This window comes from Convolutriloba macropyga, chromosome 6 (genome assembly GCF_964194025.1).
Source record: "Convolutriloba macropyga chromosome 6, txConMacr16.3, whole genome shotgun sequence".
NCBI classification, from domain to species: Eukaryota; Metazoa; Xenacoelomorpha; order Acoela; family Convolutidae; genus Convolutriloba; species Convolutriloba macropyga.
Window position 1 is genome coordinate 68,888,528 of NC_134473.1, and position 144,179 is coordinate 69,032,706.

Genomic DNA, 144,179 nt, shown 5'->3' on the forward strand with positions numbered 1-144,179 from the left:
TTGTTTAATAAGATTATTTACTGTTCCTTCATCAACATTACCATGTCATCTCTAAACGTCAATACGACCTTCGACATTGACGACTTCTTTCCAGCTCCTGACATTGTCACGCCAGATGAATTTAGCGTTGATATCCCTGACATAAATTCAATTCCCGGCAACCTCGTTATTGCCACTTGCGAGTCTGATAGCACCTCTAAAGCCCCCGAAGATCACGTATCAAGCACTGATGCAAATAAAAACTTGACTTCCCCAGTGCACTATTTCTTTAACACTCTCTCGAAGGACATGGATCCTTCACACGCTCCCATTGGAACGCAGCCCCAGGACATGGATCCTGTAGCACCAGCATATTCAGCAAATCACTCTGACCCAGTAACAAATCAGGACAAGGTACCTGCCAATCCCGGTCAAGTAACCAGTCAGGACACGGTTCCTGCTAAAACAAATAGAGCTCCAATATTGGAGACTCCTGTTTCCAACTTCAACAAGTGGACAGCAAAAGCCAAAGAAACTAAGTCGAAGAAAAGAAAAATTTTCGACAACCTCCCAAAAGAGGCAGGACAATTTCCCAACAAAAAATCGAGACTCGAGATACAAAAAGAACGAGAACAACATCTAAACTTCATAAATCCTCAGTTTGTTGAGTTCCTGCAATATTCCTTGAAACCAGAGGCCAATATCTGGCAAAAGACTGCTGATCGAGAGTACGAGAACAAAACGTTAAATACGAAGCGCCATATTTTACCATCAAATGCGATTGGGAAATTTGAACTGGAGAATGGAAACCTTCAACTACTGCCTGAATTCAATTTTTGTCGGATCAAGATGAGAAACGTATCAACACAAACCTACACCGTGCATTTCAACTCGCTCAAAATTTATCTAAACGTACCTTACCAGTATCTAACCGCCTTCCCAAATGGGTACAACTCGGAATGGCTCGGGCCAAACGTAAAATCAACACCTCCACGAAATCCGCAGCCTTGTACTTCTAGCTCAACTTACGTAAAGTCAAAACCTCCACGAAATCCGCAGCCTTGTACCTCTAGCTCACCTGCTTTCCCTGCAAATCTTCCAACATCGTCCATTGAATTGCAAACGCAACAAAATAATGAGGATATTATGCAAAAGAAAATAGACAACTTACAGAAAGCCCTCGATCGAGCACAGCATAACTGGAACGAAACGGAATCAAGGTATGACTTATCCATCCAAAACTGTGTGCTTGCGGACAAACAATTGCAAGAAAAGAATCTTGAGCTGGTAAAACTTAAACGTGAAAATGAGTCTCTAAAAGCCCAATTAAACAATGTTAAAACAAAACCAAGTTTTGAGGCCGAGTATCTTCAGTGTTACCACGAGATTATTGAACTAAAAGCAGCCTTAGAGAAAGCTGACAGTCAGCAGCTAAAATATCAACAACTGTATCGAAATGCTAACGTGAAGGCAGAAGAAAATCGTAAAATTGGCCAACATCTGAAAAATATTCAGCGAATAAGCGTTGACATCGATGTAAAACGTGCTGAGGCAATTAAACTAATTCAAAATCTGGACGACGAAAAATACAAGGAATTGCAAACATCTTTGGCAGAATTACTTGATTTGGCAACCGCGATCGACACCGAAATTTATTTTGAAAATTCAATCTTCAACGTCTACAAGGGAACTGTTAAAGAGCGTTTATCTACTATATGGTACCCAAGTGGTGATGGTTTCGAAAAAGATTATAACTGGGAAAATAAATATGCTAGATTGCCCTGGCCGATAAACCAGAAAGCGAAGAAGCAGAGCCAGCAAAAATAACTTGTCATTAACTCTAGTAACACTGTTTGTATCTGGTATTACTTGTACTTGTTCGTATATTCCTGATTCTACGTTTATTATGCATTTCAGCATATTATTTTGATATGGACTATTTAGCCCGTGAATTATTATGCATGACATACCTTTGGTAAGTTTGTAGTTTTTATATTTTCCTTCGAAGGGGGGTGAGTTGTAACATTTCTCTCCTATTCCCTCCCACACTATTTCCACTATTTCCATATTTAATACAGTGCTGTTTGCTGTTTGTATGAGTAACATGAGTAATCTTTTTTACTCCCACTTTTTAGTGTTGTACGTACGCACTTCTCTACAGCCTTTTTCAATCATTCCCTCAGATAAACCTCCGCGCACAAGTTACTGTGTACACTTAAAATATTCTTTCCACTTTTGCTATTTATTTATCTTCAAGTAAATTCATCTTATTAAACACAAACATTTTCACTCAAGAATTGGAACTTAGAAACAATAAGATAAGAATCTTAGTCTAAGGATAATCCAAAAGAGTTAAAACAAAATATCACCGAACCGGCTAGTACAAGATGATTCATTCTAACGACTCAGATTAAAATTTTTGCCGTTCCACGATAAATATCGCAATAATTTGGGAAACTGTTTGGCAGTAAGCCTGACATATATGAACCAATGGGCATTCGTGCATCATTATGAGAGACTAGAAGCCTGAATTTGGTCCGTATAAGTTATCCGGATAAAAGTGAAATTTTTATTGCTGTACTGGTACATTAGAAAGCAGCATTTCACGCAGGTGTTTGAAATTTGTGTCCTTTGAGCAAAGTTTACCATATAAGGAAACTGGGATTAATCCTCGTACGGATTGACAAAGTTCGAGCAATATATGGTAAAGCAGTTAAGAGCCATTTTGCCCAAAATACCAAACTGGAAAGAGCCGGTCCGTAATGATTCGAAACTTTTTATTCTTTGTTAAATTTATGAACTATTAGTTTCAACTCGACATCTTTGAGAAATCGTTGAAAAATCAGTTTGTTTTGCTGACCTGACTGTTGTATGATGAGTTTGGTGGAGTCATCCTCAGAGTCCACCAGAGTCCTCAATGCCCCCAGTTCTGCTTGCAAATGACTGTTGCATACCTGAACATGACTTCACTTCATAATCACGATGGTTGAAAAAAACTCCTAGTTCAGAAATGGTCGTTATTAAGTGTAAGAAAATCGTCGGTATGTTCGGTTTTAATTAGACAAGTACGACGGGAGCCTAAAGTTTTCGGTGTCCTCGGTGTTCGGTTTTGAATTGTAAGAAATCGTTGGTATGAAAAGTTAAGAAATTGTCGGTAGGTTCCGTTTCAAATCAGAGAAAACAATTTTTGCTACAATTTTAAATTTTATAATTGAGAAGTGGCCATCCGCTGAAAACTATACTGAATTCGGCAGCCTCGATATCGACAACTAAGTTAGCAGGGATGTTTCGGTAACTCGGATGAGCCGCTATTGTCGGTTTCGATAATTTTTTCTTCTTGTAATTCTTCACGAATTTTTAATCATAACTGATCATTAGTTCTTTATGATTCTTGAATCTTAAAGACAGAAAATTGAACAGTTCCAGGCGGAAAATGTCTATATCCAGACATTCGAGCATTCATTCTTGTTTCCAGACAGTGCAATTTTTGAACGCACGACGCCCGCTGTTACGTTCATTAGTATATAGTTCTGGACGAACTCCCCCTGGACGAATATGCGAGTCAGATGAATAAAATACTCTCGCCCCCCCCCTCCATCCCCCCCCCCCCCTAAATACGTACTCCTATTGTACTCCATACCTACTTACTTACCTCTAGCCTGTCTAGTTTAGACTTGTAATGATTATTCTCTTCCTGCAGACTAGAGAACTCTTCCCTCGACAGACTGAAACACTTGATCAAACCACTCATCACAAACAACAAGTCACGTGACCTAATCACCCACGCACAACTACACCATCAAATCACACACTGATTCACAACCGAAAGGTGGCGCAATTACGCAATAATGACGTAACAATGAAAACCAAGCAGCTAATGCCTTACAGAGAAAAACACTGATCGAATTTCAGAACTTTCAATTCATATACAATAAGTCATAGGAGGTGATTAACGCATATTTGATATCTAAAGAAAATTCATTTTAATTTCAATGGTAATTAAAAAACTGGATAACAAGCAATTTGAAAAAATTGAATTTGATCAGTGCAACTATTTGTTACACAATATAGGCGTGTATAAACAGCTGAAACTCTGAAAAATTGCGCTATCAATTCAATCCTGCATCTATTCAATGCAAAAAATGCCGCAGCAATTTAAGATATCATATAAAATCGATGGTTTTAGCTTAAAAACCTGATCAATTTTGGTCTCTTGTCTTCTAAAGAAACCACCGAATCTGGGATAACTGGGAATCAAAGTAAAGCAAAAAGAAACAAAACAAAACAGCCAGAGTTTAATGCGGACACAATATTGATTGTTGTTGTTTATATTGATCGATAGATTACCAGAGTCGATGGTCCAGCGGACTGTAAAACTCGATTTACGCCCCCGTGTCCAAAAAAGTTCCAGTAATGGCATCATTGCTCTGTTTTACCCCTGATGTGAAATGTCCTTTTACAACCCTAATCCGATCTCACGCTTTACCCTCAAAGACCCCTTTTAAGCTGTAAACCTCACCGCGCTCTTTTGGGGCAACCGGGCGCATTAAACATGCATTGTGTTGCTGTTTTAAATCCTAGATCCATTTGGGCAAAATGAAGGCCAGTTTGTTGTTTCCCTTTGGTTGCCTAATTCTATTTGGCATTCGGGGCAAACAGATTGTGAATGGGTGATTAACTCCCGGTAAATTTTGCAATTTTTCAGTTATTTCAAAAATACAATACAACAGTTGCTAAAACTTCAAGAATGTCAATAAAAATAGCTGTTAGCAGTCGGAATCGTTAAAAGGGCGCCCTTTTTAACGTTGCCGATCAGATTCACAAACCATTCTAACTCATTTAAGTTTTGGGGAATATACAATCAGTTAACTTTACACAAACTATGATTATCCTACAAAAGATAAAAGAAACCAATTATACTGCTGACCAAAAAAGGCTAAAAATGTTGCAATAAGTTGGATAAATTTTGCCAAAAATTTTTAGTCTTCTTTTGAAAAATAAAGACCATTTTCTCAATAAATTTTAACAGAAAATTTGTGATCGGTATCATTAGATGACAAGTTCACGCAAAATTTCTCATAGTTTCTTTTCTAATTAACTCTTTTCGGCCACTTTGAACAGAAGAAAAAGAAAATCTGTCTAAATTGGTTGTTCGCCTAGAGTGAATTGTAAGTGAGGCAAAACTCAAATACTGCTTGTGGTGATAATTTACTGCACAGGTTGAGGTCCAGACCAAAATTGCCTCAGATCAGACCGCCCCAGACAAAAGTGACCTCTGATCAGACCGCGCCAGACTAAACTGAACTCTGATCAGACTATCGTGATTTCGAAAATCTCACAGCACCTGAAGTACGTTCGACCAGATTATTGCAACCAGCATCCTCCAAACTGATTATCGAGTGCTCTAAGATATTACTGATCAGATTAGTGGGCGCCCAAAAATGTCTCCGCTCAGAATAAAGTGCGCTCGAAAATGTCTTGATCAGACCAGAGTGCGCTCAAAATCGCCTTTTATCTGACTAAAAGCACTCTAAGCCGTCTCTAATCAGCTTAAAAGGCGCTCGAAATCGCCTCTTGTCAAAGTGTGTTCAAAATAGTCAAATCAGAGAATGATTTTACACATGGAAAAATCTATTAATACCTTTTTAAAATTTTGGTTTCTTAAAAAACAACATATTTTCAATAAATTACTCAACTAAGCAAAAGGCAACTCTAAGAGTACTGATATTAAAAATAAAGCTCAAGTTTAAAGAAAAAAAATAAATTCTTAGTGTGCCACTAAATCGCGTTTTTGACTCAAGAGATGAACTTAGACAGCTTTGATTAAAAAACAATTTGATCTACAGTTATTCAAAACCACTTCTAATGGAGACCGACAATTGCTATCAACTGGACTCCTTTGTTCTGATCAGCTCCAACAGACTTTAGATGGGGCTCTTTACATAATGCTACTGTTTCGTTGGTTTTTGGGAGAGACATCATCAGACATTTAAAACTGAAGGAAAAATATGTGCTCAACTTCGTTTCTGATCAGACTCTATTGCGTTCTTAATCCTTTTTGATCAGAGCAATGAAAAATCCACCTCTGATCAGTCCTCAGTGTTACCTTTGATCAGAAAAGTTCCAGACCGTTGTCCAGAATAAAATGAGCCTGCAACCATTTATAGATCATATATCTCAGGCACACCGTGCTCATGTGTGCGCTCGACGATGGTCTAATCATAATCACTTTGCTCTGGACGCTTCAACCTGGGTGATTAAACTAATTCTGATTTCAATTGCAACAGAGTTCGTATGGATTGTAGGGTGAAGTTGTATTGGCTGTGATAATTCCGACAACAGATTTATGTGTAGGAAGTTGATATTTCACTTTGAAATTAAATCGATTTGTTGGCGTAACAGTCAACCAGCAGCATGAGTTATCTGAACAAAAAGATTAGATTGAAATCATAGAAATCAGTTTTGTGAAAACTCGGAAAGTCAAGAACTGAACTTTTTACAAGTTGTGATGCTTATTTGTACACACACAGTTTTTTGGAAGCCACGATAGTAGTCTTTCTAATTCTTCCATGACCTCAACAAACTTAATTTTATCATATCTCCTTGATATTCTATTAGCACTTATATAACAAAAAATGAACTCTATCAAGTTTTTTTGTTTTAATAACATAAATTACTGTTTTCTGTGAATTCAAGTTTATTGTGCCGACCCACTTGGTTGTGGAACTGTTGCCACAATTTTTATTAACTCAAAGAGTACTAGTTTTACTTGTGCTCTCTTTGAGAGTGTTCTTGACATAAATTTTTGGCCCTTTTTATTAACTTAATGCCATAATTATCAAAAACTTAAAAATTATTTGTTGTCTTGACTTTTATTAATCAAGTTATAGCATGATAATCTTTATATATAATAATATAGTAATAAAATATGGAAAAATTAAGCTTTCTTGATTGACCAATAGCAATAGCACGACTACTTTTTAGTCTAACCGATGTTTATTTCAGTCCAAAATCTATTCGGATTGTAATCAGTTATCGTCTCTTTTAGAAGTTTTTTCGCATTTTTTTTGCGTTTTATAATGTTAATTATGGAACAGTAGAATTCAAACCAATGCTTACTAATCACAGGATCAATTTGCTTTCTAATGTGTTTCAAGCAAGCCTGTCTCATTTTTTTTTCAATCAAAAGCTTATGGTCATTTCGACTTCCAAAAAAATTCTTTTCAAAATAAAAAACGTATTATTGACCATTGTCACTTTTTTCTTACATTTTGGTCATTTTGAGGCTCAACTTCAGCAAAGACAGGCCATATTACATTTCCAATCGGTTAGAATGTAATATTTAAGCCGTTTTATTTAATTGTTTTTCACAATTTTCTTTGATTATTAAACAAGAATAATTAAACGAGCAAACAATTTTGTTTCACACGCAATCACTCCAGCAATCACTCCAGTTGAATGACAATTTTTTTCTCGGTAGATGTTATCAAGTGAATTATGAAACTTCCCTCTCTACAAATTCTTTATTTTCGTTAGCTTTGGATTGCCTAAGATCCCTTCAAACGAACGGAACTAAAACCATTGAAAAGTACAGAGAGGTACGGAGAGGACAAATAATTGTTGTAATAAAATCCTCATCCGACATAGGCAGATAAAAATAACATAAAATTGAAACATAATTTTACATTTGATTGTTAATATTTCCTTCCTTGTATAAAAAGACTTAAAGAATGCACTGGTAAAGTTAATTTTTCAAGGTATATATTGTACATAATCAGAACAACGAAGGGGCATTTATGAAATTGAAACAAACCTTACATAGAGCCCCTAATCTTTTTGTGGAGAAATGAAAAGGAGGGAGGGAATGACATGATAAGTTTGTTCTCATCAAATTGTTTGAAAACAAAATCGAGTTCCAAAACTCTGTACAAAACTTAGAAACAAAATCATTGAAAAATTTTCAGAAAAATACTTCTCTTTGTGAACATTTTTAACCAGCCCCCTCCAAAAATACTCAAAAATACTTCTTGTAGCATTTTGTATGACTGAATTAAAAAAATGATCTTTTATCTGTAAAATAATTATATCTTCGCCTGATGGTGGTAGGCCACTCTTTAAAAAAAGCGAACCAAAAACAAAAGAAAATCAAATAATGAAAATCGAGGCAATATTCACATATTTAATCAACATTCGGAAAACATCCCATACACAACACACTAACCGTCAACGAGAATCTTATCAATCTCACTTCTACCCTTCTGCAGTAGATATGTCGATTGATTGAATTTGATAGAAATCTTAATCATTCCCCCCAAAATGGGGTTTAAAAAATAAAAGACATCCAGCTGCCATTAATGCGAATATTGGGGGTAAATTGAAACTGCATATCAAATTAATTGTGTCGCTTTCTTTTCATTTTTGCTGTCAATTTCAATTAGTGTTCAGCGTTTAAAATTATTCGGCAGCTGCAACGTTTAAAGTCGACCAAGAATAAACACTAAAGTTCGCATCAAGTCAATTTCAATAACCAAAAAAATGATATTTTGATGAGAAGGTCACAGTCGAGACACTGCGGATCATTTGTTTGAGGTTGTTGATTACCAGGAAATGGCAAAATACAAATAGCATTGCCATTTTTTGATTCCTGTCAAAGTGTGAGCATCAAAAAACTATCCCAGAGAAAAATTTGAAATGTTGAAATAGAAGAGAGTACCTTGCTCAAAGAGCAATTTTCACAATAATAATATATTATTAATTACCCGGACTTGAGTCGCAGAGCTTTTCACCGCTGAACCAGCACATTTCAAGAGTAAAAATTTAATTCAGTTCTGAAACATTGTATCTCCAGAATATTTTAAGTTTCTTTATGTGCAGTATTTCTTCCTTATGATTATGTTGAGGTCATAGAGTTCGCCCAGGCTAAACTAATCCTGTATAGTCTGAAAATTACTCATGCCCCAAAATTAATCCGAGCAGAGTAAGGTTATACTTTTGTAGCTTAAAGCTAGTAATTACTATAGTAGTATGTAGTATACACACTATTTATATTTAAGCTGATTTGAAGGCAATTACAACAAAGTCCATTTAGCTCAGTGGTTACAACTTGCTACGCAAATTAAATGTTACAAGTACCCACGCGGAAGTTCAAATCGCATTTAAAGCAAACCTTGTTGGCAGGAGTTACGCTGAACATATTATTTTTCATGAAATAAATTTTACTCAAAAACCAGATTGGCCTGTGTAACTAGTGACATGAACAGAGTATTGGCCATCCTAAAAAACAGAATGCCTTTAGACTGATTCATTTAGGCTAATTTGCTCTGTCATCAACCTCCGGGTAATAATAAATTAAATTCTTTGAAAAATTGCCAGCTTGATTTCCACCCTAGTCAATGAACAACATTGAATTTCTTATTAGATCTTACAGGATTCTTGCAAGGCTAAAATTTGGCTTGATTACCTGAGATCTTTTAAGAGATATTTTAAAAGAGTTTGAGACATCTCATAGGGCACTTATAAGTTATGCAATGTTCTTAAAAGATCTTATAAATTGTGTTATGTCAATTCTGCAAAGAGTCTCATCTAAAACTATTTATGGAATAGATCTTACAAGATCTTATAGAACAAAGCTAATTCTCGTAAATTTTGTTTTTCCTATAAAATTTTGTATTATATGTTACATCTTATAAGATCTGATAGGATATGCTTTATATGAGCGTGAAAAATGAGACAAAAATTAAAAAAAAAATTGTAAGACTTTTTTTGTTGAATGACTAGGGAGGTCCGGGAAAAGACCAGCTTTATAAACATGGGTCGAAACTTTTCATACATGGGAATATTAGATTGGGCTAAAAAACGAAAGTATTAGTCAACCTTAGAAAAGGCTGAACAATTTTGGGTTGAGCTGAAATCAAGCATGGCAATTTTAACTCAGTGTAAAGGTTCATTCCAGTCGAGCTTTTCCCCGCGAGTTTTTTCATAATAGAACTGTCAATCACATGGTTGTCTTTCCACGCAACATTTAGGTTTAGAGTTGTCTCTTGCTAACACAGGGTTTAAAAAAGAGTAATAAATCTAATTGTGACAAACAATAAATGCAGAAATTTTCTCAGCGTAAGTTGCAATCAAACTTTGTTCTGTTATTTCTATCTAACGCCTTTTTTGATATTTTCTTATATATTTTTTGCGTTACTATGAATTATACATGTATAGGATATATTTTTACATTCTTTTGACGCGTCTTCAACCTATACAAATATTTCTGAGTAGTATTCCAATTATGTGTTATGTTACACTTGGTTTCAAAAATACATAAAGTAGAATAAAGTAGAACCATGGAGAGATATGTATGCTGATTGCCGAGAAAAGCTGGGTATCCTTCGAAATATTTGTTTAGCTCACTGTAGCGTTAATAGTTCTGTACATTTCCCATTAATACGAGTTACAAAAGTACAAGAATTTCAGCTGCTTAAAGTCCCCTTTAGTTTCTAATTGCGGTTTTCATTGCTAATATTTGTCCAGAATCGATAAGACTGTCACTCAAATTTTTGTGTGTTCATTGAATACAGACTGTTCGGCAAGAATTTTTTTCTCTGAAGTTAACCAATTAGTTGTAAAAAAAAATGTATTACGTTGCTTCCTTTGCTTAATTTCTGCAGCATTGTTTATTGTTTTTCACAATGAAAACGAATTTGATTCTTCGCAGTTAAGTTATCTGTTAGATTTACAAAAATTTGTTGTATTTCCTTCTGCCCGTCTGTCCCATTATTTCAAGTCACACTTGAAACAAAGTTCCTTTATGTGAACAGAATCTTGAGACTCGTAAAAAAATGAATCTTTTGCCGAATTTGGCTATCAGAAATGGAATCATTTTACCCGAATTAGTAAGCGGAACCTAATTATGAGCCTTATCGAAGCTCGGGTGCTCGTTTTTAAAATGCATACCAGATCCAGGATGAGATCCGTGACCCAAGACAAATATGGACCAGACGGACTTAGACATAGACATATTGGGGGGGGGGGGGGGGGGGGTCCTGGACATAGTTGCATCTTTCGTCTAACCCTTACCCCACTCGTCCGTTTGTTCTTGTTCATACCCGAAGCTAAATCTTTTCTATCTGGCTCCTGCCTGTTGATGATTTTTTCAGTCCTGCCAGTACCTAATATATTCATTCCTTCTATTACACAAATTTTGGCCTGCCCGTTCTGTAAAAAGTGTTCATAGTCTGGAAAAATTGAGTTTTCTAGTCTTTATACTTATATAATATCAAGATAGTTTGCTCTAAATAGAGTCCAAGCAAGCGAGGTGGACTGGCAAGACAAAACAGACTTCCAGCTCAAGACAAGTTGTCTGCAAATAAAAGAAGTAGGGGTGTTACATTGACCAGATTCGTAATCAACAGCTTATCTTGAGTGGCCGGCAACAAAGTGCAGACGATTAAAAAACAGTGCTATTTGTTTCCAAAAGTTGTTTTGTTCGTCGTTGTTCCTCATTGAAAAATATTTTTAAAAGAAGCCCATTTTCGGACTAAAACGCGTAATGCATAACTAACAAATGCTTTCAAAACGCTTCTACAAAATTATGTTGTCGTTCTGGCCCATGGTCTGGCCATGAATCTCTTCGCTATGATTCAGCGTGTTCATATGCTGGTCGGACTGGTACAGGTTTGTAAATAGCAGTTCGCTTAGGCTAATGTTTGACATTCCGTCTATTTGGCCCTGACCCTTTTCCGCAAACCAAGTATTTGTGGCCTATACTTGTTGTAGCTCGAGTAACTCATCCTAGCTTGACTCACGCTTGAGGTTTCATTAGACTCCACGCCATTTTTCAATGAAAATTGATAATCAAAATTGTTCCGGACTGATAATACAAAAAACTTGTTTCGAAGTGTCCCCTTTTCAAGAGAATTTTTTATGTAGATTCTATTATCTAATTTTTTCTTAGTTCAAATAATGATCTAATTATGAGTTTTTTATTCTAAACTTATTTATAAATTGAAGTTATAAAATTGCAAATTGCCTTTTAAAAATCGAAGAGGCGAGATGCAGTCAAGTACCACATTTCTCCAAAGAAATGAGAAAAATTTGCAAACTGAACACCAATATCTCTTAAGACAACATTGCAACGCAAAAATGTAATTTTTGGCAACAAACTAAAAAAAGATTTCTACTGCCTACACAGCAATATCACAATTACAGCTTTTGTTCCAGTTTCTAACATCTTTCTATAAAGCACGAGGGCTAAAAACAATTTACTACTAAAAATTTGACCGCTACTTTTTACGATTTTTTGAAACTCGAGCAGTACTTTGATACAAACCCGTAAACAAAGTGAAATACGGAAATGTTTCAGACTTAGTAATGCAAAAATGAAAAGAACAATTTCAATTTTTAATCGCAGCCCTTGCATATTTTTGGTTTTTGGTACCACTTTGACTACAATATGTTCCTAAAAAATGATATTTTTGAAAACCCAAAAACCAAACAGCAGAAAACCAACTGAGCAACCAAAAATCTAGAGTCTTCACTCACCATTGATGTATTTAATCAGAATTCTCCGATGCGCTTACGAAATTTTATTTTGAAAACTAAATTTTAAGAAAGTATCAAATAATATTCATATAAGTTTAAAGATTAAGAACCGCCCTTCGCACAGTGAACTTTTCTCCGAAAAACGGTTGCAGTGAATTGCATAGTTAAAGACTAGAGAAAAGTATAGCGTAAGGCTCAAGGAGGTTTTACCTGCTTATACTCTTTTTGAGGACGAAAAGTTAAAAGGTTCTGAGGAAAAATTAGTCAAGCAAAAACCTGCATAAGGAGGACCACAGGAGAAATATAATTGCTAAAAACATTGTTTGATTTCTTTTTGTTACAATACATTTCTGATTAAAATTCTTTAATATATTAGTTTCTGCAGCCTAATCATTTAGATGACGCGTCAAAGCAGTATCTCAAACTAGACTTGGGTCTCAAATTAGACTTGCGTACCATCTTTTTCAATTGGTGTCTATTGTTTTTACTCCGATTCATTTAAGCATAGCTGGAAAAATCAGTATAAATTGGCATTCATCTTAAAAAGTGAAACACTCTTTTGTACTATCTTGCAAATTTCACAATTTTAGCCGCGCCCGGAATTAAACAGTTAATTGCTAAGCCCTAAAAGAACAATTCATCGAGGTCCCTGGAATATAATCTTTGACTTGCCCAAACTTTTTTTCACGACATATATGGCTACTAATATGACGCATATTTTACATCCCACACATGATTTTATCTTCAAGGATAAAATCGTTGACAACTTTTTTTTCACTTGGGAACGCCCCTCAAATTTCATACGATAGATAAGTTAATACCAAACCGCGGCACTATTATAACCCCTAAGCTTCACCACAATTTAATCCTTGTCATATAAAAGTGATGAGTTTGATATTTATATTGCCTTTCGTCGGAATACATCTGAAGAAAAAACGACGCACCTCTTAAATTTTTTGTGTGTAGGAGTAATATAAACTGTGTATGCGTATTGTTCACGTGTATCGCCTTTGACCGGATATCAAAAGTGACGTATTAATTAGAGATCTTGCCTGATTCAGGATTAGATCACACATAAGCAAATTATATAAATTTGTCCAGAAATTGTTCACCGTCTGTATTTCTGGTTTTCTTTTGTTTGAGTGTTAATCTATTTAATTGAGAGTGAGCGTTGTTGCAGTTTTCATTATCTAAAATTATATACCCCCCAACCCGGGGATCCAATTCCGATTTCGGGCCATGCTTTTTAAATTACGATCTTGAAAACTGAATACCTATGAAAACTGTGTAAATTTCTTGAACCAATGGTAAGAACAGCTTATTTCTGGTGAGTTTTACTTGGTTAAAAATGGAAAATGCAGAATTCTTTTAGAAGTTGCTGACCTCAGTTTTGCAAAAATTAAGTTTTTCTATTCTTCGGTATTGTTTAGGACCCACACCGAGCCTCAATAAAATTACCAATTTTCTCGTAATTGAAGAAATTAACCGCGAGTTCAAAATGAAATTAAGTTTTTTCAAAAATTTTCAAGTCAACATAATTAGGAAAATTAACATTGATGAAAAATAAAAGCAAACTTTTCAACAGCAGAATGAAAGTAATGAGCATAATAGAAGTGAAGGATTAACACATTCACGTACCTTAAATCAAAGATTAGATTTTTTATTTTTTTAACTCCTGGTTTCCAATTTGACGTATAATATACGCGTCAGTAAAACTGCGTCGTAACAATTTTTGTCGTCTACTTTCCGGTTGTTTTTGACTTTAAAGTGTATCTTCTATATTCGATATCTGCTCTCATTAGTGAGAACATTTTGCTTTTTGTTGACTTGTTAGAATGAAACTTATCAAAACTTTGCATTTTGTTTTCGCTCAATGTTATCCGTGTTCCAATTTTCTCAAATTTCGTTCAAAAACCAATGCCAATAAAACCACTCATGTAAATTTCAAATCAGCACAAGACAAATTGCGCATAATTTTTGCGAAGCAATTTACTGCCTTGCCCTGAAGATATATTTCTGAATAAGTAATTAGTTTAAGTCAATTCTAGCTTTTGAGTGTTAATGTAAGCTGTATTTGAAAAAAATGGATCTTCACTGGAGCATTGTAGCTGCTCCAATTGGACAGTATTAAAAACAAGACTTTTAAAACTAAAATTGATGTTAACTTTAAGAACTCCAAAAAATAAATGTTAGAACTCTTGATTCTTTTTCGAAACAAATTTTATAACATGAGCTCCTTGCACAATAAACAAGTGTAACGAAAAGCAATGATGGGTTATTTTAGCATAAAAATATAGCTGTCTTTCAGCTACCCACGACAATAAAAAAAATTAACCAAAAAAATCTTTCAGGTGTTCACTGAAAAAAAATGAGTTATAGCTCTAACCGTGTTCAGCATACAATTCAGTACAGCAGGGGACACACTTTGCAATTGATGACATCAAAAAGATCTAATTTTTTGAAATTAGATTGGCTCATATTTTTACGCTGGAAAACATATTTTTACCAAAAGTAGATAATTTTTCAGAGAATTTTACATTTTATCTATAAATTATAATACATTATGTAATCGGAAAATTCAATAACTCTACAAAAGATTCATTTATCCGTTTTAAAACATCTCTAAATTTGTTGTTTTTGTTCAAATATTTCAATTTTTCTGAATCATTTAACAGACAGCAATTAAAAAGTTCTGGGAAAAATATTTAAATGATCAGCATCAACCTCTTTTGAAAAACGACGCCATCAGAAAAGTTTTAATGTCCAAAAAAGTATAATTGCCTATTAGTGAGAAAAGAGAACACATTGTTTAGTGCTGCGGAATCTCAGTTTAGCTTACGTTTTTTGTCAACTGTAGAAAAGCTAGTTGCGCAACAAACATCTGAAACACCGTTTTCTAAATTTTTTCACTGATGAGAACGTTAAAATGTTTTTGGGAAAGATCAAAGTTTTTGCCGATCTCAAACACCACCTCTGCATTATTATTTTGATTGCTGTGTTAGAGAGTGCTTATAGCACTCATAATATTTTTTTATTTAATGTTTATTTATTTTTTAAAAAAATCCATTAAGCACAACTGAGAGTATTTTTTTACATTGGTCTCTAAATTATTATTTCAGCCATTTTTTTTATAAAGATGAAGAATTAGAGTTTAAAGAATTTTTTGTTTTATCAAAATCTTGTCTCTGGAACTAATCAGAAAATATCTACTGTAGTTCGGGAGTTTCATAAATTTCGAGACCACATTATTTAGGCTCAGCTGTTATATATTAAAAAGAAAAATTTATCTTCCATTTGATTTCCAAAAGTTCTCATTACGTCTGAAGAACCGCTTAGAAAAATTTAAATCCAAAAATAATTTATATTCGCAAATTTTCAGTGAAAACTGAAAGGCCCTCTCATTAATTGTCTTCCTTTCATGGTTTATCTCACATGAATGTTGAAAAAAGAAACTTTCTGAAGCATACTTCTCTCTAATGTCTAGTTTATTAATAAACAATTGATATAAATGAGAAACCGAGCTATTATTGCTTACGGATTTTACCTGCTTCGTCAAATCTAATCGAGAAAGAAGGAAAAGTTCTTTCAACTAACAAAAAAAGAAGCTTTTGACATCCCATTGTCAAATAGTTAAGTCCAATTTCGTCTTCGGTCTCACCAAAAGTTCCGGTTTGTTTTTTTTGCCTAAATATTGTTATTTTTGACAAAATATTTTTTGTCATTTTTTGAACGAGAATAAGTATTTACGCTTTTACTAGTATACAGGTGCTCATTTTACATTCACAATGAGGTTGATTACGTAAAGAGGATTGATTATCGCATGACGAACTTCATACCTCACGCAGAAAATAAGCAAAAAATTCAACGCCGTGCGTTTGGACCTTAAGATCCCTGCAACCGATAAAAAATGGCGGTAACAAACTACCATTTTCTCCACCAGTGCAACCAAATTTAAAATGCTGGGCTGTCCGTTTCTATTCCGAGCAAATAAGTTGTTTTCAAATTTAAGAAAGAAACCAAAGGCCTTTCGAAAATCTCAGAACATATATTTAAAAATTATTTTAAATCTTTATCTCACTTGTTCTACAGCTTTGCCAAAATTTATAGTTCCGCACATCTGACAATATAAACGACGTGAGCAATACGCCTTTGTTAGAGGCAGTCGAAATTTTTGAACCTTAGTACCACAAGGATGCTCGTCAATGTGCATTTGCACATGATGTTCCAACCCGAGCTATTCTACATTTTGGACTTAACTGTCAACCAAATGAAGAGATCATCTAAAATAGATATTTGAGTTGAAACAAATTGTTAAACAACCAAACTACTAATTGAATAATATAAAGCCATGCCTCATTACAGCGCTCACCAGATCTGCCATCAACAAGACTAGGAGAAAAAAACAAACAACGAACTAAGCAAAAAAATCACGACAAAAACTCATTATCTAATTTTGAAATCACCTAATAACACCGTGCAATCGGAAAAAACCTTAACTACAAAAGTTTCCTCTTTCCTATCTACACAACAGATGCGACTTTTCTTAAGACTAGGTGACAAATAGACAAAAAGAAGCAATAATGAGGCGAAATTCAAATATCGACCGACATCTTACAAACCAAATATTTTCATAATTTTGAAAAACCACTGGCTTTTAACAAAATAATTCTTTATAACTATAACAGAGAGTCCACAAAAAACCAATAGGACTTCTCTTTGATTAGACAAAGCCATAAAAACGGACCAGAGAGGCAGAAAAATTTAACAAATTACAGACAATTTGCGAAAACACAAATTATTGAAGCTATAAAAATCATTAGCTATTATGTGAAAAATACAACGAAAATTGAAAAGTTCGAAAAAAATTTGAAAACGAATAAGATCATAAACTTTAAGACTTTTGGCTAAAAAAATGACTGCATTGAGTTAAGTCATTCCTCAATTCCTCCATTAGAAGCTTTTGAGACGGGTCAGCATTTTAAGGCTAAAAAGATTACAAGAAACACGCAAAGACAGCAAGTTCAATAAATCATTGCGAAAAGTGCCGATGCCATTAAAAAATGAACTTTTTAGTGAAAGAATTTCTTTTTTCAATTAATGTTTTTTTAATTTGTTTTATTATCAGTAATAGGATTGTTCCTTTCCTAAGAATATGACTACAAAACATCAACAAACATGAACCAATTTACTAAAACGATGAAACTTTTGCGAAAACCCTTTGTTTCAACGCTATTAAAGTCACTAGCTTTCAAAGCTAGTCAGTAAATACGCTAAATTATGCCTCTATGGAAATGGAAAAACAAGGATGTTTGTAATCCATAAGTCATCATCATGATATCACAATAAGTCTTGTGACTATGAATACAACAACAAAGACAGGCAAAACCTTATCTATGATCCATTGAACGTCTTCCCTAAGTCAATGGGATGAATCAATGGTTGGATAATGTGAAAAGATGTCGAAAGAATTAGAATTACGAAAAATACCCAAAAATTGAAGAATTAGTTATGAAAATTTGTGGCACCGAAGTAATACAACCAATAGTTAGAAGCTAAAACCACTAATCAGATTATTTTTGTTGCAGTAAGAAGGAGGGTGATGCTGTCGTTAAGCAGACTGACTTATAGTTGACGAATATAAATTTAAGACCAATTGAAGTGCCAAAAAAATTCTTAAATTTATTTTAAGTCGTAACAGCCATTAAATTCAATAACTTTCAACGAAAGTCAAAAAACACTCTAAAATGTGTCTCGATGGGAAGAAAACTAAGTTTGCAATTCCTCATATGTCATCTTTAGGAAGTCACAATAGGCCTTGTGACTATGAAAACATCAACAGAAACAGGCAAAAACCGAAAATTCAGCAGAAAATTGAGAGAAGAATGTGTCGAAGCCATTCAATTCAAGTTTTTCTGCAATTTTCGAAGCCATTTAATTTATTTTTTTTCTTTAGTTCTCAAGAAAAATTTATACATGATCCACTGAACGTTTTCCCTAAGGCAATGGGAAATATCATTTTTTGGATAATGTGAAAGGAAAGAAGTCCTGCCATTACTGAGGCGGACTTACAGATCATGAAATTAGTTTTAAGAACGGATAATGTTAAAGAAATTATTTTAAGTCTTTATTGCCATTAGCTGTCCACTCAAGAAACCAGATAGGTTCGCTTAATAATCATTGGGAAGCCTTTTTAACATTAGTATATGCCATAGGACTCCAAAAACCTATTAAACTCTCACAAAACAAATCAAAATTTCATTTAAAATAATGAAAATTCAGAGTTGAAGAAAAAAAAACATGAGCGATTCCTTGAAAACAAATTTTTGTCTATTGGGCATCTATTGTCTGTAAATGAGTTTTTTATTAACGGAAATTTGATATGAAAAATGACTACTCTCTAAGTGATTGATAAACAAAAAAAATGAAAGGTTTTTTTTTAAAAAAAGCTCTCAAAATGAATTCAAAATTTTTGATGGTATACTTCCCTCTGTGACTAGAACTAGCCTTTTTATCGCTTTTTGCCTATTGGAAACACAAATTGCTTCATTTTGTAGCGTGAAATGTAGCTTTGAATTAAGATTTTTATAGAAAAGATCTTAATCTGAACAAAAATTACGCTACAAGAGAATAAAATCATGCCAAATATCCCGTATTCACACAAAACTTCAAACCTCGATAACTCCTCGAACAAAAATTTATAATCTTGAATTCTACGCTGGACGAGCTTTTTAACGATATCACTCACATTTCTCTGCGATGAATATATCGATCGGCCAAAATTGACTGAACAAAAAATAACCCATTTGAGTATATATAGTTCGTTATAGCAGCTCGTTAGTTTTTGCAGTCATCTTTTCCCACTTTTTCTCCATAGCAAATATGGAGAGCAATTTGAGTTTTTGAAAAATTGCAGCGACACGTGGTCCTAATGAAACATGATCGGGGCCTAAAGCAATTTGTTGTTTTCAATATATTTTCAATTCTGGGTGAATTTTGTTGATAAATAGTAAATAAATTTTGGTTAACTAGTATTTAGTTTATATTTTTTAGTATTCGAATGATATCCCGTTCTTAATCATACTTATCGAATTATGGTATAAATGATATTTTCAATCTAATGCCGCTAAAATATTTTGATTAAGATTGATGACAAAGAACACAATTGATTCTTAGAAGACATACATTTGGCTGTTTTGATAATGAAACGAGGTGACATTTTAACACACTTTCGCGACAACCATAAACAACAGTAAACAAATTGTTGTTGATACGTTTAAATCAACGCCGTGACGTCTTTTTTGATTCCTATGATTAAAACTAATACGTAAAAGGGAATCTATTCTAGCCCCCCTCCCCCCAGTTTTTTTAATGCCGGCTTCCCCCGATTATAAAAAGAGCACGTGCTGGGGGGGGGGGGGGCGTAAACTAAAAATTATATGCCCACTAAGCTGGGGGGGGGGCTGCTATTAGATCCGAAAAATGATAAAACTGATCAATTTCTCTGAACGGCCAATCGGATTTTGCGGCCCGAGGATTTTTGTTAAGAGCTCAAATAAGGTCATAACTTGTAAGCAATTCCATAAAACACCAGGAATATAAACATTATCCAATGGTGGTAGCATTCTATATGAACTGCGGGTTTATGATCAAAACAAATACCTGGTAAGACATCAATTTAAAATCGTGTAATCAATTCTCAGCGGTATTCTATAATTAAGTCACAATTAATTATACTCCTTACTAGGATCAAAACGGGCTAAAATTAACTGTCACAACTTACCACCTCAATAAAATAGCAAGTTTTGAATAACGCATCGCGAAATTATGTTATCTTATTCTTACTTTATTGCCATACTTTGCCTTTTTCAACTAACTTTATCCAGAAATACTTACCCTCAAGAAGACAGATCCCTCGCTATGCTCCGTCTTTTAACTTCAAAACTGGAAAATTCTTTAACTGATGACGATACATGGCTGGACGAAATTGCGACCTATTCCCCAATAGAACAGGATCCAGTGTTTTTCCCTGAATTTTTGGATTCCGCATTTCAACAGCCGGATTTTGAAGGATCGTCCAGAGATTTCGAACGCGAAGGGGGCGAACCGCAGTACGTGGGGGGAGATTTTTCTGGGTCGTCTGCAATAATCTCATCATCAGTTTTTGTAATGCCAGAGGTCAAGAGAGACAAGGACGAAGAATTAAATGCGCCCAAAAAAGGTAAAGTGTTTCTTTACCCTCAAAATTTTTTTCTCGATTATGTGTGAAAAAGTATATAACTTGTGAATGACTTTTATAGCCCAATTAGAGGAGGATCCGTCACTACCGCTAATGCAATTCATTATAAACGTTCAAAATTATCAACTGCTGAAGGTTGGAAAAGCAGCTGCAAGATTTTAAAAGCTTTTAAAAGTAAAATAATATTATACGCGGCCATCTGATCAGTGATTTCATACTAAGACTTTTATGACTTTATAGAGTCCGTAATTGATTTTGCACCTGTTTCGTCTTCTCCGAGGAAAACATCATAACCACACTATTCTTTGAACTTTTATAATATTATACAAAAATTAAAATCCGTTGATATAAGTAACAAATTGCATTTTTACGTCTGGTTAACTGTCTGTTTGTAAAATTAATTCAAGTCAGACCAATTTTGGTCTTTTGCTTTAATTTTTATCTCAACGGAACCATCAGAACTTCGCTTCACAAAAAATGTCCAATTAGGATATGGCCAGTTTTCCGTAAGTAGCATTAAAAAGAGTCACACATGAATTCTGTCCAGCTTGCTCATAAATTCATCATTTTAAAGATTATTTTGCAGCTGTTTTGCCCCCAGCTTAGTGAGATCTTTCGCGCCCCAGGCGCAATTGCTATTTTTTTAAACATAGTAACGTGCTATACTACAACATATAACTTGTAACTGGGGGGATACAGAGTAGATCCATTTACATTGTGCTTTTACCATGTTTCTGCCCAATTAAGCAGATTTCTCCTGGGCCATAATTTATTGCTACTTACGGAAAAAGTCCACCTCTCATCAGGACTTTCTTGCTAATTAAGCTCATCAGCTCAACTGAATTTAGATACATTAAAGTTCTGACGATCATGCTTCGACTGATATAAAAATTAGAACAAACGGCCAAAGAAGGTAATCTGACTTAAATTGAGTTCAAAACAGGCACTTTACGATTTAAAATCGCAATTTATGCGCTTAATTTTGTCAAGAAGTTTAGTTCTACCTCTCATTACCCGGGTCGAGAAAAAAATCGAAAAAATATGTAAGATAAGCGGTGCAAAGTTGTTTTTCACCGCAAATTTTGTAATAATTTTAGGGTAAAATGCGATGAATGCGGTAAAATTATGTAATTTCAGCGCTCACGCAAGCAGTGAACTTATAAAAAATCAGCACATTTCACCGCTAAAATAAGTAATTTCACCGGTCACTACAGATTACCGGCCTTAAAAGTGTCCAAACATCTCACCTTCTGCATGTCGGCAACTTCCTCTTCCACTGTGCTCCCTCTCACTGACTTCTATGTTAATTAGTTTGAATTTAAATCAAGTTCTTTCTTTTTGTAAAACATGCGCGTTGAAATTTCGTAGGATTGGCAATTTTTAGAGGTGAAACTACCTATTTTACGGTAAAATATGGTGAATTTTTGTAATTTCTTACTCTAGCGGTGATATTACAGTGTTTCAACACATTCAACGCCCAATTTCCACTGGCTCACAGAAGCCGCGATGAACTGAGAGTAACAACAAAAAGTGTGTAATACAAATAAAACTAATAAAGAACTGCTGCTGCGGCTGCTGCTGCTGCCGCTACTATTACTACTATTACTGTTTGAACACTTAAATTCCATAAGAAATAAAGGAACAATGGCAATAAGTACCAACAAGTTAATAGAATGCATATAAGTTTCAGCTTATTTGCGTTTGTTTAATCCAGGAAATGCTGTTCGACAAAACTGTTGAAGCGGGATTTAAACTCTCTTTTTGCTTTCTGTCGTCAGGTGATGTGGCTCATGTTGTTCCTTGAGCAATCTTCTTCGAGTTGGTCCAGCCACGTCTTGCGTTGACCCCCTGGAGCTCGTTTAGCATAAGGATATTTTTCTGTCGGCTCCCAGGTGAAGGCTCGAAGCGCTAGACGATCATAATTCATCCTCAGGACATGGCCAAACCATTTCAACCGTTTAATCATGATCATTGCAGAAAGTGTCGACATACGTGATCTAGCCAGTACTTCTTCATTTGTCACCTTCTCCATATATGAAAAACATAGTATCCTTCGCAGACAACTGGTGTGAAAGCTCTCAAGTTTCCGTTGCGTTGATTTATTCATGGTCCACGTTTCAGAGCTATATAAGACCACTGATAACACAAGAGCTCTGTATAACTTGCATTTGAGGGGAACACTAAGTTGTTTGCTCTTCCAAAGCTTCTCAAAGCTCGCAAATCGCTGTCTCCCTTCCGCGAGCTTGACACTGATTTCCCTTAGGTCACCATGTTGCAAGCTCACGAAAGAACCGAGATATTTGAAAGCTTCTACATTTTCGAACTCCACTCCATCTCGATCGTGGACATTGCAGGAGAAAATGCGAGATCTTCCAGCCTTTTCTCTGCCGCATTATCGTGACTCGTGAATTCGTCGGCCTTCCACAGTCGCGAATTTCCTAGTGCACTTCTGACAGGTGAGGCTATTCTCTAGCCCAACAAACTTTGACGCGCTGTCTTTGACACTCTTCGAATTCTTAGACTTGCAGAATCTGGCTTCATGCACTTTGCAGCCTCTTGCAGTGTCGAAGCGACGTTTACAACCTGAACATACACAACTCTCGTCATCAGAGATCGCGGATGATCTGTTACTCGCCGTAGACACTAGATCAGCAACCACTGACCTCTCGTCGCTGCTAACTGTCACAAGCTCAGCCTCCGCTGAACTTTTCAATCTCAATTTCTCACCAGCTAGTGTCTCGAACCAGCCCGCATTCTTCTTCTTGCCCACCAGCACCTCCCTGCCAATGAGTAGTCGGGATTGGTTTTCGGTCTCAATGAGAGTCCCATAACGGCCTTTGTGGTTTCCTGTAAGAACTTCTACGTTTTTTTGAGCAATGGGTACACTGGCTCCGGTAACAACCATATTCTTTGTCTTCCCAACATTGATCATTAGGCCAACAGCCTCGGCTGAAGATTCAATTCTGTGTAGATTTGCTTGAACTTCGGAATCAGAGACGCCCAATAAGGCAACGTCATCGGCGAAATCAAGATCAGCAACACAGCGTCCAATGTCGATTCCTCCTTGAACTGAATTAGCCAACACATAGTTTATCACAAGGCCAAAGAGAATAGGCGACCATACATCGCCCTGGCGAACACCAGTTTTTACGTCGAACATCTGGCCCTTCTCGCCCTCTGCCTTGACGCAGCACTTGAAGCCTTCGTAACTGTTGCGGATGACATTCACAATTTTTTGTGGGAGCCCGTAATGTTTCATTATCTTGTACATCATCTCGCGGTCCACTGAATCGAATGCCGCGCGGAAATCAGTGAAACAAAAACTGACATCCAATTGGAAGGCCATGCATTTCTCTAGTATTTGCCTCAGTGCAAACAATTGGTCAGTGCAGCCCCTGCTCTTTCGGAATCCGAATTGTTCTTCTCCTAGCACTTGATCAAGTGCATCTTCGCATCTATTCAGGATGATTGATGCAAAAATTTTTCCAGGTACCAAGAGCAGTGAAATTCCGCGATAGTTACCACACTCAGATCGTTTTCCTTTGTTTTTGTATAGCGGGACAACTTCTGCTAACCTCCAGTCTTGTGGAAGATTTTCTTCGGTCCAGCACTTGTTGACAGTGTCCCACAGCCACGCAGCGATTCCATTATGCGACTTTAGCATTTCGGCAGAAATATTGTCTGGTCCACTTGCTTTACCGTTTTTCAGTTTACGGATGGCATATAGAACTTCATCAAACCGCATTGGACCTAGGTCTATTTCAAGACTCTCGGATGCTTCAACTATGCTCAACACAGAATTGCCGCTTGTCGTGGCTGGATTCAACAGATGCTTAAAGTGCTCGGTCCAACGTTCCAACCTTTCTTCTTTTGTTTTCAGAGGCTTGCCTGTGGTTTAAACTAATTTACTTATATGAGGACTCCACTTCCGACATAACTGTTTTGACTCCCCAAACACTTCTTTCAGGTCACGTTTGTCTGAATGGTCTTGTATTGTTTCACCTTTGTCTTTCAGCCACTGTCTTTTGTCAGATCTTAACGCTTTTCGTACTTCTTTGCAGCACTTAGAGAACACTAGCAGCGCCTCCGCGCTACTATGCTTCCTCAACTGTAACTCGGCTCGTTTCCTAATCAACGCCAGCGTTTCAACTGTAATCCAGGGTTTGTGCACACGCTTTTCGGGGATGAGTATTTTTGTTGCCGCTGCATTAAGAGCCGTTCGAAAATTTGCCCAAGATTGTTCTACGCCTTCAACAATATCGCTCTCATCAAGATAGCGTTTCACTTCTGCGCAGAAAGCTTCACGCGTGACTTCATCGCGCAACTTGGCAGAGCAGACTTTCGGTTGACTGCATGGCTTCTGTGCCACTAATTTGAATCGCACTTCAGCAATGACCATTTCGTGATCAGTGAGAGTGATCTTTCCCCTCCTTGTCCTTACGTTGTGCAAACAACTCCTGTGCCTCGAACCGAATAAGATATGATCTAACATCTTCTTTCGCATCTGTTGGTCAGGTGGCTATTTGTGTTTGAACTAATTGCATTGGGTTTTAAGGCTAATATACAACTATGTGTTTGAACTCATTCGGGGCCATTTGTGTTTGAACTCATTGCATTGGGTTTTAAGGCTAATATACAACTAGTCGCGCCACCAACTAGAGGACCCTTGCCTCGTTAGCTCGGTTGTACTATGCATCTGCCCTACGGGCAGCTGCTGCACCACTTACCCCAGGGGACACCGCGGGGAGGGGAGGTTGGATTTTGCCCCCTACCTATTTGCCCCCCCACTACTATTACTACTATTACTACTACTACTTCAACAACAACAACAAATACTACTACTACTACTACTACTACTACTACTACTACTACTACTAATACTACTACTACTAATACTACTACTACTACTACTACTACTACTACTACTATTACTACTACTACTACTACTACTACTACTACTACTACTACTCCTACTACTACTACTACTACTACTACTACTACTACTACTACTACTACTACTACTACTACTACTACTACTACTACTACTACTACTACTACTACTACTACTACTACTACTACTACTACTACTACTACTACTACTACTACTACTACTGTTTCAACACTTTAATTCCAAATATGAAATAAAGGCACGGTTGGCAACAAATACAAACAAAACAAGAAGAGTTATTTGTTCGGTTATTCTGTGAAGTGCTGTACAACGAAATTGTTGAAGGCATTCTTTGACCCGGTTGCTGCTTTCTCCTGCAATCTGGTGAACGATACTTTGTTTCGTACACAGTCTCCTTCGATTTGACTCATCCACGTTTTCCGTTGCCCCCCAGGAGCGCGTCTAGCATGGACGTATTGATCGGGCGGGTCCCAATCGAAGGCACTGCGGGCTAATCTTCCTGGTTCCATTCTCTGGATGTGTCCGTACCATTTTATCCGTTTGAGCATGATCATCGTGGATAGTTGGGGCATTCGTGATCTTGACATAATTTCTTCGTTCGTTGCTTTCTCCAGATATGACACACGTAGAATTCTCCGAAGACAACCACAGTGGAAACTCTCAAGTTTTCTCTCCATTAATTTCGAAAGAGTCCAAGTCTCTGAGCTGTACAGCACGGCTGATAAAACGAGTGCTTTGTACAAATTGCACTTGAGGTGCACGCTGAGCTGCTTGCTCTTCCAGAGATTTTGGAAGTTAGCAAACCGTTGTCTACCTTCTGCAAGTTTGCAATTGACTTCCTGCAGGTCTCCATGCTTGAGGCTGACATATGATCCGAGATACTTGAACGCTTCAATGTTTTCAAACTCGTTTCCGAGAACATCTTGTACTTTGAAGGAAAACACGCGTGTGGCAACTGCTTTAGGTTTGCCACAGTATCTCGATTGGTGAACTTTTCGGCCATTGACTGTTTTGAACTTTCTTTCACACTTGTCACAGGTAAGGCTCGCCTCTAGTTGCTCGAACTTTGACTTGTCGACGACATTCTTTGACAAACCGGCTTTGCAGAATCTTGATTGGTGCACTTTGCGTCCGGTAACTGTACTGAATTGCCGCTGACAATTCTGACATCTTAAAGACTCTTGGTCAGCCACCACTGACCGACTCTCATTTTCTAGCGACTCTGAATCTGCTACCGCAGATTGTTGTTGTGAAATTACCAACGCTGGTTTAGCCACCGCTAAGCTTTTCAATCTTAGCTTCCGGCCATCTTGTGTTTCAAACCAGCCCGCTTTCTGTTTCGTTCCAGGCAGCACCTCCGTGCTGATGGTTAGTCGTGACTGGCTAGATGTCTCTGCCAGGAGTCCTAGTTTGCCTTTATGTGTTCTGGTGAGTATCTCCACGTTCTGTTGGATACTAGGCACTGCAACAACATTTGGGCTGTCGCATTTTACGCCCATATTCTTTGTTTTGGCCACATTAATCTTCAGACCAGCGGCTTCCGCAAGGGCCTCGATTCGATGTAGGTTTTCTTGCACCTCACTGTCTGAGACCCCCACGAGAGCAACATCATCAGCAAAATCTAAGTCAGCCACCAATCTCCCAATGTCTAATCCTCCATGCACCGAGTTAGCCAAAATGTAGTTGATGACAAGGCCGAATAGGATTGGGGACCACACATCACCCTGCCTAACGCCCGTTCTGACATCAAATAAGCGTCCTTTCTCACCTTCGGCTTTGACTCGACATTTGAATCCATCATAGCTGTTTCTTATGATGTTTATGACTTTTTGCGGAAGACCATAGTGTTTCATTATCTGGTACATCTGCTCACGATCGACAGAATCGAATGCCGCTCGAAAGTCTATGAAACAAAAGCTAATATCCAATTGAAACGCCATTGATTTCTCTATTATTTGACGCAGGGCAAAGAGTTGGTCGGCGCATCCTCTGCTTTTTCTGAAGCCGCACTGCTCTTCCCTTAAGACGCGATCCACTGAATCTTTGCATCGATTGAGAATAACGGAAGCGAACACTTTGCCTGGTACTGACAATAGAGAGATCCCTCGGTGGTTCGAACACTCTGACCTCTTTCCTTTACTCTTGTATAATGGGACAATTTCTGCTACCTTCCAGTCATCGGGCAGAACTTCCGTCGACCAACACTTATCTATGATGTCCCAGAGCCACTCGACAATACCCTTGTGTGCTTTCAACATCTCACAGGAAATGTTATCGGGTCCACTTGCCTTGCCATTCTTCAACCTGCGGACAGCTTCAAGCACTTCTTCAAATCGAATTGGGCTCAGGTCAATCGACAAGCTTTCAGCTGCTTCTTCGGGATCCAATCTCGTACTGCAACTGGATGTTGAGGGATTCAGGAGTTGACTAAAATGTTCCGTCCAGCGTTCAAGTCGTTCATCTTTCGTCCGTAAGTTGACGCCAGTGCTTGAAACTAATTTGGTCAACTGGGGACTCCAGTTTCGGCAAATCTGCTGTGATGCCCCAAAAACCTCCTTCAAGTTGCCTCTGTCCGCAAAGCTCTGCACTTCTTGGCCTTTGCGTTCAAGCCATGCCCGTTTGTCTGCACGTAGAGCTTTTCTGACTTCTTTACAGCAGTTTGTGAACTCTAACAACGCCACCGCGCTGCTGTGTTTCTTCAACTGTAGATCAGCTCGTTTCCGGATAAGTTCCAGAGAATCTGGAGAAATCCAAGGTTTGTTCACTCGCTTGTCCGGAAGGAGGCATTTCACTGCTGCTTGGTTCAGGGCTTTTCGAAAATTGTCCCAAGACTGCTCTGTATTCTCGAAATCGCCGCTCTTATCAAGATGTAACTTGACCTCCTGCGTGAATAAGTCACGCGTTGTTTCATCTTGCAGCTTTGCAGAACTGATTCTGGGCGTGAAAAATGGCTTTTTAGACAAAAGTTTCATAGATACTTCCGCAATGACCAGTTCATGATCGGTAATTGTGGTTTTCCCTCTTCTGGTCCTCACATTCGTCAGACATCCTCTGTATCTCTCTGCAAACAGAATGTGATCCAGCATCTTTTTTCGACAACTCGGATCGGGAGGGTTGTAGGTGTACCGATGCACTTGTCGATGCTGGAACCATGTACCACCTACGAGCAATTTGTGTGAAGTGCAAAATGATAACAACTTTTCCGAGTTTTCATTTTCTTCACCCATTCCAAACGGGCCTCTGCAGCTCATGGTGTCATTCAACGCTCCCTATGTTTGAAGCTGGAAACTAGGTCTGAAAGTTGACTCCAAAACAAATCCTTCTCTTGGAGACTAGCTTCATTCGTAGGTGCGTAGCAGACAACAACAGCTAGATTGGCTCTCCTCCGAGCCGCGAACTTGACGTAGCAAATACGTTCACTTAGAGCCACTTGTTCTACGATGCTGTTTATCAATGACTTCTTTACAGCAACGCCCACTCCTCCTTGTCTCGACTTTACACCAGACAACCACGAGTCAGACAGGTAGAGCTTGTGGTCTCCGAGATCAATTTCTTGCTCCTGCAATCTCGTCTCCTGCACTCCCAGAATATCCAACTTGTATTTCGCCAGATCCATTTTCAAAGCCTCTAAAGATCCGGCTTGGGTCAGTGTTCTGACGTTTAAAGTTGCAATTCTGAGTTGGTTCCTCGGGCGATTCTTAGCACCCCTTACCCGGGACTCGGGGCCATGGTTGAATGTACTCATTGCTTTGGTGTTTGAAGGCTGAGATACGACTAGTTGCGCCACAAACTAGAAGACCAGTGCCTCGTTAGCTCGACCATGTGAGCGGAGAGCCGCAGCACATGACCTACCCCCAGGGGACACCACGTGGAGGTGAGGTTGGATTTTGTCCCCCACTACTACTACTACTACTACTACTACTACTACTACTACTACTACTACTACTACTACTACTACTACTACTACTACTACTACTACTACTACTACTACTACTACTACTACTACTACTACTACTACTACTACTACTACTACTACTACTACTACTACTACTACTACTACTACTACTACTACTACTACTACTACTACTACTACTACTACTACTACTACTACTACTACTACTACTACTACTAATACCACTACCACTACTACTGCAAAATTTTTTCTAAGCGGTGAAATTATGTAATCTCACCGCAATCCCCGCTTATATCACATGATTTGAACACTTTTTCCAAAGAGGTAAGTTTTTGTAAATTCACCGCTGAGTTGAGTGGTGAATTTATGTAACTTCACCGTACACAAGCGATAAACTTTCTTCATCGCATTCACCGCCTGATTAATGTAAATTCACCGCACTCACTGCTTATCTTAAGAAGTTTTCCGCAATCACTACTTATTTTTGCGTTGAGTGGCTGTGACACTTAAATCCTTGTTGGAGGTGATCTTAGTGACAAAATACAGTGATAAATTTTGATCTCATGACAAATGAAAAGAAAAATTTTGTTGGAGGGCCAATATACAGTGGTAGTAAGAGTGGTAGTAAGAGCTGTATTTTGTCATTTCAGATCAATTTTTTTAAATTGTCCCCAGATTCATACAATTACAACCAAAAATTTTTTACGTAAATTTTTTAAAAAAAAAATTTGAAGAAATTTTCAGTTATTAATAATTGTTTTAAAATGCAGTTATTTAAATTTGTTTTAAAAATCAGTTCCATTGGTAAGCATTGGCAGCGCCAATGCAGTAATATTTAGCAAATTTAGGAAATGGCGGTTCAAGCATTTTTAAATATCAGAAAATTAGTAACATATTTGCTGGTTATCATAACTAATATATTTTTTTTAATTTTAAAGTTTGCCAAATTGACCCTAAACAAAAATTGCCAAATGGGACTTCATGAAACACATCGCAAAATCCCACTTACTTAAAGAGAATCAATCTCATTCTAGATTTCATTTAGGAGTTGCCATTCGCGGAGCCAATCAGTCTTATTTTTTATTTATTTAAAATTAATTGTATTCGCGGTGCAATTGCAATCTCAAGCTAGCTCAATTTGTTTTTGAACCATTTGTATCGCGAATACCAGTTTCAGATCAGTAGACCGGTTTGACCGGTTCTCAGCGGTATATGTAAGCTCTCAGTGATGTGTAAGCTCTCACTGATATGTAGGCTCTCATCGGTATATTCAAGCTCTCACTGATATATATGTAAGCTCTCAGTGACTTCAAGCACAATAACTTAACCATTACATAACTAATGTATATCAACTAATGTATACTTTTAGAACGAAAGCTACCATATTTGGAATTAATTTTAAATATGAGTCCAATTTTAATCCGATTAGAGTGTTTCTTGTTCTATATGCTAGATTTTATATATGTTTAGTTTACATGTTATATTTAAAAGTCCAAATCGCAAAAAACCAAATCTAAGTTTCATCGGTCATTCCCATCGCCGCAAATACCGTATCTAACTCAGATATTTCATTCGTGACGCAAATACTGTATCTTAATCAGATCAGTCATTCGCTCCGCAAATACCGTATCTAAATTAGATATGCCATTCGCTCCGCAAATACCGTATCTAAAATAGATATGTCATTCGGGCTGCAAATACAGTATCTAAAAATCAAACCAAGCATTCGCGCCGCAAATACCGTATCTAAATCAGATATATCATTCGCTCTGCAAATACCGTGTCTAAAAATCAAACCAAGCATTCGCGCCGCAAATACCGTATCTAAATCAGATACGCCATTCGCTCCGCAAATACCGTATCTAAAATAGATATGTCATTCGGGCTGCAAATACAGTATCTAAAAATCAAACCAAGCATTCGCGCCGCAAATACCGTATCTAAATCAGATATATCATTCGCTCTGCAAATACCGTATCTAAAAATCAAACCAAGCTTTCGCGCCGCAAATACCGTATCTAAATCAGATACGCCATTTGCTCCGCAAATACCGTATCTAAAATAGATATGTCATTCGGGCTGCAAATAGAGTATCTAAAAATCAAACCAAGTATTCGCACCGCAAATACCGTATCTAAATCAGATATGTCATTCGCGCCGCAAATACCGTATCTAAAAATCAATCCAAGCATTCGCGCCGCAAATACCGTATCTAAATTAGATACGTCTTTCGCACCGCAAATACCGTATCTAAATTAGATATGTCATTCGCGCGGCAAATACCGTATCTAAAAATCAAACCAAGCATCCGCGCCGCAAATACCGTATCTAAATTAGATACGCCATTCGCTCCGCAAATACCGTATCTAAAATAGATATGTTATTCGCTCCGCAAATACCGTATCTAAAAATCAAACCAAGCATTCGCGCCGCAAATACCGTATCTAAATCAGATACGTCATTCGCTCCGCAAATACCGTATCTAGAATAGATATGTCATTCGAGCTGCAAATACAGTATCTAAAAATCAAACCAAGCATTCGCGCCGCAAATACCGTATCTAAATTAGATACATCATTCGCTCCGCAAATACCGTGTCTAGAATAGATATGTCATTCGAGCTGCAAATGCAGTATCTAAAAATCAAACCAAGCATTCGCGCCGCAAATACCGTATCTAAATTAGATACATCATTCGCTCCGCAAATACCGTATCCAAATTAGATATGTCTATAAAACTGCATAAGCATATTTTATTGAGCCTCATTGTTGAGACTTATATCACAAAACATATCTTTTTACTATTACGTGTTAATTATGTTACTATTGTAAATTTTGGTTCTCTTTTGTTTCGCCCCCCTCCCCGGTTTAGTGAGCATAAATCTTTTATGACCCCCAGGCGCACGTGCTATTTTCTTACATAGTAATGTTCTATGTAGCAACATCAGATCTTTGCATAAACCGTATTTAAAAATCAGATCAGTGATTCGCGCTGCAAAAACCGTTTCTAAAAATCAGATCAGGCATTCGCGCCGCAAAAACCGTATCTAATTCAGATCAGTGATTAGCGCTGCAAAAACCGTATCTAAAAATCAGATCAGGCATTCGCAACTGTTTAAAATATATAATGACTGTCTAATTTAGATACCCTTTTTGGCGGCCCGAAGGACTACTGATCTAATCTAAATACCGTATTTGCGGCACGAATGACTATTGATCTAATTTAGATACCGTTTTCGTGGCGCAAATGTATATATACACTGCTGTAGATCCAACCATAGCAACGACAAAGGCCAAAACAGGGAATAGTTTAGACCATCTCTCTCTGATTGTTCGGCGTTGTAGTGGATGGAGTGGAGAAAAGCATAGCCGGGTATGGTGACAAACCAATTGAGGTAGAATCTTGTGTAGGGTATCTGGCAGGGTAGGTCACTGTAGTGCCAGTGCCACTTGAATGTGTATGGATTTGTCATGGGTGTTGAATGTGGCTCATAATTGTGGAGAGTTGCAGTGGCATTTGTGTAGATGAAACCTTGATTGATCTAGATATATAGATGATATAGATTTATAGATAGACGCCAATATATAGATAGACTTGAATATTTATGTGCTGATTTTTTAAATTTTTGAAACGAAAGTTATAATATACGGAAGTAACTTTAAATTGAGTCCAATTGTAATCCGATTAGAGTCTTTCTTGTTAAATTTTATATATGTTTAATTTACGTATGTTATATTTACAAGAGAAATATTATATACCATGACTGTTTAATTTAAAATCAGTCATTCGCCACGCGAATGACTGTTTAATTTAAAATCAGTCATTTGCAACGCAAATGACTGTTTAATTTAGAATCAGTCATTCGCAACGCAAATGACTGTTAAATCAGTCATTCGCGACGCGAATGGCTGATCAAATATAGATACTAATTTTGCGGCGCGAATGACCTATTTGAGTAAGAATTGGCTCTTTGCGACGCGAATGAGTGTTTTTAAATCTATAGTTTAGATACGGATTTTGCAGTGCGAATGACTGATTTTAAATCTATAGTTCAGATAGGGGTTTTGCGGCGCGACTGACTGATTTTAAATCTATTGTTTAGATACTGATTTTGCGGCGCGAATGATTGATCCGATATTAATTTGCATTTTTGCAACGCAAGGCAATTATACCCAATTCCATTATACCCAATGCCATTATACCCAATGCCATTATACCCAATGCCAATATAACCAATGCCAATATACCCAATGTCATTATACCCAATGCATTTTGATATTTTTGTTCATTAAGAATAATTGTAACAACTAATTGATTATGGTTGTTAATCTTTTAATCCTTTTATCCTCGAATAGCAACTATCGAAACTCATATATATATATATATATATATATATATATATATATATATATATATATATATATATGTATATATATATATATAAATAAATAAATTTACACCAAATATATATGTATTTATATATATATATATATATATATATACACATCAGGTTGACCATAGCCTGACCGATGATGGCTGCAATGATGGTACCACGTGAAAAGTTCAGACGCAAAAGATGTGGCCACAGTCACCAAAAAAAGAGCTGCTCATAAAAGAACAGTCTGAATATCTATTTAGGCGCGAATGACTACTGGTCTAATTTAGAAACCGTTTTTGCGGCGCGAATCACAACTGATCTAATTAAGATGTCGTTTTTGCGGCACGATTGACTTCTGATCTAATTTAGATATCGTATTTGCTGCGCGAATGACTACTAAACTAATTTAGGCAAGTTTTTGACCACTTGCAAGTTTGACCACCAAGGATGCAATCCTAAAAGAAGTTGTTTTTGCGTTGCTGGTTGAATTTGCTTGTTGAATATTAGACTGCTCTAATTTAGATTCTTCTGGTAATTCGGGTACTTGCGGTGCATTTGCATTACTGTAATCTGGAAAGTGTATTTGCGTCGCGAATGCAATCGTGTGATAAGGATTTTTGACAACTTAAATATTCAATTTAAAATTAAGTGCATTGGCGACGCTATTGCAATTTAAGTTAGAGGATGTTATTTTAGTAGTGCTATCGATACAGTAGTTCTTTCGATACAGTCTTTTAGTAGTGAAATTGGGAGGGGATTATAAGAATTATAATACTATAAGCTTTGAATTTTGTGGCTCGATTCAAGATGTAAATGATTTTTAGTTTTAGTGTGACCATTTGCTTTTTTTGAAAAAATTAGTCAATTCAGGCAGTCGTTTGATCCGGTTGTGCAATAAAATTAACTTGAAATATGAAATTGCCCAAGAAAAATTTCTTACTACTACTGAAAATATTGAATGACAATTTACATTTTATGACTGTAAATTGGCGTTTTGACCGAAAATTTGCTGTAAGATGACCCTAACATTTGACTTTACTACTTCCCAGGAAAACTTTTGTAAGTGATTTTTTTTGTTTTCCATATCTTATGAGCGCTCTTTTTCCACGTTTTCTGAAAAAAATTTCATTTTGGACTCTAGAAAAAATTTTACACTAGCATCCAAAATAAGGTCCGATTTACATATAAGGAATTTCCTAAATGTCATGAGATTAATTTTTTTCCTACTGTCAGTTGTACTACTACTACTACTACTACTACTACTACTACTACTACTACTACTACTACTACTACTACTACTACTACTACTACTACTACTTCTGCTACTACTACTACTACTACTACTACTACTACTACTACTACTACTACTACCACTACTACTACTACTACTTCTACTACTACTACTACTACTACTACTACTACTACTACTGTTTCAACACTTTAATTCCAAATATGAAATAAAGGCACGGTTGGCAACAAATACAAACAAAACAAGAAGAGTTATTTGTTTGGTTATTCTGTGAAGTGCTGTACGACGAAATTGTTGAAGGCATTCTTTGAACCGGTTGCTGCTTTCTCCTGCAATCTGGTGAACGATACTTTGTTTCGTACACAGTCTCCTTCGATTTGACTCATCCACGTTTTCCGTTGCCCCCCAGGAGCGCGTCTAGCATGGACGTATTGATCGGGCGGGTCCCAATCGAAGGTACTGCGGGCTAATCTTCCTGGTTCCATTCTCTGGATGTGTCCGTACCATTTTATCAGTTTGAGCATGATCATCGTGGATAGTTGGGGCATTCGTGATCTTGACATAATTTCTTCGTTCGTTGCTTTCTCCAGATATGACACACGTAGAATTCTCCGAAGACAACCACAGTGGAAACTCTCAAGTTTTCTCTCCATTAATTTCGAAAGAGTCCAAGTCTCTGAGCTGTACAGCACGGCTGATAAAACGAGTGCTTTGTACAAATTGCACTTGAGGTGCACGCTGAGCTGCTTGCTCTTCCAGAGATTTTGGAAGTTAGCAAACCGTTGTCTACCTTCTGCAAGTTTGCAATTGACTTCCGGCAGGTCTCCATGCTTGAGGCTGACATATGATCCGAGATACTTGAACGCTTCTATGTTTTCAAACTCGTTTCCGAGAACATCTTGTACTTTGCAGGAAAACACGCGTGTGGCAACTGCTTTAGGTTTGCCACAGTATCTCGATTGGTGAACTTTTCGGCCATTGACTGTTTTGAACTTTCTTTCACACTTGTCACAGGTAAGCCTCGCCTCTAGTTGCTCGAACTTTGACTTGTCGACGACATTCTTTGACAAACTGGCTTTGCAGAATCTTTTTTGGTGCACTTTGCGTCCGGTAACTGTACTGAATTGCCGCTGACAATTCCTGCATCTTAAAGACTCTTGGTCAGCCACCACTGACCGACTCTCATTTTCTACTGACTCTGAATCTGCGACCGCAGATTGTTGTTGTGAAGCTACCAACGCTGGCTTAGCCACCGCTAAGCTTTTCAATCTTAGCTTCTGGCCATCTTGTGTTTCGAACCAGCCCGCTTTCTTTTTCGTTCCCAACAGCACCTCCGTGCTGCTGGTTAGTCGTGACTGGCTAGATGTCTCTGCCAGGAGTCCTAGTTTGCCTTTATGTGTTCCAGTGAGTATCTCCACGTTCTGTTGGATACTAGGCACTGCAACAACATTTAGGCTGTCGCATTTTACGCCCATATTCTTTGTTTTGGCCACATTAATCTTCAGACCAGCGGCTTCCGCAAGGGCCTCGATTCGATGTAGGTTTTCTTGCACCTCACTGTCTGAGACCCCCACGAGAGCAACATCATCAGCAAAATCTAAGTCAGCCACCAATCTCCCAATGTCTAATCCTCCATGCACCGAGTTAGCCAAAATGTAGTTGATGACAAGGCCGAATAGGATTGGGGACCACACATCACCCTGCCTAACGCCCGTTCTGACATCAAATAAGCGTCCTTTCTCACCTTCGGCTTTGACTCGACATTTGAATCCATCATAGCTGTTTCTTATGATGTTTATCACTTTTTGCGGAAGACCATAGTGTTTCATTATCTGGTACATCTGCTCACGATCGACAGAATCGAATGCCGCTCGAAAGTCTATGAAACAAAAGCTAATATCCAATTGAAACGCCATTGATTTCTCTATTATTTGACGCAGGGCAAAGAGTTGATCGGCGCATCCTCTGCTTTTTCTGAAGCCGCACTGTTCTTCCCTTAAGACGCGATCCACTGAATCTTTGCATCGATTGAGAATAACGGAAGCGAACACTTTGCCTGGTACTGACAATAGAGAGATCCCTCGGTGGTTCGAACACTCTGACCTCTTTCCTTTACTCTTGTATGATGGGACAATTTCTGCTACCTTCCAGTCATCGGGCAGAACTTCCGTCAACCAACACTTATCTATGATGTCCCAGAGCCACTCGACAATACCCTTGTGTGCTATCAACATCTCACAGGAAATGTTATCGGATCCACTTGCCTTGCCATTCTTCAACCTGCGGACAGCTTCAAGCACTTCTTCCAATCGAATTGGGCTCAGGTCAATCGACAAGCTTTCAGCTGCTTCTTCGGGATCCAATCTCGTACTGCAACTGGATGTTGAGGGATTCAGGAGTTGACTAAAATGTTCCGTCCAGCGTTCAAGTCGTTCCTCTTTCGTCCGTAAGTTGACGCCAGTGCTTGAAACTAATTTGGTCAACTGGGGACTCCAGTTTCGGCAAATCTGCTGTGATGCCCCAAAAACCTCCTTCAAGTTGCCTCTGTCCGCAAAGCTCTGCACTTCTTGGCCTTTGCGTTCAAGCCATGCCCGTTTGTCTGCACGTAGAGTTTTTCTGACTTCCTTACAGCAGTTTGTGAACTCTAACAACGCCACCGCGCTGCTGTGTTTCTTCAACTGTAGATCAGCTCGTTTCCGGATAAGTTCCAGAGAATCTGGAGAAATCCAAGGTTTGTTCACTCGCTTGTCCGGAAGGAGGCATTTCACTGCTGCTTGGTTCAGGGCTTTTCGAAAATTGTCCCAAGATTGCTCTGTATTCTCGAAATTGCCGCTCTTATCAAGATGTAACTTGACCTCCTGCGTGAATAAGTCACGCGTTGTTTCATCTTGCAGCTTTGCAGAACTGATTCTGGGCGTGAAACATGGCTTTTTAGACAAAAGTTTCATAAATACTTCCGCAATGACCAGTTCATGATCGGTAATTGTGGTTTTCCCTCTTCTGGTCCTCACATTCGTCAGACATCCTCTGTATCTCTCTGCAAACAGAATGTGATCCAGCATCTTTTTTCGACAACTCGGATCGGGAGGGTTGTAGGTGTACCGATGCACTTGTCGATGCTGGAACCATGTACCACCTACGAGCAATTTGTGCGAAGTGCAAAATGATAACAACTTTTCCGAGTTTTCATTTTCTTCACCCATTCCAAAGGGGCCTCTGCAGCTCATGGTGTCATTCAACTGGTGTCCAGGCTCTGCATTGAGGTCACCGATGACACAAATACGCTCCCTATGTTTGAAGCTGGAAACCAGGTCTGAAAGTTGACTCCAAAACAAATCCTTCTCTTGGAGACTAGCTTCATTCGTAGGTGCGTAGCAGACAACAACAGCTAGATTGGCTCTCCTCCGAGCCGCGAACTTGACGTAGCAAATACGTTCACTTAGAGCCACTTGTTCTACGATGCTGTTTATCAATGACTTCTTTACAGCAACGCCCACTCCTCCTTGTCTCGACTTTACACCAGACAACCACGAGTCAGAGAGGTAGAGCTTGTGGTCTCCGAGATCAATTTCTTGCTCCTGCAATTTCGTCTCCTGCACTCCCAGAATATCCAACTTGTATTGCGCCAGATCCATTTTCAAAGCCTCTAAAGATCCGGCTTGGGTCAGTGTTCTGACGTTTAAAGTTGCAATTCTGAGTTGGTTCCTCGGGAGATTCTTAGCACCCCTTACCCGGGACTCGGGGCCATGGTTGATTGTACTCATTGCTTTGGTGTTTGAAGGCTGAGATACGACTAGTTGCGCCACAAACTAGAAGACCAGTGCCTCGTTAGCTCGACCATGTGAGCGGAGAGCCGCAGCACATGACCTACCCCCAGGGGACACCACGTGGAGGTGAGGTTGGTTTTTGTCCCCCTCTGTAATCTCACCGCACTCCCCGCTTATATCACATGATTTGAACACTTTTTCCAAAGAGGTAAGTTTTTGTAAATTCACCGCTGAGTTGAGTGGTGAATTTATGTAACTTCACCGTACACAAGCGATAAACTTTTTTCATCGCATTCACCGCCTGATTAATGTAAATTCAACGCACTCACTGCTTATCTTAAGAAGTTTTCCGAAATCACTACTTATTTTTGCGTTGAGTGGCTGTGACACTTAAGTCCTTGTAGGTTATAAAATCCATCTGTTCAAAAACAAGCATTCCCGGGTCGATGTTTGATCGAAAAATAATGTAAGATTAGCTTTGAATGGCGGTGGAAAAACTTTTTTGTTGCAAAGCGCCCGCATCTTTTAGCGTTGAATGCCTTGAAAACATTGAATTTAGCGGTAAATATTTGTAGGATTTGCAATTTTAGCGATGAAATAAACTTTTTCGAAACTACCATCAGAATGTGGTGAAATTTATTTCAAAGCTACGAAATTACCTGAACCAGCAACCCAGCTGGTTTTTGTGGACAGTTCAGACAGCTACAGAAATAATCCCTAAGCTTTTATTTTACGTATTTTATTACCCACACATTTTGTTTATTCATCGTTTCCGTTGCAGTTAGTAATTTTCTTCAACTTCTAAGGGTTTTCAAAGCAACGTCATTTTTCTATATCCCCTGAACCAGTGGGCAAACTGTTTTTTGTCAACGACAATCCAGACAGCTGCAAAACATTTGCTGAGTTTTTAGTCTCATTTTTTGACCCAAACATTCGGCTTATTCAACATTTACGTTGCAGTTAGCAATTTTCTGCGACAACTAAGGGTTTTCGAAGCAACATCATTTCTTTTTCATTACCTGAACCGAAACCCGAGCTGATTTTTTTTTCAATGACAAGCGAAACAGCTGCAGACATACCTGCTAAGCTTTTAGTTTTAATTTGATCTAATTTTAGTTTTAAGTTTTGACCTAATTAAAAAGACCTATTTTTAAAATGCTTTTTCGAAAGTAAAAAACAAACGAAAACCTAATTTAGTTCTAGGGAAACTGGATCGGAGACTCTTTGTGTTTTAAATTTCTCATACATAAGGGATCCCTGACTATGAAATTGGTTCAATTCCAACAACACCTTGATGCGTTAAAAGTTGAGTTATCACTAGTAAATAAAAAGAGACGAAAACTGACTTTCTTCTTAGAAAAATTAAACAAAGAAATCTGAATGCTTTCAACCTCCAGTAAAAACGGCAACAACTTTGGCTACAATTCCAATTTGACTTTAACAAATCTTTGACCCATTGAAAATCTATTTTTCAAAACTGATATGAGCATATTTCCCAATGAAAAGAGATGAAGACTTTTCGAGAGAAGCTTGGTCAAAAATTCTTATTGTTTTTACTTCCCATACAAAAGGGATATCTGAAAATGAGTTTTGATCAATAATTAAAAAACTCCTATTGAGCGCAAATCTCACACTTTTTGGTCAAATTCACTGCAAATCTTACATCTTTTAGCGATTTTTCGCGGTGACACCTCGACCCGGGTTATATGTTAACACATAGTTTTTCACAGTGAAATTTTAAAAAAGTAGGTCTACGGCTAAGGGGATGAAAAGGAATGACAAATCGGACGTCTGTTTTTAGGTTCTTGTACAGAGTGAAATGAGGAGTGATCCGTCTAATAAAACCGTACAAGGTACAAAAGGAAATTTTAGAGCACCATTGTGGTATATATTACGGTAATAAGGGGGGGGGGGGCTGGCTATACGTTATAAGAACGAAAAGCTTTGGGGTGGAAGTATAAAATAATGGGAAGACCTAAATTCTTCACCCAGAAATTAACAAAATCATAATCAAGATACTTCAACTGTGGTTGTGGTAGAAAAGGTTTCATTGCTAACTGAACAGTCCGTCAAAAGATTAACTCAAATTGTATTTACTAAAAGAGTAGGAGCAACAGATGTTATTTCTATGGCAGACAAAATGACAATCTTGTTGTAATAATTTCAATGATTTGTTTCAGATTGTCTCAATAGAGTATGTCTCATTCATAGCTAGGTGCTAGTTTCGGTCAAAACATATTCCCAATATTCCCAATTGTTAAAAATCAACTGGGAATAATAAAGAGAAAGTCTAACCGCGAAAAAGTTTTATGTCTTTGTTTGAGGTTTTTGATGGTTAATTAGCGTTTATAATTAAAAGTTGATTTTCTATTAAGATCAGTTATTTCCCTCTTTTTGCCGCTCTATTTAACTTAAACATGTTGTCAAGATCGTGGTTACTGTTGCACAGATCCATTATATATTCGACAGATAATTCATGGAGATGAAAGACACCCTGTGAAATCTTGCTTTCGTTGAATTTTTTCACTCTATAGGCCAGTCCATTTTTTTCATTTTCAAGATTTCAGACGACACGTATTTACATTAAGAACACTTCTGTTTACCAAGAATGAAGCTATATTATTCATTGTTTTCCGTCATGCTTTGTATAACTCAAACATCTGTTTTATTCGCGCCAAAATCAGAGTCGAAAACCTTTCTCTGCCCAGGCTGAGTTGCGCTCGAAATTACAGGGTCTGGAAGGGTGGATGAGCGCACTTGAGTCAGATCATAGGCGGATTTGATCGCAACTGGGTCTGGGCTAGGAATGCTTTGAGCTCAGGATAATCGATAATCCTGCGCTTGAAGCCTTCCGATCAGAGAGTATTTCGAGCGCAACTGGGTCTGATCGAAAACCGTTTCGAGCGCAACTGGGTCTGATCATAGGCTGATTCGATCACACTTCGAACGCATAGAGACTGCCGAGCGCGCTTAGGTCTGATCAAAAACGGCTTCGAACGCAACTGAATCTGGACCAGGAATGCTTTGAGTGCAACTGGGTCTGGGCCAGGAATGCTTCAAGCTCAGGATAATCAATAATCCTGCGCTCGAAGCTTTCCTATCAGAGAGCATTTCGAGCGTATCTGGGTCTAATCAGAAATGCTACGAGCGCAATTGAGTCTGATCGGAAATGGCTAGCAGCGCAATTGTTTCTGACCAGATACGGCTTCGAACGCAAGAGAAGTGATGAAATACCTAAATTTCTCAAGTCTAGTTATAAAACTGACTTTTGAGTTTTTTCAGTAAGTTCTGTTTTTTTTGATACTCTCCTCCTTTTTCATTCGGGGCTGGGGACCTGCAGTGGGGGAGTTACATAAAATAGCTAAGCACTTTGAGCAAATCACCAGTTCAGACCTATGCTATAAAACTCTCTACAAAATAAAACAAAGACAAAACAAAACAAAACAAAACAAAACAAAACAAACAGACATTATAAGCAAAATCGTGTCGGAAAAATGTTTCAAGTTCAATTGAGAAACCGACTTTTGGGACTTTCCGTTGGTTTGAAAAACTATGAGACCCGATATGTAAAAAAGCGACGTTCTAAAAAAAATTTGCAAATAAGCGAACAAGACCATCTAAGGAACGAATTATTTTTTCTAGGCAACTTAGCCCAAAAATTGGTTTTGCGTTAGAAGTCACCCAAGCAATGGAGCTACTGCGTTGGTAATCGTTGAACAACTATGAGACCCGATTGAAAAAGAAACCATGTCTTAAAATAAAATTCGCAAATATTCGAACAAGACCATCTTAGGAACAAACTTTTTTCTAAACAATTCAAAAACTGTTTTTACGTTAGAACCTACACGAACAATATGTCTACTACGTTGGTATAATTTTACGTTCGAACAGCTATGAGACCAAAATGAAAAAAGACGTTTTAAAATAAATTTTGCAAATAAGTGAACAAGACCATCTAAGGATTAAATTCTTCAGGCCAGCTGGCCCAAAAATTGTTTCTACGTTAGAACCTACCGGAAAATGAAAATACTAAGTTGGTAAGCGTCGCATTTAAACAACTTTGCGACCCGATTAAAGAAAACAAGGTTTAAAATAAATTTGCAAATAAGCGAACAAGACCATCTAAGGAACGAAATTCTTTTAGGCAACCGAGCCCAAAAAAATGTTTTTGCTTTAAAACTCAAACAAACAACGGAACTAATACGTTGGTAATTGTTATGTTTATATATTCATGAGGCCGATTGAAAGAAATACGACGTTTTAAAGTAAGATTCGCAAATTGGCGAACAAGATCATCTAAGGGACAATTTTTTCTTTAGGCAAGCTAGTCCAAAGGTTTTTTTGCGTTAGAACCCGCACAGACAATGGAACTAATACGTTGGTAATCGCTACGTTTGAAAAACTAGTTGACCCGACTGAAAAAATGGGAATTTAAGACAAAAGTTGCACATAAGCCAACAAGACCATCTGAGGAACAAATTTTTTCCGGGCAAGCTAGTTCAAAGGTTGTTTTTGCGTTAGAGCCAAGACACACAATGTATCTACTACGTTGGTTTTCGTTACGTTTGAACAACTATGAGACCCAATTGAATAAAACCACGTTGCAAAATAAATTCGCAAATAAGCGAACAAGATCATCTAAGGAACCAAGTTCTTTTAGGCAATCTCGCCCAAAAATGTGTCTGCGTTAGATCCCGCTTTGAATAACGAAAATACCACGTTGGTAGTTGTTACGTTTGAACAACTATGAGACTCGATTGAAAGAAAACGACGTTTTAATGTCAAACTAAAAAAAAGCAAACAAGATCATCTTAGGAACAAACTTATTTTTCTATGCAAGCTAGCCCAAAGTTGTTTTGGCGTTAGAGCTCACACAAACAACGTAACAACTACCGTTGGTAATCGTTAAGTTGAACTAAAATGAGACCAATTTGAAAAAAAATCACGTTGTAAAAAAATTCTCAAATAAGCGAACAAGATCATCTAAGGAACCAAATTATTTTAGGCAAAATGCCCAATAAATGTTTTTGCGTTACAATCTACGCAAATAACGGAAATACTACGTTGGTAATTGTTACGTTTGAACAAATATGAGACTCGATTGAAAAAAACAACCTTTTAAAGACAAAATCGCAGAAAATCCAAGAAAGTCTTCTTAGGAACAAACTTTTTTTCTAAGCCAGCCAGTCCACAGTTGTTTTTGCGTCAGAACCCACACAAACAATGTAACTACTACGTTGGTAAATGTTACGTTTGAACAACTACTTGACCCGATTGAAAAAAAAGAAAATTTAAAACTAAAGTTGCAAATGAGCGAACAAGATAATCTAAGGATCAAAATTCTTTCAGGCAAGCTCGCCCAAAAAATTTTTTTGCGTTAGAAGCCACAAAAATAACGGAAAAACTACGTGAGCAAATTTTACCTTTGAACCACTATGAGACTTGATTGGACAAAAAACGACGTTTTAAAATCAAACTCGCAAAAGAGCGAAAAAAGTAATCTTAGAATCAAATTTTTTTCCAGGCAAGCTAGCACAAAAAAATTTCTGCGTTAGAAGCCTCAAAAGCAACGGAATTACACAAGTTGGTAATCGTTACGTTTGAACAACTATGAGACCCAATTGAAAAAAAAACATTGTAAAATAAATACGCAAATTATCGAACAGGATCATCTAAGGAACCAAATTATATTAGGCAAGCTTGCCGAAAAATAGTTTTGTGTTACAGCCCACGCAAGTCACGGACATAGTACGTTGGTAATTGTTACGTTTGAACAAACATGAGACTCGGTTGAAAAAAAGACGAAGTTTTAAAAGCAAACTCGCAAGAAATTGAACAAAGTCATCTTAGGAACAAAATTTTTCCTAAGCAAGCTAGCCCAAAGTTGATTTTGCGTTAGAACACCCTCAAACAATGTAACTTCTACGTTGGTAAACGCTACAATTGAACAATTTTGAGATCCAATTGAAAGAAATACGACGGTCTGAAATAAAATTCGCAAATAACCAAAGAAGATAAGCAAATGAATCAAATTCTTTTAGGCAAGCTCGCCCAAAGAAATTTTTGCGTTAGAATCCACACAAAAAACGGAAATACAACGTTGGTAATCGTTAAGTTTGAACAACTATAAGAATCGATTGAAAAAAATGACGTTCTTTTAAAAATAAAACTAAAAAAAGCAAAGGAGATCATCTCAGGAACAAACTTTTTTTTAAGCGAACTAGCGCAGAGTTGTTTTTGCGTTAGAAACCACGCAAACAATGTAACTATTACGTTGGTAAACCTTACGTTTGAAAAACTACGAGACCCGATTGAAATCCACGTTGTAAAACAATTTCGCAAATAAGCGCACAAGATCATCTAAGGAATGAAATTCTTATAGGCAAGCTAGCCCAATAACTGTTTTTGCGTTAGAACCCACACAAACAACGGAAATACTACGTTGGCAATTGTTACGTTTGAATAAATATGAGACCAAAAAAAAACAAACATTTAAAATGAAAGTTGCAAAAAAAGCAGACAAGACTATCTAAGGAACATCACAAGCAATGGAAATACTAAGTTGGTAATCGTTAAGTTTGAACAACTATGAGTCCCGACTCAAGAAACTACTTGTAAATTAAAATTCGCAACAAAGCGAACAAGACCATCTCAGGAACAAAATTTTTCCAGGCAAGCTAGCGCAAAACATGATTTTGCGTTAGAACCCACACAAACATTGTAACTATTAGGTTGCTATTCATTGCGTTGGAACTACTATGAGACCCGACTAAAGAAACGACTTGTAAAATGAAAGTCGCAAATAAGCAAACAAGACAATCTTATGAACGAACTTTTTTTGCAAGGCAAGCTAGTCCCAAAATGTTTTTTTTGTTAGAACTCACGCGAACAGCGCAACCACTACGTTATTAATCGGTACGTGAACCGATTTAAAAAACTATGAAACCCGATTTAAAAAACGACATTTTAAAACAAAATTCTCAAATAAGCGAACAAGACTATCTAAGAAAATTTTTTTTCAAGGCAAGCTATCCCCAAAAATTGTTTCTGCGTTAGAAATCAGACAAACATTGGAACTACTGAGTTGGCAATCCTTACGTATGAACAACTATCAGGCCCGATTGAAGAAAAACGACGTTATAAAATCAAACTTGAACAAGACAAGCGAGCCCAAAAACTGTTTTTGCATTACAATCCACTCAAACAATTCACATACTACGTTGGTAATCGTTACCTTTCAACTAGTATGAGATCGATTGAAAGAAAAACGACCTTTAAAAACAAAATTCGCAAATAAGCGAACAAGATCGAATGAGGAACAAACATTTTTTCTAAGGAACATAGCCCAAAGTTGATTTTGAGTTAGAAACTACACAAACAACGTAACTACTACGTTGGTAATCGTTACGTTTGAAAAACCATGAGACCTGATTATAAAAATGAGTTTTAAAATAAAATTGGCAATTAATTGAACAAGACCATCTGAGGAACGAATTTTTTCTAAGCAAGCTAGAACAAAAACTCTTTTTGGTTTAGAACCCACACAAACACTGGAACTAATACTTTTGTCATTGTTACCTTTGAACAACTATGACATCCAATTGAAAAAAGACAAATTTTTAAAATAATATCCGTAAATAAGTGAACAAAACCATCATATGAACTAACCTTTTTTCCAGGCAAGCTAGTTCGAAAATTATTTTTGCGTTAGAACCCACACAAATAATTGATCTATTACGTTGGTAAGGGTCACGTTTGAATACCCATGAGACCCGATAAAAAACGACGCTAGAAAATAAATTCACAAATATGCGAACAAGATCATGTAAGGAAAAAAGTTTTTTCCGACAAGATAGTCTAGAAATTTTTTTTAGTTAGAACTCAAGCTAACATGAAAAGAATACATTGGTATTCGTTACATTTGAAGAAATATGAGACCCAATTAAAAAAGACGAACTTTTAAAATAATATCTGCTAATAAGTGAACAAAATCAATTTGCACACGAATTTTTTTTCCAGGCAAGCTGATTCAAAAAAAAAATTTGCACAAAAACCACACAAACAATCAAAGTATTACGTTGGTAATGTTTACTTTTGAAGAACTATAAGACCCGAACAAGATCATCGTGAACAAGATCATCTAAGGAACCAATTTTTTTCTAGGCAACCTAGCCAAAGAAAGGTTTTTGCGTTAGAAGCCACATAATCAAAGAAATTACTAAGTTGGTAATCGTTACGTTTGAACAACTATGGGAGCCGATTGAAACCAAAACGATTTTTTGAATTAAAATTCGCATATAAGCGAACAAGACCATCTTAGGAAAGAATTTTTTTCCGGACAAGATAGTCCAAAAATTGTTTTTGAGTTAGAGCTCACGCTAACATGGAACGAATACTTTGGTAATCGTTACATTTGAAGAAATATGAGACCCTAGTAAAAAAAGACGCATTTTAAAAATAATATCTGCAAATAAGTGAACAAAATCGTTTTGGGAACGAATTTTTTTTCCAGGCAAGCTAATTCAAAAATCGTTTTTGCGCTAGAAACCACACAAATAATCAAAGTACTACTTTGGTAATGGTTACGGTTGAACAGCTGTAAGACCCGATTGAAATTACGACGTTAGAGAATAAACTTGCAAATACGTGAACAAGATCATATAAGGAACGAATTTTTTTCTAAGCAAGCTAGCCCAAGAAATGTTGTTGTGTTGAAAGCCACATAAGCAACGAAATTACTAAGTTGCTAATCGAAGTTTGAAGAACTATGGGACCCAAATGAAACGAAAACGATGTTTTGAATAAAATTTCGCTTATAAGTGAACAAGACCATCATGAATGAATTTTTTTCCCGACAAGCTAGTCCAGAAATTGTTTATGCGTTAGAACCCACACAAATAATGACAGTAATAATTTAGTAATTGTTAAGTTTGAAGAACTAGGAGAACCAAATAAACTAATCGATTTTTTAAGATAATATCCGGAAATAAGCGAACAAGACCATCTTAGGAACGAACTTTTTCCAGGCAAGCTAGTTCAAAGAAAGTTTCGACGCTAGAACTCACACTAACAATGGCACGACTACGTTGGTAACCGTTACGTTAGAACAACTATGAGACCCGATTAAAAAACGACGTTTCTAAAAAAAGTTCTCAGATAAGCGAATAAGGCTATCTAAGGAACGTTTTTTTCAAGGCAAGCTAGTCCAAAAACTGTTTTTGCGTTAGACCTCGAACTAACAATCAATATAATAGGTTGGTAATCGTTACGTTAGAACAACTATGAGACCCGATTAAAAACGACGTTTTAAAATAAAAATTTCAAATAGGAGAACAAGACCATCTAAGGAACATTTTTTTCTAGGCAAGCTAGTCCAAAAATTGTGTTTTTGTTTTTGAACTGACACTAAAAATGGATCTACTACGTTGGTAATCATTATTTTTGATCAACTATTAGACGCGATTAAAAAACTACGTTTAAAACAAAAATTCGCAAATAAGCGAACCAGACCATCTTAGGAACAAAATTAATTTAGGCAAGCCTGTCCAAAAATTGTTTTTGCGTTGCAATTCATACAAACAAATGAACTATTACGCTGGTAATCGTTACACTTGAACAACAAAGAGACACGACTAAAAAACCAAAGTTTCAAATTCAAATTCGCAAATAAGCGAGTAAGAACACCTTAGGAACGAAATTTTTTCTAGGCAAACCAGCTAAAAACTAGTTTTTGCGTTAGAAACCACACAAAAAGTGTAGCTACTACGTTGGTAATAGTTACATTTGAACAACTTTGGGACCCGATAAAAAAAATTGCAAATAAGTGAACTAGATGATTTTAGGAACGAAGTTTTTTAAGCAAGGTAGTCCAAAAAATGTTTTTGCTTTAGAATCCACAAAAAATAGAACTATTACGTTGATAATTGTTACGTTTCAACAACAATGAGAGATTAAAGAAACAACGTTTATAAAAATCTGAAATATGCGAGTAAGACCATCTTAGGAACGATTTTTTTAAGGCAAAATAACTAAGAACTTGTTTTTGCGTTAGAACCCACGCAAACAATCTAACTATTACGTTGGTAATGCTTACGTTTGAATAACTATGAGACCCGATTAAAAACGACTTTATAAAATAAACTTGCAAATACGCGAACAAGATCATCTAAGGAAAGATTTTTTTCTACGCAAGCCAGCACAAAAAAGTTTTTGCGTTAGAAGCCACATAAGCAACGGATTTACATAAGTTGGTAATCGTTACGTTTGAGCAACCATGGGTCCCTATTGAAACAAAAACGTTGTTTTAAAAAAATATTGTAAATAAGCAAACAAGACCATCTTAGGAAGGAGATATTTTTTCAAGCAGGTTAGTCCAAAAATTGTATTTGCATTAGAACCCACACAAACAACCGAATTATAACGTTGGTGAAGGTTACGTTTGAACAACTATGAGACCCAATTAAAAAAACGAGGTTAGAAAATAATTTCTCAAATAAGCGAACAAGATGATCTAAGGAAAAATTTTTTTTCCAGGCAAGCTAGTCCAAAAATGATTTTGTGTAAGAAATCAAACTAAAAATGGCAGTAATACTTTGGTAATCGTTAAGTTTGAACAACTATGAGACCCTATTAAAAAACGGCGTTTTAAAATAAAGTTCACAAATAAGCGAAAAAGACTATCTAAGGAACAATTTTTTTCAAGGCAAGCTAGTCCAAATAATGGTTTTGCGTTAGAACTCACACTAACAATCAATATACTAAGTTGGTAATCCCTACATTTGAACAACTATGAGACCCGATTAAGAAACGACTTTTCAAACTAAAAATCTCAAATTGGCAAACAAGACCATCTAAGGAAAATTTTTTAGGCAATCTAGTCTAAAAATTGTTTTTGCGTTGATATTCACACTAACGATGAATCTACAACGTTGGTAATCATTACTTTAGAAAAAATTATGCGACCCAATTACAAAACTACGCTTAAAAACAGAATTTGCAAATAACCGAACCCGACCATCTTAACAACAAAATTATTTTAAGCAAGCTAGTTCAAAAATTGTTTTTGCTTTTGAAACCATACAAACAATGGAACTACTACGTTAGAAATCATAGAAACAATTGAACTATTACTTTGGTAATGGTTACGTTTGAACTACAATGAGAAGCGATTAAAAAACCGACGTTTCAAAAGAAAATTCGCAATTAAGCGAGTAAGACCACTTTAGGAACGAATTTTGTTTCTAGGCAAGCCAGCTAAAAGCTAGTTTTTGCTTAAGAACCCACACAAAAAATGTAGCTACTACGTTGGTAATAGTTATGTTTGATCAACTACGGGAGGCGATTCAAAAAATAACGTTGTAAAATAAATTTGCAAATAAGCGAACAAGATGATCTTAAGAACAAATTTGTTTTAAGCAAGCTAGTTCAAAAAGTTTTTTTTTTGCATTAGAAACCACACAAACAATGGCAGGACTACGTTGGAAATCGTTACGTTTGAACAACTATGAGACCCGATTAAAATATGACGTTTTAAAATAAAGTTCTCAAATAAGCGAACAAGACTATCTACGAAACAATTTTTTCAAGGCAAGCTAGTCCAAAAATTGTTTTTGCGTTAGACCTCACACTAACAATCAATATAATAGGTTGGAAATCGTTACGTTTGAACAACTATGAGACCCGATTAAAAATGACGTTTTAAAATAAAGTTCTCAAATAAGCGAACAAGACTATCTAAGGAACAATTTTTTTCAAGGCAAGCTAGTCCAAAAATTGTTTTTGCGTTAGACCTCACACTAACAATCAATACACTAGGTTGGTAATCGTTACGTTTGAACAACTATGAGACCCGATAAAAAGATGGTGTTTCAAAATAAAGATTTCAAATAGGCGAACAAGATCATCTAAGGAACATTTTTCTCTAGGCAAACTTGTCCAAAAGTTGTTTTTGCGTTTGAACTTACACTAAAAATGGATCTACTACGTTTGTAATCATCATTGTTGAACAACTATTGGACGCAAATGAAAAAACTACATTTAAAAATAAAATTCGCAAATAAGCGAACCAGACCGTCTTAGGAAAAAAATTACTTTAGGCAAGCCAGTCCAAAAATTGTTTTTGCGTTGATATTCACACTAACAATGGATCTACAACGTTGGTAATCATTACTTTTGAAAAACTATGAGACCCAAATACAAAACTACACTTAAAAACAGTATTTGCAAATAACCGAACCCGACCATCTTAAAAACAAAATTATTTTAGGCAAGCGAGTCCAAAAATTGTTTCTGCGTTAGAAATCATAGGAACAATTGAACTATTATTTTGGTAATGGCTACAATTGAACTACAATGAAAAGCGATTAAAAAACCGACGTTTCAAAATAAAATTTGCAATTAAGCGAGTAAGACCACCTTAGGAACAAACTTTCTTTCTAGGCCAGCCAGCTAAAAGCTAGCTTTTGCGTAAGAACCCACAAAAAAATGTAGCTACTACGTTGGTAATAGTTATGTTTGATCAACTATGGGACGCGATTCAAAAACGACGTTTTAAAAAAAGGTTCTCAAATAAGCGAACAAGACTATCTAAGGTACAATTTTTTTCAAGGCAAGCTAGTCCAAAAATTGTTTTTGCGTTAGACCTCACACTAACAATCAATATACTAGGTTGGTAATCGTTACGTTTGAACAACTATGAGACCCGATAAAAAGACGGCGGTTCAAAATAAAAATTTTAAATAGGCGAACAAGATCATTTAAGGAACATTTTTCTCTAGGCAAACTTGTCCAAAGTTGTTTTTGCGTTGCAATTCATACAAACAAATAATCTATTACGCTGGTAATCGTTACACTTGAACAACAAAGAGACACGACTAAAAAACCAAAGTTTCCAATTAAAATTTGCAAATAAGCGAGTAAGAACACCTTCGGAACGCACTTTCGTTCTAGGCAAGCCAGCTAAAAACTATTTTTTGCGTTAGAACCCACACAAAAAATGTTGCTACTACGTTGGTAAAAGTTATATTTCATCAACTATGGGACGACATTGAAAAAAACAACGTTGTAAAATAAATTCGCAAATAAGCGAACAAGATGATCTAAGGAACAAATTTGTTTTAAGCAAGCTAGTTCAAAAATTGTTTTTGCGTTAGAAACCACACAAACAATGGCAGGACTACGTTGGAAATCGTTACGTTTGAACAACTATGAGAACCGATTAAAAAATGACGTTTTAAAATAAAGTTCTCAAATAAGCGAACAAAACTATCTACGGAACAATTTTTTCAAGGCAAGCTAGTCCAAAAATTGTTTTTGGTTTAGACCTCACACTAACAATCAATATAATAGGTTGGAAATCGTTACGTTTGAACAACTATGAGACCCGATTAAAAATGACGTTTTAAAATAAAGTTCTCAAATAAGCGAACAAGACTATCTAAGGAACAATTTTTTTCAAGGCAAGCTAGTCCAAAAATTGTTTTTGCGTTAGACCTCACACTAACAATCAATACACTAGGTTGGTAATCGTTACGTTTGAACAACTATGAGACCCGATAAAAAGATGGTGTTTCAAAATAAAGATTTCAAATAGGCGAACAAGATCATCTAAGGAACATTTTTCTCTAGGCAAACTTGTCCAAAACTTGTTTTTGCGTTTGAACTCACACTAAAAATGGATCTACTACGTTTGTAATCATCATTGTTGAACAACTATTGGACGCAAATGAAAAAACTACATTTAAAAATAAAATTCGCAAATAAGCGAACCAGACCGTCTTAGGAACAAAATTAATTAAGGCAAGTCATTCCAAAAATTGTTTTTGCGTTGATATTCACACTAACAATGGATCTACAACAATGGTAATCATTACTTTTGAAAAACTATGAGACCCAAATACAAAACTACGCTTAAAAACAGAATTTGCAAATAACCGAACCCGACCATCTTAAAAACAAAATTATTTTAGGCAAACGAGTCCAAAAATTGTTTCTGCGTTAGAAATCATAGGAACAATTAAACTATTATTTTGGTAATGGTTACGTTTGAACTACAATGAAAAGCGATTAAAAAACTGACGTTTCAAAATAAAATTCGAAATTAAGCGAGTAAGACCATCTTAGGAACGAACTTTCTTTCTAGGCCAGCCAGCTAAAAGCTAGCTTTTGCGTAAGAACCCACAAAAAAATGTAGCTACTACGTTGGTATTAGTTATGTTTGATCAACTATGGGACGCGATTCGAAAAAGACGTTTTAAAAAAAGGTTCTCAAATCAGCGAACAAGACTATCTAAGGAACAATTTTTTTCAAGGCAAGCTAGTTTAAAAATTGTTTTTGCGTTAGACTTCACACTAACAATCAATATACTAGGTTGGTAATCGTTACGTTTGAACAACTATGAGACCCGATAAAAAGACGGCGGTTCAAAATAAAAATTTTAAATAGGCGAACAAGATCATCTAAGGAACATTTTTCTCTAGGCAAACTTGTCCAAAAGTTGTTTTTGTGTTTGGGCTCACACTAAAAATGGATCTACTAAGTTTGTAATCATCATTTTGAACAACTATTGGACGCAAATTAAAAAACTACATTTAAAAAAAAATTTGCAATTAAGCGAACTAGACCATCTTAGGAACAAAATTAATTCAGGCAAGCCAGTCCAAAAATTGTTTTTGCGTTGCAATTCATACAAACAAATGAACTATTACGCTGGTAATCGTTACGTTTGAACAACAATGAGACCCGATTAAAAATGGCGTTTTAAAATAAAAATTTCTAACAGGCGAACCAGATTATCTAAAGAACATTTTTTTCTAGGCAAACTTGTCCAAAAGTTGTTTTTGCGTTTGAACTCACACTAAAAACGGATCTACCACGTTGGTAATCATTAATTTTGAACAACTATTAGACGCGATTAAAAATTTACGTTTCAAAATAAAATTTGCAAATAAGCGAACCAGACCATCCTAGGAACAAAATTAATTTAGTCACGGCAGTCCAAAAATTGTTTTTGCGTTACAATTCATACAAACAAATGAACTATTACGCTGGTAATCGTTACACTTGAACAACAAAGAGACACGACTAAAAAATCAAAGTTTCAAATTAAAATTTGCAAATAAGCGAGTAAGAACACCTTCGGAACGCACTTTCGTTCTAGGCAAGCTAGCTAAAAACTAGTTTTTGCGTTAGAACCCACACAAAAAATGTTGCTACTACGTTGGTAATAGTTATGTTTCATCAACTATGGGACGAAATCGAAAAAACAACTTTGTAAAATAAATTCGCAAATAAGCGAACAAGTTGATCTAAGGAACAAATTTGTTTTAAACAAGCTAGTTCAAAAATTGTTTTTGCGTTAGAAACCACATAAACAATGGCAGGACTACGTTGGAAATCGTTACGTTTGAACAACTATGAGACCCGATTAAAAAATGACGTTTTAAAATAAAGTTCTCAAATAAGCGAACAAGACTATCTACGGAACAATTTTTTCAAGGCATGCTAGTCCAAAAATTGTTTTTGGGTAAGATCTCACACTAACAATCAATATAATAGGTTGGTAATCGTTACGTTTGAACAACAATGAGACCCGATTAAAAAATGGCGTTTTAAAATAAAAACTTCTAACAGGCGAACCAGATTATCTAAAGAACATTTTTTTCTAGGCAAACTTGTCCAAAAGTTGTTTTTGCGTTTGAACTCACACTAAAAACGGATCTACCACGTTGGTAATCATTAATTTTGAACAACTATTAGACGCGATTAAAAATTTACGTTTAAAAATAAAATTTGCAAATAAGCGAACCGGACCCTCTTAGGAACAAAATTAATTCAGGCAAGCCAGTCCAAAAATTGTTTTTGCGTTTCAATTCATACAGACAAATGAACTTTTACGCTGGTAATCGTTACGTTTGAACTACAATCAGACACGTCTAAGAAACCAAAGTTTCAAAATAAAATTCGCAATTAAGCGAGTAAGACCACCTTAGGAACGAAATTTTTTTCTAGGCAAGCCAGCTAAAAACTAGTTTTTGCGTTAGAACCCACACAAAAAATATTGCTACTACGTTGGTAATAGTTATGTTTCATCAACTATGGGACGAAATCGAAAAAACAACTTTGTAAAATAAATTCGCATATAAGCGAACAAGATGATCTAAGGAACAAATTTGTTTTAAGCAAGCTAGTTCAAAAATTGTTTTTGCGTTAGAAACCACACAAACAATGGCAGGACTACGTTGGTAATCGTTACGTTTGAACAACTATGAGAACCGATTAAAAAACGACGTTTTAAAATAAAAATTTCTAACAGGCGAACCAGATTATCTAAAGAACATTTTTTTCTAGGCAAACTTGTCCAAAAATTGTTTTTGAGTTTGAACGCACACAAAGAACGGATCTACCACGTTGGTAATCATTAATTTTGAACAACTATTAGACGCGATTAAAAATTTACGTTCAAAAATAAAATTTGCAAATAAGCGAACCGGACCCTCTTAGGAAAAAAATTAATTCAGGCAAGCCATTCCAAAAATTGTTTTTGCGTTTCAATTCATACAGACAAATAAACTATTACGCTGGTAATCGTTACGTTTGAACTACAATGAGACACGACTAAAAAACCAAAGTTTCAAAATAAAATTCGCAATTAAGCGAGTAAGACCACCTTAGGAACGAACTTTCTTTCTAGGCAAACCAGCTAAAAACTAGTTTTTGCGTTAGAACCCACAAAAAAATTAGCTACTACGTTGGTAATAGTTACGTTTGATCAACTTAAGAACCCAATTGAAAAAACAACGCTGTAATATAAATTCGCAAATAAGCGAACAAGACCATCTTAAGAACGAACTTTTTTCCAGGCAAGCTAGTTCAAAAAATGTTTTTGCGTTAGAAATCACACTAACAATGGCAAGACTACGTTGGTAATCGTTACGTTTGAACAACTATGAGACCCGATTAAAAAACGACGTTTTAAAATAAAATTCAAGGCAATAAGAACGAACTTTTTTCAAGGCAAGCTAGTCCAAAAATTGTTTTTGCGTTAGACCTCACACTAACAATCAATATACTAGGTTGGTAATCGTTACGTTTGAACAACTATGAGACCCAATAAAAAGACGGCGTTTCAAAATAAAATTTTCAAATAGGCGAAAAAGATCATGTAAGGAACACTTTTCTCTAGGCAAACTTGTCCAAAAGTTGTTTTTGCGATTGAACTCACACTAAAAATGGATCTACTACGTTTGTAATCATCATTTTGAACAACTATTGGACGCAAATGAAAAAAATACATTTAAAAATAAAATTCGCAAATAAGCGAACCAGACCATCCTAGGAACAAAATTAATTTAGTCACGGCAGTCCAAAAATTGTTTTTGCGTTACGATTCATACAAACAAATGAACTATTACAATGATAATCGTTACGTTTGAACTACAATGAGACACGACTAAAAAACCAAAGATTCAAGTTAAAATTAGCAAATAGCCGAGTAAGAACACCTTTGGAACGAAATTTCGTTCTAGGCGAGCCAGCTAAAAACTAGTTTTTGCGTTAGAACCCACACAAAAAATGTTGCTACTACGTTGGTAATAGTTATGTTTCATCAACTATGGGACGCAATTGAAAAAACAACGTTGTAAAATAAATCCGCAAATAAGCGAACAAGATGATCTAAGGAACAAAATTGTTTTAAGCAAGCTACTTCAAAAAAGGTTTTTGGCGCTAGAAATCACACTAACAATGGCAAGACTACGTTAGTAATCGTTACGTTTGAACAACTATGAGACCCGATTAAAAAACGACGTATTAAAATAAAATTCCCAAAAAAGCAAACAAGACTATCTAAGGAACTTTTTTTAAGGCAAGCTAGTCCAAAAATTGTTTTTGCGTTAGACCTCAAACTAACAATCAATATAATAGGTTGGTAATTGTTACGATTGAACAACTATGAGACCCGATTAAAAAACGACGTTTTAAAATAAAGTTCTCAAATAAGCGAACAAGACTATCTAAGGAACTTTTTTTCAAGGCAAGCTAGTCCAAAGTTGTTTTTGCGTTAGACCTCAAACTAACAATCAATATAATAGGTTGGTAATTGTTACGATTGAACAACTATGAGACCCGATTAAAAAACGACGTTTTAAAATAAAGTTCTCAAATAAGCGAACAAGACTATCTAAGGAACTTTTTTTCAAGGCAAGCTAGTCCAAAGTTGTTTTTGCGTTAGACCTCAAACTAACAATCAATATAAAAGGTTGGTAATCGTTACGTTTGAACAACTATGAGACCTGATTAAAAACGACGTTTTAAAACAAAAATTTCAAATAGGCGAACAAGACCATCTAAGGAACATTTTTTTCTAGGCAAGCTAGTCAAAAAATTATGTTTTTGCTTTTGAACTCACACTAAAAATGGATCTACTACGTTGGTAATCACTATTTTTGAACAACTATTGGACGCGATTGAAAAACTACGTTTAAAAATAAAATTCGCAAATAAGCGAACCAGACCATCTTAGGAACAAAATTAATTTAGGCAAGCCAGTCCAAAAATTGTTTTTGCTTTGATATTCACACTAAAAATGGATCTACCACGTTGGTAATCATTAATTTTGAACAACTATTTGACGCGATTAAAAATTTACGTTTACAAATAAAATTTGCAAATAAGCGAACCAGACCCTCTTAGGAACAAAATTAATTCAGGCAAGCCAGTCCAAAAATTGTTTTTGCGTTACAATTCATACAAACAAAAGAACTATTACGCTGGTAATCGTTACGTTTGAACTACAATGAGACACGACTAAAAAACCAAAGTTTCAAAAAAAATTCGCAATTAAGCGAGTAAGACCATCTTAGGAATGAACTTTATTTCTAGGCAAGCCAGCTAAAAACTAGTTTTTGCGTTAGAACCCACACAAAAAATTACGTTTGATCAACTTGAGGACCCGAGTGAAAAAACAACGCTGTAAAATAAATTCGCAAATAAGCGAACAAGACCATCTTAAGAACGAACTTTTTTCCAGGCAAGCTACTTCAAAAAAGGTTTTTTGCGCCAGAAATCACACTAACAATGGCAAGACTACGTTGGTAATCGTTACGTTTGAACAACTATGAGACCCGATTAAAAAACGACGTATTAAAATAAAATTCTCAAAAAAGCAAACAAGACTATCTAAGGAACTTTTTTTAAGGCAATCTAGTCCAAAAATTGTTTTTGCGTTAGACCTCAAACTAACAATCAATATAATAGGTTGGTAATTGTTACGATTGAACATCTATGAGACCCGATTAAAAAACGACGTTTTAAAATAAAGTTCTCAAATAAGCGAACAAGACTATCTAAGGAACTTTTTTTTCAAGGCAAGCTAGTCCAAAGTTGTTTTTGCGTTAGACCTCAAACTAACAATCAATATAAAAGGTTGGTAATCGTTACGTTTGAACAACTATGAGACCTGATTAAAAACGACGTTTTAAAACAAAAATTTCAAATAGGCGAACAAGACCATCTAAGGAACATTTTTTTCTAGGCAAGCTAGTCAAAAAATTATGTTTTTGCTTTTGAACTCACACTAAAAATGGATCTACTACGTTGGTAATCACTATTTTTGAACAACTATTGGACGCGATTGAAAAACTACGTTTAAAAATAAAATTCGCAAATAAGCGAACCAGACCATCTTAGGAACAAAATTAATTTAGGCAAGCCAGTCCAAAAATTGTTTTTGCTTTGATATTCACACTAACAATGGATCTACAACGTTGGTAATCATTACTTTTGAAAAACTATGAGACCCAATTACAAAACTACGCTTAAAAACAGAATTTGCAAATAACCGAACCCGACCATCTTAAAAACAAAATTATTTTAAGCAAGCTAGTTCAAAAATTGTTTTTGCTTTTGAAACCACACAAACAATAGAACTACTACGTTGGTAATTGTTACTTTTGAACAACTGTGAGACCAAATGGGAAAAAAAGTCGTTTTAATAACAAAATTGCAAAAAAGTGATTAAGATCATCTTAGGAACAAACTTTTTTTCGAGGCAAGCTAGCCCAAAACTTGCTTTTGCGTTAGAAACCACAAAAACAATGGAACTACCTCGCTGGTAATCGTTATGTTTGAACAACTATCAGGTCTGATTGGAAAATAAACGATGTTTCAAAATAAAATTGGCAAAGTGAACAAGACCACGTTAGGAACTACATTTTCTAGGCAAGCCAGCCCAAAACTTAATTTAGCGTTAGAACCCACACAAACAATGGAACTACTGCGTTGGTAATCGTTACTTTTGAACAACCATCAGGCCCAATTGAAAAAAACGACGTTTTAAAAAAGAATTTCCAAATAAGCAAACAAGAACATCTTAGGAACGAACTGTTGTTTTCTAGGAAAGCTAGCCCACAAATTGCTTCTGAGTTAGAAACCACACAAACGTTGAAACTACTACGCTGTTAATCGTTACGTTAAACAACTATGAGATCCAATTAAAAAACGACGTTTTAAAAAAACATTGGCAAGTAAGCGAACAAGACCACCTTAGTAACGGACATTTTTCTTGGCAAGCGAGCCCAAAATTTATTTTTGCGTTAGAACAACAAATACAATGAAACTACTGTTTGGGTATTCGTTACTTTTAAACAACAATCGGGCCCTATTGAAGAAAAAACGACGTTTTAAAAAGAATTTCCAAATATGCGAACTAGAACATCTTAGTAACGAACTTTTGATTTCTAGGAAAGCTAACCCAAAAATTGTTTCTGAGTTAGAAACCACACAAACAATGAAACTACCCCTCTGTTAATTGTTAAGTTTAACAACTATGAGACCGATTAAAAAACGACGTTTAAAAATGAAATTGGCTAATAAGTGAACAAGACCATCTTAGGAACAAACCTTTTTCTAGGAAAGCTAGTAACAAAACTGTTTCTGAGTTAGAAATAAGACAGACAGTGAAACTACTACGTTGTTAATCGTTACATTTAAACAATTGTTAGACGCGATTAAAAAAACGACGTTTTAAGGTAAAAGTTGGCAAGCAAGCGAACAAGACCAACTTAGGAACGATTTTTTTTTCTAGGCAAGCTAACCCAAAACTTAATTTTCGATAGAACCCATAAAAACAATGGAACTATTGCGTTGGTAACCATCACTTTGGAACAACTATTATGCCCGATTGAAAAAACCGACGTTTTAAAAAAGAATCCACATTTAAGCGAACAAGACCATCTTAGGAACAAACTTTTATTCTAGGAACGCTAGTCCAAAATGTTTTTGCGTTAGAACCCACACAAATAACGGAAACACTACGTTGCTAATTGTTAGGTTTGAACAACTATGAGACTCGATTGAAAAAAATACGACGTTTTAAAATAAAATTCGCAAATGAGCGAAAAATACCATCTAAGGGACAATTTTATTTAGGCAAGCTAGTCCAAAGATTGTTTTTGCGTTAGAAATCTCATAAACAATGGAAATACTAAGTTGGTAATCGTTAAGTTTGAACAACTATGAGTCCCGAATAAAGAAACGACTTGTAAAATAAAATTCGCAAAAAAGCGAACAAGACCATCTTTGGAACGAAAATTTTTGCGTTATAACCCACACAAAGATTGTAACTACTAGGTTGCTATTGATTGCGTTTGAACTGATATGAGACCCAATTGACAAAAAAGGACCTTTAAAATAAAAGTCGCAAATAAGCAAACAAGACCATCTTTGGAAAGAACTTTTTTGCGAGGCATGCTAGCCCCAAAAAAATTTTTTTGTTAGAACTCACGCGAACAGGGGAACTACTACGTTATTAATCGTTACGTTTGAACAACTATGAGACCCGATTAAAAAAACCACATTTAAAAATAAATTCTCAAATAAGCGAACAAGACTATCTATTTTAGGCAAGCTAGTCCAAAAATTGTTTTCGCGTTACAACTCAAACTAACAATGGATATACTGCGTTGGTAACCGTTACGTTTGAACAATTATGAGACGCAATTATCAAAAATTAAGTTTTGAAACAAGACTCAAAAATGAGCGAACAAGACCATTTAGGAACAAACTTTTTTATGAGCAAGCTATCCGGGACCATTCGGAATCAGGGAAAAACTTGTGCTGCGACCTAAGACCCCTTGAATTTTAACCTTAAAATCGTCCTTTTTGGCCCATGATGCTTTCAACTTTTCAATGCTCCCTTATTCAAGTTCTCAAATGTTGTTTAGGAGAGATTCGCTTGAACGGCGGCAGATCTCCACATCGTGAGTGTAATAATGTGCACCAGAATGATGAGCACCCCTTCGAGTACCAAGAGTGTGGCCATAATATCTTTTAATTTGCTTCATTTTTTGAACATTTGCTTCGGTCGGAAGATCAGCAATGATAAGTTTTGGCTGAATCACAAAAGATAATGTCTCGCCCTCATTTAATCTGCTTTAATTTGCATACAACTTTTTTCACATGATCTTAAACAAAATTGAACTCCGGATGGCCGGTTCTAACAAACAAGAAGCGGAGCACTTTGTTTCGAAAGGCCTGTAGTTTCCGAGGAGTCAGTTCAGCTACGGCCATAAAAGCCAGCCGCACTGAAGCAAGCGGATGCTTCGATATAGCAAGGCCATCCCCACAATAAGTCTAACACTGACTGTCTTATTCTTTACTGCAAATTTTGCACAAAAAGTTTTTCATTCTTCTGCTGGGCGTACGCAAACATGTTGTATAGAGAATTTTTGACGATATCAATTCAAAGCTTTTGAAAATTCATCAAAATCAACTTTCCGTTTACAAAAGACACTTTTAGGATTGGAAGCTGGCACACATTGTAATGAATTGCTTTCTGACGGTGCAGGATGCCAGACTTAGTCAAGCTTCAATAAGTCAATCAAAATTTCATCGGAACCGTTATGTTTTGATACTAAGGCAATCAATGAGTTTATTGGGGAGACCTCTGCAACTACTTTCAAGCGTTGAGACTGTGAACTCTCGTGAAACAATACAAGGCCGTCAGTTTCATTTGGTTTGGAAGAACCACTGCCAAAAAGTGGGTCTTCTCAGTTACATCGAGCGAAATTCTCAACGGAAGCAGCATTGCCATCGTCTCTGACTTTTTCGTTCTCACTTTCTAACTGATAATTGGAAAAACTTGAAATACAAAGTTCATGAAGCTCATCGTCGAGCATTTCTTGAAAAGTAGTGACAGGTAAATTGTTTTCAGTTGCGCTCTCACTAGATAAAACAAGGATAATTTAGCTCTCATTGATAACGCCATGATTCCGCTGGTCCGCATTGGGAAGGGTGATAGGTCGTTATCTGTCGTAAAACACAATAAACGTAAAAAGTTAATCTCTAGCATTAACACTCATCATAGAGTTTAATTAATTGGCCTAAATGACTGAACCCTACGACGGCTTTTTGTAACTGGATTCAAGGATTCACGCATCTCCTCTTTTTCCGTGGTGCATCGATTCCTTTCACGGTGGTTCCTGTGTCTGCCTCTTCTTTTTCACCATGCAAGTCATTGTGCTCATAAAGCCAGTCATTGTGCTGATTATTTGGCCAAAAAAATCTTCATTATAAAACGTTAACAGTTAGCAGTTTTCGGGAATTTCTTTTGACGCCTTCAGTCGCACACACAATCCTCCATTGAACCCACTGCTCATTTAGTAGTCACAATTTGGCCGATGAGAATGATTCACCCATCCTTTGATACCTACCCTCAAGGATATTTCTGTCAGCAGACTAGAACATAGCAGCCGAAGCACAGAACAGGGGACCTATTTCTTAAACTCGCCAAGATAATTATCTGATAAAATGGAAACTGATAGGTTTCATTCTTTGGCTTTCATCGGCAACACTCCGGCAAAACTCATTAATTAGCTCAGTGCAAAACTTAACGTCTTCAGGAGATTCAAACAGAGATCGTGCTGCAAAGATGAGCTTTTCGAGATCACCGTGCATATAAAGTGGAAAAATACAGGAAGAAGATAGAACAATATTGCCCTCACTTGTTTGGCTTTAAAGTTCTTCAGGTTATCAAGAGGTCGTACTGAATTCTTAAGCTCTCCTTGTAATTGAAAATCTGACAGCAAAAAATTCAGTTTTCTCCTGTGATCGGGAAACATTCGGAATCAGGCACAAATTTGTGCGGCGACCTAAGACCCCTTGAGGTTTAACCTCAAAATTTTTTTTGGCCCATGTTGTTTTCAACTCTTCAGTGCTCCCATTTTTAGGTTCTCGAATGTTGTGTAATAGAGATTCGCTTGAACGCCGGCAGATCTCCACATCGTGAGTGTAATAACGTGCACCAGAGTGATGAGCACCCCTGTGAGTACAAAGAGTGTGGCCATAATATCTGTTAATTTGTTTCATTTTTTGAACCCTTGCTTTGGCCGGAAGGTCAGCAAAGAAGAGTTTTGGCTGAATCACAAAAGATAATGTCTCGCCTTCATTTAATCTGCTTTAATTTGCATACAACTTTTTTCACATGATCTTAAACAAAATTGAACTCCGAATGGCCGGTTCCAACAAACAAGAAGCGGAGCACTATGTTTCGAAAGGCCCGTAGTTTCCGAGGAGGCAGGTCAGCTAAGGCTATAAAAGCCGGCTGCACTGAAGCAAATGGATTCTTCGATATAGCAAGGCCATCTCCACTAACAATAAGTCTAACACTGACTGTCTTGTTCTTTACTGCAAACTTTTGCACAACAGGTTTTCATTCTTCTGCTCGGCGTACGCAAACATTTTGTATAGAAAATTTCTGACAGTTTCAAATAAAAGTTCTCGAAAAGCTTTCGAAAAGCTTTCGAAAAAAAGATTCAAGAAGTTAAGCGGCACCCCTGAAGTGTTTCTGGGGGCGACTTCAGTTCACTTTTGCAATCATGAGTCAGACAAACCTTCATGAAGAGATGTGAAAGTTTTTTTCACCTCTAAATGAATGTTAATGTTTTTTATAAGTTTTGACAAAAAATAACATCCATAAAATTAGATGAAATTGTGAGAAATGAAAAAAAGTCGAAATAACAGCAATTATTGATTAAGTTAGCTGCAAACACCTCAATGATGTCGGAAAAACAACAATTGCACAAAGAAAATTGTTCTCCAGTACAGCAAAACGCATATAAGCTGTTGAAATTTCACAAAAAAAAAACATTTTTATCAGCAATTGATAATACATAAACACTCGAATGTTTCTTTTCAGGACAATGTCTAATAATTGCAATTAGATAAAGCTTAGAGTAAAGAGCATGCACTGTTAGGTGAGACTTATGGACTCAAATTGAAAGAGAAATATTTTGACTAAATACATAACAAATAATGGTTCGATCCAAGTTTATCAACTTAAGAATCACCTCCTTTCCGGTTTTTCTGATTTGAAAAGTTTAATGTTTCTTAAAACAGTTATTTTTAAACTTCATTACGAGTTTTCACGTCTAAGACGCTGATAGTTTCGCAAAAAAAATTTTAAGGTAGAAGTAGGAGTAGGGCTGAAGAGTGGAAAAACTTTATATAAAACTCAACCGTATCATTGCAAATTGATCAATAGGCTGGAAAATGTTTCATGAAGGTGATTGTTGTGTCTCCTAGCTTCTGTAGAGGAATCTATTTCGTTAACATCTAATAAAACAATAAAAATGAGCTTAAGTTTGGTGGATAAATATTTTTGAAGAAGTGTTTCTGTGGGAGAAGAGATTGATTTAAACTAAAACAACTAACAAATTGAACCTGATAGACTTCAAAAAAGGGAAGATCAATGAAACCCAGCTGTTATTTCTATTTCTTGGATGGTGGAATCCAGTGTTCCTCTGTCCGATTTTATGGATGAATAAAACTTTTTGACTAAATACATAAAAAAATGGTTCGATTCAATTTGATCCACTTTAAAATCACTGCCTTTCCTGTTTTTCTAATATAAAAAGTTTTATGTTGCTTAAAACCGTTATTTTGAAACTTCAGAACAATCTTTAAAGTATAAAACTCTGATTGTTTTGCAAAAAGTTTTTTTAAGGTAGCAATATGAGTAGGGCTAAATAGAGGAAAAATTTTATATAAAACTTAACCGTATCTTTGCAAAATTTAACAACAGGCTGGAAACTGTTTCATAAACGTTTTTTTTGTGTCCCAGTTTGTGTAGAGACGTCCGTACCGGGAACCTTTAATTATGTATAACAAAGGGGCTTCAGTTTGATGGATAAACTTTTTTGAAGAAGTGTTTACGTGATAGAAGAAATTGATTTCAATTTAAAGCAATTAACAATCTGAACCTGAAAGACTTCAAAAAAGGAAAACTTAATGAAGATCAGCTGTTATTATTGTTCCTAGGATGGTGGAATCCAGTGTTCCTCTGATCTTTTTTTTATGCAGGAAAAATTGTTTCTGATTAAATGATTAAAAAAGATTGATTCGATTCAAGTTGATCCGCTTTAAAATCCTGCTTTTCATGTTGATCTGATTTTAAAAATTAAGGTTTCTTAAAATCGTTATTTTGAATCTTCATTACGAATTTTCACGTCTAAAACGCTGATTGTTCCGCAAAACTTATGTTTAGGTACAAATAGTAGTTGGGATGAACAGTGGGTAGTTTCTATATAAAACTTAACCGTATCTTTGCGAAATATAACAAAAAGCTGGAAAAAATTTTCATAAAAGTTTTTTTGTGTCTCCCAACTTCTGTAGAGAGTTCCAATTGTAAACAACAAACAGGCTTCAGTTTGAGGGATAAGCTTTTTTGAAGAAGTGTTTATGTGGGAAAAGAGATTCCTTTCGAATTAAATCAAATATCAACCTGAGCCTGACAGACTTTAAAAAGGGAAACCCAAAGAAGACCAGCTGTTAACTTTGTTTCTAGGATGTTGAAATCCAGTGTTATTCTTATCTTTTTAGGCAAGAATAATTGTTTCTGATTAAATGATTAAATACATAAAAAAGAATGATTCCATTCATGGTGATCCGCTTTAAAGTCACTGCATTTTATGCTGATCTGATTTTAAAAGTTTAATGTTTCTTAAAACTTCTATTTCAAAACTTCAAAACGTTTTTTAGGCGAAAATAGCAGTAGGACTGAAAATGTTTCAATAAAATTAACCTGAACTTTGAGAAACTTAAGAAAGTACCGGACATCGCTTGATCAAGAAGAAACTGATTTTAATAATAATTGGCCGAAATCAAAGAGATCAAAAAGAAACAGCAATCAATAACAACTTGCTTTCAACGTCAGCACAAAAAAATCACTAAAAACTGATGAGATGATTGCTTTTGAGACGTTAAATTTCGTTGTGAAATTGATGGAATTGTACAAAAGTTAAATATTTCAAATAATGTTTTCTAAGAAACTGAAAAAAGGAACAAAAAATGTTATTGAAAAATTTTCTGCTCTTACGCACGTATGATGAAAAAATCAAACAGAATTCTATTTTTACATTTAGATCTCTCAATATGTAGATTATAAGTAAAACTCAAATTACTGCACATTAATTTTTTTCAGTTTTTGTGAGTAGATTTGGTAAACAGTTAAAATACAAAATTAATTGTAATTAAATTAATTTATGCAGCAAAAATTTCCCAAAACATTCTAAAATTTATCAATGAGATGTATTGCAAAATACATTCACTTGGAAAGAAGCTATTGTTTCCGTGGACCCCTTTTGGTGGGTATATAAAGTTAGCAAAAACCAAGCCCACGTACTATGATGGCCAAGCCCACGTACTATGTAATTGTACGTGTTCTGGAGTCGCATAAAAAGCTTTTCAATATTTTCAAGAAATGAAGCATCAGAAGTTTTTTGCATCCCCAGAAAAACTTTATCTCGTGATGCAAAAAACTTGGAGGGGGGAGGGGGGAGGGTCGAAGGTGAATAATAGGCAGAATAACATTGCTGGAACTAAAACAATAAAAGTATCAACAAAAGGCCTCATACCTTGGAAAAACTACAAAGCAGGCTAACTATTTCTTATTACATGAGAACCACGCACTTTACATTGAAATTCAAGAAAGTTTTTGAAAAGTATTTATTCTTACCTTTTTTTGATTACCCAAAATTAGTTTTAAAAACTAATGCCCGATATAAATTAAATGGACTTAACGCCAAAGAAAAAGAAAAACAATATGTCCGCGGTCGATATTCTTCGCGAAAATTATGTAGGAAATAAGCTGAGAAGCGCTGAATAAATTTTTTCAGCGGTTAAATCTTACATATTTATCCGTTTGATGTGTTCAATTTTCAACACATTTTTAACATAATTTCAGCACGTGTTAACACAATAAGCGGATAATTATGTGATATTTATCCGGTGAAGAAATTTTCTTTCAGCGCTTGTCAGTGCATTTTTTACATATATTTCAAATTTTTCACCAGCTATCTTACATAATTTGAACGCTTTCAGTATACGATTTCGGTACTTTCAGCAATTATGTTACATATTTTGAAATCTTTGGATTTTTTTCTAGTTCTGTACATACAGAAACAGTACCAAAGCAAGACTGAATAGCATTGCACTAGAGAATTTCAACTTAAAAACAGTTAGAAATCTGCCGAAAGTCTTAAAAATTTTGTCAATTCTTAAGATGAAGCAGTTATCGCAACTGGAGTATATAGCCAATTTACTTGATTGAATAAAACCTGGTAGCTTAGGCATAACTTTCTTCCTCCCATTAGTTAAATTGAAAGTGAGACGCTTTTCAGTTGTTCTATTTTTCAAAAGTATGAACAATCATATAGAAAAATAGCGCAGATTTTTGATTGGTTATTGGCTGTTCTAAAATGCAAAAGATGAAGAACCGTACATACTGAATACGTTATAGGCAATAGTGAGCAATAAAATTGCACGTAAAACCATGGAAGGAATGTACTGAAAGCGCTGAAATTCTCTTTTTTTCCGTAGTGCAGAAATTATGCAAGAAATTGCTGAACATTTGAAGTATTGAACTTATGTAAGGAATGGGCTGAAAGTGTTGAATTCGGGATTTTTGGAAGTGCTGAATTTTTGTAAAGAATTGCTGAAAAATGTGCTGAAATACTTTTATTCAGCACATTCAGCGCCTAAAACTAAACTTTCCACACATTCAGCATATTCTTTACAAAATTTCAGCGCTTTCAGCTCATCTCTTACAAAAATTTTCCGCTTACACCCCTTCAAATCGCGACCCACGGTTACGCTGCAGTATATCGCTGAAATAATGCTAACATGGAGCAATAAATTTTTTAATTTGGATTAAACTTTGGAGCTAAAAACTGACTTCGAAGTCAAGATTTGAAAGCTCAACAGAGAGTCTATGTTTTAACTCCAGCTTTTAATGAATCCTTTTATTTCTTTTTAAGTAATGATGTATTTATTCTTCTTTGTAACTAATGAGAGCAAAAAATATTCTTTACATTATCAACAGAGGATGTATAATAGTATGGCAATGTTTCCAGAGAAATGTATCTACTAGCGCTGAAAAATTTTCTTTTGAAAAAGTTGGGTATTTAGTGGGAAATCAGTAAAAAAGCCCTTTGGATACAATTGTTTAAAGAAGATTGAAATTACATTAAGCTCTTTCGGTCTTGATATAGGTGCTGGTCAAATTAGGTGCTGGTCAATCAAAATTTTGATGTGGTCAATCAAATTGTGGTTAGCTTAAGTTTTCTGTTTAACCCTTGAAATGCAATTTTTTGTACTTACTTCTGCCAGTCGACGTTGATAAAAATGCTGTTTTTGATTTGTCCATGCCAACTTTGATAGGTTTAAAAATGTATAAAATAGTGTGACTTTTGAAAATAAGTAGATCTCATTTTAATGTAAGTCGAAGTAATGTAATTTCATCTGATAGTGGGAATTTTGAGAACGGTTTTTAATAGCAAAAAAATGGAAAATGATAATTCTATTCGAAGTCAGGGGGAAAATACAGAATTTTCATATTGATTTTACCTTTTTTTACTTTGTTGTGATAGGTTTGATGTGGAAATGAGTTCGGGTTGAATTTTTTGGATGAGTTGAAACTTGCTCTAATTTTTTTTTGATGAAAACTTTTCACTTCGATGTTAAGTTTTCAATTTTAACATTACTTTGATTCTACAGATAAGAATCATTCCATTGAATGTTTCATTGTATTTAAGCAAAGGTAACAAAAAAGGATTGAATGCTTTTCGAATACACTTTGACAATGGGCGAGGAACATGCAGGTTTTTTAGGCTGAATTTTGTTGCGTAGCCAATAAAGATAAATAAAGACAATGAAAAAGTAATATCGAAAATTCCTTGATCGACTTAAAACTCACTTTGAATTATGACTGCTCAAAACAACTTCTTGTTTCCATTTCTGTATCGTCAATGATGTGTTCATTTTCAGTTGATTTTATTCCCTTTTTCTGGAATCACAAAAGTGTTCCTTAAATTTTACTTGCCAAATGAAAAGCTAGCTTTGCAAAAATCTTGCAAGACTAATGCTGTCTCGCAAGATTAACTCTGTCTCGCAAGATCTTGCAACATTTACTCCGTATTGCAAGATCTTGCAAGATTGCCTTTTTTCTGCAAGAACCTTGCAAAACGGCAGGTATATACAATTTTCAAACAGGTATCCAGTTATTTAGAACGTGGTGCTCCTTGGTAAGGCGCACCAGGCAAGAGCTTGAAATTCTTGATTAACTTACCCTTTATGATTTTGAGATTATTGCAATATTTAACATATGCAATGCTGAAAAAACTGGGAGTTCTTATCAAAAGCTCCCGTCAACGAAATCAAATTTTGCTCAATCTGACTATAGCATAATACAATGAAACTAAAGTTGCAAATTTTTAAGTTGACTTCTCATGAAAAATTTGGTTAATAATGAAATCAATGAGACATACTCTATAATTGCACCAGTTTCAATGCAAATCGTCACTAGGGAAGTAACGAGAACTACACCATCTCATAAACAGTCGAGGAATTGACCAATAACAACACGACTACTAGACAACTCTATAATAACAGCAATAATCCTGATCTGATTTACACCGTTTGATTAGTAAAAACGTGTGCAAAAATTGCTCGTTTTTTTCACCAGCCCAAATTATGCCTAAATCATTTGAATTAGAAATATATTATGGCAAATGTCTTTTAATTCACCATTCAAGCTTTGGTTGGTTAATGACAACTGGTGTTAGTAGTAAGGTAAAATACGCGTACTGTCATGGGGGAGGCGGATGGGGACGTCCCCACCCGTTATGATACGTATCAAACTTTTACTCCCCAAAAAAGATATAAGATTAGGAGTAACCGGGGACTTTCCCTCAAAACTCTTACATCTCTTTTGGGGGTAATGGGGGGTAATTTTATGCAAGGGTAGGGGCAATGGGGGTTAATATGAGGGTGGGGGTTTGGGGTAAATTGGGCAAGATTACTGGGTAATATTTGTTCGGGTAAAACGATGCAATAGTGGGGTTAATGGGGTAAGACGATGAAATTGTAAGGGGGTAATGGGGGTAAAACTATACAAGAGATGGAGGTAATCCTTTAGAAGAAAAGATTCTTATTTTAAATCAGTTGATAATTCAGTACGTGTTAATCTTAACGTTCTTGCGCTTGATGCAAAGTTGCTCTAGCCTAGACAAAGATGTGATTACAGGTTTGAGTTTGTGTTTAAAGTAGTAGTATGTCGTATTAAGATTAATTTCAATTTTTTTCACAATATCTTGTGATCTGAAAAACGATATGTAGTTGCCTGTCTAAAAAACACATGATTATACAGAAAATAATATAACGTTTTAACTATTCCAAATAGAAACGAAGACTACGAATTTGGTTTCAACCAAAATATCACTCCCCTGAAAAATATAAGTCGTACGAAAAAGAAGCGCCAGCCAGAGTCCAGTCCGGAATCAGGAGCTCACAATAGTGGTATCGTATATATACAGTAAGATCGGGGGGGGGGGGAGATCCTTTGGAGATCCGTTCGGCAGAGGGGGATCACTGATCCCTTAGGGGAGATCCTTCGAGATCCTTTCGGCAGAGGGGGATCACTGACACCTTAGGGGAGATCTTTTATGTTAATAAAGAGGTAATTGCGCTACATGTATCTGTCTGGCGGCTTATTGTTGGTATATATATTTCGCGAGTGTGAGGGAAGATCCTTCATGTTAGCGGTATTTTCGCTACATGTATTTGTGTGAATATACTTTGGTTGGGAGTGGTCAATCCTAGGAGGTACGATTAGGATTCATTTTGCCAGAATAATATTTGTAGAAAAGGATGGCCAAAGCGATAGCAACCATTGATTTAAAAAATATTCATGAAATTTACCTGGAGATAAAGAACCATTATCCAAAATACGGTGAAAGGTTTCTGTATTTTCTAGCTGCTTGCCAATACCTTGATCCTGATATTGATTTGGAGGCAACATTGAAGCTGAGACCGTATGGAGGTCTAATTGGAATTGATAATTCGTCGCTGGACAGCTACTTAAAATCGTTCAAAATACTTCGACTTCATGCAATACTCCACGATGCATCGGGTTTTATAGCAGAGTACAGTCGTAAAGGCCCTGGATACTCCTATGTGTTACCTTGTCCAATTACGAACGAGTATTTGGGTCACATCACGGGATTGGCTTTTTGTTTGTTTGTGAAGACGTTCAAAAACAATTTGTTCACTTTGTTGGAATGCTGAAACAAGAAATAGTGATACTGGATTTTGAAGGTTTTCGTTACAAGAAAACTGGTTTTATAATAAAAGAGTTATTGCTTTGTTCAAATAATTTTTCGGACACAATTATTTTTCTTCCGCCAGTTTCCTAAAACTCACTTTCCGCTAGTGACAGGAGATCTCATAAGTGGGTTACTAAATTTTTACATGGTTTGTCTGGGAACAGCGGTACTTATCCTTATTAGATTCCATCACAAATTTTTGTCGCCATTAAACTTCGGTTTCCGTTAGGGAAATTTTATGCCAAAGGGAAAGAGAAAACAGAATCACTCCAAACTCTCTTGCAGAAAGAGGTAATAGATTTGGAAACTCTTCTATGTCCGAAAGTTGAAGATATTAAATCGCCAATTGATAATATTACTTGTGCTCTGCTCTCTTTCTACCTACAGGAAAAGCAAAAGAGGAAACATTGTGCTAATAGGAAAGCACAGCTGTATTTCTATTGGATCTCTCTGCCATCCAATGAGCCGTCGAGTGGAGAAGGCAGCTCCGTCAGTTCTTCAAGTGAATTTATCTCCAAGTTTGACAGTATGCAGTTACATAACGAATGATAATCAGTTGACATTGACTTTTTTAAAAGAAGAGAAAATAGAATCACGGGGACAGAATATTCTGCGAAAACAATAGATTCTCTGCAACACTAAAGAAATTGAGACGCTGAAGAAATATCTTTTATTACTTGAATATTTTCAAATGTATCATGTCGTTACAACAGAAAATGAGAAAACTGAAACTAACCCCTTTACCTACGCCCAAGTGGCCAGCACCAGTTCAAGTACCTCTGGACGATGACAATCTCCCTGATGAAATTCAAATGTTGGTCAGTGAAGGCAACGTAGAGTCTATTGTCTACTATGGAAGTGGTTACGGAATGCAGGCAAACTATAAAGTGACTTACAAAAAAGACGACAAAGACTAGATATACTACTTATGAATTCCTTTGGATTGAAAGAGAGACTAACAAAAATGCAATTTAAACTAAAAAACTGAGTGTAATTTCATTTTTGCAAATAACTTATTTTCAAATGAGTGTTAAAGAAGACCAGATAGACTCCGCTAATGTAGGGGGTTTGAAAGCTTTAGTTTTTGATGAGGAAAATCATGACAGGCGTTCGTGGAAGTTTTTTAATTCTCGGCTACCACGTTCCGAAGTAGTCTATTTTACTCAAATTTTGATAATACTTTTTCTTATCGAAGTGTCTTTAACCAAGCTTGCGTTTTCCCAACTTGATTGTGAGGAATCAACATTTTGGTTTTCATTGCTTTCGTGCACAGTTGGCTACGCTCTTCCAAATCCACAGCTATGAACAAAATAATATCCACTAGCGATAGGCTTTTTATGGCTGTTTGTGGTCCGTCGTGTTCTGGAAAAACAGAACTTATATTTCAAATGTTATTGAGAAACACTTACTATCCAACCTTTAGTTCTATTTACTACTTCTATCAACACGAGCAGCCCAAGTTCAGCACAATAGAGCGTAAAGTGTACATTTTTTTCATTAAGATTTCTGAATTTGAATTCATTTCTCAGCTGGAAAATTGTCTGCTTGTGTTTGACGATTTGTGTGAAGAAGTTTTCAATGACAAAGAGTTTTCAGAACTTGCAACTGCGGGACGCCATAGAAATATTAGTGTGATTTATGTTAAGCATAACTTATTTCAACAGAGTAAATGGTCTGAACACAACCCATATCATTTTGTTCAAATCACCTAGAGACATACAGCAGATCACCTATGTCGGAAAACAGTTGAACATTACAATACTTTTGAAGGAAAGCTATGAACTTGCAACAAAACAACCTTTTGGACACTTACTCATTGACTTAGATCCAAAAACATCAGACTCCTTGCGTTATTGTTCAAATATTGTACAACCAGGTCAAACAATTTTTTATCTACCGTCCTCCAAAGCGGTTATCACAACTTTGACAGATGAGAGAGAAAGAGTTATGTATGCTAAAGCAAATGCTCGAGCTGCCCGAGAGCAATTTCAGAAAGTTCATCAAACAAGCACCAAAAAGTTTTATAAACTTTCTCTGTGAGTGTTTGCTCAATGTGATCAATGGCAACGTTCCAGTGAACAAGCAGTTACTTAAAAATCAGGAGAAATCATTTCAACAATTATTATCAAAGAAAACAGGTTTGGAGGAAAAGCGAAACGTTTTAGCCAAAAAACCAGAACTCATTCGAGCGTTCGGATTGTCGTGCTATATTTACTTGAAGGCAGAATAATGCATGCAGAAGAGTTTGTTTTGATCCCTAAAAGAATGTGCATTTCAAAAAACCCAATCAAGGAAGAAATATTTGTTAATCCAATGTATCATCAAAAAGCAACTCAGTTAGCACTCCTACAGAGGACTAATCCGAATTTTGAACAAGATAATGAGAAAAAAGTACAAGATGCGGACACTCACACTGATAGGTCGATCAAGAGAACAAAGAGTAGCGGTGATGTAACAAGTGATGCAGACGATGTAAGAACCGAATCGTTTTTTAGTGATGACAGTGAAATAGAGCCAATAGTGAAAAAGAGGAGGGATTCAGCATTCGACTCAATAATGCTAGAACTGAAATTAGTGGATGAAACCAAAACCAAAAGAGCTGCAATTATCCTAAATAAAAGTTTCAATTCAAATAATGTTTCTATTAGTGAAGAGACTAACATTCTGCACATTAACGATGAGCCTCAAGGAGTAGATGTAACAAGCTTTTTGTACAATTTACAACAACCCACAAAAAAAAATTGACTTGTCAAAGTTTTCCAAAATCTTGAGTGAACTTGATATATCAGCTGACTTGGTTTATAATACTCACGCAAAAAAAGCTGTAGACCAGTTTTACAGTGAAGATGAAAAGGAAACTGCTTCCAAACAACCGAAGCAAAAAAACAAAAAAAGAGCAAGAAGGAAGACGATCTGAACCAACGGAAAAACATGCAATGCCAAGAGTCGATGAAAGTAAAGAGTAGACAGAGGAAGAGGCGCTTAGAAAAGACTGGGATATCTATTGACGATGTGCGAAAACTTGACAAGCTCTATTTAAACGGTCCTGCGTCATTTGGAAGCGCAAAGAGATTGCAAAATTTGAGTAAACTATCAATGAAGAAAATTAAAATGTATCTGGAAACGAAACCATCTTTTAACCGTTCACTTCGCCTCAGGTTCCCAAGGCTTAAAGTTTTTGTTAACGACATAAATGAGATCTGGTCCGTAGATCTAGCATATGTTGATAAACTTGCAAAATACAACGGTGGTGTAAAATATCTGCTTGTGGCTGTTGACTGTTTGTCAAGATATCTCAGGGTTGAGCCACTGAAAACAAAATATGCCACAGAGACAGCACAGGTCTTAAAAAAGATGATCAAGCATAAACAACCTGAGAAAGTTTGGGTTGATGATGGTACAGAGTTCCTAGGTGCCTTCAAAGCCCTATGCACTGAACGCGGAATTCATTTAAACAGTACGATCAGTGAGAAAAAGTCTGCTTTTGCGGAAAGAAATATACGCTCTTTGAAAAATATAATCTACAGATATTTAGAAGAAAAGTGGACTTATTCATATCTAGACAAATTGGATGCGTTTGTTAAAACAATCAATTCTAGAGTAAATCGAACAATAAAGCTCACTCCGAACAAAGTCGCGAAGAAAGACGTCCAAGGCTTGTGTCCTTGACTGCAAATACAACAAATTCTCAAAAACCCAATTTCTATATTGGTAATTTTGTGCGCATAGTGAAAAAAGAGCAGACTTTCGGGAAGGTCTACAAACAGTCGTTTACTGACGAGATATTTGAAATCGCATCTATCCCGACATTGCATCCTCCCACGTATTCTCTTATTGATGCGGATAAAGAAGTTATCCAGGGTAAATTCTATCAAACCGAACTTCTACTAGTACGAGAGTCTCCTCTAAAAAATGATAAGTAAACGATTCGAAGACGAGTTTACGGTACATGTTATTTCTAGCGCTTCGATGGAGATCGTTGATCAAAACACACTAGCTTCGTTCGGAAATTTTTTCAACGATGAAATTCAACTATCTGACGACTGGAGGGTAGCTCTAAGCGAATTTTTTTCCGACCAAAATTCAGCATGTGGTGAATGGAGATTTGATAGCATAAAGTCTTAAGGGTTACGAGGACTCACAAAGAATCTCATCTGATGCCAATGTCACTTCATGACCTCACAGTGGAGAAAAATTCTCTTTCATCACTGGAAACTTTGATACTGTTGCTCAATTTTTATTCCTTATCAAGCGAACAGTTGGACTACCTAATTTTTCGTTTCGTGAAATCAAGAGTACTGGAAAATACGAAATACTTTTTGGTAAAAAAGAGGGAATCACTTTTCCTAGTGAAGAAATACCCAGTATTGTGGGTTTTACAGGAATTCCAGATAAACATGGTGTACATATTGGGTACGAAATGAATACACCTACATCAAATAAAATAATGAAGAGCGATGAGACAAATGCTTATTATGGAGAATTCCCTGCTGATCTGTGCGCGGGAAAGCACTTAAAATTCATATACACAAACATTATCGAGTATCAATATGTTGGTGATGCTAAGGCGCTTTTATTACGTGTCATTGATTCAAAACAACGTCTGAAAAACGGTAGCGTGTGTGAACTTGAACCAACACATAGAATAGTTTTTTCAAATACGATTCAATCAATTTCCATAGAGTTACGTACCGAAACAGGTCAATTAGTCCCCTTTTCAGGGACCGTTAAAGTAATATTGACGTTACAGTTCAAAAACTTTGGTGATTAAAACAATGGAATCGTACTATACCAATCAAGCATCTTCGTTGCCTTATTTTTCTGGACACTATAGACAAAGAGGAAGTGGCTTTGGAGCTTTTGCAAGTGGCATAGGTCGAATCGCCTTACCGCATGGACGAAAATTCATTCTACCCGCAGCAAAACGTGTCGAAAAAGAGAACTTCTCTTACAAAGTGTGCCAGAGTCAATGGATGTTGTCAGAAAAAAAATCCGCAAAGCAGGCGTTGAAAAACACTATTTCGATTACAGTTAAAAAGCAAACAGGAGGCTCATTAGCACTGTGAATGAGACGACAAAACCGAATGAATCGGAGAAGGTCTAAACAATCTGGCTCAAAAGTTAGAAAAAGTACTAACATGAGAACGACAGTCATTTCAAAAAATAAACAGCCAAAAAGAAGTCGGTCGGATTTCTTCGCTAGAGTTAAAGATGATCGGTAATATGTTACCAACATAGGCAACACATAGTTCCCTTGATTTGTTTGAAACACCAGCGCTTCTTGTAGTTTTTGATGGTAGTTTTTGTCAAAAAGTAGGGCCAGTGTACAGCCCTAACGGACCCATGCCCGAATTTGAGGTGACTGGAGACAGAAATAACTTTATTGACCTACAAAAAATTTTCCTGGAAATCAAATGCAAGATAGTTCAAGGTTCTGAAGCCGAGTTGAAATATGACGCTGGAGCTGCAGCAGACGTCACCAAAACAGACGCCCCTTACTTCTGCAATAATGTTTTACATTCGCTCTTTTCTGACTGTACAGTATCTGCCAACGGATTAAAAATTTCAAATGCAAATGGAAATTATGCTCACAGAAGTTTCATTGAAAATGAATTTTCTCATAACAAAGTTGCTAAAGCAACTTGGTTGGCATGTGAAGGTTATTCATAAGAAGAGAACCCCGGGGCAATTCCGGCAGCTGAAGTTAACAGACGAAAAGCTTTGGTTAGACAATCTGCCGAATGTACTTCTTATGGAAAAGTAGCTGTAGTTTTTTTTTACTTGCAATCGACATCTTTTGAGTGGTGTGACCTTGCGAATTTCTTTTCGACGATCAATAGATGATTTTGTCACAATTTCCGACGATGCTGCAAAATCTTACAAAGTAAAATTTATAGAAGCTAATTTGTATGTGAGAAAAATGACGTTGAACGATGACGTGGTTTCTGCAATTGAAAAAATTTTACTATCAAGTCCAGCGTCCTATTCGTATTTGGAGACCATAACTAAAACGTTTCTTGCTTCTACTGGCTTGCAAAGCTGGAAACAAGAAGATGTTTTCAGCAGGGAGCCAATTCGACGCCAATTCGATGCGGATAAAGAAGTTATCTAGGGTAAATTCCATCAATCCGAACTTCAACTAGTACGAGAGTCTCCTCTAAAAAATGGGAAGTAAACGATTCGAAGACGAGTTTACGGTACATGTTATTTGTAGCGCTTCGATGGAGATCTTTGATCAAAACACACTAGCTTCGTTCAGAAATTTTTTCAACGATGAAATTCAACTATCTGGCGATTGGAGGGTAGCTCTAAGCGAAATTATTTTTCCGACCAAAATTCAGCATGTGGTGAATGGAGATTTGATAGCATATAGTCTTAAAGGTTACGAGGGCTCACAAAGAATCTCATCTGAAGCCAATGTCATTTCTCGACCTTACAGTGGAGAAAAATTCTCTTTCATGACTGGAAGCTTTGAAACTGTTGCTCAACTTTTATTTACTATCAAACGAACAGTTGGACTACCTATTTTTTCATTTCGTGAAATCAACAGTACTGGAAAATATGAAATACTTTTTGGTAAAATTGAGGGAATCACTTTTCCTAGTGAAGAAAGACCCAGTATTGTGGGTTTTACAGGAATTCCAGATAAACATGGTGTACATATTGGGTACAAAATGAATACAGCTACATCAAATAAAGTAATGAAGAGCGATGAGACAAAAGCTTATTATGGAGAATTCCCTGCTGATCTGTGCGCGGGAAAGCACTTAATATTCATATACACAAACATTATCGAGTATCAATATGTTGGTGATGCTAAGGCGCCTTTATTACGTGTCATTGATTCAAAACAACGTCTGAAAAACGGTAGCGTGTGTGAACTTGAACCAACACATAGAACAGTTTTTTCAAATTTGGACTATAAAAAACTACTTTCAAATACGATTCAGTCAATTTCCATAGAGTTACGTACCGAAACAGGCGAAACAGGTCAATTAGTCCCTTTTCAGGGACCGCTAAATTAATATTGACGTTAAAGTTGCAAAAGTTTTGTGAATAAAACAATGGAATTGTACTATACCAATCAAGCATCTTCGTTGCCTTATTTTTCTGGACACTATAGACAAAGAGGAAGTGGCGTTGGAGCTTTAGCAAGTGGCATAGGTCGAATCGCCTTACCGCTTGCACGAAAATTCATTCTACCCTAAACAAAACGTGTCGGAAAAGAACTTCTCTTACAAAGTGTGCCAGAGTTAGTGGATGTTGTCAGCAAAAAAAATCCGCAAAGCAGGCGTTGAAAAACACGATTTCGAATACAGTTAAAAAGCAAACAGGAGGCTCATTAGCACTGCGAATGAGACGAGAAAACCGAATGAATCGGAGACGGTCTAAACGATCTGACTTAAAAAGTACTAATATGAGAAAGACAGTAATTTCAAAAAATAAACAGCCAAAAAGAAGTCGGTCGGATTTCTTCGCTAGAGTTAAAGATGATCGGTAATATGTTACCAACAGAGGCAACACATAGTTCCCTTGATTTGTTTGAAACACCAGCGCTTCTTGTTGTTTTTGATGGTAGTTTTTGTCAAAAAGTAGGGCCAGTGTACAGCCCTAACGGACCCATGCTCGAATTTGAGGTGACTGGAGACAGAAATAATTTTATTGACCTACAAAAAATTTACCTGGAAATCAAATACAAGATAGCTCAAGGTTCTGTAGCCGATTTGAAATATGACGCTGGAGCTGCAGCAGACGTCACCAAAACAGACGCCCCTTACTTCTGCAATAATGTTTTACATTCGCTCTTTTCTGACTGTACAGTATCTGCCAAGGGATTAAAAATTTCAAATGCAAATGGAAATTATGCTCAAAAAATTTCATTGAAACTGAATTTTCTCATAACAAAGATGCTAAAGCAACTTGATTGGCATGTGAAGGTTATTCATACGAAGAGAACCCCGAGGCAATTCTGGTAGCTGAAGCCAACAGACGAAAAGCTTTGGTTAGACAATCTGCCGAATGTACTTTTTATGGAAAAGTAGCTGTAGATTTTTTTTAACTTGCGATCGATATCTTTTGAGTGGTGTGACGCTGCGAAATTCTTTTCGACGATCAATAGATGATTTTGTCACAATTTCCGACGATGCTGCAAAATCCTACAAAGTAAAATTTATAGAAGCTAATTTGTATGTGAGAAAAATGACGTTGAACGATGACGTGGTTTCTGCAGTTGAAAAAACTTTACTATCAAGTCCAGCGTCCTATTCGTATTTGGAGACCATAACTAAAACGTTTCTTGCTTCTACTGTCTTGCAAAGCTGGAAACAAGAAGATGTTTTCAGCAGGGAGCCAATTCGACGTCTAGCTATATGCCTTAGCACAAATGAAGCGTTTATAGGAAGCAAACAACTCAATCCTTTCCACTTTTGTAAATTCAGTCTGGAGCAGATTTGTATTTACCGAAATGGACTTCCTGTTGCTGAGAGTCCAAAAAATACAACTGATGACAAACGCTTATATTTCAACACAATGTCAGACTTAGCCTATATTGACAATGGTCATGGAATTAAATTGTCTGAGTACCCGAGCCAGCCATTTTATTATGGTGTTTGATCTCACAAGCACTCAGCAGGCGTCGCATGATTTTATTCACCCTGAACTCACCAAATGTTCAATTTCAATTGAACTCAAGATTTCAGTTGCCTTGCCAAGTAATATACAAATTTTCATTATTGGTGAGAAAGCGAGTACTATTTTCATCGATTCGGCTCGGAAAGTTTCTAAAAATTATATTCTGACAAACTAATGGATGAAGACGAAATAAACAGCCTGATTCAAGCATGTAAACTTCTAAAGTACAAATTTTGTGGTGTCTTTGCAGCTGATAATTTTCCCTTGAAATTGTCACAGATCAGATTCATTATTGTGAATGTATCCAGCTCTGATTCTATTGGAATACATTGGACACTTTTGTGTAGGAAGAATGGCAATGACATTTTCGGTGATCCACTTGGACAAAAATGAACATCATACAAATGTTTGTACAACAGACTGGCCTCCGCTGCTCTCGATATTCAAAACGTGTTTGAATTGCTTAGAAATCAACCTATACAAACACAAAAACTCTATTTTGTGTGGCCTATTTTGTATTTATCTTGCTCATTACATTTATAACAACACAGAAATTGTAAAAATGAGTGTTGTTGATTTGATTCGATTTGCGCTTCGTATGAAGCTCTAACTAACTCTACTAAAACTCTGCTTAGCTGAAAAAAGTTTTTTTTTTCAAAATTTTATTTTCTCTTCATACACTATGCGTACAAACAAAACATCAGTATCAACAGGCAAATTGCCATATCCGCTCACAAAAAATCCATTATTTGGCAGAAAGCACCTGAGTGTGGCCCAGACAAGATATTTTGAAATCTCTTTAGATATTCACTTGCAAAGCTATCGGTTTGAGTTTGTTGGTTATTGGACTTTGTAATACAGTTTTGCAATGACTTTTGATGGAGTTGAAACTGTACGCTGCTTCCTTGTTGTAGTCGTCGTTGATTGCCTTCATTCAACGTCACGTTGCTGCTGTTGTTGACCTTTTGATTAGCAGCTACGTTAGAGAAGTTTGGCAACAGTTTCTGAATTGAAAGGGAATCTATGCTCAAATTTTTGTTGTATTCAACCGCCAAAACAAGCTTTTGAAAAATTTCTCCATTCAGCTCTAGGGTATTTGAATTGGCAAACAAAATCTTGAATGTCGTGTAGAGACAAGGCACTGTATATCTTTTTTAAACTTTGATTTGTCTGAAGACTTTGTCACGTCTGATGTATTCACCAAAACATGGTAATGGTTAGTTTTCAAAGTGCAAAAGGGGTTTTCAAAATGAACACACACAGGATAATTTTTTACACCATTCAACTCCGGTTTTTCATCGCAAACTGAAAATTTGAACGCCTTCTGAAATTGTTTGAAGTAACCTGGCGATCGTTCAAACATTGCTTCAACCATTTTGATTAATCTGTGGAAGCAGCCGAGGATGAGGACGCTGATTCGTATCCAGAATCTTTTTCAGCTAGTTTAGGTTTTTTAGCCACCGTTTTTTAGCAACCGAAGTATCTTTTTTCCCTTCTGACTCTGGCACCGAGTTTCGTATCCTGCCACTTTTTTTCATAAGTTTGTAAAATTCCTCTGTTGTAAGGGATATTCTCTGTTCAAATTCGTATTCATTGTCTTTTCTCTTAAAAAGTTTCAAATAGACATACGTCCCGGTGTTTTCGTAGGTTTTGAGAGCAGCTCTTATCAACCTCTTTTCTGTTTTAGATATATCGAAATAGCAATTACCGTACTCTTTGTCTTTGATTGCAGTGAAAGGCATTTGTACCAAATTAGCTTGGAAGTTTTTGTTGTAGAACGTAGTCAACTGTTAGCGAAAGGTTAAATTATTCAAATGTTCACCATTCATTCCATAACTGTACTGATAAGGGTGTTTCAAGGGATTTAAATATATCACATGTCTTCAGAGGTCCATGTATTTCCCATATAATTTATATATCGCGGAGTTTTATTTAGATCAACACGAGGTATTTCTTGGCATTGCCTTGATAACCCACACACACATACACACACACACACACACACACACAAATACACACTGGTAAAAGTCCCTAACACCATGAGTTTCAAAGGAACTAACTGATAAGAGGGGAATAATACGTGTTAGGTGTGATAATTCCCTCGTAACAAGGAACTAAAGTGTGGTTTCAATTACAAGCAAAGTGCTCCCCACCTCAGGCGCGCGGCATGCATGGGTTACACGTGTGTGGTCTACTTATCCAACTTGGTCCAAATTAATTTAAAACACCTGGCGTTCAACTAAAATTTTGTAAATACATGTGCAGTTTTAAGGCGTGTGCCTAATTCTGTTATAAACAAAGAAGTAAAGCACATATGTTTTCAATCAAAATTCCGGGCCAAAATAGTTGGCCTTTGGTTGTGCCGGGGGCAGATAAGTGATCTGCCACTAGACTCACATTGTTAACTCACATAAACTACATGAGGGTAAATTCCCGGCTACATTTTATTTCATTTCGGTTTCGAAACAGCAACTCTTTAACATTGTTGAAAGTCTACTGTTTGAGCAGAAGTCAAATTTTGTGAACAAATATCCTTGCGCTTAAAATACCTTCACAACTTTTTATTGTTCAATTATCAAAAAAGATTCAATTTGCTTATCTTCTCTTCAAAATAAGTATCTTTCTCTTCAAAATAAACCTAAAATTCTTTAAAACATTATTATCTCTTCAAAATTCTTCAAACGCAGAAAATGCCTTTCCATATCCTGAGCGACCAAAACAATGTCTGGGAACGAACAAATGTGTACCAAACCTTTTACGAAAACTTTGTGGTTTTTATCCAACAAAAAAAGGACAAACGAGAAAGAGGAGAATTGGACAACGCTTGAACACTTTATGATACCCAAAATCTTCTTTAACTTCATTGCAACCTTGCCGGCCAAAAAGGAGAGTGAAGATTGCAGTGGAACCTTAATCACTTCAGGCGGGTTTGTTCCACCTTTGTCGTTAACACATTCTCTTTACCCGTATTACATTGTGACACTGCCAAAAGAAACTCGAACTACTCTATACAAATACGATTGTGACTGCGTGCCCTTTTTCGAAAACCAGCTGGGAGTAGTTCGGTCCTGCAATGACCTAGCCGAATTGTGGGTCCTTCCACATCTCCGGAGTCACCACCACCAACACCAGGATGTGTTTCAACGCCAACTGCTGATCCTAGTGCCACTGTGACTCCGGAGAGCTCACCATCTCTGTTTTCCCCCGTTACAGAGGAGAAACTTGCATGGAATTTTGGCTCACTACGAACTGCAAGTCAATTGATGCAGAATTTGTCTGCGACCGACTTCAGAACACCGTCTGGCTCGACGACACCAACAACAATTTTGGAGACCGGTTCAAGCTTGGTTGCAACAACAACAACAACAACAACAACAACAACAACAACAACAACAACACCCGACAACTCCGAGACGCCAAAAGTCACTCTCGCGCCAAGAAAAAGAAGGTCCATTGAACCCTGTAAAAAACTCTTTGATTAGAACTTCTGAAAGGAAACCTAAACTCTCAGTTTGATTGTAAGAAGAATTGCTTATTGGAGTAATCAAAAATTGTGTTTTATAAAAATGTTGAGTCAATTTCTTTGATTAATTTGTTTCGATTTTGTAAAAAGAGATTAAATAATTTTTGTGTACAAAATAAAAATTTAATATTATTAGTTTGGTTATTGAAAATAGAAAAAAAGTTCGATGGACTAAAGACAAACTGAATTTTTTTTTTCAAAAACCTGTAAAAGTGACTATATTTGCCAAATGAAGAAACATGTATAAACATGGTTTTATAGAGCACAATATTGTCACAAAATAGGACTTGAACAACTTTATTGAGAGATGGTGTCTTTGCCCATTTTCAAACCATTTTTCGAACAAATTGCTCGAAAAATTGGAAAATTTTTGAAGAAAAACAAAAAAAAACAATGAAAACGAAAAAGTTGGATAATTTTGTAAGGAGACATTTTGCTGAGCGCAAAGTGTTCCACAATAGAACTGTTAACAAAAATTTTGGAGGAGCACAATTTTATGGGTCACAGAGAACAAAATCTATGTTCAGTCATATATTTTTGTCTTTAACTTATCACCCTACAAGTGGAAGACTGATGAGGAAACTACTGAGAAGTATCTCATATGATGTAGAACAACACGCTCTAAATTTTTGGTCCCCATAAACTTTCTCATATCTGTAACAGAAAAAAAGTTATTTGTAAAAAAACAAAAATTTTGTGAAAACTATAAATTTTGAAAATTTTTTTTCTTTCAGATAACTTGAAAACGTGCAATTTTTTAACGTTTCAATGTTATCCCTTTGTTTTTTACTACAATTTGAAGGTGTTACTTTAGAAATTCCTCATAAAAATTTTTAGAGAAAAAACATTTTTTTTGAGTTTTTCTTACGACTTTGTAACAGAAATAAAAGGTTTTGATGATCATGGCGAAAAAACCCCGGGAACACGGTTTTCGCAAACACCTGTTTTCAATTAGAAACATGTGGCTGCCAGATGTTTTGAAAATTCGTGTTCCCGAGGTTTCTTCACACTTCTGTAAAAACCGGTCTTCATAAAATCTCACGCTGTGAAACTTTGATCGTAACAATGATGAAGCTAGCTGCTCGCCAAGTATGAGTTCCATTAAAAATTGCAAAAAAACAAAAAAAATCAATTTTTTCCAATTTTTAAAAGCATTTTTTCTTAGTTTTTTAAAATCTTTCAACTCTCAACTGATTCTGCTATAACCTGCTAATTGATGAGACTTGTTATACTAAAATTCAAATCTATTCTAAAAAAATTTTTTTTCATTGTTTTTTGTTAAAAAAACTGTGATAATCAATTTTTTATGCCTAAAAAGAGATATTCAGTTGCACTAGAACACCAATAAAGCTAATTAACCATATAAGGCTCGCTAAAACACGTCATTGCATAGTAATTACGCATATATTGTATAGAAGTTACGCATATGTCTCCGACTATTACGGCAAAACATTGGTATTTGCTTTTTAATTCAACTTTGCATAGGACATGATTGTAGCCCTCTTTGGCCAGAATACCAATCATATATGCAAATGGATCTGCATACAACTTGATCTACGCCCTCACTGGCGAATGATGAATTTGCATAAAGCAGGGACTAAATTTACATAAAATGCTAGACGCCCTCATACGGGATAAAAAAATGTTGTTTCTAAAGCTTCATCCATCTCCTAATTTAATTAATTGGGCAGTGAAACTTGGGCAATGATATTATTCACTCTTGTGTAATCCTTCAGTTAACTGATTGGAAAGAAACTTTGTCCCTAGAAATTTCGTTTTGAACATGTTTTCAAATTCAAACAATCAGGACGTTGGTTATTTTTTAGAGAGTTAAAGGTTTGGTTTAGCTCGAACTCAAAACCATTTTATCTTCAAATTGATTCAACTATGAGTTTCTCGTGCAAATTTTGTAACGCCAAATTCACATTTCGCACCAACCGCAACCGTCACCAAAGGAACTTGCATCCAGATGAAGTTGGAGTGCCAGTGTACCGCTGTGAACACTGTGATTTCACTACAAGAGATCTACGAACTCTCGAACGACATTTCGGAAAACTACATAATCCGTTAGTACAATGTTGTCTCTACTGCTACATTGGCTTTGATTCTGCTGATCGCTTTGCCACACACATAAGAGATCAACCTGGACTGCCCTCGAGAACTAGTGAAACAAGCAGAAGACCAACAGAATCCGCCTTTCAAGGAGCACTTCAAGTTTTCACTATTGATGGAACGGAGGACGACCAAGATCTCATGGAGTTCATGCTGAACAATAGAGACATCATAAGGACCTTATAAACAGCGAAGTTTCGAATGCAGCCAAAAAAGTTCAGTTTGTTGTGTCTCTGGATCTCTACAAAAATAGAAACGAAAATGACATCGAAGAACAAGCTATCGAATTCTTTGCTAGCTCTGAAATGACTATAGTGTACTTGGATGGACTCTCAAACAAAGATTTTTTCAAGATGTTGAGTAAGATGTTGAATATTCTCTTCATGTTTTCGTCACAAGGCAGTGGATGGATTATACGCAAAGTAAACAGACTGGAAATCAAGATAGCCGCCTTTGCCCCCGTGCATGCATCGTCATATATAGCTCTACCTGGTTTCCTGAACGGATGCCGTTCATTGCTCAACATACGAAACCTTTTCGATCACAACTGCTTCGTGTATTGTTTCGTTGCCGCGTATCACGTCAAAAATCGAATCAATTCACTGACAGAAGGTCGATCGGGAACTGAAAAGACGAATCCAGATACGTACAAGAATGCGGAACGACAGCCGGTTGGAGACTATCAGATGTCCATGCCCATAAACAGGATCCCATAATTTGAGGTCGCCAACGACGTTCGCGTCAATGTTTTCGGGTAAGTGTTTCTTTAATAATATCAAAAAAATTCAAATATTTCCGCTAAACGAATCAAAATGTTAAAACTGTAATGGTCTTCATGAATCTGTTTTGTTTACAGAATCGGGGGAACACGTTTGGTGATGATCTACGTTTCCAAAAAGTCAAACAAATCCTTCACAATGGATCTTCTTCTCCTCCACGATGAGAATGCCCATCAATACGTTCTCATCTTGAATCTGGAACGATTTGTTGCATACTTCAGAGGTATAGCGCACCGTGCAGCGCAGCGTATTTGTCGAAATTGTTTTCATTTGTGTACAAACAGAGAAAATTATCAAAACCATGCTAAAACATGCAGTGAACATGCAGCAGCAGAAATTGTTATGCCAAAAGAAAGCAACACTTCCCTACAGTTCAGAAACTGGAAAGCACGCTGGTTTCTTCCTATCGTTCTATACTTTGACACAGAATCTTATCTTGTTCCAATCGCTACAGCACAACCCTCGCCCTCTACTTACTACACAGTTGCAATTGAAAACATGAACCTTGTGGTTATGCTATAGTAGCCATAGAACACGGTAAAGCAACTCCTGTCTACTTTGAACTCAAAAGAGGTGACAACTGTATGAACGAATTTGTAAAATCTTTGCACGTACTGGCGCGGGACATCTACAACCGAAAACGAGTTTTCTACGGACCCTACCGAGGACCTGTTCCAGCGCGTGAAAATAACACAAGATGTTGGATCTGTGAAAACGAAATAAACGATGAGGCTGAGCTTGTTCTTGACCATTGTCACTACGATGGTCATTTTCTAGGGTGGGCGCATCAACTCTGTAACACTCGTCGCAGAACATCTAACTTTACGCCAATGATTGGTCATAATATCAAAAAGTATGATATTCATCATATATGTCTCGCACTAGCAGAGTGTGAGCCGGAAACGAAGTTTGAAGTTATACCTTATACGGACGAAAACTATATATCACTCTCTGTCGGAAGGTTCATAAAAAACTTTGAGTCGGAGGCCGGACATCAAGTACCCATCTTCGAATACATAAGGTTAATTGACTCGTTTAACTTCATGCCCCAATCACTGGAGTCCTTGGTAGCTGATCTGCCTGACAATAGCTTTGACATTCTGCGCTCTAAGTATGAATCTTACTCCAATAGCGATTTTCAACTTCTCTGCCAAAAAGGTTTTTACTGTTATTCCTACATCACATCAGAGCAAGTGTTTGAAGAAAAAGTGTTGCCTCCATTATCGGAATGGAAAAATACATTGCAATGGCGATGAAATCACTATCAGCGAAACCGACTACAATCATGCTCAAACAGTGTTTTCAAGTTTGGTTGTCAAAACATCGGCGACTACCACGACCTTTATCTAACCTGTGACACTTTGCTCTTGGCGTGCGTTTTTGAGGCTTTCAGAGATATCTGCTATGACACGTTCGGTTTAGATTGCGCACAGTACTATGGAGCATCAAATTTATCAGGAGATGCGTTCCTCAAGGTGTGCAAACCCGACCTGCATTTGGTAACCGAGAGAGAACAACTTGAACTTGTAGAGAACATGATGCGCGGAGGAGTGTCTTCAATCTATGAGCAACGACTCTTTCAAGCAAACAACTGCCATCTGCCGAACTATGATGCTTCTAAGCCGTCTACATATGCGTTGATGCTAGACGCAAATAACCTCTACGGTGGCGTAATGCAGAACGATCACTTGCCCTTGAAGGATATTGCGCTAGATGCACACATCACGCTCGAGGAAGTACTCAAAATTTCGTCAAAGGCACAGCATGGATACATAATTGAAGTTGATATTGATTATCCACCCGAATTTCATGAAGCTTATCAAAATTACCCTCTGGCGCCATCCAAATTGAAAATCAAACATTCTTGGTTGAGCGGTTACAAGAAAAATTTGAAAGTACAGATGCACTTACCTGAAGAGTCCAACTCGTCCAAACGCTGTTGCCTAAAAACCGCTACACGCTACATTATCGGCTTGCACAATTCTACAATTCAATGGGGCTCAAAATCACAAAACTTCATCGGGCATTAAAGTTTGAGCAAGCGAACTGGATGCGACCCTACATGGAGCTAAACACCAGACTCCGGATTGCTGCCAGTACTGCTTTTGGCAGTTCCAATTCCATAATACAGTGATGAACCCAAATTTTGATTGCAAAGTTCTCTACTCGGATACTGATTCACTGCTATATCGAATTAATACACTAGACGTTTATGAAGATATACGCCAAAAAATTCATATTTTGCAACATTTCGACTTCTCTAATTATCCACCACAGCACCCGTTCTTCTCCAAAGTGAACGACTATGTCGTCCTGAAGTTTAGGGACGAGTTTGCCAGCGTGCCTATTCTAGAATTCTGTGCTCTCAAGCCAAAACTCTACTCAGTAATTGCAATTGGTAAGTTAGTTTTCATCACCCTCACACGTATCAATATACAGCTTGTTAGTTGGGACTATTCCTAATATTCAATATTTTAATTTAGATGGCGGGGAAAAGAAATCAGCGAAAGGCGTCACAAAATTAGCACAACGACAACTGACGCATGACAGATTCAAAGAAACTCTCTCCTCTGGTCGTATGATCCGCACGCAAAACCATAGAAAAGCTTCTAGCAGCCACCAACTCCATGCAGTAAGCATTAATAAAGTGTCGCTCAACGCTTTCGACGATAAACGATACATTCTTGAAAATGGGATTGATCCGCTGCCGTTTGGTCACACAAATATTGTCCACGATCGTTTCTTCGACGAAGACGACAATTTCGATAATGAATCGTTGAGTTCCTGGTCGTCTGGAGAGTTGTACGAAATTGAAAACCAGAGGGAAATTGAAACCATAGTTGAAACAAATACTGACATCGCTGAAATCCCTGACCCCGGCTTCGTAAGAACTGCCGCAATCACAGAGTCTGATATTGATTCTGATGAAATTGCCGATGAAAGTGAGATAGAAGAAAAACGTCCAGTGTATAACCCATTTATTGACTATGAAGCGATAGAATCAGACTCTTAATTAACAAAACAATGCGCTATTTTGTATGCAATTTGACGCTTTTGTACGTGTTTAATTCTCTTATCTATAACATTTTCTATAACAATTCTATTCTATATGTTGTACCGTATAAATTCAGCTTTAATTCAAATCTACTTTACTAGGTTTTGCCACAAATAAGCAAGAAAAGTTGAAACTGGAATGGCTTTCCAATAGCGCAATACCAACTTTAAGCCACCAGACAAATACATGTAGCGCAATTACCACTTTTCTAACATAAAAGATCTCCCCTAAGGGATCAGGGATCCCCCTCTGCTGAACGGATCTCCAAAGGATCTCCCCCCCCCCCGATCTTCCTGTATATATACGATACTACTCACAATTGTATTAAGAGATTCAAAAAACCAGAGAAACCCTCAGGGAGTGATACAGAAAACTAATCTGGAGAAACTAAAAGAAAAGGAAAATGATTGAAGCAAAGTTTGATTGTACACTTTAATACTTCGCCAGTTCCAAAATTTTTTTTTGATATTGTCTTAGCAAAACTGAGCCTAACTTCGACTTGAGATGAAATTTTATGCCTGAAACCAACCGACAATGACAATTATTGCAGAACACCGCAATTGCAATAGAATGTCAATGCTGCTGCTGCTGCTGATCAACTACCACGCTCAACCAAGGATACTTCCTCCAATCTGTATTTAATACCCTGTTTCTTCTCATGTTTTTAAATACCCATTCAGGAGTCTTCTTCTGAAGCAGTTTCATATAGTGAAGCTTTGAAAAGCTTCAAGAGAGAGAGAGAGAGAGAGAGAGAGAGAGAGAGAGAGAAAGAGAGAGAGAGAGAGAGAGAGAGAGAGAGAGAGAGAGAGAGAGAGAGAGAGAGAGAGAGAGAGAGAGAGAGAGAGAGAGAGAGAGAGAGCAAGAGAAAGAGAGAGAGAGAGAGAGAGAGAACTTGCCAACTCAATTCATACACATTATGGGCCACCTCATACCAAATTCTTGACCATAAGCACTAGTGATTGCTCTTACGTATCTATTGTGATAATTTTCAGTCTGAGTTTTTGGCAACAATGAGTTTTCTTATTAGCAGATATGGCGTTTTGCTTTGAAACTTAAGGTTGATTGCAAAACAAAAATTAACTAAGATTTTATGTCAATCTTTGAAAAAATTACTTGTCACATTATATGTTTCGCAAAACGTAAAAAATCATTATCGTTTTTGTGCAAATTTTGAGGTATTCAAAATTGATTAAATTATGGATTGTATTATGGCAAAAAAATCTCCACGATTTTGATTTTGAGTTTTGAATTTGTTTATGTTTCAAAGTCTACCTTATTTCATTCTAAAGCTGTAAAAGATGGGTGAACACAAAAAAGCGCTCTATAGCCCCTTCCAAGAGGATCAGCAAGGTGATAAATGTTCCATTTGGGCATATGGTTAACCACCATACTCATGAGGATGTTCAAATTGATCATTTATCCTTGGAAAACGATTTGATTCAGTTTTTTGAAAAGCCAAGCTCTCAACAAAATTCGCACTTTAGGTGAGAAAACTTGTCAACTAAGTAAAATATTTCCAATTTTTTTATCGGCTGGATAGGTAATGAATGAACTGCTGGTCACTTTTCTTTCAGATTTAGCATAAGAATCTCCGTTATCCGAGTTATTCGGTTATAGAAATTCCTTTCAGGCCTATTCCTTTTTATAATTTCCATTGCACATAACGTTACATGTTTTTTAATCAAGCGGTAAAATCAACAACAAAAACGGTTAAAATTGCTTGTCACTAGATAACGCATTTTCACAACTTCTGTTTTTAGCCGATATACTTTTTTGGTCTGTTAACTTTGGCATCCATCAAGTTTTTAAAATACTTGCCTATATTTCGTCATGTTTTATAATCAATATTTGGAAGTAGCATTTTTCAATCATTTGGGAATTTTATAGAGTTGATTGTTACGGGATAGATATTTATCCGTTCTGAACATTACAAAACTACCTTCACAGAAATGTTGAATACAAAAGAAAGCATTGATGGGATCAATTGCAGCAATCGAAATTTGCAGTATTCAAGTTTGTCAGTGGAAAGTTGGAGTTATCAAAAACAATTACAAGCAAAGTTCACCTACAATGAATTTTTAATCGAAAGAATTAGAGAATTGTATCATAACCTCTGATGCTCTTAGTGCAAGTATTTGCAACATCTACGGCTTCCAAGTTGTTCGACGCAAGGATCACCATTTGAATTTTCGTACCGACACAAGATATTTTTCCGCTGATTTGATAGCTTTTGATTACGGATTTCAGAGTCTCGAGTATTTGGTAAAATTGTACGAATTGTACAAGATATTTGATTTGTGTGATTGCTTTGTTATTCAATATTACATTCATTTAATTTTTTGTGAAGTTACAGAAACGTATTGTCAAAAAATGAGTGGGGAAACTTTAAATTTTTTTCTTTCCATATACAATGAACAAGAGTTGGCTATTTCTCTTTTTTTTAATAAAAATATCACAAATTGAACATACAGATATCGGTTCAATTTTAGGTAAAATTTGTCCTTGATAAATATAACCAAGACCACGATAGAGGAAGTGTTTTTGACAAACTAGTAAGATATAATTTCTAAGTTCCTTGTCGAAAAATTTAGTTTTTGTTACAAATAGCGTGTTGAACATTATGAGTAATTCCAACCAACACATGTGGAGAGACAACAGTTTGCATTGAATTCTTAATTACTCTAGTCCTATTCTAACCTACTAGCCCTATTTTTTTATCTTTGTATCTTTGTCTATGGTCAAACATAATCCTAATCAAGTGGGCCCCACATTAGTGGTTTCATTGCATTTAGTTTTTCTTACTAATGGCGCGAAAACAAAAAATAACTAGGCCAACCAGGAAAACTTTTAACAATAATCTACATATGAACTACTTTCAGCTTAAGCTGTGGAATGATCGATGAGCATTAACACAGCGTGGTAAACAGTGTACCTTTTTAACACAATCAGGCATTCACGTCACTTTTGTATTGATTTGCACTATTCTTCTGGCAAAGAATCTCTAAATTCAACATTTTTTTTGAAAAAATAACAAATTTTCTTTAAAGATTTTTGTATATTCGAGTTGATTTACTGCGTGAAAAAGTCCCCAAAACACATCTCAGGTGCTATTGGTCTTTATTGCTCTCGAAATATTGCTGCTGAAAGCAAGATATCAAAGTAGTTTCCGATTCACCTTTTTTTTCGGAATTAGGAAGTTTTAAATTAATCTATTTAAAAATAACCAAATCTAAATATAAGTTAGTATGCTAATACAGAAATGTTGTTGAACTGTTTGGATGACAGACAAAAACTTCACTGCCAGTCAATTTTCACAAGCTGGTGCTGGTAAAATACCCAACCCCTCGTGGTTAGCTTCGTACACAATTCATCTAGAAGGCTTATATTCCTCTTTCACCTAATTGAAAGAAAAATCGTTACTGCGTCTGAAATCACATTTGTCTGAAATTTAAGATCATTTGTAAAAATCTTTTGATCAAATTGCAAAAAAAACTCCGCTTCTACATTCAGTCAAGAAAAGAAAAAAACTATCATCTTTTTTTTCATTTATTTTTTTTGCTAAAAACGTTGATAATGTCTAGTATCATTGCTGTCTGTTCCAGAGACTGCAAAACAGTAGGCTAAAACAAGAATGGGCCACCTCATACCAAATTCTCGACCATAAGCACTAGTGATTGCTCTTACGTATCTATTGTGATAATTTTCAGTCTGAGTTTTTGGCAACAATGAGTTTTCTAATTAGCAGATATGGCGTTTTGCTCTGAAACTTAAGGTTGATTGCAAAACAAAAATTAACTAAGGTTTTATCTCTAAGATTTTATCTCAATCTTTGAAAAAATTACTTGTCACATTATATGTTTCGCAAAACGTAGAAAATCATTATCGTTTTTGTGCAAATTTTGAGGTATTCAAAAGTGATTAAACTATGGATTGTATTATGGCAAAAAAATCTCCACGATTTTGAGTTTGAGTTTTGAATTTGTTTATGTTTCAAAATCTACCTTATTTCATTCTAAAGCTGTAAAAGATGGATGAACACAAAAAAACGCTCTATAGCCCCTTCCCAGAGGATCAGCAAGGTGATAAATGTTCCATTTGGGCATATGGTTAACCACCATATTCATGAGGATGTTCAAATTGATCATTTATCCTTGGAAAACAATTTGATTCAGTTTTTTGAAAAGCCAAGCTCTCAACAAAATTCACACTTTAGGTGAGAAAACTTGTCAACTAAGTAAAATATTTCCAATTTTTTTATCGGCTGGATAGGTAATGAATGAACTGCTGGTCATTTTTCTTTCAGATTTAGCATAAGAATCTCCGTTATCCGAGTTATTCGGGTATAGAAATTCCTTTCAGACCTATTCCTTTTTATAATTTCCATTGCACACAACGTTACATGTTTTTTAATCAAGCGGTAAAATCAACAACAAAAACGGTTAAAATTGCTTGTTACATGATAACGCATTTTCACAACTTTGGTTTTTAGCCGATATACTTTTTTGGTCTGTTAACTTTGGCATCCATCAAGTTTTTAAAGTACTTGCCTATATTTCGTCATGTTTTATAATCAATATTTGGAAGTAGCATTTTTCAATCATTTGGGAAATTTATAGACTGGATTGTTACGGGATAGATATTTATCCGTTCTGAACATTACAAAGTTACCTTCACAGAAATGTTGAATACAACATTTATAGGATCCATTGCAGCAATGGAAATTTGCAGTATTCAGGTGGAAAGTTAGAGATATCAAAAACAATTACCAGCAAGGTTCACCTAGAATGAATTTTTAATCGAAAGAATTAGAGAATTGTATCATAACATATGATGCTCTTAGTGCAAGTATTTGCAACATCTAAGGCTTCCAGCTAAACAAGTCCCCACATCACATCTCGAGCGCTAATGGTCTTTATTGCTCTCGAAATATTGTTGCTGAAAGCAAGATCTCAAGGTATTTTCCGATTCATCTTTTTATTTTTTTTCCGAATTAGGACGTTTTAAACTTACTCTATCCCAATTTAAGCATAACGAAATCTGAATATATGTTAAATCGCTAATACAGAAATGTTGCTTAACTATTTGGATGACAGACAAAAAAACTTCACTGCCAGTCAACTTTCATAAGCTGGTGCTCGTGAAATACCCAACCCCTCGTAGTTAGTTTTGTACATAATTCATTTGGAAGGCTTATATTCCTCTTTCCCCTAATTGAAAAAAAACTGTTAATGCGTTTGAAATCACATCTGTCTAAAATTTAAGATCATTTGTAAAAATCATTTGATCAAATTGCAAAAAAAACTCCTCTTCTGCATTCAGTCAAGAAAAGAAAAAAAAATCTCATCTTTTTTTCATGTCTTTTTTGCTAAAAACGTTGATAATGTCTAGTGTCATTGCTGTTTGTTCCAGAGACTGAAAAACAGCAGGCTTAAACAAGAAAAAATGTACATTACATTCTCCAGGCCTGCAAAGTATAAAGTTTTTGCAAATCATTAATTTTTTTTACATTATTAGTGTTTTTGCTCCCATTTCAATCATTTTTTAATTTTTTCTCGATAACTCGAGGTGTTTTAATATTCCGGTGATTACCATATTTTCTTGGCTCTGTGTAGTGTAATGTACACTTTTAGATATGTCCAATGGTTGATTACCAGAAAACTACTTGTAACTTTTATTTCAAAACATAGAATAATATCTCAAAATAGCTTAGTTTTTAGCTTCTTTGCTGAGTTCATTCAATGTTACAATTTATTATTAATTCTCATAACTTAGTATTATATCTCAAAATAGCTTAGTCTAAAGCTTCCTTGCTGATTTAATTCAAATGTTTTAATTTAACAGTTCATTGTTTCTTTGGAAGCGCTATAAATTTCAGGTTTTGATTTGACCAAAATTAGAAAACTTTCCTCAAAAAACCTAGAAATGTAGAAATTTTTCATAATTAAGCGTCAAAAAAATTTCGTGAAATCTTAATTTTCTTTGTCTAGAAGTAATATGTATTAGAAAAAAGATGACCGCAAATGATTTCACTGTGTAATATGGATGCGATTACATATTTTGTTGGCCTAAAAAGTTAAAAAAACATATCTGAAATGTCCCTAAATAGGACAAAATAAGCCCTTTTCCAATTCGTCTGCCCCCCCCCCCCCCCCAACCTGCCAAGATTGCATCTCAGGTTGGTTCAATCAAAAAATGTTAGGAGAAAAATGTTATTTATTTACCCTAGGGAATCCATTTTTTAAAAAAGTTTGGCTGCAACAATTCTGATATCCTCTAAAAAAATTATTGTTTTCTCCTATAAGCTCTTTATATTTTGGGGGCACCTACCCATAGCTCGTGGATTTTGGTGTGACGAATTGCATGGCCACCAAAAAAGTATATTGCATAGCATTGATCGATACATGTAGGTCTCAGAAGACTCAATTTACTCATGATTAGTAAGTAGTTAGAAAATTTAAACCTGAATTTGACAAATTTCAAAAATTTTATCAACATTTCCAACATTCTTGGTCCAATGCTCCAAAAAATCAAGGAAATTTAAGATAATCAATCAGTTCAACTGGAGTGTATTAAGAATCTAACCCAAGTTGGAAATTCAATTTTTCTGGTTCTGGATTTATTTTGCTAGGAATTGTCAAAGTCATACAATGTTGTCAAAAACTCGTAAAGTGCCGAGGTTAAAAACATTCTGCCCAATATGTAGTGAACAAGGTTTTTTTTCCACCAAAGTACATTGGACAGAAAAGCTGAATGGCTAAATATTGTTCTATTCAAAACCTTCAGTGATTTTGTTGAGATTTAAAGAGCTTAGGCAAAGATCCCAGTTGAAAGCTTTGCTAAAGAACTATATTTCCCATGTGGCCAATTTTTCAATAATTTGATGCCTAAAATATTTAATTTACAAAATATCTCTACAACGTGGGTCATTACCATCTATGTTTTACTTACCTAAAATTGAACAAGAAATGTTTTTTTAGGGCGATGGGCGCACAGTTTCTCTCTGTACACTGATAACGTTCTGAATTTTTCCCAAAAATTGTGTTGAACCTTAAGCGTAACTGCCTCCAATTAATGTGGGAAAACAACAGTTTGCTTTGGATTCTTATTTTTTCTTGTCTTGTTTTTCTAATTCTAGTCTTAATTCCTATCTCTAATTCCCATCAAATAAAAGACTGATTAGGCGGGCCCCAAATGGGTGGTTTTACCAAAATTAATTTTACTTACATATGCCTCAAAAACGAAAATGATTAGGCCGACCAGAAAAATCGTCACCGTTTAATTACTACCTTATTTTTGAGATTCAGCGATAAGTTTTGATGCGGACAGATTGATGAGCATGAACACAGCGTGGTAAACAGTGTGCCCCTTTAACAGAATCAGGTTTTTACGTCGTTATTGTAAAGTTTTGCTCTTTAAATTTTTATCTCAAAATCAACTTTTTTGAAAAAAGATCTGAATTAGTTATGTCAGAATACATTTTTTGGTATTTTAGAGTGGATTTATTTCGGGAAAAATGTCACCCACAACAAATTTTATGTACTATTTGTTTTTTTTACTCTCGACATACAGTTGCTGAAAGCTAGATCTCAGAGTAGTTTCCGAATCATCTTCTTATTTTTTTTCAGATTAAGAAAGTTTTAAACTTACTCTACCCCAACTCAAATTTAAACAATTCTGAACATATATGTAAGAACGCTAACACAGAAATATTTTTGAACTGTTTGCTCGATTGGCTGAATGCTTCATTGTCGGATAAATTTCACGAGCTGGTGCTCGTGAAATACGCAAACTTCACGGTAGGTTTCGTACAACTTTCATTTGGAAGGCTTTGATTCCTTTTTCAGTTAATTGAGAGGATACTTTGGTAATGAGTAAGCACTTCATCATTTCTGTTTTAAATTGAAGATTATTTGTAAAAGTTTCTTTAGTCAACGAAAGAGAAATAACTATCTTTTTTTCAAAATTCTTCTTGCCTGAAACGTACTTTGAAACATAGATAATGTCTAGAAATAGTACTCCAGTAGTACTCCTATATTCTAGATACTGTGAAGTAGTAGGACGAAACAAAAAAATAAACGCACATTACGTTTTTCAGGCCTGCAAAATATCATTCGCTAGCAAAACATTAAAAATGTTTTTTTTTTACATATTTTGTCTTTTTGCTCCGATTTCAACCAATTTTCAATTTCTATCTAACTACAGATGTTTATGTAATCCTGTGATTGACATTGACATACTATTTTTTTTGTTCTTGACACGGTTAACGCACAATTTTAGACATGTCGAATGGCGGAATTGCAGGATATGACTTTTAATTTTAACTCAAATTATATCACTGTATCTCAAAATAGATTAACTGTCAGCTTCTTTGTTGACTTTATTGCAGTATTAAAATTTAACAAACTGTTGCGTTTGACCAAACTACTAAAACATTCCTCAAATGACAAAGAAATGTAGACATTTTTCATAATTAACCATCAAAAAAATTTTAAAATCCTAGTTTTCTCATTTTTGTTGAAATATGTTTTAAAAACAAGTTAGCCGTAAATAATTTCACCGCCACAGTTGTATATGGCTAAATAATTTTATACGGCCCAAAAATCTACAAAGTTTTATAAAATCTACCCAAATAGGCCCAACTAAGCCCTTTTTCCATTCTTCTGCCCCCAACCTGCCAAGGGTGTATCTCTGATGAGTTATAAAAAAACATTGGGAAAAGAGTAGTTTTTTTGCCGCAAGGAGTCAGGCCACTTTTAAAAAGTCAGATTGCAAGGGCGTGGCACCTATCTCGAGCTCAAGGGTTTTGGTGTGATCGGTTGCACATGTTTATCATTGATCAATCCATGCTGGCATCGGAATTCTCATCCTATTTATGATTAGTAGACAATTAGAGAACTCAAACCTGAATTTGACGAGTTTTGGCATTTTATCAAAATTAGCCATCTGCTTAGGGTCTAAGGTTTCAAAGAATTAGGGAATATTAAATTAATCTTTCAGTTCATTTTGAGTGTATTTAGAATCTAACTTAAGTTGAAGGAACACATTATCTAGTTGAGGATATCTTTTGCTAGGAAATTTCACAGTCAAACAATGTTGTCAAAATATCGCAAAGTGCTGAGGGCAAAAAAATTGACATCAATATATAGTTAACAAAGTCTTTTTTCCAAAGCACATGGGTCAGAGAAATTGAGTGGCTAAATACTATTCTATTCAAATTTTTCAAAAATGTTGTAGAGATTTTCAACCTTAGTTAGCAGCTAAGTGAAGGAGCACAATTTGAAGCTATGCTAAAATGCTTTCTTTCCCCTATGGTCAATTATTCTTTAATTTGATGTCAAAAACAGTTAATTTATAAAAATTATGTACATTGTAGCTCATTACCCTCCACGTTTTAATTAGCTTAAATTGAACAAGAAATGGAGTTCTATGACGAGGGGCGCACAGTGCCTCTCTGTACACTGAAAACGCTCTGAATTTATCCCAAAAACCGAGTTGAACTTTAAGTGTAACTCCCTCCAACTTATTCGGAGAAACAACAGTCTACTGTGAATTGTGTGCTCACAAAACTTCAAAAGAGATGCGTTTCTAAGAAGCACCAAAATTGAGAATTGCAATTACTTTAAAAACAAAACGCTCTAAATGCAGGATTGAAAATTATCGGCTCTTTCGATAGGCAGAAGCAAGAAAGAAAAATGATGCATCCTTAAAAAATATAAAACTAATAACAATTTTGACATCATCCATCATTAAACACTTCTTGAAATTGAATGATTTGTTTAATTTGCGAAAACAGTTCCACAAAATTGTGTTTTCGCAGCCGACAAGAATGACAGGATTGAACAAAATGCATTTATTTTTGTTTTAAACGTGTGAATTCGAATTAGAGGCAAATCAAAACTGAAAGCATATAGAAGCAATTTTTTATATTCGGAAGTTTTCCGAACACGATACTTGACTGTAATGCATTAAAATCTCATAGAGTAAAAAAGAATGCCAAAAGAAAAAAACAGGAAGCTTTATGTTTTGAGATCTAAAGAATCTAAGTTGCAACAATTGTACCGGAAAAAAAAACAAAAAGTTAATTCTCGATAGAGAAAACCATCAAAATGCAAACGGTTAACCAAAATCAAGATGCTTACCTTCTGTACGGCAAAAACGCTTATGCAAAGCAAGAGATTGTAGTTTGGCGTTTCCAAAAAACAAACCCCATTGCTAAAAAAGCAATAGACTTTTGTCCAGATCTTGCTTTTTTTTATTAAGAAGTTTTTAAAATCTATTATTTGCGTTAAGCATTTAATAGTTTGTATCAACATCCCTCTTTGTTTTTTTGTCTTCTACCAATTGAATATGAGTACACTGCCAATGCAGTATCAGCTGTCAGAGATAGAGTTACATAAGAATTTTTTAAGAAATCCTATGGAGTCTCATAAATTGTTAATTTAAGAGCAGACCTTAATCATGTTTTTGAATGCGCAGAATTTATGTATTGAATGAGTGTTTTCATGCGCACCCCAAAAATATGGGGATATTATTCAAACACATTGTGGTGGTGACATTGAAGCAGCTCTCTTACGCTGTATTCCGTATATATCGAAGCTCAAGAGAGGACAACAAAATACGTAATGCTTTGCAAAATTTTTACCTGAAAAATAGAAATATATATATTCTTTGCATAAAACTTGAACCCGTTACTCTCATGGCGAAAATTGCTTAAAAACTCGGTTTTGTTCAATGAACTGCTAAATTTTGTTATTTATTAATTTTTCAATAAAATTTCTGTCGATGTTGAATTATGGTTTGTTTTTCGTGGTTAATCTTGACAGAAAGATGGGATCTAATGTTTGAGAACAATTATTTGGAGAGACCTGGCAATTTCAGTCCTGGCAAAATAAAATGACAACAAGCAAAAAAAGTTGGCGCTTATTTGCATAAAAAAGAACGTAGATATTTGAAAAAGTCAGCGTTGTTTAGCATAAACAAACAATCCAGTCTGTGGTTGGCGGGTTTTTAAAAAGTCTCCTAAATCCGTTCATGTAATTGAACTAGAAGAAATGTTTCTTAAAAGGAGGAACTATTACTAGATTCACAAATCTTAGTAGTTTTTGCTGTAAATACATTCAAAGATTTTGGACCAAATTGCGCTCATGTTGCCACTCGAATCCTCTAATCTTCAAGATGTTTATGCCAGTATTTCGTCAAAGAATGTAGCATTGAATTTGACATTGAAAAAAAAAACAGCTGTCTACATAATGATATCAGAGAAATTCAAGTAAAAGTTAAAACTGGATACGAAAGGGAAGATAGATTTGCGACTTTACGAAAAAAAGGCAAATGGAAAGGCAGATGTATTTTTGACTTTCACAGATGACAACTTACAATATCTTTTTTTAACAGATTGTTGTGTTCAATGCGTAAACAACCAAAGGTATAAGAACAACCAAAAAGTTCACAACTAAATGTATTCCATGGACAGGAGTCCTAAAATGCTAACAATAGAAACGCTTCAGCCAGATGAAATTATGTATTGATACATTTTAGATCTTACTGGAACAAATTTTACTGGATTTTAAAAGTGTCAGCAATTTTGAGAGGTGACAGATTATTAGAAATAGATATTACGAAAAAACGAAACTACAACTTTTTACGGTAATTTATTAATTGATTTTTTTCAACGTGAAAATGTAAGACCTCGGAAAAATAGTTGGACTTAATTCTCTTGGGCAAATGATTTCTACATGATCTTCTACGTTATCATAAAATCAACCGAAATCGTTTCTGATTAGAATTTGACGGTCGCAGCAAAAAAATGTTTTACTGTTAATTCTGATCAGTTTGAAACTTTTGCTATAAAAATCTGATGATTTTCGTGTTTGTGAAGCTTTTTAGTTGCGTAATGTATTTTTAAGGTATACGTTATTGCTTTTTCATCGACACGTGTATTGGAATAAAAAACAATCATCCCCAGTTGTCGTCGTTTCTCCGAATATTTTCTCAATTGGAAAAAGACGTTTGAACGAAGGGAAATAAATAAATTACAGGGTTAATTATTGTTTATATCAACTAAGGTTTATGTAGAGAATATCTACAGAAAATGAGCTTTGCAATTGTCGCTAGTATTTCTCGATGCAGTGAAATTACAGAGCATATTGAATAAACAAAGCTCGGTTCAACTGATTTTAATTCCTTTGCTGTCTCTGGCTCGACAAGTCTCACGAAACCAACAAAATGTGTGAAAAACTGCAACGTGAACCTCAGGAAGTGAATAATTTCCGCAGTTTTGGGGACAGTTTGTGCTGCAGTTTTACCGCGTTTAAATTCTACTAAAACGCCTGAACAACTTTCTTAATGTTCATGTCTTGACGTCGTTTGATATTAGCCATCTATCTTTTTATTAGTGATTATATAATACATTATCGTAATGTAAAATAAGTCGAAGCTCAAAAGTAATTTTGACACAAACATTTATTTTTGAAATCCTAATTTCTTTGATAAAAGCACGAACTTTTTGATCTGAATTTTTGATTTTATTCGTTTGAGTATTTGTGTTTTTTAATGTTCTTAATTTATAGAATGTCTTCTGTTTTGCAGTTTTCAATTATTGTTTCCAACTTTGTGCGCCGCCTGAATAAACTGCAAATCAGAAAATTCAGCAAATTATACCTCTCATCGTTTTTCTAGGTTCAAACATTACCAATCAAATAAGAATAAGAAGTGAGCCATATATATGATTGATAGATTATCTTAAGCACTATGCTGCACTCGCCTCCACCCATCCTTCATTATTTACGCCCTGTCTACTACTGATAGGCGAGGTTCGAAAAACCGACTTTTAAAGCTGACTTAAGGCTAATGTCTACATCTCGGCAGGTTACAAATTTATACTAACTTTAAAACATATTAGTAGTAGGAACCGTTATAGTGGTAACATAACTAACCTTTATAACTAAAAAAGCTTATCGTAAAGCATAGAGTCACCTATAAACTATATTATTACAGGTAGTCGGCTGTACCCATCTCATCGAGAATTATCTAGGCAAAAAATATATCCTATAATTTTGCGTGCAACAGTAGCGCTTTCCTGTTTTTGATTTCCTAAAGGACATAGGCTTCATTTTAGGAAATTGGTGGACGTTTCGGTAAGATTGGAGAAGGTCACGAGAGCGAACTCACATTTTGAAGAACCTATTTAGTTTTGTCAATGAAAAGAATTTGGCTGGAATTATAAAACGAATTAGCCTCGACTTCAACCAGGGTCCTCGGCTGTGTAATTTTATTCGATAGTAAACCCCCCTGCAATTATAAGGTCTTTTCATAAATTCCAGGCTAGACTTGGGGAACATCTTGCAAACAATTTATTCTGGTCAACGAGTTGATCCCAAATCTCTACTTCCTGAAACAAACTCATCAAATGGCTGCACTTGTCCAACACCGAGCGCGCCGCTGGACTCAGCTATAACCGGACTTGGGCTCAAATTTTTCTAAAATGTTTACATCATCCTGAGCATTACTTGTACGGCTTTTAAGAGCCTTTATTGTGTCCATCGTCTGTTAACATCAATGACAAAAATAAATCCTATCTTATCAGTGACATCGCCTAAAGATTGCGGTGTCTCTAACGCACTATTTTGGGGTTCTAATATATGGGGCTAATTTATCTTTGATCTTTTGTATATTAAACCTACGTCTGCTTTGGCAATCATATCACACTTAAATTCGCGGGGCTGTTTTTGCATTTTTTCAATTTTTCACCAAAGCTGTTTGGCCAATTTTCTGCGTCCTATTCTGCTAAGGTACATTTTGTTAATTTTTGTCTGTTTAATTTGTCTGTTTTTTTAATAAATTTTTTGATAAATTTACCTGTGACTACTTTATCATGGAAATGTTTTTCGTAAGGTTTTATGACTATTTCTTCTTGGAGTTCTTTTTGGTTTTTTAAAGCCAAGATTATTTTCAATTGTTATTTTTCTAGTTTTTGTCATTGATTGTAATTTCAGTTTTCGTTAAATTATTTTGCTGAAACACACATGGACGCGGATATTATCGGGTCTTTAATATGTTTAAAGCCTCTTTAAAGTATGTTTAAATATCAGAAAGCATATACAACTTTTTTTTTAGACTTTTCTGTGTTAATTGTACATACAATTGGATGTCACAGAAACGTTAAATCTAGACTGAGCTACAAAAATTCTAATAGTTTGGGTGATGTCTTCAATTCACTTCAATGAAATTGTAAATTAGTTTTTTGAAAAAAATTTGTTACAAAAAGAAAATTTCACACACTTTCCTATGTAGTTTTAAGAAAACTAACGTTTTTGTGCTAGTTAATTTTTTGCTATTTGTGTCAACGGAAAAGGATGGTAGATTTTAAACAATCAATAGAGTTGAAGTTAGCTAAAGAAACAACAAGTGACTTGCTATAATTTTCTCTTATTCCTCAAATTTATTTTTGATTGCAGCAAACAGAGCTATTTGATTACTGGCGCCATCTTGCTACTAATATTAATAACTTTTTTTCATATCAATTTTTTGAGTTATTCTTAGTATTGCTAATTGTTCTTGCTATCAGAGATTGAAATTTGAAATCGAGCACAAATATATTGGTGATGGAGTAATTTAAAAAGATATCACGTCAGTTTTTCCCCATCCGAGGTTAATTTGTTTGGTTTCAAAAAAAGATCTGTATCTACTTTTTTTTCAATCAATTCTGGGAATAGCTTGTTTTCTTTCGCTGTGCGACCAGTACGCCTTCAAATTTACTAGCTTCGAAATGCTTTGATGAAAACATTTTTTTGGAATTGTCCGTTTAGTTTTTTTATCTATTGATTTCGTGTCTGCGTCTTTGGATTTGAATGGATTATTTGCTTATCTGCTGTTTTTATTTGATTTAGTCTGTCCGGAAATACTTCGACAGTTCAATTATCGTCGGAAAATTTTTAGTTCTCCTTCAATTGTCCAATTGTTTAGAGATCTCCTGAGTTTTGCTCCTTTTCCACTTAATTCTGCATTTTTGTTTTTTTGATTGCAAAACATTTACAATTTTATCCATTTGACTCATTCATACATGAAAAAATTGACAATTTTTCTGTAGTCATTTATCTTGGATTGTTTTGACAGTTAGCTTCAATTTTTTGTTTGATGTCAGTCCTTTGTCAATTTCTTTTGGACTTCACTTATCCTTGACTACTATGAGCGTGACAATATTGTCAATTTCACAACTATTTTAACTGGTGATGGCTTATCAACTTCTTTTACTTTTTTGTTTAGGAAAAATTTATCCGGCCATTTTTGATGGGGATAGATTTTTTTTATCAGTTTTGTCTGGGAACATTTTGTTAGATTTTTATAGGAACAGAATGCCTAATTTTACTGGAACTTATTTTATTTTGAACATGTTCCTTTAATTTGTCACAGATTTTATATTAATTTTCAGCGGAATATTTGACTGGTTACCTTTGACTTTCTTGTTTGTTTTGTTTAAGTTTCAAGATGAGCCGTTTTAGTCTGGGAGATTTTCGACCAATTCGTTCTAAATATAATTGCAACTTAGGCAAAGAAAACAGATATTCTAGCTGGTTGGATCCAAGACAAGCAGCTGAAAAAGTGATTATTGTAATCAAGATTGATGCAATCTCACAAATTGAAGCGCAATTCTGGAAATTGTATTAGAAAAAAAAATTAAATATTATTGAAATGTTTATTTACCAGTTATGGTAATTGTTTTTTATCAATTCTTATAATTAAAAAATAATTTTGAAAAATGACAGCCATCGGCAATTCATTGAAATCTAAGTTTCATAATTAAACGGTCTCCCAAATTCGATTTTTTAATCCATAAGCATTTTGTGAAATGCATTTCAGTTCAGACAAAAATTGGTCCCGAAACCTCGCATTATAGGGTACATGAGTTCCTACTTGAGTACGCAAAAAATTCGGTGCTTGGTAAAAAAAAACGAAGAAAATTTTTGCGACTTTTGCAATTGCCGTTGCAATTATTTAGTCTGAAACTCAACAAACAAAAATTTTAGTTGAAAGTTTTGGAAATCTGGATTCTTCATTTCTCTGATTTTTCATACTTTTCAGATATTCAGAAGCGCAGAATTACGATAACAAAAGTCTCACGCTTTTTCCGTTATATTTAGGAATTAATTGATCATGCTTCTACCAAAACCTCAAAACCCAAAAGTTAGGGGAACTTATTTTATCTCAGAACTCAAAATGTCTGTAAAAACACCTTATTAAAGCAAAGAAAGGTGGAACGGTTTCAGAATAAAATAGAAATTGAAGTTCACCTTAAAGGTAAATTTTTGTTTTAAGGAATGATCCCAAATGCTTCACATTTCCCAAAATATCACACGAAAAATCAGATCAAAGCAGTCAAAAATTATCTAAGCAAGCTCAAACAAGAGAACAATAGTAGTTTTTATCTTTAAAAGTTAGTGCCAAAAATGATTTTTTTCATTGAAGATAAAAAAACATTTAGAAATGTGTTTTCTTTAGTGTGAGGAAATTCATTTTCGGATGTGTGTCCTGCTAACAATTTTGTTACAACTCTTCCGATTTACAGAAAATCAAAGGTGCGAAAAATTATCAACAGAATGTTTTCTGAATTGCTTTCTCACTCCCAGTAGTTTCTTGTCAGATCTTCACAACCAGGTAATTGGTCAAGCTCAACGTGCGAAAGTTGAATAGACAGTTTCAGTGGTCCCAATAAAACAAAATGAATTTAAAAAAACACGGGATCAAAATTCTAAATAACAATTAAAAAGTACATATATGGTTCCCTATAAGACATACAAAATTTCTTGGCATAATCATATGACGATAAGTAAGAGTCATATGTGATCTTTCTGTGGTTAGTAAGAAATATATGTGGTCTCCTAATGACTAGGAAAAACTTTTGGAATTGTCCGTTTATTTTTTTTATCTATTGATTTCGTGTCTGCGTCTTTGGATTTGAATGGATTATTTGCTTATCTGCTGTTTTTATTTGATTTAGTCTGTCCGGAAATACTTTGACAGTTCAATTATCGTCGGAAAATTTTTAGTTCTCCTTCGATTAGTCCAATTGTTTAGAGATCTCCTGAGTTTTGCTCCTTTTCCACTTAATTCTGCATTTTTGTTTTTTTTTATTGCAAAACATTTACAATTTTATCCATTTGACTCATTCATACATGAAAAAATTGACAATTTTTCTGTAGTCGTTTATCTTGGATTGTTTTGACAGTTAGCTTCAATTTTTTGTTTGATGTCAGTCCTTTGTCAATTTCTTTTGGTCTTCACTTATCCTTGACTACTATGAGCGTGACAATATTGTCAATTTCACAACTATTTTAACTGGTGATGGCTTATCAATTTTTTTTTTACTTTTTTGTTTAGGAAAAATTTATCCGGCCATTTTTGATGGGGATAGATTTTTTTTTATCAGTTTTGTCTGGGAACATTTTGTTAGATTTTTATAGGAACAGAATGCCTAATTTTACTGGAACTTATTTTATTTTGAACATGTTCCTTTAATTTGTCACAGATTTTGTATTAATTTTCAGCGGAATATTTGACTGGTTACCTTTGACTTTCTTGTTTGTTTTGTTTAGACTTCAAGATGAGCCGTTTTAGTCTGGGAGATTTTCGACCAATTCATTCTAAATATAATTGCAACTTAGGCAAAGAAAACAGATATTCTAGCTGGTTAGATCCAAGACAAGCAGCTGAAAAAGCGATTATTGTAATCAAGATTGATGCAATCTCACAAATTGAAGCGCAATTCTGGAAATTGTATTAGAAAAAAAATTAAATATTTTTGAAATGTTTAATTACCAGTTATGGTAATTGTTTTTTATCAATTCTTATAATTAAAAAAAAAATTTGAAAAATGACAGCCATCGGCAATTCATTGAAATCTAAGTTTCATAATTAAGCGGTCTCCCAAATTCGATTTTTTAATCCATAAGCATTTTGTGAAATGCATTTCAGTTCAGACAAAAATTGGTCCCGAAAACTCGCATTATAGGGTACATAAGTTCCTACTTGAGTACGCAAAAAATTCGGTGCTTGGTAAAAAAAAACGACGAAAATTTTTGCGACTTTTGCAATTGCCGTTGCAATTATTTAGTCTGAAGCTCAACGAACAAAAATTTTAGTTGAAAGTTTTGGAAATCTGGATTCTTCATTTCTATGATTTTTCATTTTTTTCAGATATTCAGAAGCGCAGAATTACGATAACAAAAGTCTCACGCTTTTTCCGTTATATTTAGGAATTAATTGATCATGCTTCTACCAAAACCTCAAAACCCAAAAGTTGGGGGACTTATTTTATCTCAGAACTCAAAATGTCTGTAAAAACACCTTATTAAAGCAAAGAAAGTTGGAACGGTTTCAGAATAAAATAGAAATTGAAGTTCACCTTAAAGGTAAATTTTGGTTTTAAGGAATGATCCCGAATGCTTCACATTTCCCAAAATATCACACGAAAAATCAAATCAAAGCAGTCAAAAATTACCTAAGCAAGCTCAAACAAGAGAACAATAGTAGTTTTTATCTTTAAAAGTTAGTGCCAAAAATGATTTTTTTCATTGAAGATAAAAAACATTTAGAAATGTGTTTTCTTTAGTGTGAGGAACTTTATTTTCGGATGTGTGTCCTGCTAACAATTTTGTTACAACTCTTCCGATTTACAGAAAATCAAAGGTGCAAAAAATTATCAACAGAATGTTTTCTGAATTGCTTTCTCACTCCCAGTAGTTTATTGATCCGGATCTTCACAACCAGGTAATTGGTCAAGCTCAACGTGCGAAAGTTGAATGGACAGTTTCAGTGGTCCCAATAAAACAAAATGAATTTAAAAAAACACGGGATCAAAATTCTAAATAACAATTAAAAAGTACATATATGGTTCCCTATAAGACATACAAAATTTCTTGGCATAATCATATAACGATAAGTAAGAATCATATGTGATCTTTCTGTGGTTAGTAAGAAATATATGTGGTCTCCTAATGACTAGGAAAAACTATGTATAATGTTGTTACGGTTCATTAGATTCCAAATACTCTTCTATCTATATTCTTTTTGTTTATGCAAGTGCATCACCAAAGGAAAACAAAAAACCAATCCCAAGAAGCAATCTTCCTCAGGAACAAGAGTTCATAACAATTACGCGTTGTTAATCTATAAAGTTAGAAAACTCGTCTGTAACAATAATTTTTGCCTCGATACACAAAATGAATTGTGCGGACGCATTAATGCTCTTTGGATTTATCTAGTGTAGGACAGAACTAATAAGTTTTCTTCTGAATCGCCTGACTGCGTTATACAAAATTTATTGAAGTTTTTTACACGAAAGCTTCCATATATGTGACGACAAAGGAAGGGAAATATTGGTTTGTGGGCTTGAGCCCTCAGAAAAAGTTCGACAATATTCATGTTTCTGCTGATTTTTTTCATGACCTTAGTATGTTATTTAAGATTCCAAAAAACCATATATAATATAGCGGGATTACTAAGAACCATATAAGTTAATATGATTACTAAGATTCCTTATTGTGTTCCCTATAAAATTCTTAAGTTTGTTGCGGTTCGATTTGATAAAATTCATCAATAACAACCCCCCTGTGGGCTCGTATTCAAAAAATCTTTTAATTTATTAGTGAATTTCATATCTAATCATTTCTATTCATCGCTCTTAAATTATTGGAGGAAAAAATTAGTGTATAATTTTTGTTTCACTTTCCTGTTCGTTTTCTCAATTAACAGCTCTTTCATCGTATCTAACCTTCGTTTTAGCTTTTAACTCACTGCTGAGCAATTGGTTACAACAGATTTTGGGATGGCAAAAAATTGATTTTTTCAAACTTGTAATAATAACTTCGTTTTTTTCTGATTTTTTCAGAAGTATTAACCTCTAACATCTAACATGCTAAATACTACGTCGATTAATTGGATCAATGAGGAACTGATGCGTCCTATTGAGAGATGAATTGTTGTTAAATCTCTTACGACTTTTGGATATTCGCTTAATGCCCCGGGTCGAATTTTTCCTCCCAAAATGATGTAAAATTGAGGCTGCAATAGGAGGATTTTTTAGGAAAATGCAGCTCAAAACTCTTACATCCTTTTGGTCTGCATTGGGCTTCCAATGGGGTTAAAATGGTGTAAGAGTGAGGGGGTAAAAGACAAATTAACCCACCACTCTTACATCCTGTTGGTCTGTCAAGGAGGGTAAAACGATGTAAGAGTTCGGGGGTAATTTCTCCATTATCCCCGAACTCTTACATCATTTTATCCCCTTGAGACAGACCCAAAAGATGTAAGAGCTTAATGCTGTGGGAAGTGATCCGTTGAAAGTTTCATCTAATAAGCTTTGTGACGTAGTCAGAACCTGATTCTGCCATACAGCAATCCTGTAGTCCGTCAAGACCAACCGTGGCAAGATAATTTGGTTTTTACGATCGATATCTATACAATATACATCGTACCATTTGCCATATAATTTGCACATGTTCTGTCACTTTCTGCTCACATTTTTTTGATTCGCTAAAACCAGTTATTTCATCTAATCTTAAAAGACAGTCATCAGGTGTTGATGTTTGGACGTGCTGTTGCGTGCTGCAACCTTACTTTGAGTCGAGGCAATACGGCTTCTTCCAGAAAGAGTGAGAGTTCCGAATGGCAATTTGGAATACATTAAGTTGTGATGTTAGTGCCTGCATGGTGTTAATACGATACCATTCACACGGATGCATAGGTTAAAATGAGAGTTTTCAATGGCTGAGGTTTAGGCGGAAAAACCGTCTTTCAACATTTATATGTCGTAATTTTCTGCGATTCCTCTCAAAAGTCTACGAACAGCTTTTCGGTCCCTCCCCGGACCCTAGTGCCATAGTAAATCAGTACTGAAACATTGTATTCCAAATGTATATCGTCGGCCCAGTACTGTATCAGTGTATCCTAAGCGTATCTTGCAACTCATGATATGCAGTTTAACCTCATAGATACTTTTTTATGAAAATAGACTGAGCATTCTTGGTTTTGACTCCTCATGATGTTCATAGCAAAATCATGATAAATTATGAAAATTTCGAAAAAAAATGGAAATTTTGGGAGATGCACTGCATGACGATAACTTACAATCTTAAAACGTTGCAAGAAACGAATTAAGACTAGCAAAAAACCCGCTAAAACCAGTAAAAACACGTCGAAACCAGAAAATACACGCCGAGTGACTGGAACCTGACAAATTTGGACCAAAATTGCAGATTTTTATGGTTTTTATTTCAGATTGCAATGGAATTTTCCAAGAATGTCTTAGTTTTAGCTTAGAAAACAGATACAGTTCTGGGCCGACGACATACAAATGGAATACAATGTTTCAGTAATGATTTACTATGGCACTAGGGTCCGGCTAGCCCTAATTTGGCCTTAATTCCTATAGATCCATCTGCTAACATCATTGCTCCGTGGCTTATACACTGGACAAAAATTACCGCAACTAAACTCAGCTACTCTGGCCGAGTGGTTAATTATAAGCCCCCATTATGACATATTTTTGTTAATAGGGGTGAGGTATACATTACATTCGCATTAAAAGGGATGTGGGGTGATACTGGGAAGGATCCTAAAAGGCCGCAGTTTTACCCATAAAACCTAGTGAAAAAACTACTCGGGTGTACACCGTAATCGAGAACCTACACCTGCACTTCACCCAGCCCCCCCCCCCCCCCCCCATCCCATCCCATTATGATATATATTAAGTCTGGACATGAACGCACGAAAGTCTGGTGAACGCACGAAAGTCTAGACATAGGCAACTTCCGTCTGGAACGGTCTGGACATAGGTACTTTCCGTCTGGGACGGTCTGGACATACTTGCTTCCGTCTGGCACCTCAGCCTGGGATAGTTATGGTCCTTTTGTCAAAACTCAACTGTCCATATTGTCCGTCGTTGGCATGGCTTACTCCATTTTCTTTAACTTTCATTAACGTGTACTGTTCCCGGCCATAGTCGACTATTATTTTTCGTGAATTTGAAACAAATATAACTAATTGTTCTGATTATGACAATTCTTTGACTTGACTCAGCAATCCCGCAGACATTTTGCATCAACGGAAAAAGAACAGTTTTGATTGACAGATAGAACTATTTAAATTAACGTGTATTGCTCCCGGCCATAGTCGACTATTATGCCCGTTGTACTAGTATTATACCGTAAATTGGGAGTGCGAAATACTTGCGAATTGACGGGAAGGATCTTAAAAATTCCATTAAAGCACCCCCACAACATAGTTATAAATAACCATATTAGAGAGAGAGAGAGGGGTATTTTGGCGACGACCCAAACCATTATCAGGTGAAATACAATCATTAAATGCTGGATGTAATGTCACGACAATTATTATTTTTTTAATTAATATTATTATTATTAATATTATTTTTATTATTTTTTATATTTATTATTATTATTATATTATTAGTATTTTTATCATTATTACTATTATAGTTTTTAAGTATTATTATGAGTATTATTGTTATTATTATTATTTTTGTCATTATTTTTGTTTTTGTTAATGATATTAATACTTTTGTTTTTATTATTATTATTATTTTATTATTATTATTATTATTATTATTATTATTATTATTATTATTATTATTATTATTATTATTATTATTATTATTATTAGTTTTATTATTAATATTATCAATGTTTTATATTGTTGTTATTGAAAATATCGATAAGGATTGTTTTTAGTTTTCCCTATACTAGCCTCAATGTTGTAGATAACTTTCAAAATGTTTTTTTTTGCTACATCATAGGCGTAATTTTCTTATTTTGAGGCTATGATAGGAAATACTAAAATAAAAACAAATTGGCACCAACTTTCGACGGCTATGGATCTGATTATGGTTAGTACTGGTTGCACTTCGGGATTTAAATGGATCAATTTTAGTTTTTCCTGTTCTAGCCCCAATGTTGTAGGTAAACTTCAAAACGTTTTCTTTTGCTATATCATATCTATAGTTTTTTCCTTACTTTGAGGCTATGATAAGAAAATACAAAGAAAAATTGGCACCAACTTTCGACGGCTATGGATCTGCTTATGGTTATTACTGGTTGCACTTCGGGATTTAAATGGATCAATTTTAGTTTTTCCTGTTCTAGCCCCATTGTTGTAGTTAACCTTCAAAATGTTTTCTTTTGCTATATCATATCTATATTTTTTTCCTTACTTTGAGGCTAAGATAAGAAAATACAAAAAAAAACAAATTGGCACCAACTTTCGACGGCTATGGATTTTTGTTTTTGTTAATGATATTAATACTTTTCTTTTTATTATTATTATTATTTTATTATTATTATTATTATTATTATTATTATTATTATTATTATTATTATTATTATTATTATATTATTATTATTATTAGTTTTATTATTAATATTATCAATGTTTTATATTGTTGTTATTGAAAATATCGATAAGGATTGTTTTTAGTTTTCCCTATACTAGCCTCAATGTTGTAGATAACTTTCAAAATGTTTTTTTGCTACATCATAGGCGTAATTTTCTTATTTTGAGGCTATGATAGGAAATACTAAAATAAAAACAAATTGGCACCAACTTTCGACGGCTATGGATCTGATTATGGTTAGTACTGGTTGCACTTCGGGATTTAAATGGATCAATTTTAGTTTTTCCTGTTCTAGCCCCAATGTTGTAGGTAAACTTCAAAACGTTTTCTTTTGCTATATCATATCTATAGTTTTTTCCTTACTTTGAGGCTATGATAAGAAAATACAAAGAAAAATTGGCACCAACTTTCGACGGCTATGGATCTGCTTATGGTTATTACTGGCTGCACTTCGGGATTTAAATGGATCAATTTTAGTTTTTCCTGTTCTAGCCCCATTGTTGTAGTTAACCTTCAAAATGTTTTCTTTTGCTATATCATATCTATATTTTTTTCCTTACTTTGAGGCTAAGACAAGAAAATACAAAAAAAACAAATTGGCACCAACTTTCGACGGCTATGGATCTGCTTATGATTGCAATTATGGATCGAATTGGACCAGTCTTGATTCCTCTGCTACTACTGGGTCATTCACGATGTTTATCGAGGGTCAATACTAAGAACTATAAACATATACTCTCTTATTTATAAACTTGATGTTCTTAATTTAACCGTTTTCTTAATTAAATCTATTCTGATTGTTCCATGTTTTAGTCTGCGTAAGTGTATTTGCAGCTCATTCTCAGACTGTTGACTCAGTATGTCTAACCTTAAATTCAGCGAAACCTAAATTTTTGTTTTGATTTTACCATGAAAAGTCTAAAAATTGACATGAACTTAGTACTGTTCAGAGTAAAATTACAGAATTGGAATAGTATGATTCAGTACTTATTTACTATGGGACGTTGATCCGGGTCTCCTCAAAGTTCTTCACTCAAGGATTGTATTTTTATTATCCTGATTTTCTCAGGGAATTCCAAATTCAAATTGTGAAAGATGTGCTGATGCCCATTGAGATGAATACATCTGAACGAGCTGATATGGATGGTAAAAAAAACGAAAAATACGGCAACAGAAACAAAGATTCCAAAAACTAAAAAATTAACAAATATTGTATTTTTTTCATGTCTTTTTATGCACTAAAAACATTTTATGCAACCCAAATGTGAAGAAGTTTTGATGTTACTTTTTAAACATGAACACTGACATTGACATTAATATGAACGCTGATTTCGCATATTGGCTCATTTGCTGGTTGTGTTTTCTACAATTGCAACCAATGGATACAGTTATAAAATTAACATTAGATCTTTCAAAGGCACTCCAGTTTTTTTGAATCAGGGCATATCGATAGAAAACATGTGAGCAAAGTCTGCATGATCAACTGTATAGAGTTAAAAATTGGGCACCATTTGAGCCAAGGCATTTAATAAAGATCAAATGATGAATGAAAGCATGAGTAACTCCAAACTCCACTACAACTATGAATAGGCGCAAAAAAACTTCAAATTCACTCAATCAGTCAATCATCGGAGTACTGTAGTTACACTTGAAAAATGAACATGAAAAGCTTCAATTCTGGCACTTTTTGGTTGGAGTGCTTTAGGTGTGTGATTCTTTATTGCTTTACTATTATTGAGAATTTAGGTTGATTTTTAGAAATCCTAATATGATTTTATCTGCTAGTTATAAGAAAATTTAAAAAAATTATTTTAAATTAAATCTAAAAACGTGAGAAACTCAATAAAGCTGAAAATGAACCAAAATCTGAAACCGAACTAAATGCAAACAAAAACCTGAAGTGACTTAAGATAACCGAATTTGTACGAAAAAAAAATCTTCGAGACAAATTTTTTGTAAAATTGATTCCGACGTAATAGTGATGTCTTGCCCATTATAAATCTTTCCAACGTGCAACTGGAGCCAAGCTGTCATAAATTGTTTAAACATGCAGAGAAATTAAAAGGGCTGCATAAACAATTTGTTGGAGTTGAAAAGAGGCAAAAAATCCGCATTGGATTCTTTGATACCACAAAAATTTCATCAAAGAACCATGCAGTAATCAGACAAGAAGAACGTGAAAAGTAAATCATTATATGATATATCTTAGAGGAATCATGAAAAAACAACTTAGTAGTATATAGGAACCACGTGATAATAATGCATGATACATGCATCAACCATGTAAGAACGATGAACCTCATAAGAGTGAAAGAACCATGGAGGAGCCCTATAATAACCATTTAAGATCGATGAAAGAAATATTTTTAAAAATGTAAGCTTTAAGAAAGAACCATGTGAGAACAATATTAGAACCATGTAAGAACTTTGTCTGGAACATGCATGAACTATGTATTAAACTATATAAGAAGCCAGTAGCAACCATAAAGGTAACAATAAGTAATAAATCGTGTGAAAAGCTTAAGGCTGATACTGCTATAGCCGATATATGGGTGTTGAGAAAACGCAAAAATGTGCATAGTGGATTCTTGAGTGCAATATAAAAATCATCTATGAAAATTTTGAAAACCATAGTCAGATCATACAAAAAATTTGTCATGGCCTGTATGGAACCGACAAGTGCTCTTTTATAGTGCCATCCAATTACCATAATCGGGCGCTATAAATTCGTGGGTGCTATTTTGAGAAAGACTCAGTTTAATAGACTCATTAATAGCTCTCCAAATGGTTCTTTCTTTGCCTTGTTTATTTCCTGGAATGAGCCCAGGTTCAAAATGACTTGACAATGCTTATCCAGAAAACTTTGGCCTATGAAGATACCAATTCAGATAATATTCACCTATGATACCGACTGAATATGGTGGACTATGATCCAAAGTTCCCGCCCATTAACGCGTTTGTGCAGAAAGTCCTCCGATGAAAATACTTAATCGGACCATAATGGTGATGCGATCTTTAGATCGTTCAAGTTAAGAAAATATCCTTGCAGACCAAATAGATGGATGAATTAGACTTGAGTGTCTGTTGTCTGTGAGACAGACTTCGGTTTGACCGTAAGCAGTAGGAGTGTTATGTAAATTGTTAAAAAAAATTATGCTCCAATGTGTGTTTGAACTCAACCTCCATCCCTGTGTTTATTTTAAAACGGGGTCAGAAGTCAGAAACGATTTTAGTTGCATACCTGGATCTGGCTATAAAAACCTGCACAAAAGTGTGCTTTCAAAAAAACTGCATCAGTCTGCTCAGACTTTTCAGACTTTTCCTTAAAATGTCGAACTTTCCAAAGTAGACTTTCAGACATTAAAAAGACTTTTTCATACTTCAAAATGTCTTTTAGTCTCTAATAAAAACATAACACGACCAGCAATAGATTACAGTTTAAAGAAACGAACAAACTGATGACAGCACTATCAGCTTCCTTAAAGAAACAGCCTTCGATAACAAACAGATCATCTAAAAAGACGTCGACGAAAGTGAATCGAACACTATGAAAATCTCAAAACAAACTCATATTTATTCCCATTCAGAAAAAAAGGTTTATCCGATATATTTGTCCAAAAAAGTCGAAAGACGTTTGCACAACGTGAAAGTAGACAGTAAACACCAACGATGTAGAAAAACACTGAGAGAGAAATTGAAAAGATAGCAAATATTTTTTCGCAAAACATGGTCTTACGATATTTTTGAAAAAGAGTGGCGCAAGAAGTCATTGAAAAACGCGATGAAAAATTGATGTCTGCAACATTCATTGCATTATCTTTGGATACAAAACACATATCAACTTCAATGAACACAAAGGGGGGGGATGAGGTGACAAAATTAGCAACAAACATAAGCAACAAAAACCAAAAATTATCAAATATTGTGTCCGAGTCACTAAAATTTTCAGTAACAAAATGCAGATCCTTAATTATATTCAATTATGCCTTATTAGAGAGCAAATGAGAACTATCATTAATGACAGAACAGAAGACAAGTGAAAAACGGGCAAAATTTGATCACAAAAATCTGTGAAAACAAATGTCAGTGAAGAAAAAACTGCTTGAGTATGCTCAAAGGTGACACGTTAGAGGGCCTCCAGACCTGTCATTAGTGAGACTTAATGACAAAACAACAAATAAAACTGCAAAAAACCGCAATTTAAAAATTATCAGATAAGATTTTGAAATCAAGTTGTGTAAAAACCATTACCACCTTCTGATGTGGACTTAAAAAAACAAATGAGCTCACAAGCGCTTTAAAAAACACAATAGTGCACAAAAACTATATTTTTTTTTGAAAAAAAGTGGTGTCAAAGTCGTAAAAAGCGTTAGTTTTGAAAACGCTTTTTGATTGATCGAAATTGGGCTCGTGAGAGCCCCAGTTAAAATTGTGCATATTGAGACTGTGTGACAGAACAATGAAAAGGACGATAAAAAAGTGAAATATCGATAGTAATTTTTGAACACAAGTAACGTTGAAATCTTGAAAAACTGTTTGTTTTCATATCAAACTTTTCGAGAACAAACGGTTTAATATTGATACAGATCCGTTGAGGCCTACTATTATTGAGACTACGTTTCAAAATAACAACAAACACATCAACACACGCAAAATCCTAAAAAATCGCTTATATTTCATGGAGACAAATGGTCTCTCAGTACTGAACAACATTAGTTGCTTTTTGGGGTGTTTAAACAACTGCAATCAAGCATTTTTAGAAGAAGCGTATAAAAGCTTCCTTCAGAAACTGAGGAGAAAATTATGGAAAACTGACGCCAAATTGCCGCAAAAAATAAAAAATGGCTCTCAAGAACCAATAATCTATTTATACAAAATTTTTTTTCGCTGTAAAAAACATTTTGGCATAAATTGCGCTAAACTACTAATTTTCATAACTGCAGCGTGATATTAATCACCACTTCAGTTTGATTTCTTATTTCCAAGAAAAGGTCAAAAAAGTTTCATCAGATCTTAGCCTGAAGAATGCCGGAAGAATTCCGTAAATGCCGCGGTCGAGAAAATTGGCAACAATAATTGACTTAATGAACATCTTTATTATAACAATTAAAAAATTGAAACGATAACAGGTTGAACAATGAAAAAATGTCTGACCACAAAAACTGATAAACCTACTGATATTTTTTTTTATAATTCTCCAAAACAGCTATCAGTTAAATATAATGTGAAGCATTTAATTCGCAATTATTTAAAAATAGATATTGACAGAAACCAGTGTAATCTCTTGTGTAAACCACAAAAACCAGTGTAAACCACAAAAAAAGCTAAGTTGTAATCTCTTGAATTACAGGGGATCAGAGTTTTGTAATTGAAAAACTTAGGATTTCTGGACAAAAAACTTTGATGGCTTACAGAAATTGTTTTCACGCCTCAATTTCTCGCTTTCTCAAAAATGTTTGGTATGAACGAAAAACCCACTTTTCTTCTCGCTTATTAATTCCTGCCTCAAAATTCATTGCAAAAAAATTGATTTAAATAAGACACTTCTCCAATACTCCTCTGGAGTCATAATAAAAAAACAGCACAACAATACATTTCAAATTCTTTCGTTGAAAAGTAAAATACGAGTCAACATCATAACCAGTGTTGATTTTAGGCAAACAAAAAGGTTAGGAAACTGTTCACGGCCTATTTTTATTTAATATCTTTTATTTGCACCGCTATCATCAAAACGAGGTTATTTTATAATATTTTATGAAAAACATTTGTTTTTAGGGTAAGAAAATTTTCCATTTGCAGTTGTATTGTTTATGTCACAGGGAGGCCGCAATGATGGTAGTTAAAGACTTTTAACATATTATATATACATATATATATATATATATATATATATATATATATATATATACTTCATCAATCTCAATTTGCAATCTTCTCGTCAAGAGATATTTTGGTCTGATACACAAAAAAATATTACTTTGCTTAGTACTTTCTTAATTTCACTGACAACCTTTATCCAGCAAAAATCATGGCACTATAGGCAAACTAATGTCAAACATCAAAAAAAATTAAACCGCCTGTTCAAAGTTTTCGTATATAAGCGCAGAAGAACAATGTGGCGGAAAATATTTCTCCATAACATCTCCGGGCAATTCATTTTGAAGCTGACAATCTAATCAATCACAAAACTTTAAAATCTTCTCCTCAAGAGATATTTTTTTCCAGATACACAAACGAATATTGCTTTGCTTAGTAAATTCTTAATATCAGAGACAAAATTTATCCAGCAGAAATTCTTGCACTATAAGCAAACTAATGACAAACATCAGAAAAAATAAATCAACTGATCAAAATGTTTGTTTATGAGCGCAGAAGAACATTTTGGCAGAAAATATTTCTCCATAACAACTCCAGGAAGTTCATTATGCAGCTGAAAAATCTAACCAAACGAAAAATTGTTTCAAAATTTCCTGTTTTATTATCAATATTCTCAAAAAAACGTTGAAAAACTGTAATGTCTTGAATTACAAGTGATTACAGTTTTGTAACTAAAAAATTGTTGATTTCTGGACAAAACTTTTTGATGGCTTACAGAAATTTTCACACCTCAATTTCTCGCTTCCGCAGAAAAACTTGGTATGAACAAAGAACCCAATTTTTCTCGCTTTTCCATTCCTGCTTCAAATTTTATTTCAATAAAATTGATTTCAATAAGACACTTCTCCAATACTCCTCTTTGAGTCATAATAAAAAAGCAGCACAACAAAACAATTCAAATTTTTTGAAAAGTAAACTACAAGTAGACATCATAACCCGTGTTGATTTTTGGCAAACAAAAAGGTTCAGAAATCGTTCACGACCTATTTTTGTTTAATATCTTTTATTTGCACCATTATCATCAATACGAGGTTATTTTATAAAAATTTATGAAAAACATTTGTTTTTAGGGTAAGAATGTTTTCTGTTTGCACTTTTATTGTTTATGTCACAGGGAGGCCGCTATGGTGGTAGTTAAAAAATTTCAACATATTATATATATATATATATATATATATATATATATGTATATATATATATATATATATATATATATAAATGTTATATATATATATATATATATATATATATATATATATATATATGTATATATATATATGTATGTATATACTTCATCAATTTCAATTTGCAATCTTCTCGTCAGGAGATGTTTTGTTCTGATACACAAAAGAATATTACTTTGCTTCGTACATTTTTAATTTCACTGACAACATTTATCCGCAAAAATCATGGCACTATAAGCAAACCAATGTCAAACATCAGAAAAATTAAACCGCCTGTTCAAAGATTTCGTATATAAGCGCAGAAGAACAATGTGGTGGAAAATATTTCTCCATAACCACTCTAGGCAGTTCATTTCGAAGCTGACAATCTAATCAATCGCAAAATTTTAGCAATTTTATTTGTCATTTTACATTAAAAAAAACGTTTAAAAAAGCTGTAATCCCTTGAATTAGAAGGATTACAGTTTTGTATTTAAAAAATTCTGGATTTCTGGAACAAAACTTCTTGATGGCTTAGAGAAATTTTTTTCACACCTTATTTTCTCGCTTTCTCAAAAAAATTTGGTTTGAACAAAAAACCCACTCTTTTTCTAGCTTTCAGTTCCTGCCTCAAAATTCATTTCAATAAAATAGATTTATATATGACACTTCTCCAATACTCCCCCTTGAGTAGTAACAAAAAAGCAGCACAACAATACAATTCAAATTTTTTGAAAAGTAAAATACAAGTCGACATCATAACCAGTGTTGATTTTTGGCAAACCAAAAAGGTTCGGAAATCGTTCACGGCCTATTTTTGTTTAATATCTTTTATTTGCACCATTATCATCAAAACGAGGTTATTTTATAATAATTTATGAAAAACATTTGTTTTTAGGGTGAGAATATTTTCTGTTTGCACTTTTATTGTTTATGTCACAGGGAGGCCGCTATGGTGGTAGTTAAAGATTTTCAACATATTATATATACATATATATAAATATATATATATATATATATATATATATATATTTATATATATATACTTCATCAATTTCAATTTGCAAGCTTCTCGTCAAGAGATATTTTGTTCTGATACATAAAAAAATATTACTTTGCTTTGTACATTCTTAATTTCACTGACAACATTTATCCAGCGAAAATCATGGCATCATAAGCAAACTAATGTCAAACATCAGAAAAATTAAACCGCCTGTTCAAAGTTTTCGTATATAAGCGCAGAAAAACAATGTGGCGGAAAATATTTCTCCATAACATCTCCGGGCAATTTATTTTGAAGCTGACAATCTAATCAATCGCAAAATTTTAAAGTCTTCTCTTCAAGAGATATTTTTTTTCAGATACACAAACGAATAATGCTTTGCTTAGTAAATTCTTAATATCAGAGACAAAATTTATCCGGGTTAGAGAAATTTTTTTCACACCTTATTTTCTCGTTTTCTACAAAAAAATTTGGTATGAACAAAAAACACACTCTTTTTCTAGCTTTTCAATTCCTGCCTCAAAATTCATTTCAATAAAATAGATTTAAATATAACACTTCTCCAATACTCCTCCTTGAGTCGTAATAAAAAAACAGCACAACAATGCAATTCAAATTTTTTGAAAAGTGAAATACAAGTCGACATCATAACCAGTGTTGATTTTTGGCAAACCAAAAAAATTCGGAAATCGTTCACGGCCTATTTTTGTTTAATATCTTTTATTTGCACCATTATCATCAAAACGAGGTTATTTTATAATAATCTATGAAAAACATTTGTTTTTAGGGTGAGAATATTTTCTGTTTGCACTTTTATTGTTTATGTCACAGGGAGGCCGCTATGGTGGTAGTTAAAGATTTTCAACATATTATATATATATATATATATATATATATATATATATTTATATATATATATATATATACTTCATCAATTTCAATTTGCAAGCTTCTCGTCAAGAGATATTTTGTTCTGATACATAAAAAAATATTACTTTGCTTTGTACATTCTTAATTTCACTGACAACATTTATCCAGCGAAAATCATGGCATCATAAGCAAACTAATGTCAAACATCAGAAAAATTAAACCGCCTGTTCAAAGTTTTCGTATATAAGCGCAGAAAAACAATGTGGCGGAAAATATTTCTCCATAACATCTCCGGGCAATTTATTTTGAAGCTGACAATCTAATCAATCGCAAAATTTTAAAGTCTTCTCTTCAAGAGATATTTTTTTTCAGATACACAAACGAATAATGCTTTGCTTAGTAAATTCTTAATATCATAGACAAAATTTATCCGGGTTAGAGAAATTTTTTTCACACCTTATTTTCTCTTTTTCTACAAAAAAATTTGGTATGAACAAAAAACACACTCTTTTTCTAGCTTTTCAATTCCTGCCTCAAAATTCATTTCAATAAAATAGATTTAAATATAACACTTCTCCAATACTCCTCCTTGAGTCGTAATAAAAAAACAGCACAACAATGCAATTCAAATTTTTTGAAAAGTGAAATACAAGTCGACATCATAACCAGTGTTGATTTTTGGCAAACCAAAAAAATTCGGAAATCGTTCACGGCCTATTTTTGTTTAATATCTTTTATTTGCACCATTATCATCAAAACGAGGTTATTTTATAATAATCTATGAAAAAACATTTGTTTTTAGGGTGAGAATATTTTCTGTTTGCACTTTTATTGTTTATGTCACAGGGAGGCCGCTATGGTGGTAGTTAAAGATTTTCAACATATTATATATATATATATATATACATATTTATATATATATATACTTCATCAATTTCAATTTGCAAGCTTCTCGTCAAGAGATATTTTGTTCTGATACATAAAAAAATATTACTTTGCTTTGTACATTCTTAATTTCACTGACAACATTTATCCAGCGAAAATCATGGCATCATAAGCAAACTAATGTCAAACATCAGAAAAATTAAACCGCCTGTTCAAAGTTTTCGTATATAAGCGCAGAAAAACAATGTGGCGGAAAATATTTCTCCATAACATCTCCGGGCAATTTATTTTGAAGCTGACAATCTAATCAATCGCAAAATTTTAAAGTCTTCTCTTCAAGAGATATTTTTTTTTCAGATACACAAACGAATAATGCTTTGCTTAGTAAATTCTTAATATCAGAGACAAAATTTATCCGGGTTAGAGAAATTTTTTTCACACCTTATTTTCTCGTTTTCTACAAAAAAATTTGGTAGGAACAAAAAACACACTCTTTTTCTAGCTTTTCAATTCCTGCCTCAAAATTCATTTCAATAAAATAGATTTAAATATAACACTTCTCCAATACTCCTCCTTGAGTCGTAATAAAAAAACAGCACAACAATGCAATTCAAATTTTTTGAAAAGTGAAATACAAGTCGACATCATAACCAGTGTTGATTTTTGGCAAACCAAAAAAATTCGGAAATCGTTCACGGCCTATTTTTGTTTAATATCTTTTATTTGCACCATTATCATCAAAACGAGGTTATTTTATAATAATCTATGAAAAACATTTGTTTTTAGGGTGAGAATATTTTCTGTTTGCACTTTTATTGTTTATGTCACAGGGAGGCCGCTATGGTGGTAGTTAAAGATTTTCAACATATTATATATATATATATATATATATATATATATATATATATATATATACTTCATCAATTTCAATTTGCAAGCTTCTCGTCAAGAGATATTTTGTTCTGATACATAAAAAAATATTACTTTGCTTTGTACATTCTTAATTTCACTGACAACATTTATCCAGCGAAAATCATGGCATCATAAGCAAACTAATGTCAAACATCAGAAAAATTAAACCGCCTGTTCAAAGTTTTCGTATATAAGCGCAGAAAAACAATGTGGCGGAAAATATTTCTCCATAACATCTCCGGGCAATTTATTTTGAAGCTGACAATCTAATCAATCGCAAAATTTTAAAGTCTTCTCTTCAAGAGATATTTTTTTTTCAGATACACAAACGAATAATGCTTTGCTTAGTAAATTCTTAATATCAGAGACAAAATTTATCCGGGTTAGAGAAATTTTTTTCACACCTTATTTTCTCGTTTTCTACAAAAAAATTTGGTATGAACAAAAAACACACTCTTTTTCTAGCTTTTCAATTCCTGCCTCAAAATGCATTTCAATAAAGTAGATTTAAGTATAACACTTCTCCAATACTCCTCCTTGAGTCGTAATAAAAAAACAGCACAACAATGCAATTCAAATTTTTTGAAAAGTGAAATACAAGTCGACATCATAACCAGTGTTGATTTTTGGCAAACCAAAAAAATTCGGAAATTGTTCACGGCCTATTTTTGTTTAATATCTTTTATTTGCACCATTATCATCAAAACGAGGTTATTTTATAATAATTTTTGAAAAACATTTATTTTTAGGGTAAGAATGTTTTCTGTTTGCCCTTTTAATGTTTATGTCACAGGGAGGCCGCTATGGTGGTAGTTAAAGATTTTCAACATATTATATATATATATATAAATATTATTTATATATATATATATATATATATACATATATATACTTCTTCAATTTCAATTGCAATCTTTGCGTCAGGAGATGTTTTGTTCTAAATACACAAAAGAATATTGCTTTGCTTAGTGCATTTTTAATTTCACTGACAACAATTATCCAGCAAAAATCATGGCACTATAAGCAAAACTAATGTCAAACATCAGAAAAATTAAATCGCCTGTTCAAAGTTTTTGTTTATGAGCGCAGAAAAACAATGTGGCGGAAAATATTTCTCCATAACATCTCCGGGCAATTTATTTTGAAGCTGACAATCTAATCAATCGCAAAATTTTAAAGTCTTCTCTTCAAGAGATATTTTTTTTTCAGATACACAAACGAATAATGCTTTGCTTAGTAAATTCTTAATATCAGAGACAAAATTTATCCGGGTTAGAGAAATTTTTTTCACACCTTATTTTCTCGTTTTCTACAAAAAAATTTGGTATGAACAAAAAACACACTCTTTTTCTAGCTTTTCAATTCCTGCCTCAAAATGCATTTCAATAAAGTAGATTTAAATATAACACTTCTCCAATACTCCTCCTTGAGTCGTAATAAAAAAACAGCACAACAATGCAATTCAAATTTTTTGAAAAGTGAAATACAAGTCGACATCATAACCAGTGTTGATTTTTGGCAAACCAAAAAAATTCGGAAATTGTTCACGGCCTATTTTTGTTTAATATCTTTTATTTGCACCATTATCATCAAAACGAGGTTATTTTATAATAATTTTTGAAAAACATTTATTTTTAGGGTAAGAATGTTTTCTGTTTGCCCTTTTAATGTTTATGTCACAGGGAGGCCGCTATGGTGGTAGTTAAAGATTTTCAACATATTATATATATATAAATATTATTTATATATATATATATATATATATATATATATATATACATATATATACTTCTTCAATTTCAATTGCAATCTTTGCGTCAGGAGATGTTTTGTTCTAAATACACAAAAGAATATTGCTTTGCTTAGTACATTTTTAATTTCACTGACAACAATTATCCAGCAAAAATCATGGCACTATAAGCAAACTAATGTCAAACATCAGAAAAATTAAATCGCCTGTTCAAAGTTTTTGTTTATGAGCGCAGAAGAACAATGTGGCCGAAAATATTTCTCCATAACCACTCCAGGCAATTCATTTTGAAGCTGACAATCTAATCAATCGCAAAATTTTAGCAAATTTATTTGTCATTTTACATTAAAAAAACGTTTAAAAAAGCTGTAATCCCTTGAATTAGAAGGATTACAGTTTTGTATTTAAAAAATTCTGGATTTCTGGAACAAAATTTTTGATGGCTTAGAGAAATTTTTTTCACACCTTAATTTCTCGCTTTCTCAAAAAAATTTGGTTTGAACAAAAAACCCACTCTTATTCTAGCTTCTCAATTCCTGCCTCAAAATTCATTTCAATAAAATAGATTTAAATATGACACTTCTCCAATACTCCTCCTGGAGTCGTAATAAAAAAGCAGCACAACAATACAATTCTTTTTTTTTGAAAAGTAAAATACAAGTCGACAACATAACCAGTATTGATTTTTGGCAAACAGAAAGGTTCGGAAATAATTCACGGCCTATTTTTGTTTAAAATCTTTTATTTGCACCATTATCATCAAAACGAGGTTATTTTATAATAATTTATGAAAAACATTTGTTTTTAGGGTAAGAAATTTTTCTGTTTGCACTTTTATTGTTTATGTCACAGGGAGGCCGCTATGGTGGTAGTTAAAGATTTTCAACATATTATATATATAATTATATATATATATATATATATATATATATATATACATATATATATATATATATATATATATATATATATATATGTATATATACACACATATATAAATATTATTTATTTATATATATATATCTATATATATATATATATTTATATATATATATATATATATATTTAAACTTCATCAATTTCAATTTGCAATCTTCTCGTCAGGAGATGTTTTTTTCTGATACACAAAGGAATAATACTTTGCTTAGTACATTTTTAATTTCACTGACAACATTTATCCAGCAAAAATCATGGCACTATAAGCAAACTAATGTCAAATATCAGAAAAATTAAATCGCCTGTTCAAAGTTTTCGTTTATGAGCGCTGAAGAACAATGTGGCGGAAAATATTTCGCCATAATTACTCCAGGCAGTTCATTTTGAAGCTGACAATCTAATCAATCGCAAAATTTTAGCAAATTTATTTGTTATTTTTCATAAAAAAACGTTTAAAAAAGCTGTAATCCCTTGAATTAGAAGGAATACAGTTTTGTAATTAAAAAATTTTGGATTTCTGGACAAAAACTTTTTGATGGCTTAGAGAAATTTTTTTCACACCTTACTTTCTCGCTTTCTCAAAAATATTTGGTTTGAAAAAAAAACCCACTCTTTTCCTAGCTTTTCAATTCCTGACTCAAAATTCATTTCATTAAAATAGATTCAAATATGACACTTCACCAATACTCCTCCTTGAGTCGTAATAAAAAAGCAGCACACCAATACAATTCAATTTCTTGAAAAGTAAAATACAAGTCGTCATCAAACCAGTGTTCATTTTTGGCAAGTGTAAAGGTTCGGAATTTGTTTACGGCCTATTTTTGTTTAATATCTTTTATTTGCACCTTTATCATCAAAACGAGGTTATTTTATAAATATTTATTTATATATATATATATATATACATATATACACACATATATATATATATATATATATAAATATATTTATATATATATATATATATATATATATATATGTATATAGATGTGTGTATATAAATATATATATATATATATATATATATATATAAATATTTATATATACATATATATATATATATATATATATATATATGTATATATAAATATTTATATTATATATATATATATATATATATATTTATATACACACATCTATATACATATATATATATATATATATATATATATATAAATATATTTATATATATATATATATATATATGTGTGTATATATGTATATATATATATATATATAAATAAATATTTAATATGTATATATATATATATATATATATATATATATATATATATTTCACCAATTCGCAATCTTCTCTTCAAGAGATTGTTTGTTCAGATATACAAAGGAATATTGCTTTGCTTAGTACTTTCTTAATTTCACTGACAAAAATTATCCGGCAAAAATCCTGGCACTATAAGCAAACTAATGACAAACGTCAGAAAAATTAAATCACCTGTTCAAAATTTTCGTTTATGAGCGCAGAAGAATATTTTGGCGGAAAAAATTTCTCCATAACCACTCCAGGCAGTTCATCTAATCAAACGCAAAAGCTTTTTCTTCCTTTATTAAAGAGAAGAAAGCCAATAATTGCATCACCAGAGTTATTAATCAAAAATTAATTTTGAAAGTTTTAGCGGCAGAAGAATTGCAATATAAAAACTCAGGTAAATATAATTTTAATATCATAAAAATATGTTATATCTTTAACAATCCTTAACAACCAGAGATATAAAATGTTTTGAATGAGTTGCTTAGTTTTACAAATCGACCCTCGCAGGCAACGTATGAACCAGAACAGCATTTCTGTTAATTAGTGACTTTGAATTAATGAGTATTAAAAAAGTAGGTGATATGTTGAAGTACCCAGTGCGACAACCCACATTATCCACGCCAAGTCCACGCCAGATCTGGGTTTTCCACAACACCGGTTCCAAGTCCATGCAAGATCTTAGATTTCCCAAGAAACACGCTACCGTTTTCAAGATCTTGCATTTCTTTTCAAGTCATCTGAGTTTTTTCAAGAGGTTGAAACTACACTCAAACTGCTGTCAAAATGAAGCAAACCATAATTGGCTCTGTCGCAGTTGGGAAAAAATTTCCATCTTGTTATTTTTGCGAAATACCATAACAACTCATTTAGTGTTGGGCATCTCCTAGAAATCATGTGCACAAAAGGTTTCGAAAATTGCATTGCCTAAGCGTTTCATAACTGGGTCTGCCATCTTTTAGTCAATCTATAAATTTTAGAGTTCGAGTTTTCTTCTATGGAGCAATATTCCCTGATGAATATAAATTGAAGTTCTAAGTGCTTTCTTTTTTCGCTTGGTTGGACTGCTCACTTTGTGCCCTCCACGATTAACGATCGATTAAAAAGTAAATGTGTTTTTTGGAATTCGGTGTCCAAAACTTCACGGAAAATCTCTCAAACAAATAGATTCCTCTGTTGTTTCAACGAGTGCGTTCATTTTGACTTACTGTTGATGAAGCAACATATCTTTGAAATTTTGCAGACTAAAGCTCAACAGCTGAAACAGTGTCATTTTTAAAGCAAAACCCCCAACCGTTGTGTTTCAATTGGTTTCCAACACAATCGGCATCCTAAAAGCACCCCAATATGTTCTTAAAACCGCTCATGTAAACTAAAGACTCTTGTTACTAAGATTTTTATCGCTACTAAAATCTCAGACCACAAGTAGAATGTTAGTTTATGTTGTCACATTTTTCATGTGCTCATGCACTCCCCTCCTCTCCAGTCTCCTTTTCTCAGCTGTGCTTCCGAGCTATTGTTATCTCCAACAAATTAGAACTGTCTCTCCCAAAAATTTTTCATTGCAATCTGCTGGATTGCACTATACTAATCTCGTTTTTGAGCCAATTAGGTGCGACGAAACTAAAAATTGTCAACCGCTTAAACTAAAGCTTTTTAATGGATCGAAATTAAATCAAGAAAATCAATTGTTCAAAGATCACAACACATATCATTCTCGAAATCTTATATTAATCTTCGAAAAAAAAACAGTCATATGAATAAAAGGACTGAAAGTTTTTATTCTCAAAAATTTGTTGCATTGCTAAGGAAACAATTCCTGTGAGATCGATTTTGGACCAAATATTATATATATATATATATATATATATATATATATATATATATTTATATATATATATATATATATATATATATATATATATATATATCCCGGGTCGACAAAAAAATGTACAAAAAATGCGCTGAAATTTGTTGATTTTTCAAAAAAATTCAGCGCAAAAACCTTACATAGAAATGCGCTGAATGGTGTTAAAATGTGCTGAAAATTTGCAAGAAACTTGCTGAAAACCACTGAATTTTCAAAAAAATAGCACTCACTGAGAAGCGAATCCTTCTCTCCTGTGGGGTAGCGTTCACTCATTCTACTGCGTCATTGTTTTCTGAGATTCTTCCGATTCAATTTAGTTTTACATTAATAGACGGTTTAGAAAGAAATCCGCTAAAATTATGTAAGAAATGCGCTGAAAATTCAGCGCATTTCTTACATATTTAAATCGCATTTTTAAAGAAAAATTAATCTTTAATATAAGAACAATATAAATGGTTCGAAATTGAGCAATCGGTGTCAAAAAGCGTTTAAAACCACTAAATAAAGGAAAACGCTGAAATTTAAATACGTTTCATACAAAGTTTCAGCGCATCTCAGCGTAATTTTATCTAAGATTTTTGCGCAAGAAAATTTGAAATATCAGCGCATTTCAGCTCATTTCAGCGCATTTCAGCGCAATCAACTTATTCCTTACATAAGTTTAGCACATTAGCTTACTTCTTACAAAATTATTAGCTAAAACGGTGCTGACATCTCCACCCGGGATATATATATATATATATATATATATATATATATATACATATATATATATATATATATATATATATATAAATATATATATCTTACCTGGTTACGTCTCTATCTAGTCTACACATGTCAATGTGGTGCCTCCGACTATTCGTTTTTGGCCCCAATACGCCTTGAAGATTTTGCTTCTGAAATTGATGTTCGTCTTGCTTTGTTTTCTTCCAAACTTTGCCTTTAGGTGCTTTTAAGGCCTTAAATTAAACAATGCTTTAAGGCCAGGAAAAATTGTCCCCGTTATTGTACATTTTTTGTATTTCCAACAAAGAGACGTGACTTTCAACAGAGCGTCTTGGCATAAGGGTTTCAAAAGTTTGGCTGGTCAGCCAATTTTTATTCACAAAGGTACGCAAAAATAGACGCACAACTTGAAAAAAAGATACGTGAAATGAACATTCAATAAAAAAATCCGCAATTCAAGGCTTTGGGCGTTCGATGAAAAAATTTGCCAAGCAATTGACAACAAGGGTGAATTGTCACCATATCCCACGAAGCCACCAAGAAACTTTGCAATTACGTCTGGCGCTCCATATCGCAAGTATGGCAAAAGAAATCTTATTATTTCTCCAAAAGGTATGGCCGATGACAGCAATAATTGTTTCAATCCTGCTTCAAGGAAACAAACTGTGGAATTCTCCATAAGTGCATTATCCGGCATGAGTGCCCAAGAAAAAACCAACTAATCAAAAAACTAAGCGCAACAATGTTACCTCTAAATATTCGCTCCATAAATAAGCACGTTGAGGAACTCCAAATTTTTCTGAAAACACTTGAGTCTCTTCCTACAGTAATATGTATCGTCGAGACATGGGTTAAAGATGGCAACTACGAAAAACATTTTTTTTCTTGATGGATACAAAAACATATTAACAAAAAACCGAAGTAAAAAAGGAGGAGGAGTCGCAATTTTTTGCAAAGAAGGTGTTGAAAATGTCAACAAGTTTTCAACCAATTACGTCGAAAGTCTTGGGTTTGAGGTTACTTTTGGAGTGCAAAAGCTGTTCATCGTCACCTAGATAAAACAAAAGACATTTTCTCAAATTTTTTGATAAGTGTCTTGAAACATTTGTCGACAACTGATTGAAAGTAGTCAGATGCGGCGATTTTAACATTGAACGATTTTGCCACTCCTCCATGTGACAACAATTTGAAATTTTTATCTGCAATAATGGTTTTCATCTATTAGATTCGAGCATAACGATACAAACTACAATCTCGGAGTCAATTCTTGACCTTTTCCTCACGAATTTTGCTTAAAATTTTTGAAACTGTGAAATATGACATAACAGATCACTTCCCCGTTTTGCTGGAAACAAAGTCTTCATCAAATCAAGAAAATAGACTTCATTCATCGCAGTAAAAAGTTTTTTTGGATGACCAAATTCGCGGAAAAATTTTGAATGCCATTTGATTAGAAAACTTCAGGTGTTGTCATCTAGTGAAAAGTCTCCGAGTGTTTCGTTGTTCCAAAACTGTATAACAGGAGTCATAGACAGGTTCCAGCCATTAGTGGCAAGCAAATGTCAACAAAAGAAAAATTGGATAAGCAATCGATTAAAAAATCTATTGACCAAGCGTAATTTATAAAGAAGAACTTGGATAAAGACAAATTTAGAGTCTGACATGAATCGTCATTTTTGGTTTAGTAACAAATGCACTCAAATAATACCCCAATCCAAAAAAAAAATACTCTGCTAACTTATGGGAAAACTGTGGGAAAGACTCAGGAAAAACATTCAAATTAATCAATAGACTTCAGGGTAAAAACAAGAATAAGCATCAAATTTTGAAACTACAAAACCAAGAATCAGAAGTGTTGGAAAAAAAGATTCGGGGGTCTTGAGCAAGCGTTTTTTTTCAGTTGCTACAAGCATTCTCCTTAAACTTCCAAACACTCAAATCCCTCAGTTTAAGCGATCAGTGTATTGCCCAATGTTTTTGAAGGAAACAAACTTAACTGATGTGAGGTGGGAAATTGAACGCCTTTAGTTGTTGGCTTCTCATCGTGTAGATCTAATATGTAATAAACTTCTGGAGACATTTGCCGCAATCTTTGCACCTTTCCTCACTGATCTAAATATTCAGTCGATCATTAATTAAGAATATCGGATAGATTTTAAGACGTCTATTGTGATTCCGCTTCACAAACAAGGATCAAGAACGGATATAAAAAACCATCGGCCCATTTCCATCCTACCGTCATTGAGTAAAATTTCTGAAAAATTTGAGTTCAAGAAATGCAGTGGGCTTCTAGAAAAATCTAAATAATCTGTATGAAAAGCAATTTGGCTTGTGATCTAAACGCTCGACGGTCGAGGCGGTGGCCAGCGTTGTTATATCCGTCCGCAAGGAAAAATATGAAAGGAATTAATTGTAGGGCTGTTCTTTGAGATCTACAAAAAGCTTTTGACACCGTGAACAGCAAAGTTTTTTTCAAAAACTGAAAAAACTTTGTTTCCGAGGTCCTGTTTTGGAATGGTTTACATTCTATCTATGGGATAGAACAGAGTTTGTATTATGGAATAACACTTTTGCTAAAGTGGTTGCGTCGGAATATGGACTTCGTCAAGGTTCGGTCTTAGGGCATTTATTGTTTTTATTAAACTTGAATGATTTAGTGGACCCTTGTATAAACTCCACGCCGTACCTGTTTAATGATGACACTTGCTTGCTTTTTCCAACACAGCCCTCTTGTGAAGATCTAATCAAAGAGATAACACCCATTGTAGGATAGCTACATTCAAACAAGCTGCAAATCAACCACTCAAACAATTTCAGTCTGAAATTTTTTGAGAAAAAAATAACATGCGCAATCATAGAGACTGCTTTTTAGTTATCTGTCATCGTTTCATATACTTAGGAAAAATTATTGAATTTCACTTATCATTCGAAGAGCAAATAGAATTTGTTTGCAGAAAACTTCAAAAATTAGTTTCTTTTTTTGGCTCGATTAAGGAAGACATGCAACAGTAAAACCTTCATTTTGTTTTATAGAAGTACTATTGTCCCAGTCTTTGAGTATGGAATTTTGGATTATGGATATACCACAATGGGTTGCCTGCAATAAATTGAGAAATTGCAAAGGAAAATTCTGCGAACAATTCTCTTCAAAAAACTTCAAATTACTCAATCTTCGACATTTTTTTCAAAATCTGTTTTTTAACTGTTAATGAGTTTAACTTGAAACATTTACTCAAGTTTAATTTCAAGTGATACCACAAGGTTCATGAAGTTGTAGAAAGGATTGAGATGTTCATTGTTGATTGTAATCATACTACAGGACACCTTCCAAAATAGCACAGCTTGTTACTCCAAAATCATCCAAGATTAAACTGTTAACAATGTCACTTGAACATAAGGGTCGAGGGACGTTTCATAAAGACACGAGAGTATCGCCACACGTCCACTCCTGTTGATCCATATTAAATGATTATGATTAATCCTGTCGTTTTATCATTTGAATGGGAGAAGTTCAATTCAATTCAATGTTCTAATTTGCATTCTTTCGCTTGGTCATTTGATATCAAATAGCTCTTATACTTTAAAGAAAATATCTGAGCCAAAGCGGCAACAGCTGCATGACTTATCAATTAGATAACTCTTTGCGCCCAGTGACCTATCTTAAAAAATGACAGAAACTATTATTTGGAATTGAACTAGGAAACTCGACTACTCCTTCTTTAACAATTCTGTGAGGATTAGTTAGGAAAGAGTGACTAAACTTTTGTAGTACAAAAAGATATATAAAAAAACTGTCACGTCATCAACTTCATGAGACTATTTATATGAATTAAGTTAATAGATGATGAATATTGACTTTAATTACAGGGCCGAAGACCTCTATCAAATTCTAGATAAATTTATTTCACAAATGAAGCCAATTTGTTTAGATAGACAAATTAGTTGAGCCAAATCATTTTATAATGTTAGGAAAATTCACCCTATATCATTGCACCCAGTGTCATATGCCCAATGTCATTAAATCCAATGCCACTATACCCAATGCTGTAATACCAAATGCCATTTTGCCCATTGTATTATGCTCAACCTGCCATTTGCAGAACGATTTAGCTGACTATATAAAAAGGGCCCCTTGGAGTTGTAAGTTTAACTTAAAGATCCTGGTTTTCGTTAATCATAAAAAATGGAAGAAAATACGCAGACTGCAATATCGAAATGTATCACAGTTTAGATATCAAATTTTCATTGAACAGCATTTGAGGGCAACTCAAGGATATCGTTAATCGTTTTTGAGATTTTGATGCAATTCTTCACGACTATTGACCACGTTCATGCCTCTCCGCAAAAAAACATTGTTCGGCAAAATTGAACTCGAAAAAAACATGACTCTTAAAATTCAAAATTGTTTTCATAAAGACTCGGAAATAAAGAAATGGCGATTTATGCTGCATTTGAGACCATAGAAAAAAGTAACGAGCAATCAATTTGTTTCTTTCATTGAATAAGTCCTATCGAATAAGAGGACAGAATACAAATTAACAAGTGTCGTAGCTCAAAAAAATTTATTCTTGAAGTAATTTTTAAAGAAACCCGAGATGTCAGTCTGTAGCATGTTTAGCGAAGGCAGAGCTAAAGCGTGGTTTTTGGTCTATTTTAGTAGAAATCCTGGGATATTTTCCGTTTGTGCCCCCCCCCCTCAGCTTAATAGGTGCATATTATTTGGGGGGGGGGGGGTGGGGGGGAACGGAAAAAATCCTGTGTCTATTGCTACGTAATTCAAACGATATTTTAGTCAACAGGAAATGGATTACGAGGGATGGAAGACAAATGTGCTCCAGTTCGTGGTTAATCATTGGCTTTTGGAAACCTATTCTATCTCGTTTAACGTGAGTAACATCCCAGATTAAAAGCGGCAAAATATTTCAGCTATTTTAGCTTCTCATAGATACGAAACTTAAAGCCTCTTGGTGAGTTCTCGTTAAAGTTCATGGCAATAAAATGTCAGGATATTTACGCAAATGAAAAATCATTGCCCATATGTAAGGAAATTAGATAGTTTGCACCAAATTTCATACAGATATGTCAAAATATATTCGGCGAGAAGTGCCGAAGATCTCGCAAAGATGTTTCAAGTTTTGCCAAAAAGTCAACATCTTGCATGTCTTGGCAAGATTGATCAAGCCTTATTTCAATTGGTCATTGCTTTCGTTTAGATCAAAATCCTGTTGCTTCTTAAGATCTCTTAGCTTTCAATAAAATTAAATCAGGGTCTATTGGTTATGTGGATCTGAACAGAGTCACTGAGAGCTTCTGGCGTCGGTCGAGAACGGCGTTGGGAGATAGATGTAAAGCCAGAAATATGAAGTGACTTCTGTATATTCACATAACCTTGCTTAATAGGCTACTTGCAAGTTTGCAAATGCTGAAAGTTCATGGAAGTCATCTTTTTGCTATCTGCATAGAAATTTATGGCGCTTCAACTTCTGGCCCTGCAGACTTTTGGCAATTCAAAACTCGCACGTTCATGTTTTATCCTTTTTCCGAGATACAGTCAAGCAGCCCAATCTGAAATTTATTTTCTGTATGAGAACAAGTTTTCTTCGCACTGTTTATACTGAAAATTAAAAATCCATTTGGAAAAAGCTAAACAGCAACAATTTTTACAAAAATCTAAAATTTCCTCAAAAATATTTAGTGTTAATAACATAGCAACTGTAACTTAAGTTATTGCAGATGAAGATTGCATGAGGCTAAATTGAGATGCAAAAAGCTTTTCAGATTGTAATACAAATCTAAAAATTTATTTTTTTCCTGTTTTGCTTGAGAAATGCCCGTTTAAGACAATCTATCTCCAGTAGCAGTTTAAAATGATACAAATAGCACAATCTGCTCATCTCCAAGAAACGAACTGTTGTTTTTTTCAGCAAATTACTCGTCTAAAAATTTGCTCTAGGATTTTGCCCGCAATTTCGACTTAAACAAATAAATTTCAAAATCAAAATTTTTTGCTGAGGTTTTTTGTTATGGAGTTGAATTATTATTATAACTCCCAAGCGAACGTGCCAAACACTTACATATTCAACAAAAAAACACGTGCTCTAAAAAGGCGAGTTGAGCTTAAAATACTGGATGGACAAAAACGGAAAAAGGCAACCCCTGTGTCTACTGCAACTCAATTCAAGGGATATTTTATTCAACGTAAAATGGATTTTGAGGGATCGAACAAAACTTTCCTCAAGTTCATGATTTGTCATGCGCTTTTGGAAACCTATTCTATTTCATCTAGTAACATGCCAAGTTAAACGCAGCAAAATACTTCAGTTATTTTAGCTTCTCAGTGAAAAGCAACTTAACGCCTCTTGATGAATTCCTGTTTAAGTCATTGGTCAGCAACCAAATGTCAGGATATGTACACACATAAAAATCATGGCAAGTATGTCAAAAAAATAGATGGTTTGCATGAATTTTTGTCTAGAGATGTCGCGATATATCATAGAAAATTTTTACAAAACTTTCCACATTTTTTTTCAAGTTTTGCCAAAAGGACAACATCTTGCATGTCTTGGCAAGGTTGATCAAGCTTCATTTTATTTGGATATTGTTTTCGGTTGGATCCACAAAAGATTTTGCGTCTTTCAATCTCTTATGAGCAAACAATAATTTAAATTACTGTAGATGAAGATTCGATGAGGCTAAAATTAGATACAACAAAGAGCGTCAGTATTACAAGAGGCTTCAAAAATAATTTTCTAATTCTCAAGACCACCTATGCCAAAAGAGCATTTTACATGTCTAGAAAAATTTATTTTGTGATTTCAATTTTATCAATTTCATATAATAATTTCAGACCAATTTTAAAGCCTGTTCAACACTTTTTTTGTCTTTTTGGATATATCAATTTTCTTCTAAAATCAGAGAACGGTTAAAAAGAACAGTATTCTATCCCTTTTATCATGTCGTCTTGGAATTATTGAAATATGTCAAAAAACTCTGATAAAGTGCAAAAGTAGGAAGCAAAACACATTTTAAACTGTTATTTATGACACCTTTGCCTATCATCATTACTGAAATCCATGCACAGCTTATTTTTGGTCACAGAGCTTTCTGTCTCTAATAATAAAAAAAGGAAGTATATGATTTTTTCATACGAAACCTATTCTCTTTCATCTAGTAATATGCCAAGTTAAACGCAGCAAAATACTTCAGTTATTTTAGCTTCTCAGTGAAAAGCAACTTAACGCCTCTTGATGAATTCCTGATTAAGTCATTGGTCAGCAACCAAATGTCAGGATATGTACGCACATAAAAATCATTGCAAGTATGTCAAAAAATTAGATGGTTCGCATGCATTTTTGTCTAGGGATGTCGCGATATATCATAGAAAAATTTACAAAACTTTCCACATTGTTTTTCAAGTTTTGCCAAAAGGACAACATCTTGCATGTCTTGGCAAGGTTGATCAAGCTTCATTTTATTTGGTTATTGCTTTCGGTTGGATCCACAAAAGTTTTTGCGTCTTACGATCTCTTATGAGCAAAGGATAATTTAAATTACTGTAGATGAAGATTCCATGAGGCTAAAATTAGATGCAACAAAGAGCGTCAGCTTTACAAGAGGCTTTAAAAATAATTTTCTAATTCTTAAGACCACCTATGCCAAAAGAGCATTTTACATGTCTAGAAAGATTTATTTTGTGATTTCAATTTTGTCAATTTCATATAATAATTCCAGACCAATATTAAAGTCTGTTCAACACTTTTTTGGCTTTTCGGATAGATCAATTTTCTTCTAAAATCAGAGAACGGTTAAAAAGATCAGTATTCTATTCCTTTTATCATGTTGTCTTGGAATTGTTGAAATATGTCAAAAAACTCTAATAAAGTGCAACAGTAGGAAGCAAAACACATTTTAAACTGTTATTTATGACACCTTTGCCTATCATCATTACTGAAGTCCATGCACAGCTTATTTTTGGTCACAGAGCTTTCTGTCTCTAATAATAAAAAAAAGGAAGTATATGATTTTTTCATACGAAACCTATTCTCTTTCATCTAGTAATATGCCAAGTTAAACGCAGCAAAATACTTCAGTTATTTTAGCTTCTCAGTGTAAAGCAACTTAACGCCTCTTGATGAATTCCTGTTTAAGTCATTGGTCAGCAACCAAATTTCAGGATATGTACGAACATAAAAATCATTGCAAGTATGTCAAAAAATTAGATGGTTCGCATGAATTTTTGTCTAGAGATGTTACGATATATCATAGAGAATTTTACAAAACTTTCCACATTTTTTTTCAAGTTTTGCCAGAAGGACAACATCTTGCATGTGTTGGCAAGGTTGATCAAGCTTCATTTTATTTGGTTATTGCTTTCGGTTTGATCCACAAAATTTTTTGCGTCTTACGATCTCTTATGAGCAAAGGATAATTTAAATTACTGTAGATGAAGATTCCATGAGGCTGAAATTAGATGCAACAAAGAGCGTCAGCTTTACAAGAGGCTTTAAAAATAATTTTCTAATTCTTAAGACCACCTATGCCAAAAGAGCATTTTACATGTCTAGAAAGATTTATTTTGTAATTTCAATTTTGTCAATTTCATATAATAATTCCAGACCAATATTAAAGTCTGTTCAACACTTTTTTGGCTTTTCGGATAGATCAATTTTCTTCTAAAATCAGAGAACGGTTAAAAAGATCAGTATTCTATTCCTTTTATCATGTCGTCTTGGAATTGTTGAAATATGTCAAAAAACTCTAATAAAGTGCAACAGTAGGAAGCAAAACACATTTTAAACTGTTATTTATGACACCTTTGCCTATCATCATTACTGAAATCCATGCACAGCTTATTTTTGGTCACAGAGCTTTCTGTCTCTAATAATAAAAAAAGGAAGTATATGATTTTTTCATACGAAACCTATTCTCTTTCATCTAGTAATATGCCAAGTTAAACGCAGCAAAATACTTCAGTTATTTTAGCTTCTCAGTGAAAAGCAACTTAACGCCTCTTGATGAATTCCTGTTTAAGTCATTGGTAAGCAACCAAATTTCAGGATATGTACGAACATAAAAATCATTGCAAGTATGTCAAAAAATTAGATGGTTCGCATGAATTTTTGTCTAGAGATGTTACGATATATCATAGAAAATTTTACAAAACTTTCCACATTTTTTTCAAGTTTTGCCAGAAGGACCACAAAATTTTTTGCGTCTTACGATCTCTTATGAGCAAAGGATAATTTAAATTACTGTAGATGGAGATTCCATGAGGCTAAAATTAGATGCAACAAAGAGCGTCAGCTTTACAAGAGGCTTTAAAAATAATTTTCTAATTCTTAAGACCACCTATGCCAAAAGAGCATTTTACATGAATAGAAAGATTTATTTTGTGTTTTCAATTTTGTCAATTTCATATAATAATTTCAGACCAATATTGAAGTCTGTTCAACACTTTTTTGGTTTTTCGGATATATCAATTTTCTTCTAAAATCAGAGAACGGTTAAAAAGATCAGTATTCTATACCTTTTATCATGTCGTCTTGGAATTGTTGAAAAATGTCAAAAACTCTGATAAAGTGCAACAGTAGGAAGCAAAACAACTTTAAATTGTTATTGACCACACCTTTGCCTATCATCATTACTGAAATTTATGCACAGGTTATTTTTGATCACAGAGCTTTCTGTCTCTAATAAAAAAAACAAAAGGAAGTATATGATTTTTTTCATACGAAACCTATTCTATTTGCTCTAGGATTTTGCCCGCAATTTCGACTTAAACAAATAAATTTCAAAATCAAAATTTTTAGCTGAGGTTTTTGTTATGGAAATGAATTATTATTATAACTCCCAAGCGAACGTGCCAAACACTTACATATTCAACAAAAAAACACGTGCTCTAAAAAGGCGAGTTGAGCTTAAAATACTGGATGGACAAAAACGGAAAAAGGCAACCCCTGTGTCTACTGCAACTCAATTCAAGGGATTATTTATTCAACGTAAAATGGATTTTGAGGGATCGAACAAAACTTTCCTCAAGTTCATGATTTGTCATGCGCTTTTGGAAACCTATTTTATTTCGGCTAGTAACACAACAAGTTAAACGAAGCAAAATACTTCAGTTGTTTAAGCTTCTCAGTGAAAAGCAACTTAACGCCTCTTGATGAATTCCTGATTAAGTCATTGGTCAGCAACCAAATGTCTGGATATGTACGCACATAAAAATCATTGCAAGTATGTCAAAAAATTAGATGGTTCGCATGAATTTTTGTCTAGGGATGTCGCGATATATCATAGAAAAATTTACAAAACTTTCCACATTGTTTTTCAAGTTTTGCCAAAAGGACAACATCTTGCATGTCTTGGCAAGGTTGATCAAGCTTCATTTTATTTGGTTATTGCTTTCGGTTGGATCCACAAAGTTTTTGCGTCTTACGATCTCTTATGAGCAAACAAAAATTTAAATTACTGTAGATTAAGATTCCATGAGGCTAAAATTAGATGCAACAAAGAGCGTCTGTATTACAAGAGGATTTAAAAATAATTTTCTAATTCTTAAGACCACCTATGCCAAAAAAGCATTTTATATGTCTAGAAAGATTTATTTTGTGATTTCAATTTTGTCAATTTCATATAATAATTCTAGACCAATTCTAAAGCTTGTTCAACACGTTTTTTGCTTTTCGGATATATCAATTTTCTTCTAAAACCAGAGAAGGGTTAAAAAGATCAGTATTCTATCCCTTTTATCATTTCGTCTTGGAATTGTTGAAAAATGTCAAAAAACTCTGATAAAGTGCAACAGTAGGAAGCAAAACAACTTTAAATTGTTATTGACCACACCTTTGCCTATCATCATTACTGAAATCCATGCACAGCTTATTTTTGATCACAGAGCGTTCTGTCTCTAATAAAAAAAACAAAAAGGAAGTATATGATTTTTTTTCATACGAAACCTATTCTATTTGCTCTAGGATTTTGTCCGCAATTTCGACTAAAACAAATAAATTTCAAAATCAAAATTTTTTGCTGAAGTTGTTTGTTAAGGAGTTGAACTATTATTATAACTTCCAAGCGAACGTGCTAAACACTTACATGTTCAACTAAAAAACACCTGCTCTAAAAAGGCGAGTTGAGCTTAAAATACTGGAGGGACGAAAACGGAAAAATGCAACCCCAGTGACTACTGCAACTCATTTCAAGGGATATTTTATTCAACGTAAAGTGGATTTTGAGGGATCGAATAAAAATTCTTCAAGTTCGTGATTTGTCATGCGCTTTTGGAAAGCTATTCTATTTCATCTAGTAACACACCAAGTTAAACGCAGCAAAATACTTCAGTTATTTTAGCTTCTCAGTGAAAAACAACTTAAAGCCTCTTCATGAATTCCTGTTTAAGTCATTGGTCAGCAACCAAATGTCAGGATATGTACGCACATAAAAATCATTGCAATTATGTCAAAAAATTAGATGGTTCGCATAAATTTTTGTCTAGAGATGTCGCGATATATCATAGAAATATTTACAAAACTTTCCACATTATTTTTCAAGTTTTGCCAAAAGTACAACACCTTGCATTTCTTGGCAAGGTTGATCCAGCTTCATTTTATTTGGTTATTGCTTTCGATTGGATCCACAAAAATTTTTGCGTCTTACGATCTCTTATGAGCAAACAATAATTTAAATTACTATAGATGAAGATTCCATGAGGCTAAAATTAGATGCAACAAAGAGCGTCAGTATTACAAAAGGCTTCAAAAATAATTTTCTAATTCTCAAGACCACCTTTGCCAAAAGAGCATTTTACATGTCTAGAAAGATTTAATTTGTGATTTCAATTTTATCAATTTCATATAATAATTTCAGACCAATTTTAAAGCCTGTTCAACACTTTTTTGGCTTTTCAGATATATCAATTTTCTTCTAAAATGAGAGAATGGTTAAAAAGATCAGTATTCTGTCCCTTTTATTATGTCGTCTTGGAATTGTTGAAATATTTTAAAAAAACTCTGATAAAGTGCAACAGTAGGAAGCAATACAACTTTAAATTGTTATTGACCACACCTTTGCCTATCATCATTACTGAAACCCATGTACAGCTTATTTTTGGTCACAGAGCTTTCTATCTCTAATAAAAATAAAAAAGGAAGTATTTGATTTTTTTCATACGAAACCTATTCTATTTCATCTAGTAATATGCCAAGTTAAACGCAGCAAAATACTTCAACTAATTTAGCTTCTCAGCGAAACGCAATTTAACTCCTTTTGAGGAATTCTTGTTTAAGTAATTGGTCAGCAACCAAATGGCAGGATATGTGAAGCTCATAAAAAAATCTTTGAAAATATGTCAAAAAATTAGATGGATCGCATGAATTTTTGTCTAGAGATGTCGCGATCTATCATAGAAAGTTTTACAAAATTTTTCTCATTATTTTTCAAGTTTTGCCAAAAGTGCAACATCTTGCATGTCTTGGCAAGGTTGATCGATCTTCATTTCATTTGGTTATTGCTTTCGGTTGGATCGACAAATTTTTTTGCCTTTCGATCTCTTAGATTTTAACAGAATTAATTTAGGGCCTGTAAGTTATGTGGCCCTGCGCAAAGCCTCTGAGAGCTTCTGGCAATTTTCGAGAAGAACATTTCGGTTCTAGATGTGCCTTCTTTCAAGTTATTTCGGTATATTCACGCATCTTTGTTCAAGACCGTACTTGCAAATTTCAAAAGGCCAAAAATATATGGAAGTTAACTTTTCGCCATCTACATGGAAAGTTAAGGCGCTTCAACTTCTGGCGCTGCAGACCTTTGGCGCCTCAAAAATTGCCTGTTTTATACTTTTTGTGAGTGCACTCAAGTTGCCCAATCTGTAAAATACGTTCAATTTAAGAACAAAATTTCTATTTAAAAATAGCTAAACGGAAGAATTGTTTACAAAAACCTAAAATTTCCTGATAAATATTTAGTGTTAAAATGAGCAAACAACAATTTAAATTACTGTAGATGAAGACTCCATGAGGCTAAATTTGGATGCAACAAAGAGCGTCAGCATTACAAGAGGCTTTAAAAATAATTTTCCAATTCTTAAGAACACCTATGCCAAAAGAGCATTTTACATGTCTAGAAAGATTTAATTTGTGATTTCAATTTTATCAATTTCATATAATAATTTCAGACTAATTTTAAAGCCTGTTCAACACTTTTTTTGGCTTTTCGGATATATCAATTTTCTTCTAAAATCAGAGAACGGTTAAAAAGATCAGTATTCTATCCCTTTTATCATGTCGTCTTGGAATTGTGAAATATGTCAAAAAACTCTGATAAAGTGCAATAGTAGGAAGCAATACAAATTTAAATTGTTTTTGACCACACCTTTGCCTATCATCATTACTGAAATCCATGAACAGCTTATTTTTGGTTACAGAGCTTTCTATCTCTAATAATAATAAAAAGGAAGTATTTGATTTTTTTCATACGAAACCTATTCTATTTCATCTAGTTATATGCCAAGTTAAACGCAGCAAAATACTTCAGCCAATTTAGCTTCTCAGCGAAACGCAACTAAGCGCCTTTTGAGGAATTCCTGTTTAAGTAATTGGTCAGCAACCAAATGGCAGGATATGTGAAGCACATAAAAAAAATCTTTGAAAATATGTCAAAAAATTAGATGGTTCGCATGAACTTTTGTCTAGAGATGTCGCGATCTATCATAGAAAGTTTTACAAAATTTTTCTCATTATTTTTCAAGTTTTGCCAAAAGTGCAACATCTTGCATGTCTTGGCAAGGTTGATCGATCTTC

General features: G+C 34.7%; 1 protein-coding gene across 4 annotated transcripts; it reads left to right on the forward strand.

The window, feature by feature from the left end:
- The first annotated feature begins 9,992 nt into the window (after nt 1–9,992).
- LOC142341160 (uncharacterized) lies at nt 9,993–69,960 on the forward strand. Of its 4 annotated transcripts, none has more exons than XM_075392057.1 (4): nt 9,993–10,044; nt 20,255–20,728; nt 41,143–41,156; nt 69,798–69,960. In XM_075392057.1, exons 2-4 carry the CDS (start codon nt 20,335–20,337, stop codon nt 69,825–69,827), a joined length of 438 nt encoding a protein of 145 aa, XP_075248172.1. In that variant the 5' UTR covers nt 9,993–10,044; nt 20,255–20,334; the 3' UTR covers nt 69,828–69,960. The 4 variants fall into 4 exon arrangements, with proteins under 4 accessions (XP_075248172.1, XP_075248170.1, XP_075248171.1 ...); XM_075392055.1 differs by lacking the exon at nt 9,993–10,044 and adding an exon at nt 10,259–10,733; XM_075392056.1 differs by lacking the exon at nt 9,993–10,044 and adding an exon at nt 10,259–10,695.
- Nucleotides 69,961–144,179: the final 74,219 nt, after the last annotated feature.

Excerpts from the sequence above, each read along its gene's own strand:
- LOC142341160 (XM_075392057.1), top strand. The coding sequence starts at position 20,335 with ATGTTATCTTATTCTTACTTTATTGCCATACTTTGCCTTTTTCAACTA.